Raw genomic sequence first — 143,730 nt, 5'->3', positions numbered from 1 at the left:
TCAGGGTGCATTAGGAAGAGAGGTGCCTGTCCCCTCCCAGGGAGTTGGAGTCTATGTCAAGTCCCTGGGAGAGAGATCTTCTTCTCTGTGGCCTTGTATGGAGGGTAGGGTCTTGCTCTGTTACTTTAGCATGCAGGGGAAGTCCTGCTCAAGCTTAGAGGGGTCCAGCAGCCTTGCAGAGGATGTTACATTCCTATTCCAGCACTGCATCCAAGTGACTCACCCCAGCCCTACAAGGCAAGCTGGAGAGGGAGAGAATTTCCTTCTGGGGACTGCAGGCTTGCTGCTTTTCCTTCTGACAAAGGTGTTCAACTGTAAGACTGCAGCCAGTTTCTCAACTATGCAGCATCTCTGGAGGTAGCATCTCTCTTAAGAGCCAGTTTTCCTGCTATGCGAAGTGAGAACTGACTAGACTGAGCTCCATACATTTGTAGCCACCTAATCCAGAGGCTGGATGTTTCAGGCTCTGCCTTGCTTTGCATGCTGTGTTCTGTGGTATAATTTGTAGTAAAACTGACCCTAGGCAGCTACTAAATCCACATATAGTTGACTAAAAACAGGCTGAAAGGTCTTTAGTAAGCCTAATTATACTGCAGAGACAGTGCTATCAATGCAGTAATATTATGTGCATGTTAGATTTGTTCTCTTATGCTAGTGAGACGACTCAGGCCTCTAATGCTTTCACTTGGCAAGTAAGTAAGCTGCTTGTGTATCATGCAGCCAAGCCTGATTAAAGGCTCTTCTCTACTTGTCCCCAGAAGGGAATAAATAGAAGTAAATTTAGACTTTTTTTTCCTTACAGATGTGTCTTTGTGAAGATGCAGAGTGCAGGATTTTTTTTCCCCTTAAGATCCTGTGATTTTATTTTTAAAATTCAACTGAAACAGTTGTCAGATTTTTAATGGGAAATATAGTGGTAGTGATGGTGTGACTGGGCTTCGAGGGATCTAGGAACCTGCTAGGTTCTGGGATCTAGGAGCTCAGGGTTGATCTGCTAACAACTGTATCTGCCAGATGTTTCTCCAAGGGAAAGCCAAGACTACATGTCCCACACCCATTCATTTGGTACCCAGATGTTGGCTGGCAAAGGTACAGAAAACTGCCCACTAAGCAGGAATGACTGAATAGAGAGCATTTATCAGCTGTCTTGGGCCAAGGTGAAGTCTGTACTGACCAGAAGCCTACTGCTCCAGAGAAACTGTCAGCAGGCACACCAGTGCCTCACCTTTCTAAAACATTGTCTGTGAATGGATTGCAGAGGGATATCAATTATTCCTGAATCTTAGGAAGATGTCCTAGTATGTGCTTTAGTACCATTGAAGAGGAAGGGTGGTACTGCAAAATAGTCAGAGGTTGAGGTTCAGCTCTCCCCAGTGAACCTTCTTACCCTGTCGGTGCAGAGAGGCGTGCTCCATGCTGTCCTCTGTCTTGGAGGAGAAGCATCTCCTGTGCCTCTGGTTGATGTCTCACCCTTGGCAAGGATCCCCTCCCTCAAGGAGCGGTGCAGGCAGAGCAAGGGCAGGCTGTCACGTGCATGAGTATGGAGGTTTCTAGCAGCTCAAATTAATGAGTTAGTCCTGCTAAGTCCCTCTTGAAAGCTCACATGGGCTCTTGAGGAAAAGTGGAACTGCAATTTTAAGTGCCCTAAGAGACTTTTAAAAGCACAGGTTGTGTTTCCACATCTAAAACTGCAAATGTTTTGATAATATCCAGATTAATCGAAGTATGTTTCTGTCTGATTAAATTTGCCTACTGCTCTGCTGCCAAATCATGTATTTCAGATATGAGTGGATGTCTTCATGTTTTTGATCCTGATTATTGATAAGTAAGCATGGATGGTAATGGTGCTTAACCCGTAGCTCAGAGGATGAGCTGGCTTTTAATCATCAGACTTCGCTGAGCATGAATGTAAATGGGGAGAGCATTTTTTTCAGGGTTAGGAAAGCAGAATTCTTAGGGGATTTATCCTGTCCAAGGGTTGGGACTAAAGCTGCCTTCAGCATTATCATAGGGTCATCAAGGTTGGAAAGACCACTAAGATCATCATAACCAACCATGAACCCAACCCCACCATGCCCACTAAGTACAACCCTCAGTGCCACATCTCCATAGTTCCTGAACACCTCCAGGCGTGATGACTCCATCACTACCCTGGGCAGCCTGTACCAGTGCCTCACCACTCTTTCTGAGACAAAGTCTTTCCTAATATCCAGCCTGAACCTTTCCTGACACACCTTGAGGCCATTCTCTCTTGTCTATCATGGGGACAACCCCCACCTCAATACAACCTCCTTTCAGGCAGTTGTAGAGTGATAAGATCCCCCCCGAGCCCCCTCTTCTCCAGACTGAACCATCCAAATTCCTGCAAGTACTTCCCATAAGACTCGTATTAGTTCCAGGCATTGTTGCCAATGCACCAATTCTGTTAAAACAACCCCAAAATATGGCTTGTTCCCATCCCAGCCACCTGCTCCTTGGTGCTCGCTTTCAAGCAGGTGCTTAGCACAAGCCTGGCAAAGCTCTGATGTTGTGTGATGGGATTTCTGATCATTGTGTCATGTATGACTTGAGTTCTAACTTGCTTTCAGTTTCTGGCTGCTACCCTCCTTTTTCAAACCTAGTTGATGCAAGTAAGAGGTGTGTTTGGCTTTCCTGATTGATTTGGTCTGAACAGGGTTAAAAAACAAATAAAAAACAGGTGCTAACATTTGGCACTTAACATATTCATAAAAAACTATCCTTCTAGGCACTCTTCCAGAATGTAGATAATTTCTTAACAAGAATTTTGTCACTTCACAGTGAGCTGTGTGAGACTTACATGTATCAGAATACATAATACTCATTCCAACTGCAGGTATCATGGTGATATGGGATATTAAAAATTCCTGGATTTAAAAAATAGCAATTGCTGCAACATCAAGAGTTTAAATGCTGGAAGAAGATAAGATATTGCCCCTTCTTGAACTCCACTGCTCCAACTACATTCCATTTTTTCTATTGTAATGGCAAGCATGTTACAAACTGGAAGTAGCAACAGTGGCCATTACAATCTAGCTGTGTAATAAGGATAAATGATGGAGGAGTAGAAATTAATTCTGTGGAATTTATATATAAGAATTAGGCTTGGGCCCTGTAGGGGAACTGCTACATCCCTGATGATTGAGCACCTGGTGAAGGGGTGGTTGGCCCAGGAAGCACAGGTGCAAACAATATACCTGCCCTTCCCATGTGACCTGAGGGGGTCTGGATCCACTCCTCCCTGGGCTCATTTAAGGGCTAGCCTCTGGAGGGAGAACATCTCCTGGGTGAAGGCTGCTTCCTGAGAAGGCATCTTCTAGTCAGAGACTTTCATCACCAGCTGGGTGAGTCAACTTTTTCCTATGTATAATTACTGGTATTCCTAATGCTACTTTGCCTGGTACTGCATAGCACTCATCAGAAGTGCATTTTGCTGCTTCCTAGGACAAACAGATCTTTTTTCTCAGACTTTGTGGAGTTGTGTGAGGTAGATGAAGATGAAAACTGAGGTTTCCAGGTAGAACTAAGTGCCTGTCATGTTGCAACAGTTTGAAGAGGGGAGATGAACTTCTGTTAAATGTGGAAGCAGGATTTTACAAAGTATGAGAGCAGTCTGACTTCTGGACTGAATTTCTGGACAAAGGAATTGCTCTTTTATGCGTTACTGTTATTATTCTCTCCCCCTACAGTACAACGTATCTTTCCATGTAGGATCATGTAGGCTTTGGATGCTGTCTGCTAGACTAGAGGATCATTGCATGGGGCTACTAGAGGAGAAAATGGTGGAGAAAAGGAGGTTGTGTGCCTCAGCCATAGCTCTTTCTGAGTCAAGCATCACAGCCCAGAGTTAATGCCACTGTTCCTCATGGTGCACTGTGGCTCTGCAAACAGGAAAATCATTAGCTTCCTTGTTGGTTTCAGTGAGTCCTGCTGGGAAAAGAGACCAAAGAGATGCAGCAAGAGGTTTGAGGAGTAAGCAATATACTGGTCTACCTTGAACATTCTAGATTTCCCAGTATCTTTGAAGAGGCTCTATCCAGAGCCTAGCTTAGCTCTCTCAGGCATGTATCCTTTTCTGAGGGATAAAAAAAAAAAAAAGCATTGTTCTCTAATAATGGGTAGAATTCTAATTATGCCCAATGTGGCTGATGAGAGCGTTGTCCCAGTTACAGATATGGTGAAAGGGCCTCTGGCTTTTCAGTTGCTTCTGTGAAGAAGGGGGAGGTGCTCCAGTGATTTAGGGGAGAATGTTCAGAACTGAATTTTCAGTGAAAATCCAAAAGCTTTCTGAAATCTTTTCCACTTTAGGAGAACACAAAAGGAAATGTCATCTTGATGAAAATCTCTAGTTCATCTCTACTCTCTAGAAAAACTTTTAATTGGGATGATCAGGGAAAAGTGAACAGTGACAATCTGGGAACAGATTCCTTCTATCTGTTCTATGAAGGCACTCAGTAGCTTCCCAATGACTGAGTTGTTTACTCTTGGGTTGTTTTCCCTTTTCTAAATATGCTTCTGGAAGGAATGTCTGATGCAGCAGTTCTTGATTGTGTGTCCTGTTTGCAGAGCTGTAATTTTGAGTCTGCTTGGCAGCATGACAAGATCAATAGCATGGAGAGGTATAAGTGGATATTTCACTGCTTTCCTTCCTTGAATAAATTGTCTGATCGTTCTATAATTTACATCTAGGTGAAGGGCAGCTGAGTCAGGTACCCACAGGTACTTGTGCCAGCACATTGCTAGAAGCAAGCCTTATGCTTTCTGGCAGTGGCCCGGAGGGGCTGTGAGGATCAATAGGCTGGTGTAAATTAGTGCAGCTCTCCAGTGTTAGCAGTATGATGAGATTAGTTTCTTAAAGAAATAAGGTTTGCTTGATCACTGTCTGCTCTTTTTTCCACTCCCAGTAATTTCTGACTGTAGTGGACAAGCCTGATCAATCTGACAAATGAGTAGAGTTCCCAAAATTAGAGAATTTCCTACCAATAATTGGGGAAATTACTAACCAAAAAGAATTGTGGTTGACTCAGCAGTTTGGTGCGGTGCTTGTCTTGTGGCTGCTCTGGACCAACTACCAGCTGAGCAAGTGTCCTGGGAGGCATGGGGAAAAGCTGAGAGTGCTGCAGTCGGGGAAAATAGTCAAGAAAAAATTTTAAGATGCAAATGTGCTGAAATTAATCCCACTATGTGGCAAATGGTCACAGCAGCACACGTGCCTGGTGCCACCAAAAATGGCTGAACCACAGTAGAAAGCTCATCCTTATAGAAGTGACTCTGCAATTGCTTTTGCTGTAATTATCCTTGCTCCTTCATAACACATCCAAATATTATTAAAATGAATATGTGCTGAAGATGCATACCCTGGGTGGGGAAAAATATATTGAAAAGACAATCTGGCAGTATCTATAAAAATCAATGAAGCCCTACTGGGAGGAAGGTGCAGATGTCATTTCAGGTCTGTGAGGGCTCTGTGCCAATCTCCTCACTACATAGATGGATTTGGTATGCCCTTTGATTTGCTCCTAAGAAGTGATGCCTGTGAATATTTGCTAGGCATTCTCCATCAGCAGTGAGCATGAGATTGAATCCATGTGGTTTAAATGCTCATGTGGTCACTATGAGCTGCAGAGAAGCCAAAGATACTGCAAGACCCTCTGGTGCAAATGCAGCAGATGTTTGCTGTGTGGGGTCTTAGCACAGCCATTTTTGCAGTCTCTAGTACATGTATGCATGTATACAACTGAGAAGAATGTTGGGAGGCTGTTCTGAGCTGCACTTGGCCTGATTACCTGATGTAATGTGGATCATAGGCAAAAAGGCAGGGGGAATTTTCCTAGCTGCAGGTGTTCTAGTACTCAGGGCCTCTATCTGGGCAGAACTGGAGGAAACTGTGAAGACATCACTAAGTTCATGAGGACAACCCCTCTGCCAGCTGTAAGCATGGAGAATCCTTCCCCAGCAAGAGATATTCTATAGAGAATAGATAGATCCAGGAGCATATGATAACATGGAGATGTGCCTGAGTAGCCACATGGAAGGCAAATAATACATAGTGACTGGGGAATCACAGCTGGAAAGGCAGAGTTAGGCACAAGGTACAGTGATGGATCTGCTGCACCGTCCCTGGCCGTGTCTGTTGCTTTATTGCTGTGTGATGCAGCAGGAGTTTGCTAGCCTTGAGTGGGGTTGAAGGATGACTCATGTAAAGTATGATCAGATTTTGAATTAAAAGGTTAAGCTTCATCTGGCCTGCTGTGGGGACTGGCACAGAGGGTGATGCAGTGAGCCCTTTAGCTTGTGCGTGTGCAAATCAGCACTGTGCAAAGCCGTGGTTTGTGCACTGGCCCAGCTCCTTCCTCTGTTGTCTCCAGAGATGCTTTGTTTGGAGTTCTTAAATAGGAATTTCAGCCTTGGCCTTTCATGTCAAAATATACAGAGCACAACCCCCGAAGCTGGGGACTCATGTTTGACAACTAACATCACAGATATGCATTTTTATCTGTGATAGTTAACATGGGTTAACCATCACAGATAAAGGTGGACATGGGGTACATGTTTTCCATAATGTTGAAGTAAAGATCCCTCTGTTACTTCCTTCAATTATTTGTTTTTAAGTTACAATTGGATCCCTTAATTCCCTTATGTTACCTCCCTTAGTAAAAGGAGCAGGTGGATGATGATCTGTGGTTTGCTGAAGCTGAGGTCAAACTTGATCTCTTGGTCTGTGCTGGAGTAGAATCTTATGGAAGAATAGCACTCTGTTTTATTTGTATGTTAAGAAAAAGTCTAGCATTAACTAACGTTAGTCTCTTCCCTTTTATTATTTGCTTTCAATCACTTTTGTGTAAGATCAGACTCTGCCTTTATTAACAACATAAAAGCAGGGTTGTCTGCATCATCTGCGAGGAGCCTTGTTTTAAAATGAAATGTTTGGAGCATTAAGATCCTCCTTCCCTGATAAACAAAAGGAATGGCTTTGGCTGTACTGACCACTGGTTGTGTTCATCTGCAAACTTTACTGCTCAGCTGTTAAATTCTATTCACTTCTGAAAGGTTGTTTTTCTTGTGAGAGTGCCCATATGGGGTGGGGCTGCTTTACAACTTGGAGGTGCAGGCCTTTACAGTAGGTGACCAGGGAAGCAAGGTGGTGAGACCCTAAGGAATTTCAGTTACATATTCCACAGTAACACCTGTCGTATGAGTTAGAATGTGCTGGAAACAAGTGGAAGTTAACCAAAACCCTCCCTTCTGTTGGAATGCTAGTTGCTGCTTTGAAAACCCAGGCCATGTGGTGGATAATGTCAAATCTCACTGTCACCCAGCTCTGCAGAGGTCAGGCAAGTGGCCTGGGATCTGGGCTTCGGTGATACTGATGGGCTCAATAAGTACATAGAAGAGTGGGGGATGCAGAATGTTAGTTCGTTGCTTCTTCGTCCTGGATGTCTTCATCTAATCTCTCCTGAAGCTGCAGGCTGCTGTAACACAAATTACTACTTCCAGGTCTAGAAACAACTTGGTGAGGAGGAGACTTACTTGGGGTGCTTACTTGGGGTCGTGGGCATGTACTCTTTGGCAGCAATACCACCTTCTGAGCAGAGTGCTGGAGATGAGGAGTCTCTGATCCAAAGGCTCTGTGTCTTGAGTGGGTTTGGGAGCACAAGCTGTGACTTCTGGTTTAGACTTTGCTACCCTGGAGTTCAGCTTGAATCTCAAGATCCAGAGCATCTCTGAGTGCTCACATTCACAGTATGGGTACTTTTGCTTTGGAGGATTAAGTGAAATGTCATGTCTAGTAGTTGAAGGAAGGGGAGTGTTGCATACCTCTCTAAGCCTCAATCACTTGAGGCTTGCTGTTGCCAGAGTGGGTGGGTTTGGTATATTAGCACTGACAGGGAACCCTGAGATGCTTTTTGTGCCCAGCTAATCATTACCTTACACTTGCTCTTAAGACTATTGTTGCACAAGGCCCACAGTGCTCAGACTGATTTTTAAATGGAGCTGCTGGAGGTGACACATGGGGGTCCAAGCTCCTTAAAATTATTGCTGCCATTATGATGGAGAGGCTGCTTTCAGTCTGAATGCATCCTTTCATTCTGAATGATTACAGTATTTGTGCTAAAGCATTAGAGCTCAAGGCATAATTGCTGCCTTCCTTTTCTTTTTTTTATTTGGGGTGGGCTGGGAAAGGAGGGCACGCTGGGTTAGGCAGGACACTTTCTGTGCCTCTCGGTCTGGGTTATTTTCTAGTGACCCCTCTTCAACTTTAAATCATGTCTGCCAGTTGCTCTGTGGCAAAGCTGCTCAGAGGATAACTAAATTTACCTTGGTGTTTCAAAGCACCAAGCTCAAGCTGGCTTCTTCAGCCAGGCTGTGCCTCTGATAGGGAGAACTGCCTTCATGCTGCCTTGTGTAGTGCTTAGGAGCGTGGCATTTTTCTCTAAGTGGGGATATAGAATTATACACAAAATCAAAGGGCTGAGTGCAGCTGATTTTTCAAAAGCTTGCTCTCTGTGGTGCAGGAAGCTTTCTCATTTCACGCAGTGAATGCAGCGGTAGTGATTGTTTTCTTTCTTGTATTATGCGCTGTGGGTTATCTTTACTGTTCTCCATTACTTACTAATTCCGTTGAGTTATTTTCCTCCCTATATTCATCCACTGAAGATGGGTTGCTTGGAGAAGAAGCCTTCTCCCTAACTGTTCAAACTGCCATTGCTAACCTGTTGGCAACTCTTGCTAGGCAAAAAGTGAATGATGTTTTGGAGAGGAGGGAGAAATCCCATGCATTCTCAGTTTGTGCTGTTGCAGTGAAGTACCACGCTGTTGTCTAAGTACAGCTAGTACTTTCCATTCCTCTCTGATGCTGCCTTCTCAATCCTTTCTTCTTTGTTTCAGCGGCCCCTAGGCTCTCTGCTTCTCAGTTCTTCTCTCCTGTCTCCCTGCTGCTTTTCATTCTGCTCTGTAGTTGCACCCCTGGAATCTAGCATGGGGGATATTTCTGTTTCTTCTTTCCTGTGCCCTTTAGCTGGTTCTCCTTTATTCTACATATATTCCCATCCTTTCTCATTTAATATGCTAATTCCAACTGATTCTTGCATCACATCCCTCTATGAAGATTTCCAAAGATACTTCAGTGGCTTCCATCACAGTGCTTCAGTTAGTGCTCAGTCACAGCAGCCATAGAAAAAGTTGCTCAGTTTGTGGTTTTTGCTGCAGCTGAAGAAGAAAAGAATAGCTTGCACAAGTCTGTGCTGTGCTATGTGTTAGGTATTAAGAGAGCAGGCAGGGAATGTTACCTGAGAATCTTCCAAACCTCAGCTCATGGGCTGTTTGACTCATCTGAATCACACATGACACATTGAACCAAAATACTCCCCACAAACTGGTGTAGCCACAAGCACTATGAGGACACATACACATAGCTGAAAGGGAGAGGAGTAGGGTGTAGGTACAACCCAAACTTCCCGTTTTGCCAGGCACTGAACACCTTGCAGAGAATCAGGGTGTGTTGTTTAGGTAGCTGATGGTCTGGTCACCATCCTTAAGATAACTATATCAGCTTCAGGTGTGTTTAGACAGAAAATATTACTGCTGCTTAGATTCCTATAATGAAATCTGCCTATAACCAGCAGGCCCAGGTTTTAAGTTCTTTGGGTGTTAGGACTACTTCTCTGAAGTGCTTAGTGCTCTGTCTGTGGAGCTCTGGTTTCCCTCCTGCTTAGTTAAATTCAGCTTTTAAGGTTGTTGCCCATTTCCTGATTAAGATGGGAAGATCCCTGTAACTTGTACATCCTTAGCCAAATACAACACCTCTCCTCCTTGTGGTAGTTCCAACAATACTAATAACCTATGTTGGAATGGGCTGCAGAGTGCAAATGCTTTTAGAGAAGCCTGAGGATTAACCCAGCAGGTTGCTCAGTATCACACAGTCATTTGCTCTCTCCCCTCTCTCCCAGTGGGATGGATGAGAGATTTGGAGGGGAGAAAAATAACAAAGTAGAGCTTGCGGGTTGAGATATATATAATGTTATTGTTTTCTTTTTCTGTCTCGGTACATAATTTATATGTACAACATAATTGCTCACCACCTGCCAACTGATGCCTAGCCAATCCCTAAGCAGGACAGTAAAAAAAGCTGAGAAACTGATGTCCTTGGCCCTGTACAACACTTCTCAGTAGTGGCTGGAAGCATTGGTGTTGTTTTGTTTTGTTTTTTTCTCCTGATGCTAAAGCATAGCATCCTACTATATTCCATCAAGGGAAAGTCAACTTCATTCCAGCTGAACCCAGGACAAATCTCATCAAACAGAGTGGCTATGGTTGTTAATTAGGGTTGTTACCCAGTTCATGGCTGTAGGGGTCAGCTGAATGTGTCTCTCGACATGGTCTGTGCAGTAAATATCATTAAGCCACGTAGAACCATGAACAGAATGATGTGAAAACACGCCGTCCATCACACTGTTCATGTGACAGTTCTGGTATTAACTAGGACAGTGTGATGTGGCATTTTGCCACTTCCTGCTGCTGTCATTCATCTTTACCATGAAAGCACAGTATTCTCCTCTATGAAATACTGGAGCTCACCGCTTCCTTTGGTGAAGATGACCCTTATTCTGCTGTCTGATCAGTCCTCTGTGGAGACATTTTGTTTAAGGGGGAAGCTGAAACAAATGCATCTAAGGGAGGCTATTTTACTGAAGTCTATTTTAGCAAGGGATTTTTTGGGGGGGCTTGGAAATGAGTATGAGAAATATTATTATTATTTTTTTGGCTCTGCGTTAAAGGGACAAGAAGCATAGTGAAATATGCATTTCTGATGTATAAGCATGTGAAGGCAATCCTATCTGGCCTTGTAGGAATAGAGCTTCCAGTGCCTCTAATAAATCCTGTGTGTTTGCAGGTGGGAGTGGGGGAAAGAGATCCATGCCTATATTAAAGGAATAGCATCAAGTAATTGACATGTGTTAAATACTTGTTATTCTTTGTTGCTGACAGCTCTTTAGCTGAGGGATTTAGGTGAACAAGACAGATGTAATTTTTTGTCCTAAATATCTGCAGTGCTGAGGCCACTGTCTGAGCAGTGATGTAAGTGCTATGTATCTGCCTTGGCAAGTGTGTGCTGTAGACCCTGGGCATGCTCAGGTCCACAGGCAGTTGTCCTGTCCTAACACAGTCTTAACCTTGGTACAAAACATTCCACACTCTTTCACCCGGCTCAGAGCTGGGCATGGTCATGCCCTACAAAACTGGTGCTGAGATTGCTATGAAACAGGGACTTAATGTTATACATACATCCAGAAGTTTGCAAGGAGCCCTGTCAAAACTCTGAGTCTCCTCCTGCCTCTACCATGTCTCCTTTCTCTTCTCCTATTCTCAATCTTTCTTCAACTAGCTTCAGAGATGGTCTGTTGAGTATTTGTGCCACTATTTACAGATATGCTTAAAATACCCTTTTAAGATAACTGTACCCAAAGAATTAGTTAATTGGCTTAATTTTAAGGAAGTTTCTTGCCATCTGGAATGTATTCCTATCATTTCATTGTTGAGGAGCGGTGCAATTAGATATTTAAAACTGATAACTTTTTGACTCTCATTCTTTAGGATTACTTTTTAAATTTCTTTCTTAATTCCCTTCCCATCAGCACAGCTAAAGCTCTTCATCACTAAATGGAAATGAGTCAGTTTTCATTTTCTGAAGTTGAAGTTCAAAGGCTTAATGCCTTTATTCAGTGGCATTTTCCAAAAGGAAAAGGTTACTTTTCATGGTGTATTGAAGAACATTTGGAAAGCATATCAGTAAGGGGAAAATCTGTTCAGATTTTCTGTTTGCTTTTATTTCTAGCTAGCTTCTGCTACCTTTCAGATCTGCCACCATGTGCTCTAAGAGCTTTGTACAGCTCTGCTTCAGGACGATGCTGTGCCTTGATAGCAACAGTATTCTGGGAGAGCAGCTGAGAGGAGGGAAAAAATCTGTCTTAGTATGGAAAAGGCAATGGGCTCTTTTATTCCACATATAGAAGTTCCTTCCCTTCAGAGACTTTGGTTTTCTGGTTTTTGACAGAGCCAGATTGCTCTCAGAAGCACCTTGTAGAGGTGTAGAAAGAATATTTCTCTTCCTGTCATGTTCAGATAGCAAAGTTTCACCTTGGCACAGGTTTAGTGCTGCAACAAGTCCAGAGAGGCTGTGGCGTCTCCATATTTGCCAATACTCAGTACTTGACTAAATAAGCAACTTGACCTAACTTCAGAGCCACGAGCAGGAGGCTGCACCAGAGATCTCCATAGGTCATAGAATCCTTTGAGTTGGGAGAAACCCTTAAAGATTATCTTGTCCAGCCCTTGTGCAATGAACAATAAAACCTACAGCTTGATCAGGTTGCTCAGAGCCCTGTCCACCCTGACCATGAATGTCTCCAGGGTTGAGGCATTCAGTGCCTCACCACCCTTATTAGAAAAACTTTTTTCCTCAGTTTTACTTTGTGATGTAAACATTCTGTGATGTTGTATCTACAGTGCTTAGTATGACAGGTTTATGTGTATTTTCTGGGGCCGACAAGAAGAAAATGTATGTGGCCAGGAGTAAGGATGGAAAAAAAAGAAGAGAGAAATAACAAGTAAATATTAATCAGTAATGTTACATACTAACAGCCCTCTCCAATGCTTCTTTCCTAGCAAGAGGTCATCCACTGAACAGTTTAATATCCCAATTGTGACAAGCAGTAGTCTCAGAGCAATGAAGCAACATGGCTATGAGGACTAAACAAGTCCTACTCTGTCTTATATTCATTACTTCAGGTTGCTGATCAAAGTCTGCAAGCCCAAAGCAAACAGATGTGATCTCTGGAATGGCAGCAGCCTGGGGTGAAACCTGACAGCACCTGTGCATGAACCTTTGAGGATACAAGAAAAATGAGATTTCAGAGAAAAGGCCAGAGCTGTGCACAGCAACTGATGTTTCTTCCCATGTGAAATTTCAGAGGAAAACCCTTTTTCAGGCTTAAATCTGTGTTTTTTTTCCCCCCTGCTTTTGTGAGATAAATGTAAGCTAAAAAGGTGACTCTCCACCACCTTTTGCCTTATGCCAAAGTAGTTTCCTGTGGTCTTTTCTATAGGGTGGCAGAAGTAATGAAAGTCCCAGTAGTAAAAAATCAAATAAATTGTAGGAAAAAGTCTGGGAAAGAGTCCTGCCTGTCAGGAAGAGGAGACTTTCTGTGACAGGGCAGGACAGGGATACCAGATCCAAATCCATTTGGACTGCTGGTGGCAGGACTTAATGTCTGTGAGAAGTGGAGGCAGGCAAGCCCTGAAAGAGGAAAGTGAAGAAAACCAAGCAGCAGAGAGATTCTAAAAGAGAGTATGGAAGTATAAAATCTGTCCAGGAGACAAACCCAACCCAGACAGATAAATTATGTAAAAGCTATTTTGGAAGGAAATTACCTAATTTAATTACATAAAAGCTATTTTGCTCCCTTGACCAGGACAGCTTCCTGCATCATGGCCTCAACTGTACAGTGTGCTTCTATTTTCTGCTCTTGTCCTGCTGGAGTTCACAGCAACAACACTTCCCCAGTGGCTCAGACAAGCAGCATCCTGGTGCCTCTGGGAGGTGGAAGCTGTGTGAACTCTTTACTGTCACTGCACTACGTCAAAGTCCTGCTCAAACTCTAGGATGTTGTCAAGAAGCCTTCTGTTCAGAGGCTGCAGGTGTACTTCAGCAGTAGGAAAGGCTCTCTTCCCAGCTGCTTTCTCTTTGATATATACTAGTCCTTGCCAGTCCGAGTTTGGAAGCCAGAGTGCCTGTACCTAAGGTCATAACACTGATCTTGTCACTGTGGCACTATTTTCTTATATGAATTGGATATAACAGCATCTTCCATTGGCTGTCACAAGTGGAGAACTCCCTCCAGGCACTCAGGAGATGAAGACCTTTCTATAGAAAATAGTGTACAGACATTGTCTACTCATCAACCCTCTTTTTCTTCCTGCTAAGAACAGGAACATTCTTGCTTTAACTCTTTTCCTTGTCCTCTTCAGTTTATCATCACTTGCACTCTCTTTGATAAGATTTTTCCATGTGCTACTATTTCCTTGCTCAGCAGGGCAGTTGTTTATCAGGGAGCTCTCATAGACCTGGCATCCTTTGGTTCCTAATATACATGCTTGTCACCATTTGCAATGAGAAGAGGCTTCTTAGGACAGTGCAGGTATGAGTGTTTGCTGTTACTGTTCTTGACTTGGGAGACCACAGATATTTGGTTGACTACACTGCAAGCACTGGTGGTGTCTTCAATAGCAGTGCATTTGATCTTATAGCACTGTCTGGAGCGGAGTGTGTGGAGGGTTGTCCTTCCTCTAACCTTAAATCTGTTTCTCTTGCTGTTCAGCTATTTTGCCTTGCCTACAAGACTCAAAATATCTTTCCTGATTTTGGGCTGTGACAGAAGTGGGGAAAGAACTACAATTGGTGTGTATTTGCCATTTCTTGTATACAGCAGCCCTGCCTTGTGAAGTTCTCAGTTCTGGGTGAGATGGGTTTGCCCTGCAGCATACAAATGCTTCATAGTGGGAAGTTCACAGGAAGGCATGTCTATATAATCGAAATCATGAACCAGGAGAAGTGTGACACTTGGTGAACTCCTGCTGTGCCAGGTAAACCACTTTCTTGTTACACATAATGCAATAGAGCTGGGCAGCTGAAGCAAGACTCCAGCACTCCCAAATCTAGTCTTTTCCCCTGTGTGACTGGGGAGACATCCTACTTCTGTCTTTGAAGTTGGATGCTTAAATAGCTCTAGCCTCTAGCTTTTGCGGTTTCTCTCGAAGTAGAAGTTATGAAGCTTTTCTTTTTTTTAGCAGTCTCTTCCTTAGCTTGCCAAGAAAAGCATGCAGTTTTTAATTAAACCACATGTCTCTGCAGACCTGCCCTGTTCTGTGCCCAAACACAGTCATCCAAATGTCACCTCTCTACATCTACACCTACCTACCTACCACATCCCTTGGCCGCAAATGTGCACTGAACTGCCACCCTCAGAGTGCCAGGTGTAGGTGCCCAGATGTTGTGCACTGGAAAGCTTGTTTGAACAGCTAGTTACACATCTCTACCCCTAGGTGTGCACGTAAACCCACTGTGGAGCAGATAATGTATCACAATAAATAAAACATTAAGGACCCAAACTGTGGTGATGCCATGAGGACATGACCATGGGCAAATTTATCAGGCAAGCTACTCAGAAAACTGTTGAGTCAGGCTTTTGCAGTGTGCTTCAGCAGGACAATTTAATCATTTTGGAGAACTTATGCTATAGAGCATAGGTTTGAATGTAATCTTTCATAGAAGTTTTCAGCATTTCTACATATAAATGTCTTTTCTTCCCCAAAGCACAACATGACTTTTTTTTTTTAAGAGTAGAAAGTTCTGTTTAATGTTTCATACAGCATTTGAAATCCAGCACAGAATATTTTTCCTTCCACTCATCTATGTCTAAATCTGCCTTGGTTTCTCAGGAGAAATGCTTGCTAGGATGGAGTGCAGTCTGAGATTTCTTTTGATGTACTGATGAAATCACTGCTGTGTTCTGTATTTCAGCAGGCATGCTGCTGTGCTTTATTTATACTTTTAATGTAATGCCATTTTGTATGTATCAAAACTGGCAATGAAATTAATATACAGTATATAAATGCATTATAGAAAAAAGAACACTGGCAGTTGCTTCAGAGAAGTGATTAAAATTTAAAAAGCAATTTTCCAGTGGAGAAAACAAAATAAACTCATTATTTACCATGGCTACATTCCTAATGGAGTGTGGAAATTATTTTATTAATGATTTTGATATTTCAGAGTATTTTTTTTAATTGGCAATTACAAAAGATCTCCTTCTCTACAGGAAGGATGATTGCTCCAAAATTTAACACTTTCTGTGGTAAACCCAGTTGCTCTGGCAACAGCTTTCCTTCAAGAAAATAATATTGAATATTTTTTGGACCAACATACTTGTAAGTCAACTTACCTTATTCCTCTAGATGCTCAGGGCACTTTTTCTGGAAATAAGTCTGTGTGAAGGCATTGGACCATGAGGTCATCAGGCAGGATAAAGGGAAATGGTTTCAAACTAAAAGAGATACAGAACAGAAATAAGGAAGGAGCGTTTTGCACTCAGGGTGGTGAGGCACTGGCACAGGTTGCCCTGAGAGGTGGTAGAAGCCCTGTCCTTGGAGATGTTCAAGGTCAAGCAGGGTGGCTGTGAATTATCTGATCGAGCTGTTAAGTGTCCCTGTTCATTGCAGGGGAGTTAGACTAGGTTACCTTTGGCATCCCATCCAATTCAAAGGATTCTATGCTGATTCCAAGATCTTAACCTGTAAAATCAACTGGGATACAAACCACTTGGGCAGTAGGCTGCTGACCTGATAAAGCAACTGAACTCCTGAAAGCTGTGACCCGTTGTGGATTGATTTATTTATTAAATTAGCTTAGCAGAAATGGAAGTGGAAGCTACTTTCTTTTGACCCAGAGACAGCCTTTAAGTTTAGTTAATTAAAAAGCAAGTCAGTAAAGTCTTGATGTATTAATTGGCTGTCTTGAGATATGTACTGATTGAACAATTAGGATGTTACTACAGGAAGATGGTGCTTGTGTTAAGGTGGCTGTTGGACTGGACTGCTCTGATGCAGAGATTTTATAAGCAGGAACTTGTTAAAGTAACTGTTCCCTGAATAGGGTGAGTAGAAGGTAGTGCCCTGAATAGACTGCTGCTGCATTTTAACTATACCCAGAAATATGATTAATTTTACTTTATTTTGTCTGTCTGTTTTACCTACTGAGGGAGGCTATGAGTACAAAGAGATAACAAGCCCTTGTGTTGTAAGAATGGTACTTTAGTGCTGCTAATCAAAAGGTATGAATGATACTTTTTTTTTTGGTGCAACTCTGTGATTATTGTAATGGAGCAAAAATCACAGCTGTAGCCTGTTTTTTTAATCTCCTCAAGATAATCTGACTGACAGCAAAGGTACCTTAGCCTGGTATCTAAGTCTTATTCCTTCAAGACTTGAGACTAATTAAATTCAGATTTAACCTTAACATAGGCGTCTTCCTCTGATAGGCCTTGAAACTCCTAAGCTCCAGAGGATGAGTTTTTCAGGTTTTTTTAAAGACTGAATACAAAGTCTTACTAAGATATGATTGCAGGTACTGCTCCTGAGGAATTTTAATGCGTTATTTTCCTTTTTAATCTAAGAAAAAGCTATGTTAGCCAGTTCAGTGGAGCACAATGTAGAGAAACAGTGGAATCTGAATAAGCAAATTGGATGCCTACCTGCCCTGATAACAAACTATTTGTCTTTGTCCCCTTGGGTCTGGAATTCCTGTTCTCTTTGGTCGTGTGCCTACGCATCTGGGCCAGGAAAACGACCTATTTCCTATGTGGTAGCTGTGGCAGCCTGGAGACTGCCCTAGTCAGCCTACTACCAGGATACTAGGAATAGCTTACCAGCATATTTTTGTCTCTCCACCCAGTAGGTCTTGTGTAGCATGCACTTCCCCATACAGAACGGTGGAGGTGCCCAGCAATCTCCTTTCACTGCTAAGCCTGAAGAGGGAAGGGAAAGTTCCAGCTTTTTTCTAAAGGAACCGCTGTTCAGGGTTGCAGGCTTGGGAAGTGTTGCATACTGTGGTTGAGCCTTTTTGGAGTAGGGCTGACTTTGTTCTAACTGAGATGCTTGACACCTTGTAGAAGCAAAGCATAGTTTGGTGGTAGCTTCTGAGTTCGTTGCTTGTTTTTAGTGGAGGTCATTTTTGCTTGTTTCTCTTTTATTTTTTTTCCCCTTTTTTGTTTCTTTTTGTTTTACTGTTATTTTTTTTCCCCACAAAACCAGTTCCTCAGTCACAACCAGGCCTGCTGTAACACATTGGAGAATTTGACAAGACCTCTAGGCAATTTCTCTTTCTCTTAATCCCTTCCTATGATATGCAGTAAGATCATCATTATTTGCCTCCGAGCAGCCCAGATGCTTTTTGAGCCTATCCTCAGGTGTCTCTGGACACTCTTTTCCAGTTCATTTGCCTAGTCCAGAGTCACAGATGTCTCCAAGGCTAGCTTTCACCTGCAAAACCAGGGAAAGGCAGAGTGATTTGAACAGTGGTTGAATTCTTGTGTGCTGCCTGATGCCATCAGCTGAAGGACAAATCCCAACTATGAGAAACCACAGGCGGACCTGTTTTCCCTGACCCATGACTGCCCTGGCCATACTAGGAAAGCAACTTGAAACTGAGCAACTGAAGTGTGCTAAATATGGTTCTGTCAGATAGGAATCTTTCTTCCAAGCAGAGGTTACCTGGAGGGTGAACTGCTCATGGCAAATTAACGTTACTGAAATAATAAAGAGAGTTTAAACTGGTTTCTATTCATCTGGCAAATGTTTTCATGCTAATAATAGAGAGGGCAGCAGTATTATGTAGTAATGGGCCTCCTTTCCATTGTTCTGTGAAACTGCACTTCATTAAATGGCAACCTTTCTCCTGGCCCTAAATAGTAAACTAGAGCAGTAGCAATATAAAAGCACTTCAATATTTTATAACAGCTAGGGCTGCCTGCTATCTATAATTACAGTCAATACTTGGACTGGAGGGAAATGCCTAATTTTCTTAATGCTTCATGCATGGAAAAACAATCAAGCTTTTCCTGTGTTTGTAATTGCATTGACTGGCTCTAGATGAGTGTGCTTTTCCAAATTATTAGTGGGCCCTGGCAAAAGTAACACTGAAGTAAAAGCTTCTTGCAACCAAATACTATTTCTTGTTGCAGACTACTTGCACAAGTTCCTGCCTCAAGTCCTGTATATCTTTGGAATTACCAGCTTCACATTTATAGACTTTAAACTTTGATTGAATTCTGTCTGGAAAGCAATGAGCCTAGGAGCTTTTTGTAATCCAGCCTCTGTGCCCTGACAAGTACCAAGTTTGTGGTGTGCCATCACCTGCAACCCTGTAGCCCTTCTGGGAAAGGGGAAATAAAAGCTTGAGATTTGGTATGAGAAAGAGACAGAGAGCAACTTTGCTCAGTGAATTAATTACAGACAAGAGAGAGGAGAACAAGAGAGAAGTCATAAATTGTATGGATCTTTCTATTCCCCTGTGGGACATCTTTTCCTTAGGAAAGGAGTGTTGGTGGCACGAGAGCTCAGTAAAGTCTTGAAAAAGGGGGATCTAAGCTTGCTCATATATGCATGGAGATCCAACTCACATGTGGTGCAGACCCTGTCCTTGGAACAGTGGTAAACAATTCCACAAGGATCAGGCAGAAACTAATGGGAAGTTTTAGTAACGAAGGGACAAATAAATGAGAGGGAAATAACTTTTTCTGGCCTGGTACTGCTTGGATGAGGGGAGCTGAAACAAAAGCACAGTAAGCTGTGACTTTCCCTCTTCCTTGGTTCTGTCCCTAAAAGCTACATCAGAAGTAGAGGTGATGTCATTTTCAGGTCCTTTCTAAGCAGCCTGGACGAGTCGACAGTTTGACTTCCCCAGAGAGAATGCCAGCCTACAAAAATACTCCCATAATTTATCTTCTTTTTGTCATAAACAAAAAGCTCCTAACTGTGTAACACAAGAAGACTGTCCTCTGGTGATGTCCCCTTCATCTTTCTCCAGAAGGCTTGCAGACATATGGGTATTCAAGATGTCTCCTTGTCTTTGTGCTAAAGGTTGTTGCCAGCTGGTCTGGCCCTAATTTGTTCAATGTAGGAAGATGTGGATTTGGCCACACTGATCCACTGTGCATAGGTGTCTAGAAAGATGTGGTATCTTCAAAATCCTGCAGGCTACCTGTACACTAAAAAAAACTATCACTTGGACCATGCGCCTGCTATGTTACAGTGAAGATCAATCTGATGCTTGCACTGAAGAGTAAGGCTTGTAAATAGATACTGTGCCACAGTGCATGTAGCTTACCTTTAAGAAAGTCCCCCATCTTTTGTTTGTTGTCATTTCTATGTCCCAGGAACACTGGTTGTTTAGTCAAATAGGGAGAGATTATTTCTGCACAGATTATACCCTTAGTGTAACATAATTGAAATAGCTATAACACTACAGAAACCTTGGTCTAAGCATAGTTTGGGCAGAGGTCAGTGTTAGCCAAGCACAAAACAGGGCAGAAGTTTTCCCATTGCCCACTTATGTGCATGGTAAACGTGAACATTCTTGTGTTACTGATGGTTGCTCCTATGCACCTGCAGTCTAGGCTATGTTGGTGTGCTACTAGCTTTTTGGAGCTCAACTAAAGATGATACCATAGAATCATAGGATGGCTTGGGTTGGAAGGAACATCAAATGTCATCCAGTTCCAATCCCCTGCCATGGGCAGAGTTGCCAGTCCCTAAATCATGAACCACATCGTGCTGACCAGGGACCCATCCTGTAGTGATTAAAGCACGGACTCAGTTAACAACCAAACACTGTCGACAGACCCCACACCATCCAACCTGGCTTTGAGCACCTGCAGAGATGGGACATCCACAGCTTCTCTGGGCAGCCTGTGCCAGTATCTTACCAGCCTCTCAGACAAAGTTTGCACCTGACATCTAATCTAAATCTCCTCTCTCTTAATTTAAAACCATCCCCTCTTGTTCTACCATTATCCGCCTGTGTAAAAAGTTGATTTCTTTCCTTCATGTAAGCTCCCTTTCAGTTCTGGAAGGCTTCAATGAGGTCTCCCTGGAGCCTTCTCCTCTCCAGGCCAAACGTGCCCAACTACTTCATGGGAAATCTTTTATAAGACTGAATGATGTGCTAACCAGATACCTGGGATGTCCTAGCCCAGTAAGTCCCATCCTATGTACAGCCCCTTGTGATATTCACACACAGCAGATGTGTAGTTTTAATGAGGTACAGGCTGGGCTGAGGACCAGAGTGCTGGCTTGCTCTGAGACTTACTGCTGAATCCTTTGCATATTGCCACTCTCCAACAACAACAACAAAAAAAAAACAACAAAAACAACACAATGCCTTTATCTCGTGAGAGGCAGGCCCATCTTATCTCATGCTCAGGAGATGTTTTGTGCTGATGAGCATAGACATTTGTTTCTAATCTTGCTCCAAGTGAATACACTGCTCTTTTGAGGTCTAGTTGCCAGCAATGTTCCCCTCTGCTCTCTCAGCTCTCTGCCTTCCACTGTTTTTGGAATGAGTCCTGTGTGGTGCTGAGCTGTCTGCCAGGTTAAACCAAAACAGAATGGCAGATGGCTTCAAAAGAGATTCCAGCCCAAACACTTGGGGGAAAAGGCATCTCTCTGCAGGCCGTTACAAATCTCTCAGGAATTGTGCTCCTCTTTGCTGCAGAATTGTGAACTCCAAGGAATTCGTCTGTCTGTCTACTGGTTTGATGCTCTGGTGGTTTAGAGGTTGGAAGTAGTTCCCATTTTCATGGTAGCTGGATTTGCAGCAAGGTAAGTAGGATCTCTCAGCATCTTTGAGTTTCTTTAGTTCTTCCTCTCAGATTTCTTACCCATTTTAGGAAAGTGTCAGAGGAGAGTCTTTCTCTGGAAAAGCCATCAAAGCCTTGGTAGTTTGCTCAGGATGCTGTGGCTTGAACTGGCAACCTGAGTCTCATAGAGGAGGTGTTCCAGGAATGAGAAAGTAGAACTGACAGAAAAAGGGAAAGCAGTCCTGTAAAGGGAAAATGAAACAAAACACCCAAAAACATAACCCTGTTGTCAGAGAAATTAGCATCCCCACTTTGCAGCAAATTTGAACAAGATGACTGCTAGTAGCTTAGGCGTGGATTGGAACTCAGCAATTGCATGTTCTGGGAAGAATTCCCTTATGTATGAGAGAATAAAAACTGATAGAAGCATGGTCTGGTGCTATAATTCAGAGCTATTAGCACCAGAGCAAATCCAAGTGGCCTTCAGCACGGGTTAAAAAGGGGAAGAAAAAAAGAAAAAGAGGAAAAAAATCAAAGCTCTTAACTCAGTATCAAATTATCTTAGAGAAACGCAGTTGTATAATCCCTTCTACAGTGTTCTGAGACTGAATGCCTGTTTTGTCAACCTCCTTCACACAAAATGTTGCATATCTGTCAGCTTTCATCTTCCTTGCCAGCCAGGTCATGTTTGACAGCTCTTTCTCTAGAAGAATATGTCCATATTTCATATCTCGTTGCAAATGAGAGGTTATGGTGTTTCTGCTGTGATTAGTAGAAACCACTGTCTCTCACAACCCTTAGCCTTGCTTTGGTCTTCTTCTATAACAAAAGATTTGATTGGATCTGAAACATGTAATTTTGTAAACTCCTACACATCCATAATGCACGCAGACATACATAATATCTGATCTACGCAGCAAAGCTGGGAACTATGCTAAGCTGGTTAGGTTAAACAAAGGCAGGGGGCAACAGGAAAGACCTTGTTTTGTTGTGGTTGTATTTTTTTGGTACACAACACAAACTGTGTAGTTGTGGTTGTGTTTTTTTGTTTTTTTTTAATCATTTGCCTCAGCTGCATAGTCAGGATAACACAGTTGGCTGGATAAGTACTTCCCCATCATTGCTGCTTGCATGCAGCTGCCCAGGTTCTACTGAGCAGGGGATGGAAAAAATCCTAGTTAGAACTGCTAGTGATACTTTTAAATGGAAATATACTGCAAAAACAAGTGATGGTATATAAGATGCTTTTCTTGGGGAAGGCTGTTCTCCTGATGCCCAGGGCCGTGTTTCTGCCCTGCAAGACCAGCCTTGCTGTAAAGCTGGGGATGTTGCTCCTACTGGCAGGGCAGGCTACGGGATTGGTGCCCCTGGATTGGTCACCTGCACAATAGATAATAAATCCCTATTTCTTTTCCTAGGATTATGGCTAGAGTTACTATTTGCATGCAGCTCCTGCAGCCTCTCAGTTCAGGATGCGTGCCATTGGCACATGGCCTGCCTCCATCCTTGTTTTCTTTCACCTTTTTGAATTCATCGTGCCTTGTTTTTGTGCTGTCTTCCCAACCTACCACAGAAGAACCCAGGCAGCTGCTGTCCCTGCGTGCCTCTCCTGCAGGCTGGCTCCTGTTGCTGACAAGCACTCTGCTGTGGTCAGGATGGTCTTACTCACAGTGCTCCTCAGGAGTCTTTTGAGCCTGGGCGATGGGATGTTAATTCGTTCAGAGAAAGCAGATGTGCACAGGGAAGTATTAAATATTTAGGCCAAAACATAGTGCTCCCTTCCTCCCAAGATATGGTTCTAGGAAATGCAAGACTGTGTTAGATTATGAGCAAATATTCCATGAAATGGAAGTTGAAAGTAAAACTTCATAGTTTAGTTGGTTTAAAAAAAAATCAGTATAAGAAGAACTAAACCAGTTCTCAGTTTCAGCTTATGTTCTCATATATCGTCTGGGTATAATAGGACAAAATATTTCTCACATGAAAAGGTTTGACAGGGAAACAACGGTACATTCAATGTGAAATATATTTTTGCTTTAAAGACAGACATCTAAGGCATAGTAACTAAATGATTTTAAACAGCAAAAATATTGATTCTGCTTTTCAGCCAGCCATTGGACAGGTAAAAATATACATTTATTTTGAAGGTGAGAAAGCAGTTGTCTTCTTCTCAAATGATCTTGGAGTCTTTTCCTGGTTTAAGACTGAAAATTTGACCCCATATCATCTAAACGTGATGGGCTGTATGCCAAATACTGGAGCTGGGGCAGGAAGTAACACCAGAGTAAAGGCTGCATTCATCTTGGTCAAAATCACTTCGATTTGCAGAAGAACCTGTTTCTCATCCTGGAAGTCTTCCCACTTTCCACCTCCCTATTTCATAGAATGAGCATACCATTTGAGTTGGAAGGGATTCCCTATGGTCACCCACTGTAGCCACCCTGCAATGAACAGGGTTGCCTACAGCTCAGTCAGGTGCTCAGAGCCCCATCTAGCCTGACCTTGAATGTCCCCTAGGACAGGGCTTCCATCACCTCTTTGGTCAACCCATGCCAGTGCCTCTCTACTCTTAGTGTAAAGCACTTCCTCCTTACATTCAGCCTAAATCTCCTCTCTTTTAGCTTGAAACCTTTTCCCATTGTCCTGTCATAACAGACCCTGCTAAAGGGTCTGTCTTCTTCCTTCTTATATCCCCTTTTTAGATACTGAAAGGCCATTCCCAGGTCTCCTCAGAGCCTTTTCTTCTCCAGGCTGAACAGCCCCAGCTCTCTCACCTTGACTTAGTTACTGAGCCAAAGAAAGTTATTTAGGGATCTTGTTGCATTCCAGTTCCTTTTTGCCTTCCTCACTTCACATTTTAATCTTAAGCAATAGTAAATTTCCTGCTCATTCAAACCTCTGGTACCCCATGCAGAGGGGAAAAATAAATAAATAAATAGTGTGTTTGTGGGGAAAAATAAGCCTGCCTTCAAATTCATTACAAAACTTGAGAATGAGTTTCAAGTGTTCCTAAATAGAAAAAGCTGGAATGTTCTTTTGGTTACTTGGAGAAATAGAGGGGGGAAAAAAACTTTGAGCAAGTGTTTCTTTTAATATTTTTTTTTCTCATTCTTGGAAGAGATTTTGTACAAATGTGAAAAATTAATTAGGATGCAGAATGTAGGATCTTATTTATGTGAACATATTTGTTGAAAGTTTATAAGGGCTGAATATTGCAGTAATTGATGTGTGCCTGTATTTCAGTTTTTTGTGGATGCCATCTGGTCAAGTTAGGTTGCTCTGATGTTCTATATGTTGTGTTGTTTCTGGGTTTTTTTAATGCTCATTGCTGTGAGGGGAGAGAGGGAAGTGTAGACAAGCTCGAGGAGGGATGAAATGAACAGGGTGAATTCTAAGGAATTCAGTTTGTATCTGAACGTGAATGCTTTACGATGGGGAACAGCAGCATGTGGCTAGAGGGATGGATATACCTCACAAAGATTTTTGAACAGTAGTCAGCTCATGTCAGGAAGAAGGGAGAATACCTGCAAAGCTGCTAGTGGTAAATATGCATTTTTTTCATCTTCTGCAAGAATTGATGTTTTCATAGCTACAAATAGGACATGTATAGGGAGAATTAAATTTTTCCTGGAAAAGCCATATCTGGACAGAGCAACTACTATGCTGTATGTGTTGCTTTCTGATGCTTCCCATCACTCAGCAAGCAACGTATTGTGGGTAGTGATATTTCTTTCTGCTCTCCCTCCTCCTGTCAAGGAAGAACAACCCACTACCTGAAACCCAAACATGGGGCTCTGAATCTCTCTGATGTTGCCTTTCTATCCCATGAGCTCGGCTCCTTTCCTTCTGGCAGTGGACTCTTCCTTCCCAAGATGGACCTTGCTTAGCCTAGTGGTCCCATGGGCAGCCCTGTGTCTGTATGCAGTGTTCTGTGTTCTGTTCCTGTGCTTTGCCGACCAGCCGCCATCCTTCCTTGGCTGCCAGCCCAGGACTGTGCTGCCAGAGTGGTTTTCATCTCCTTGCTGGCAGCTTTTCCCTCCATCTCCCAGGTCCTCATCAGCAAGCATTAACCCCATGTTTGGGCCATCTGTTCCCATCTCGCTCTACACAGACAGCAGCAGATCTATTGCAAAACCAATTTCTCTTCCACAGAAATAAACTTCTCTCCCCGTTGTGGCCTTGGGGGGAAGCTATGCACAGACAGTTGGGGCTGGTCCAGGACAAGCCACGTGCTAAATGGCCAGCCGCAACACACGTGCCCATCAGTCAGCTGGCTGCCTCTGCCAAGGCTGATGATGACACATCTGTCTCCCTCTGGGGACCTTGTGGAGTGTTTCTCTCTTCTGGACAGTGATTTTCACCATACACGTAGGAGATTAGGTCTATTTCAGGTTTCTTTGTCAAATTGGGCTGAAATCATCTAATGGACTCAACAGTGATCACAGGGTCTGAAATGACTGTGCTTACAAAGCCAGGCATAGAGCAACATTTCAGGCAATTTGTAAATGGCTGCAGCTTGCTAACCTGACTGCATTGTACTGAATGCTTCTTTTCAGCAATATTTAGGGTTCCAAAATGCTCTTGGCTCTTCCTTGCAGATGAGAAGGAAATCTTAGTCTAGAGATTAAGATGCCATGAGTAGGCTTGTGCACATGATGTAACAAAAGCTTCTAAGTGTGGAGGGGTGTATCTTTGTTGCAGACGCAAAGTAGTAGAGTTAAAACTGCCTCCTTTTTATGGCTCTCCTTAGATATAAGAGCTCTCTTAATCCCTGCACATTTTAAAAGATATGTTTTTCATTCCCTAGAAAGAGTTAAAACTGTAATAGGTAAACCCAAGTGTAAAAATTACAGGGCCATAAACTTCTACTTTGAGAAGAGCTGTTTGGGAATAGTTTGGCCTCCCTGAGAAGTAGAAACCACAACCTTTTTCAGAGGGCAATATTCCCCATATGATGTTTTTGTTTTGCCAAAAAAATAGAAAAGATAAAGCAATAATAATATTCTCTTCTGTGGATTGGGTTCAGTCACCAAGTAGTATCTCCCAGATGTGATATATCCTGTGATACATGGCACTTCAGAAAAAACTAATTATTAAAAAATTGGGGTAATGTCAAGGATGGATTTCTTCTTATTAATTTTATTTTTCAAGAGAGTATCTGGAGGAAATGACTGAAGAGAGAAGCTACATTTTCCTTTCATAACTGATGCTGAGTCATTTCTCCATTGGATGGTGAGGCAGAAACTGAATTATGACAGAAGACAGACTGTGATTAGGTTTATCTGACAGCATAACTATCTTTCATAGCTGGAGATCCAAGGCCCAAGAACAAGCTGAACTGGATTTTAAATTAGACCATCCCCTCCAGGTACTCTCAAGGTCTCGGTAGCCATTTATAAGCTCCATATGGGTAATTTACTAGTGTTCTGCTCAGGATGAAACTCATATTTTCTCCTGGTTTATTCTTGGCTGGCTGGTTGGCTTCAAAGTGTTCTGCCAAATGTAGGAAATGTGGTGTCTGCTTTAGCTGCCCACAAAGCTGTTAATTGATGTAGAGCTGAATGGTTTAGGTGGTTTAGGTAGAACTGTCTTTTCTGTTATCTTGACTTTGTATTGGCTTTCAAAGACCATGCAGTGTGCTGCAGCAAGATCTAAGATCACCCTGTCCCTCACTCAGTGCATCCTTCCTTGTCATTCTGGTGAATCACTGTGCTCAGAACTGTGGAACTTTCCAAAAGGAAACTTGGTCCTGTGGTATTAATCTTTTTGTGAGAAAATCTCCTCTTGATTGGCTATCTAGGCAGATCTCTTGATCTTAGCTGTCTTATTTTGGTCCAGGCCAATCCCATGGGTTTACTTTCACTGTCTCTACCACCCAGGATCCAGACTAGCCTTCGCTATAGCTTGCTAACTCTTTCATAGTATTAAATGTCAAGATGAGCAAAAAGCATTGGAGAAAATATTTTCAGAATGAGTGGTGAAGTTTGGTACAGACTGTCCAGGGAGGTGATGGAGTCACCATCCATGGAGGTGTTCAAGAAATGTGGAGATGTGGCACTGAGGAACATGGTTAGTGGGCATGATGGAGATGGGTTGGTGGTTGGTTAAGATGAGTTTAGTGTCCTTTCCAACCTTCATGATTCTATGATCTTACGGGATGTTTAATACCTCTGAACTGCCCAGGCAAAGACCACAGTAGCTGTTTCTTTCATATTTTACATAAATATCTTTAGTGAGCTGGTGTGCTCAGCAGTAACCTCTCTGTTTGTACAGCAGTGCTGGTATGTACAGACAGGGAATCCCCTGATCACAGCAGATTAAACCCCAAACATAACATGAGTTGAAGCTCTTGGACACTAACGGAACAGTTACGTGAGTTTATTTGGAGTACTGTGCATGATGTTTCATGGGACTGCTGTCTGGGGTGCAGGTCAATGGTACAATGCACACATTCTTCTTTAACAGCAACTTTGGAAAGAAAAGAAGCACTTCTGTAAAAAGTGCTTTGTAGATCTTCTTGAGGGACTCAATGTGGATTTTGAGAAGATCAACAAGAAGCTTTATTTGCAGGGCATGAGAGCCTCACAGTGAGGAAATAACAGGTATTAATAGCCACGTTAATCTAGCGGAGAAAACCTTAACAGTAAACAATGTCATAGAATCATAGAATGGTTTGAGTTGGAAAGGAACTTTATGATCATCAAGTTCCAACCCCAGCAGAGATGCCTCTTAGTATTCCAGGTTGCTCAAATGTTTTTTTATTTTCAAATGAAAGTTCATATGAGCAGGGAGGGGGGGAAGCATGCTTTCTGGCAGGGAAGGAGTGACAAGAAGTACTGTGAGGTGCTAATGAGCTTAACAAAACTTTTTGTAGGTGCATCCAATTTCAGGTTCATACCTGATTTAAAGGCATACTCATCTCCCTCAAACAAGCGCCTTAAGCATCATAGCTGGTGCTGTACAGAGGTTGGGACTTAAGGCCATCCTTCAAAGGAAGGCATTTTAGGGAAAGCCATGTCCCATCTCTGACACAATTTTTTTTGCCGTTGGTACAGCCACCTGATCCACTTCAGCATCATGATACTGAGCCAAGAGCACTTGGGGGCCAGAGACATTCTGTTGGGCTCTATGACGCAGAGAAAGATCCTGATTTTGTGTCCAGGTCACTGCATATGGGTACTTCAGAAAAGTTATATTTGAGTCTTGTTAACTTTAGAGTATTCACAGAATTGCAGGGGTTGGAAGGGAACTCAAGAGCAATACCATCTCTAAAGCAGGTTTCAAACAATAGGTTACACAGGTAGGCATACAGACAGATCTTGAATATCTCCATAGAAGACTCCACAACCAAAAGTTTATCATTCTCCCAAGGAGAAGGACATCAGATTTCTGATGAAGTGAGAGGTTCCATTGGTTGAATAACTGAACACTTGAACCACACTCATTTTTAACTTTCTTCTTCTAGATAAATTAGTAAAGGAGGCTAGAGGAAATGTATGTCCCTGAATATGAGTAGATGAGTTATTTCAATCCCATGCTTGCAGTTGGGGCAGGGGTGGTGTGTGGTGTCTGGAAAACAGCCTTTCCATCTCATGCCCTGCTGCTAACAGCTTGCTCTACACTAGCAGCCTCCACAATGGGAGGAAACAGAATTCCCATGGAAAGCATCTCCTTGTTCCAAAAGCAGATTGCACTTGCTCTAGTCACACCTGCTGGGGCAACACAGCCATTGCTGCACCATGTGCCATGTTCCAGCTTTGGGAAAACAACTATTGCCCACAGTAGAAAAACCCTCTACCTTCTTGCCTTCTGATGAGTTTGGCCCTGCCAACTCTCTCTGTGAGCAAAGGGATGTGCTCAATGGATATGCTCCTAGAATTAAGTGGCATTGAATGGAGGCCTTCATCTTGCTCAGTATTTGGGAAGGTTCCCCCTGAAAAATGCTTCATCCCCAAACTGTGCTCCTGACTTTTTCACCCAGCTTGTACCCTGGAGCAGGGAGGGTTCATGCCTTTACTTTGAGTTGTTTTTAGGGAGTTTTGAGGTTCTTAAAGTCCATGTCTTCTATACGAAATAAATTGTCATCAAAGAAACTTTTAATCTAGGAAGTTTCACCACTTAAAAATTTTTATCTTGTAAATATTGGAAACACAGACATAGCCATACTACAATTAGCTGATTTTTTCCAGTGCTTTTGAGAAAAATAATGAGCTAATTAAGCAATCTCTCCCTTGGTCATGACATTACTGTTTTGTTGCGTGAACCTTTATCTGGTGTGTAGGATATGTTATTTCTGATGAAATCTGTTAAGTTCAGTACATGCTTATTTATCAGATAGACCTTGAAATTTGTAAAAATAATTGGACAGATGTTCTCAGTTTTCAGAAGCCAAACCACTTGGTTTGAGTTATCAAGAAATAAAGATGCTGCAGAAAGGCATCTAGGTATTTACGTATCCTTTCCCTCTATCAGTAATCTGGGGTTGTTTTTTTTTTTTGAGCTTTTCTTCGAGGTTTCTTTTCTTCCCTTTCTGCTTCCTCAATACAGCTTCTCAGTAGTCCAGCTGTCAGTAAAGATTTCCTTCATTTCTTTGAATATTTGTTTCATAGAAGCCCTAAGAAGATTTCAAGGGGTATTTGTCTCAAGTCTTCCCACAGAGAAGATGTGAGCGCTAAAAAAATCTCCACTATTCATTAAAGAGTAGCATTTTGCTTTCCCATCTCTTTGGATACTTGTCCACTGGGTTATCCTGTGGAAAATTTAACTTACATTCTAATCTCTGTTGCATTTATTTGTTTAGGGCTCTTTTTTGCTTTTATCATCCTTAGGTCTTATTTGAAGATGATAATGTATGTTTAAAGAAGCCATAGTACTTGCTGAATTCCTGGGTTGTCTAGGCTTGGAGGATTTGGAGATTTGGCCAGACAATGCCACGACTGACTTGATCCAGTGTTGGCAACTATTGGGCAGGTCTGGAAGCCTCCAGAGGTCACTACCAAGTCATTTACAGGAGAAAAGTAATATGACATCAGCAGTGAGGATTTAAAGGTGGATGCCAATGGACGCCATGATCAAACTGAGTGTTTCCATCTCCTCTCATCAAATGTTGCTTGAAACAGACTGGAAAGTCTTTATCATTTTCAGCATCTAGCTTTTAAAAGATTTTGGGGATGCTTATGATAATAAAGGCCTTAGTAGTAGGAATTGCAAGCAGTGAAGAGAGACAGTGGCTGAATTAAATTCATTACAACTTGGTACAATTTGGAAATAAACACAAAAACTGGAAGGAAAAGATGTACATTCTGACACTAATCTTTTTACCTTCAAGTTTCTCAGCCTTTCTTACTGGAAGGACCACCTATCCTTAATCTTATTTTCTCCTCTTCTGATTTCTTTGTTTGCCCTTATGGTTGGAAATCTTTGTGTTTATTTTTTATTTTTAAGATATTTATCTGTTTCCCTGGGATGCCCTTCCGATAATTTACAGACAGTGCTTGGGGGAGGAATTGACAATAGACAATCTCAAACCTATAGAGTCCTTTCCATAATTTTTTCCCTTAAATATATGTTTGGGAATCAAGCAGATTTTGAGATGTCTTAAAATATACTAATATAGCATAAGGGAGAACTGAGTAGGTGGGGATTCAACTACTCCAGTGCCAACAACCAGAGTAAAACAGATTAACTCGAAGGATTTGTCAGGAAAATGTCAACTTTTCTATGTTTTCTTGTTAGTCTATAAAAAAAGAGATGAGGAAGCAAGATTCCCTCCTCCTCAGTGCCCAACAGCAAAGCTTGTCAGACTGCTTAATGGAAGGGATGTTCACTTTCTTGAAAAAAGTGTCCTACAGTACTGTTCAAACAATTTTCATTTACAGCTGATAAAAAAATGGGCGCAACTTCTAGTGGTCATTTCCTACTTCCATTTTATCCTTTGTTGATCTTTGGCTTGTATGGGATCATGCTGAAGTAAATGGTTATACACACACAGTAATTTCATAGCCACTGTTTGACATTCTCAGCTACTGGTAGATAATGGGACTCTAGCCAAGAAAATTGGCCTCCTAAGGCCCAGAAAAGGAACATAAGTGTAGGGTTCAAACAGATCATACTGTACATATTGAAATAATTTTCTTTGTTTCAAAATGACTAATGAGAAGAGTTCCATGTAGGTTCAGAGTCACATTAGGTAAAGGTGTTTTGCACTAGCAGGTTAATGCAAGGACGCTGGTCCTAAGACTCTCAAACTCAAAGAGAGGGTTAAGTGATAACTGTCTTGGTATAGCACTGCATGTAACTTGCCTGTAAAAGTGTCATTCAGTCTGTAGATTTTAAGAGATGCAAGAATATCTCCATTCAACTTCATTCTCTAAAAGTATACCTTCTCAGGGCATGTTTTCATGGAAGATGATCTTCAGGCATCAAACCAAAAGATTTATGTGATTTTTTTTTTTTTCTGTATGAACTTGCTTGGTTTTCCTCAAAAAGACCTGGTTGGTTTATTTAAGTTTGTTTAAATAATTTTCAGAATAATATTTTTTTCTTTCCTTCTTTCTTTCCCATCTAGATTCTTTTCACTTCCTGGTGAATTCTCTTTCCAATACCTTCCAGTTAAATCCCTTAAACTGACAGTCTGCTGGTTGTCCTTACTCTGCATCCTGCGTCTGTCTGTCTGTCTAGTTAGTACTTACCTGTAGAAAGTATTTATTGTGAGTGAGCTAAAGAAGCATAAGAGGGACTTTCAAAAGTGGTAGTCTTTAGTCTCTGGTTTACTAAGAAACCAAAAGTATTCCAAGTCTGAGGAGCTGTGCAATGATAAGTAATAAGATAATTCATTCTGTGTAGCAAGTTGAAAACACCATATGCTATCACTGTATTTATTCCGGTATTTATTCCTTTCTCATTTTTTCAGCAGCTGGAAAGGCTTAAAGTATTAGTTGATAACTGAATTAATGGGATATTGTCTGCTTGTTTTTACAATGAGTCTTAAGAAGCATATCTTGACTCATAATTTGGAATGGAAGATAAAATACAGGTTGCATAGATGGCCAGTGTTTTTGTGCAGCTCCTTGCAGCTATTCAAAAGTTAGGCTGACCCAAACACCACTGTCATTCTGCTTTAGGCCACAGTTTGTGCAAGTCATCAATGTTGTAATCAAAACAAACAAGTAACAGGAACAAAACAGCTTTGGGTACAATAAAAGCATCTTTAAGGTTTTCCTTAAAATCTGCTAAATGTCATGTTGTTTTAAGATGAAAGAAAAGGTTACAGCTCAGTGCAAGAATTCATTTTCCCAAGAATTTAAGATTTCTACAGCATAGTAAAGATGCCTGAGCACACAGCTCAGCTTCTTGTATGCTTTTTCCCTATTGTCCCTGGCACTTCAGCTTGTTCCCCAGCCTCTTCTGTGCAGCAGATTTGTAGGTGATATCTGCTTTGTTTTCCCTGCAGGCAAAAGGATGCAAGTCTGATCCCTTTGCTAGTTATTGCTAAAAACAAGGGTATGGGAGCATTGTGCACTAGTGGTGGGAAAATAGCCTCAATAACCAGCACCATAAATGCATGTATTCATGGCTATGTTACAACAGTGACAAGTTCCCTTCAGACTCAGGTCTCTTGTTAGCTTAGCTGCACCCTAGGCTGCAGAGCCTGGGATGCTGAAGTTATCTACCCAATGGGCCCATCTCCATGGCCCACTAGGTTGGTCATCAAAGTCACTGTTGGTTTCTCTTTCACTGTTGAGGCTTGACAGGAATTATTTATGAGATGTGTTTGCTTGTTTGTTTTAAATAAGGGCTGTGAGACACTAGAATAGGTCTCGAAGGTTAGAGCATCCACCACTTCTCTGGGTAACATCTAAAGTCAGGCTGGATGGGGCTCTGAGTAACCTGATCTAGCTGTACATGTCCCTGTTCATTGTAGGAGAGTTGGACTCGATGGCATTTAAAGGTCTGTTCCAACTCAAATGATACTGTGATTCTATGACTCTGTTATGACACATAATAGCAGAGGACTTATTCTCTTTGGGAGATTACTGTGGCACCTCTACACAAAGGTCCTATCTAACACTACAGAAAAGTCTTATTTAGTTTTCTTCTCTCTAAAGCGAAGCAGCTAAGAATCTGGGTTTGGGCTTAGGTCATGTGAGAGATCTCCTGTCTTGAAGGTTTTCAAGGCAAAAATGCAACAAAGCTGATATAGTGCTGGAGTTAGTCCTAGAGATTTCTTCCCACCAGTATGTTTGTAATTACTATGGACTAGTAAGCTCCCCAGCCAGTTTAGATGCCACTGGAAGAGAGAAATACTGGGCTGGAAGGCAGTTCCTGCACCGTCCAAGAGCTGGATGGGGAAGGATGCCTTGTCCAGCCCTGATGGTAAAAGGAAGATAAACCTCCTCTCAGGAGCAAGAACCACAAGCCATCTGTGAGCAGAATACATGGGGGACAGTTGATTCAGAAGTGCTCATTACCATTACAGCACAGGTTGGCAGATCTGAATTTTCCTTATGCCCTTCTGCTCTGTTTCATTTCAATCTACAGTACTAACTACAGACAACCCATGCCTAGAGATGACCCCTGCCATTTTCAGCCAGAGTTTTACCAGATATACTGACAATTTTTTCCCCTTTTGCATATTATAGAATATAATCATGGAATCATTAAGGTTAGAAAAGCTTTCTAAGATCATCATGTCCAACCTCAACCCACCATGCCCGCTAGTCGGGTCCTTCAGGGCTACATCTCCATGGTTCTTGAACACCTCCAGGGATGGTGACTCCACCACCTCCCTGGGCAGCCTGTTCTGAAGCACACTGTCAAACTGTATACCACTGGCAACTCCAGATGTGTTCTCACAGTGCTCTGACTTTCTATAGAGTCTTGAAAAATGACATGCAGCATAGCGTGCTCTGCTGGACACTCTCTCTGCAAGAGTTTCTCTCATTCTCTTCCCCTGGAGTTTACCATCCTCCTCAGAATTGACACATTCTGTCTGTTATTGCTTCCCCACCTTTCCCCTTTGGCAGATTTTCAGCATCTCAAGAAGTCAGTGGTTCATCTAAGGCAGTGCTACTTTCAACTTGGTAAGCAGGGAGAACACTAAGCTTTGATCATAAGAGCTTGTGCTGTTACTGAAAAAAAAAAAATGGAGGAGTGAGTAGGGACTAGTGTGACTGGAGAATGCAAAGAGATAATTGAGGAAATTGGCTTGTGTGAAGGGGCTCAGTACACAAATGCAAAAAGTTTCTGGTCTTTCCTGTTTCCTGGGGTGGGAACCAACCTAGAACAGACATCCCAATCAAGAGGAGTTATGACGAAGAAGACTTAGGTGAAAATCTCCCCAGAAAAGGACGCTGAGGAGGAATTATAGATGTTAGTTACAAGACTAGATGTGCATGTGTATTTTTTAACTAGTATTGGGTCTTTGTGCGCAGTGGCAGCTGTAGTTAATCAGAAATGAATAGTGACTCTTAAATATGTTCTTATTTTTGTATTGCTTTGCCAATTCCCAGATGTTTTCAGAAATATTTCTTGTGTTCCAGCTAAAAAAGGATGGTTGCTTGGAACCTCTTGAAATTAAAACGTAGTTCAAGAAATAATGGGAACGCATTTCAGCAGCAGATGTTCACTTTTACTTGAAGACCTTAGCGGTCCAGAGCGCAGGAACCTGTGGCTTCCAGCAAGCTCTGCTCTGCTGCTTCCTCACTGACAACAGAGCCTATTGAAACAAGGAGCTTAAATCAGCAAAGGGAGGGAAAAAAAAAGTCCCCGAACTATCAAAAGAAAATGCTAGGTGTCATAATAGTCCTTACTGTTATCTGAAATGAAGAAAAATGATCTCCAGCTCCTTTGTGGGCAGATGTGTTTACAACTGATGCTAATCTTCAATTCAAACTAATCTGCATTCTTCTTCAGTGAGGGGAAGAAAACATTTTTTTTTTCCCCAAAAAGTTTACGCATTGCCAGAGCTTGATGTATTATCGTTACAGTGGCATGGACAGCTGGTATTTCCCTTCCAAATATCCAGGCAGTAGAAAAAGTAAGCAAGTAGCTTAAAACACAAGTTGAAGCAGAGCAAACCATGGAAGGAACAAATAAGTATTTTTTTCCCTTGAATGGAATATATTTTTATAAGTTTCAACACACCTGGTGCAAATGAATCTAAAATTCAAGACTGGTGGGGGAGTTTTTTCTTCCTCTGGATTAGATTTAATATTTTGATAGATGTGAAATGTGAGGATTTCATATGGGAAGAATTTGAAATATTCTCACTTCTAATTTTACTCCTTTCACACTTGTAATGACTCAAAGATGATGGAATACAACTTAATTAGGATTGGCAATGTTTTTAGAGGTGGAGCACCTCCCTTACGAGGACAGGCTGAGAGAGCTGGGGCTGTTCAGCTTGGAGAAAACTCTGGGGGAACCTGAGAGCTGCCTTTCAGTATCTAAATGGAGACTCTAAGAAAGAAGATGACAAACTCTGTTGTGATAGGACATGGCTACAAGGAGATATAAATTGGGTATAAATAAGATGCTTTTCACACTAAGGGTGGGGGGGGCACTGGTGTAGGCTGCTTATAGAGGTGATGGATGCCTCATCCCTGCTAATATTCAGGCTGAACTGGGCTTATATTGAGCTGTAGGTGCCTGTGTTCATTGCAGAGGAGTTGGACTGAACCATCTTTAAAGGTCCCTTCCAACTCAAACAATTCTATGATTTTTTTTACATTTGTTGTTAATTTGTTTTTGTAGAATGAGGTCATTTCATGCAATGGGTCCCTTTAAAACCCCTCCGCTTCCATCAGCAGCACAGATATGCAGCTTGTCTTTCCAGCACAGGAGAGGGGGTGGGGCTCTCGAGCAGTTCATTGTCACAATAACGCTGACCTTTTTCAGAAGTGGGGTGTTCTTCAGGAGTGGCAGTAAGACTTCTGCTCTTTTCTTCATTTGTGCCTGTTCAGCTCTACCAAACTCTCACAATTTCTCCCTTGCTAGAACTCTTCTGAACAAATGTCAAGATAGAATCATAGAATTGTTTGAGTTGGAAGGGACCCCTGTGGGATACCACTTATCACTGATCTCCATCCAGACATGGAACCATTGACCACTGCTTTCTGGACTTAATGTCCCAACCCTGGACTTTTGCTGGGTTGCATGCAGTTTTAGTGGGGAGCAGTAGAATTGTATAGTCACCCTATGCCTGCACTCACAGGATGGGATGTGGAGACTGATGGTCCCTGCCCTCCTCTTCTGCAGCAGGCAGCACATGCTTGTGTCTGCATCATCTCCTTCATCCCACCTGCCCACGACTGTCTGAGCTGGGAATAGAAACACATGGCCTCCTCTGTAATTCATTTCTGAAGACCTAATTAGAGGTTTTAGCATTTTTGGAGTCTCATACGTACCTTAGAAGCGCTGATTTTTAAATAGCTTACTATGTAGATTGTTCATCCACCAAGGAGATTTCAAAGGTGCTTTTGCCTTCTTGCAAAGTTTGTTGTGTTTGTGGACACTTTGGCTGAAGCAGCATTTTTCCAGCTAATAAGATGGAAATTCTGCCTGCATTAGGGAACTAATGAAGCACATAGAGAAGGTCTCATGAAGACAGAAGAAGCAACTGTGGAAGGAGATAGCTTTCTGAATGGCATTTTTGCAATAAGTTGGTCCATTTTGCGTAAGCTTTTTGGAGAATTGGTAGGGATTTCAGTTTGGGGCTCAGGAGACAGGGAAATGAAGAAAAGAAAGAGGGACTCAGAGTCTTGCTGTTCTTGATATTGCCTAACAGTTGCAGTGAGGCTTTTGATGTCTCCCGACTTGCTTTTCTCTTCCAAAAACTGATTATAAATCTTGCAGGTGAAGTTCTTGCAAGGCAGAACAGTTCTGCCTTACTACCTCAGAGCAGTTATTTGGAGAGGAGAATTTCTTTGTTCCCCTGCTGATATCAAAAGGAGCTGGCAGGGACCTTTGCCTTCTCCTGTGTGCAGGAGTAATCTCAGTGACGTTTAGAGAGTGTGAAGCAATGCCATAATTTAACATGATGAAGTTCAGCAATATGTCCAACTGGTGTTGCATTCAGCACCTTACTAACAGTGAAACGGAGGCAGTCCCGCAGGAATCCTGTGTGGTCATAAGGACACAGGTCCTGTTTTCAGGGAGGACAGAACATCTGAAAATGGGATGTGCCCATGTGTTAGCCTGCAGGCTAAGGAACCTTGCAGATGCAAGTTTATGATGAATGCTCTGATGTGTATGTAGATTGCTCCAAAATTAATGCCTCCAACAACAGCTACAAAGAGCACAACACTATTTAATAGAGCAAATTCTCATCTACAGAATGCTGTTTTTCCACAGTCACCATTGTTAGCTGTGCATTTTTGCTAGTGATGAACAAGAGCCTGTATGCTGCAGATGTAACAGCCTTCACCAGTGGAGGTGACCCACTGCCACCACTGCTGAAATGCACCACCCACCCTCCATTGTGCTCACATCCGTTGTTTGGTCTCCAGAAATGTTCAGCAAGAGTCAATGAGTGCCATTTTCCCTGCGTGGAGGAATTCCATCTCACACCTTTGCTCTGTACGCACTTCCATGTCAGACACCATTGTGTCAGGCTGCCCCTCTGCTGCCATCTGTCCCACAGCAGCAAAGTGCAACAGGATATTGGTGGGAAGGTTCAACCTCTGGTGCCATCCCTAGCGCTGTTCAAGAAGCGTTTAGATGAGGTGTTAAAGGATTTGATTTAGTAGTTGGGTAGGGATAGTGATAGGAGGATGGTTGGACTAGATGATCTTGTAGGTCCTTTCCAACCTTATGAACCTATGAACCAATATTTATCTCTGGCAAAGTGGGCCAACATAATGAAGTAGGAGGCATTACTTTCAGAGCAACCCTTGTACATGAAGTGTGAATTAACTTGGGATGGCAATAAATAGAACAACTTCTAAATGAACTAGTAAATGAAGACCATGCATTCTCCAGACCACGTTTTATTTTATAGGTGACTAATGATATATATTTCTTGGTGAGAGCAGCGCTGAGAAGGGTAGTACCATCTTCGTAACTGTTAACATTTTACATGGTTTGTTTTTTTTAACATGTCAAACTTCCGTTCTTTTGAAACCATAATAGTACTGCTTATACTTTCACTAGAGCAAGTTTTTGTGTCAATTTGGTTTTCTGATAAGTTCTGGTTGAAAACTACAAAGAGATCCAGTAGGAGGTTTGGGTGGATGGTAGGAGCGAAGCAGAAACCAACTGAGGTAGAAAGGAGCCACACAGGGACACATTCAGGTAGGGCTGTTCTCCCCTGTATTTTCCAAGTAGGTATTTGGTCCTTTCCTCCTTGAGCTAGTACTGGTCTGCTAAAGGATGCCAGATGCATCCTCCTCAGACTTGAGCGTCAAGTACTGCTAAGGGAAAAGCTTTATCCGGACCGTGCAGGCTCACTCCTGTCATTTACCCACAGTTTTCATAGAGGATCCTCTGAAGGCACTGAAAAATGTTCTAACTTCTGCTCCAAATAAATGAGCAGCATAGCTAAATCAATCTGATGCTCCCAAGTGCTCAAGAAAAACATCTACCTAAAATCAAGACAGTTCTAAAGGGTTAATCGCTGGTAAGTGAATCTGCATTAAAATAGGTGAGAATGCTGTGCCGCTGTGCTCCAGTTTCAATAGAGACTTTATATTTCATGCAGTGAGAGAGGGACTGTCCAACAGTGGGAAGACAGAGGCAGCATTTCTTTCCTGCTTAACTCCAGATCATCCGCCCAGGGACGTGTCCCCATCTTCTGGGGCTTCATCCAAATGTCATTCAGCAAGTTTTCCTCTGATCCTAAGGTAGCACAACAGCTCCAGCAGTTCCTGAGATTAGTTCTCCCAGTAATCTTCAAAGAGCATTGCATTTGTTTGCTCCAGCCTTGTTCACTGTGAGAGCCAAGGTAATACAGGGACACTCATTCACAGAGCAACAGCTCTAAACAAATGTTTAAAAAAAATGACGATAAGCAGGATGACTCTATCTTGAGCTGTTATTAACATTTTCAGCAAAAGACCTTCAAGCACTCTCTATATATAGCAATTAGTTAAGCTTTATGGTTAACTGATGTGACTCCAAACTGCAACAGACAATCGAGCCTTCAGGTGAGAGTGCAGCAGCTACAAGGATGGCATGGATGCTTTTGAACAGAAATGCTCAGTTCTGCCTGGAAATTATTATCCTGTTTCTCATCAGGCTCCCAGCTGATGTGAGAGCTGCAGTGATATTAGCTAAATCTGTATTTATTTATTTAACAAATGTGCTGTAGCCAGCAACAGAACAGGTAGAGTTCTCCTGTGATGTCATGGAAGGAGATTTGATTTGGTGGCAGGGCTAGAGTTATTTGTGGCTCTCCTCAAAATGTTTGTTGTTAAACAAGCAAAATTACTGAAGTAGTTCTGTTTAATTTCCTTGCTATTTGCTGCCAATTAGAGATTAAAAACTAATTGCTATCCTTAATGAGACTGGGAGCAGCACTGACAGATGTCAGCGATGGCAGATTGCAAAGGGAAAGCCTTACACGTGTGCTGGGTGCTTGCTACCACAAACACAAGAAATGAAGGGCCCTGAAGGTTTGTAATTGATAAGCTGGGAAGGTGTGGACCTGAGGAGGGCTCAGTAGATCCTGCCCTGTCTGCTGATGAATGCACTGCATAGCTTTGTCTAACCAGGGAGCTCAGTGCCAGCCAGCGCAGTGCCTCACCAGGGCAGGGGATCTTCCTGAGTTATTCATCACCCCGCCCATTTAAGCTGGGCAACAAAAGAAAAAGCAGTGTTATTTTACTGATGACTCTGATTGTGTAAATTGAGCTCAGTGTAAGGAAATATCACCAACTTCTGGTAAGTTGGAACAACGGTACTGGAGTGGCTGCTCCATATGCACTTCCATATCAGACACCATTGTGCCAGGCTGCCCCTCTGCTGCCATCTGTCCCACAGCAACAAAATGCAAGGGATATTGGTGGGAGGGTTCAACCTCTGCTGCCACGCTACCAACACCTGACTCTGGCATTGTGGGCCAACATAATGACATACAAGGCATTACTTTCAGAGCAGCCCTCATGAAATATGTAACATAGTTAATGAATAAGTAATACAGTTTATTTCAATTTGTATTTTTTTTAGTATATATGTGAAAGAGAGCAGCAAAACCATAGAAGGAGGGGGATATATGACCTTGTTTTTGTGACACTGATACATCAGGAGTGTTTGATGGCAGTGGTTGTGGCTCTTAGTGTGCTCTCAAGATTTCATCAGAAATTTTTCATGAAATTTTTGCCTTCCTGTGATTCACCCTTGAAACTGATGATTTTTTCAGCAATCTTGAAATCCATTCTCAAATCCCTTTATCAAAATGTAGAGCACAGCTGTGAGTGTTTGGTTTTTTTTTGCTGTTCACAGGGCTGTGTTCAGCCAGTGTATCACAATGCACACAACCATTTGCCACAACCAAGTCAGCACTACACTGTGCCTTCCCCGTGTGCCAGTTTCATCCCATGCCAGTTGCACACTGCTGTGTGGTTGCTGTGAGCAATGGGTGCACGCTCGGGCTGGGCCACTCAGTGGGGCAGAGCCACCACCACGATGGTGTGGGGCCAGGGGTTGGACATGCCTGGATCAGTGGTACTTCCAACATAACTGATTCTATAATTCTATTTCTCCTGCCTTCCCAAAAGTCCATATCCTCTGTTTTTGCAGACAAGACATCTTCAAATGATTTTTTACCTTGGGCTACAGTCAGTTGTAGCACAGCTTTATTTTCTTTTTAAGCTTTAATCACCAAGGAGTGGAACCAATCCATTTCGTGCAGACTTCTGGTAACATAATTAGTTAACTGAAGTCCTTTGTCTTCTTAAATTCAAATATGTTACACTTCCCTTCCAAAACCCTTAAATAGATACAAAATTAAGTTATCTTTGGGGATTGTTCTGGTGTTGGCATGCTGTTTGTTCAGAAGGCTTATCTGCAGCACCAGGACAATCTGCCACTTAAAATGAAACAGCTGTGGGGATATTTTATTTTCTCATGCTCAGTCTGAAAGCAGAGGTGTTCTTAATTAATTTTTAAAATGCTCCTGTGATTTAACCCAACAGGTAACTCAGCACCGCACAGTCACTGGCTCGTGTCCCTCTCCCAGTGGGATGAGGGAGAGAGCTGAGGGGAAGAAAAACAAGGAGAGCTTGTGGGTTGAGGGAAAAAAAAAAAAAAAAAAAAAAAACCTGTCTACTAAGACAGAAAAAGGAAGAGGGGAAACAAAAAGGGATAATAGTTATGATGATAATATCCATATATATATATATATATATATATATATATATATATATATATATATATATATATATATATATATATATATATATATATATATATATATATACAAACTAAATGATGCATAAGTAATTGCTTACCACCTGCTGGCCGATGCTCAGCCAGTCCCTGCACCACGGCAGCCAGCTCTGACCAACTCCATCATTTTCAAGTTTTTTTTTGCATGATGTCATATGGCATGGAATATCCCTTTGGCCAGTTTAGGCCCACAGTCCTGGTCCTGCCTCCTCCCAGCTCCTTATGTCCCCCCACAGCCCCCTATTCAGCAGGACAGCACGAGAATCTGAAACATTGCTATGTCCTTGGCTCTGTACAGCACTGTTCAGCAACAATTAAAATGCTGGTGCGTTACCAAAGTTGTTTTTCTCCTAATGCCAAAATGTAGCATTATTCCAGCCACAGTGAACTAAAAATCAACTCCATCCCAACTCAAACCAGAACAGCTCTCTCAAAAGTCTCTAAAGTAATTGAAAGAATGACAGGAGATGTGGTATATAACCACTGCCAAATATGATTCAGACAAACTGTCACTGGAAAATGTCTCTGATAATTCAAAGTCCTCCAATATCTATTATTAAAACTATCTGGGCTATTTTTTTTCTCCTGCCAGTGCTGAAGATGATCTTAGATCTGGCAACATAGAGGTTACTGTGGTGGGCTTGACTGTATCTTATTTACTTTTCAGCTACTTTTGGTGGTTTAACCCTGCAATTTGGTTATCCCCCTGCAGCTCTAATCCTTTGAGTGCACCTCCAGAAGCCTATGCCACTGTATGCCACCAGCTTCCTGAGCACAGCCATGTAGCATGGCCAGCCTAGGGAAAGGCTATACCAGAGGGCAATGTATTGTACAGACATGTGGTCACCCTCAGCCCAGGGAGAGCAGGTGTCTTTGCAGAGCTTTGGAAGTTGCTGCTGCTAAGTCAGCTATGCTCACTATTTGCACATGAGATTTTACCCCATGCGGTTGCCCAGGTTAGAAGGGTAAGGAGTGAACTTAGGGCAAAGTGATCTCTAATTTTCTCCTACAATTGTTAAATACTGGAAAGGGGAAGAGGTGGAGAAGAAGGGTTGAGAACTGGAAGGGAGCCACAAGCAGCAGGCCAGGTGGCCACAGGATGTGAAAATCCTCCTACTGCTCAGATTTGCCTAGCAGTTCTTTTCTTGGACGCCAGTGTTGCTGATGTATTGCCATACAGATGCTGCTCCCATCTGATGGGGAACAGGAGAACAGAGGGCTGTAGGAATGCATCACTGCTCCTGGGTGATCTGTATCTAGTGCCTCTGTTACAAAGATGCTCAAATATTCCAACCCAACGGCACAAATTCTCCACTATTTGTGCTTCATGAATAACAGATCATGCTATTAAGTCGTACAGGCTACTCTCAGAGACTGAATTGGTCTCTTCTCCATGAAAGATGAGGAAAAATTCCTGTATAGGAGACTGAAGCTTATCTCTTCAGCAGCAACGATGACAAAAGAGGGTACTCACACTATGCTCTGAGGTTATTCAAAGACAGATGTGGTGTAAGCCTAATGTAGGCATGTCCAATCCACAGCCTGGCCCAGCCCACCCTGCAGCCACCCCTGGCCCCACACCCACATCATGGTGCTCGCTCTGCCCCACTGAGTGGCCCAGCTTGGCCCAGGCACGCACCCAGAGCTCCCAACAACCACACAGCAACGTGTAATTGGCACGGGCTGAGACTGGCACACGGCGAGGGCACAGTGTGGTGCTCTCTCGGTTATGGCAAATGGTTGTGTGCACTGTGATACGCTGTCTGAACACAGCCCTGCAATCAGAGAAAAATATGGAGCTGTGCATTGCTTTTTGATAAAGGGATTTGAGAACAGGTTTCAAGATTGCTGAAAAAAAATGCTTTTTTTTTTTTTTTTTACATTTGCAACTCCATTGTCAGACAACATAAATACACTACCTGTGAATTTCTAAATGGAATGCTGCAATCAGACATCCAACTCAAAACTCTGACTGCCTCTCTACCAGACCTTTATAAGCCCTCTTTTTAGAGTCACACCTTATCCATGCCATCGCTTTTCGGCCGTATGTACATCTATGAACAACTGTTTTCAAGGATGAATCACAGGAAGAGCAAAATCTTATCAAAAATCTCTGATAAACACCTGAAAGCTCACTAAGAACTGCAACCAATGCCATCAAACCCAACTGATGTGTTAGTGTCACAAAACAAGGCCACATATCCCATTGGTTCAACAGTTTTGTTTCTCTCTTTTGTATATCTTTTAAGAAAAAAATATTAAAAATTAAAATGTTTTATTACTTATAAAATTATTGCATAGTTAACATATATATGTGATCCAAGACAACAACTCTTTACACCATGTGGCCCAGGCGTGCCAGAAGTTTGGGCACCTATGGTGTAAGAAGAAGGAAAAAAGAAAGGAGAGGTAGCTGCTGGGAAGGGTGGGAAGAAGGTCTGGTGGTTTACAATGAGTCTGAATCATAGGGGTGAGGAATTGCAAAGAAGGAAGAAAATAGGTTTGAAAGAGACTCCAGGCACAGTTCATAACCAACAGGAGATCACAGAAAGGAGTAATGCAGGTGGATTTGTGCAGGATAAAAGTTTTGATGGGGTGTGGAGGGTTGTGTGGGAGGAGATTAGTACCCAGCATCCCTGCTTGCACATCTCTTGCCTCTCCAGTCATGGTCTATTGGAGCTGAGAATGCTTCCACCGCAGCCCCAGGCTCAGTCAGCATCGCTTCTTCTTGCCCAGAGAGCTTTTCCATCAGCTTGCAATATGTCAAATTGTTCTCCTTGCTCTGTGGTGAAGTGGCAGAAATCCATTCAGGCATGGTGTGTATCGTTTCAGACTGTTCAGCGTTTCTCAACAGATGCAGCATTTGTAAGGGGTGAGCTGAGGAGGCGTTTCCAACCAAGAAAGAAGAGATAGAAATGTGAGTGTGAGGGCCTGGGCTGCTTGACAGCCTCCATGTAGAGAGAAATGCCCACTTCTGTGGCCCATCTGATGGTACTTCCATAGCTTCCAGCTTCATGGACTCCCAGTGCTGGTGGGAAGGGACCTCCACTGGTCTCTAGTCTCTCTCTTAGAGCAGAAAGGTATAAACCTGCTTGTGATTTTGCTCCACGAACAGTGCGATAAGCAGTGAAGCAATGGCACTTTGCTAGAGCTCCCTGATGCATGGCTTCAGCTGCTGTCGTGGGCAGATGTGAGAGGCAGCATGGACCAGCACTTGTGATTTCCCCTGGGAAAAGGGCAGAAGCAAAGGTGTTTGGAGACAGACACATTCTCTTCACACTTAATATTCAAGGCAAAGCTTCTCTGTGTTTCAAGACAGCACCAAGCCTCTTTCCAAAGTGCAGCTGTTTCATCCCTTTGAAGGACTGATTTCTTTGACCCAGCAGGGAGGAATTTGATATGTCTCACCAGGAGGGCATAGTTTTGAAAATACACTATGCAAGAAGCCTCCTTGCACACCCAATCTGTTCTAAAGGCCTTCACCCACTCAATATTTTGGACTGAATTTGCACGCAACTGAGTCAGAAGTAGAGAGAAAAGGAAACACTTCTCAGAAAAGCCCTTCAGAGCCACCTGATCCAAAAGATCCTTCTAGTCATGCTTGAATTGCCTCCCCCCATGTTGCTGAAACTAGCCAAAAAGCTTTTAAAAATCATATTTAACTATTATTCAACAGAGGTAGCTTCAGATCAGCAATGAGTCCGCCTGTGCCGGGTGAAGGCTGTCTACTGAACACACTGTTGACTGCAGAATTGCTGTCAGAGAAGCTTTGAAACTTGGCTGCATCCTTCTGTCACAAGAATAAGGCAGGCTGAAAAGTAAATCTTGACATCTGCTTGGAGACAGTAATGCTCCCCTGTGGCCAAGCCAAAGCCATGCACAAGGGAATTGTTTTATTGAAAAAAAGAAAAACAAAAACAAACAGGATGTTGAAGGAATCAGCCAAGAGCTGGAAAAGCTGATCTGAGAAGAGGATGAGAAAATGTGGCTCAGGAAGGAGGTGAGAGATGCAAAATACGACCTATTTGTGAAAAGCCCTAAAAGCTGTGGGACTCCCTCATGGAAAAAAATGATAAGGCAGAGACACTGGCAGTTTCCGAGAGGGAGATTTTATAAAGACATCAAGAGTTAGGGCTCAGATTGGATTTCAGATTGTGGATTTCAAAGGGGTATCAGACTTTCATCCAGAATATACCCCAAAACGGTTCAAACTCACATCCTGTTTTACAGGACTCTCAGAGTTAAACTCTCCCTTTAAGCCTTGACTTGCTTTATGTTCCTGACTGCAACAGCATGCAGATGCAATTCTCAGAGTATTCATTCGAAACATAGTTTTGAAATGTGAATTTGGTAATGAATTTATTTTTCATTTTATTTTAAGGTTTTCCTTCTCAGGGAAACACAGTGTATTTGAGTACTACCAAAAGAGCAACCTAAGAAACTCTGAAAATCTTTTAAAAATAATTGCTAAATGCAACTTCTACTTGGTTATTAGGAATAATTTCTTGTCAGAATGAGCAGTGAGGCAGTGGCACAGGCTGCCCAGGGAGGTGGTAGAGTCACTGTCCCTGAAGGAGTTCAAGAACCATAGGGATGTGGCACTGAGGGACATGCGCAGTGGGCATGGTGGGGGTGTGTTGATGGATGAACATGATGATCCTGGAGATCTTTTCCAGCTTTGGTCATTCTATAATTCCATTTTGTACAGATCTGGAAACAGCTACTGTAAGTGAAAGGAGGGGGGTTGGAAAACTAATACTGCAACTAAAAGACATTTGTATATAGAAGAGGTCACCTTTATCCCATAGCACACTCCTGTTAAAGTAGCACTGAATGTTTTTACTAAACAAAAAATATTTTGAATGTAGTGATCTGATCCTTAAGCAAGCTTCTCCATGCTCTCTGTCCAGAAGATGTCATAAGTCATGTCATAATGTAGGTAGCTGTAGATAGCTTTACAGCAGGACAAATTCAGTAACAATAAACTTGCAAAGAATTTCTGTGCATTGCAGCTTCTTCTAAGAAATGGGCCCATTACTGTTTCTCCATTCTCACGGAGGAAAATTCACTGTGATTTCTCTCTTCTTTCACCTGTTCAGGGAACCAGACCTCCAAGCATATAGCATACAGCCCTAAGCCAGTTTGAAGCACTTTGCAAAGCCATTGCTCAAAGAAACTGAGGATTGAGAAGTGTAAAGTTTGCTGTGTGTTTGCAAATGAAATTGTGAAAACACCTAAAGATAGAGAGACTCTGTATCACAGTTTAATTAGCAAAGGGTTTCATAGGATCACAGAATAGCTTGGGTGGGGAAGGGTCCTCAAGGATCTCCTTGTTCCAAGTGCCCTGCCACAGGCAGGGTTACCAGTTGCTAGATCTGACTGCCCATCCAACCTGGCCTTAAACATCTCCAGGAATGGGGCATCTACAATGCCTCTGGGCAACCCGTTCCAGAACCTGGTTTCTGTTACTGTAATAAATTGTATACCTGTGTCACATCAAAGAAATGAAAAATATAATAAAAGGTCCCTCTGAGCCAGCCTGCATTCTGCTACTGACGCCACACTATGAGTAAGAATTATGGATTCCTGTTTGTTGTTGTTGTTCTTTTTTTTTTTTTTTCATTTAAAATATCACATTCACATTGTTTTTCCATTTGCAGTGCACTGTAGCTGCTCATGGTGCTTTGTGATAACATGTTATAGCTATTGATAGCTACCAAACACAATAAATCCCCATTACCTGCAGTTACAGGGAGACAAAGTAACTTCTTCATGTAATGGGCTCATTGAGTAAAACACATAGTGCACGTTTCTGTGAGTATTTAAGAAGCATTTAAGACAGTGGAAAGATTTTGTTTAAGGATTTAGCTTTGTCTTGCAACCGAGCTGTAACATTAAATCCTTCCGAAATCAGCCATCAAAAATTCAAGGGTGAGTATTATTAGAAGCATTAGCGCTGGCAATTGTTGAAAGAAACAGGAGAGTTTGACATCTTGCCCTCATTAGGGGATAGATACTAACACACAGCTGGGTTCAGGAGCAGGGGAAGCTCTTCTGGTTAGCACTGCACTTTATGCATTGTGATCTAAAGAGAAAGCAAGGCTGTATCTGTGCTGTATTGAAAAAGCCAGCAGGCAGCCAAATCCTGCTTCTTTGCAGTTAAATGTAAGGATTTAAATTTCACTGTGTTACAAAGGCAAAAAAATCCAACAGTAAAGGTGCAGGGTATTTTTTTGTCCTAGTTCCTAAATTAACTCTGAATCAGACTGTTTCTTTGTGAAGGGCCATCTGAAAACACCTCTGTAAAGTCATTGCTGATCTACAGGAGACCGAGTTGAGGGTTATGATTTGAGCTATTCATTCCTTGCTTTGTCCTTCTACAGCACCTATGCTGGCCAGGCCCCTGTGAGCCAGAGCTCAACCACTGTTGCTTGGTCTGTGTGCAGCTGATGTTTACAGAAAGGCTTAGGAAGAGAAAGCACAGAGAGGCAGCTGTGCTCCTCCTCATTTACAAGCTAGATCAAGCAGCAGTCTTGCTCTCTCCATAGTCACAGTATGGGGAAATTCTCCATTTGCTTGGGAGACAGGTACATGGTGAGGTGACTAGATTCACATTTCCCAGTGGGGCAGGTGTCAGTGCAGTGCCTCATCTGCCTACACAAGTATCTTGTGTCCCTGTGCCTTAGATGGCATCCCTACCCTGGTCACCTGCCACAGAACACAGCCTTGAGCTCATCTCTTCCTCCCAACGCCATAATAGTTGGCACATCCAAAAGGCTCTGTCAACAACTATCGTCTGACCATGATTCTCCTGTATGTCCACGGCCTGCTTACCACTGCCAACCTCTGTGGCAAGGACAGGTGAAGCCCAGTTAGCCTGTTGGGTTCCCCCGTTATATCTCTCAGCAGCTCTTTCTTCACTTAACTCTTTGTAAATCAGACTGTTACAAGGATGCAGGCCGTGGTCTCCTTCTCCAGCTGTTTCCTCCTTCTAGCATTCTCCACGGCCCCTTTTCCCATTGAGGACTGTAGTTTCTTCTCACTTAAAAATGTGTCTTAAAGAGCTGTCTATGAGGGAGCTGGCAGCAAACAGGCACAGCTGCTGGTGGGAGTTGGGCTTGCTTATTCACGCTACTGTACTTGCCTATCAGCCTGAGCAAGACTGATGGCAGATGCAAAACCCACTAATTCCATGGCAGGTGAGATTAAAAATGTCACTAGCAACATAACAGCAAGAGCGTTCTTTGTGCCACTTTATTGCTCTTAAGTGTTCAATAGGAGTGCAAGGCAATCAGACAATTATCTGCTACTGAAAACAAAAACAACGAGCAGAGACTGCATTGCTGTTATTTACTGTTTAAACAGGTTTCCAGTAGTCACATCTGGACTTGGCTCAATTCTTGTCTAAGATCTTCTTACTCTAAAGTCATCTCTCACCTTGATGATTTAATACGCCCTTTTTGCTTGTAGTAGACATTATCCCAGTCCTGGTGTAAGAGAAATCTGTTCTTTCTCACAGTGCTAATTAGCTGCCATGGTTGGCTGCTCCTCAGCAAAGTGGACCTTCATTTGTCTGCATAAGTCTTCAGACAACAGAAAAAGTTAAGTGTGTTGGAAAGCTGGGAATTGGCTGTGTTGGATTCCCTGGCAAGAAGATTCAGACATGGATGTCTCTGTGCTGAGAGAGGTTTCCTGGGGACCATTTATTCCATGTTGCTTTGTCCCATGGGATTGCACTCCAAGGGCTGATGGATGGCAATGTGTAAAGATTATCCACTTGTGGCTCTGGTGGGATGGGAACACAAGTGAGAAAGGGCTGGCACCTCCTGTCAGGGAAAGCTCTCTGATACAGCTACCAGGAGCCATATTTGTCTCCTTCTTCAGTGTGTCTTCACAGAGATGTGGCATCCACGGTAGTTTCTGTTAAAATGAACAAGGTTCTGTCCTGTCAGAACGATCCAGGAAATAAGTTAAAACACAGTTTTCCATGGAAAATAAGCTCATTGGGATGCTGAAATATAAGACTTCATAAGAACATGATGGCCCCAGTGGCAACCAAGCCTGCCAATTCCCTTCATGGCCTGATACAGGTAGACTTAAATGCCACAAGAGCAGCTTTAACTGGGGTCATATCTGAAGCAAATGTGTTTGTACCTTGTCTCCTATAATCCTGATTCTCTAAACTGAAGCTTGTTTTTCTTTTTTTAACTATGCCATTGGCAAGTCAGCTAACCCCATCCACGTGAGAGGGAGTATTTTAATAAAATAAGACTGTTCGGATTGCTGTCACATCTCTTTAATAACTAGCTGCCCTACTATTGCCACTCCAATTTCACAGCTTCGAGTTGCACTCTCTGGTTAATCAGCACCATTTTTAGCTTGCTGATGTTAGTTGGTAATATATCATGGCTGTATCTATTTGATGGTTACTGATTTAATTACACCACCAATGCTTCTACCCCACTGGCTCTCTGCGGTTGATGGGTAAAACTAAAATCAATGAGAATTAAGTATGAAGTGGTTTTGAAATCAGAATCATTGCTGCAATTGATTCAGTTTAATTGTGGTGTTTCACCCTCCTGAAGGCAGTGCAAACATTTGCTTTTGCCACCTTGAGGGACACACAAGGGCGTCCGAGCCCAGCTTCACTGCAGCCATGCTGAGACCAAAGCAGCACACAGTTGCTGTGTCTATCACTAGCAGAGGATGTAAGAGCATGCAGGAAGTGATGTTCTGCACTGGAACGTCCTGCATCCCCAGTGTGTGCAGCTCTGAGAGCATTGCTCTTCCCTATACATTTTGTGTAGCTAGTTAATTGCTTTTTGTTTGGCAAGTCCAGGGGAATTCTTGGATAATACTACTCAGTGTGAGTTTTGCACTATATCAAATGTGCAATTGGAAGAAGAACACAAAAATTAGGTGAGATTTGCAAGAATTTCCATGGGCTTATTCATATGAATTATGAACCTTGCCTGCAAGAGAGGCAAAGCAGATTCTTCTGGCTCTGGACAATAGGGAACAGTTATAACTAAATGAGAAAAGATTTAGATTAGATGAAAATGAAAAAAATTTCACTGAGAGGGTGGTGAGGCCCTGGCACAGCTGCCCAAAGAGCTGTGGTGCCCTATCTCCAGAGATGCTCCAGGACAGGTTGGATGGGGCCCTGGGCAGCCTGAGCTGGTGGGGAGCAGCCCTGCCCACGGCTGTGGGTTGAAACTGAGTGAGCTTTAAGGCTTCTTCCAACCCAAGCCATTCTGAGATTATTTGATTCTATGATTCTTTTATTCTGTGCTAGGTGGGCAAGCCTCTCCTGCACTGACACTATCAGTTGTAAAACGGCACACTCAATTTACTGCAGCTGCGTTTATTGCAGTCAGAAGTTGCAGCTCAGCAAAAACACACCAAACAGACAGGCTGCCCAAACAGGTTCCCATCTAACTCCTATGTGCTCTGTAAGGCAAGCACTTAGAAGGAGTAAAATTACTGGATGGATGCTGAGAATAAATCAGAGCTCAATTGCACTTCTGGCGTTTCAGGTGAGCAGCTGTTTCTTCATCTGGCCTCAAAGGGTTTTGTGCTGCTAGGGTTTGCTTGTCCTACAGCAGCCCAAATTAGTAATTAGTATAATAATTTACAGATGTATTATTATTAAAAATAATAGTAATAAAACTCAAGATCTAAGTGATAACATTATCTTGTTACAGGGAGAATATTTTCTAGGCCAACAGGAAAGGAACTGGAGACCATATTTACTGTTGCAATATCCAGGCTTAAAACATAATGGAGAATGGATGCACCAATAAAGGCTGTCTGAGTTTCTATCTCAGACACGCAATTCAGTTACCATTTGAGGTCCTTGCTGTTCCTTGGGATTGCCCACTGGGAGAACTGAAAAATCAGCATCTTCATCCCCAGGGAGAGAAAAATAGCTCCAACATATGGTGAGCATACAGGAAAAGAGAGAAAAGGTCAGAGAGCCAGGGGAGGATGGGGAGCAAAACCCATGAGGGGATGAGCTTGGAAAGGAGTTCACTGCCACACTGGCTATGTACAGGCAAGTCTTGTAAATGCAGATTTACTTCCTGCTATCCAAAGCATTCTCACCATCTGTTGGAGATATTCTTCTGTGCACCCACGAGGTGGTGGGTTCTGCACCTCATATGGGAGGAGGTCAGATACTGCTGCAGGAATCCACAGCAGTCTGTGCCCATTACATTATTTTCCCATCACTTTCCACAGCTTTTATGAGTCTACAGAGGAGAAAATCCCACTTGATTTTGTCTCAGTGGGTAATGTTTTTACACAGGAGCATTTTCAATAGAGTGAGAGAGATCAAGCAAAGACCTCAGTCACTGAATCAGAAAATGAATATCAGCACTTCCGTGTATCTTAAATTTTCATCTTAGTGTTTTGCTGTTAGCATTTTTCCATGTTGACAGCCATGTTGTTGGAACACTTCTACCAGATATCTCAGCACTTTGGAAAAACCCTCCTGGCCATATAGTTCTTAAAATATGTCCAGCTTTTCTAACCAGTGGAGTGATTCATTAAAGTGGATGGAGAATTTCTTTAAAGAGCAGAGAAGGAAATAATAATTGTGGGGAAAAAGCCTTAGAATGCGCCAAGGTCAGGCTGTAATGACCTGACCAAATCTGACCGTGGATAAGACATGGAAATATCAGTATTAGAAAGATAAAAGAGTTCAAATACCTGGGGCAAATCACCCTTGCTATGCCTCCCCTGTAATTCTCCCTGAGAACGGAAAAAATGCGTGAACCTAAGTTACCTGATATTTAACTTCATAGCATGCTGAAATCCAGAGGAATCTGTCTGCTTTCTTAAATGGCCTGATATACAGCTCATGGTGAAAAGAGTCATTAGAATACATAGGTAGCTACTCATCCATGTTTAGGGCAGGCTATGCCCAGAGCTCAGAGTAATTATCCAAATGTTTCTGGAGCCACTGGGAAGGCGCACCCTACAGAAAGTCAGCTAACTTGGTTCCTAAATCTTTTGTCCCTCCTGGAGCAGCCCTAAACTTTAGTAATGTTGAACTTCATAGTTATCTCCTCTAAGAAAGTCCTTATCTGACTTGAAATAATATTTTGTAGTTAGTGCGGCCTTTTTCCAGAGGTTTGGAGAACCTTCTTCTCTGAGCCAGGTCATGCACACCAGGCAGCAACAACAGGGGCCTTGCTGGGTCTTTGGTGTCCAGCAGGCTGCTGAGGAGGCTACAGAGGGGTGAACACACATGTGGGTCAAGGTTTCAGCACAGAAAACACATCATTTCTTCTTGAACACCTGAAGTAGGAGACAATCACTGAAGGAATAACAAAGAGCAACATGACTTATTTGGGTCTAGCACCCAAGTCTGCATGCCCTACTTCTGACACTGGGGACTGGGCACCATCCATAGGCCTTCTTCAGGACCCCTTGCTTAGGTGTGGCATCTCCACTTGATTTCTCCCCACCTGGGCTGAAGCAGGCAGTGGTGAACAGGAGTTCAAAGTTAGAACGAGTCCTGTGTGATATGCAGCCATCTAGACGAGGCTGTGTATCATAACCAGATGCCAGCATGAGAAATTTGCATCACTGAACTGTCCGGAGCCTCATTGGAGCTGAATATGATCTCTTTGGTTAGGAGAAGCAATGCTGGACCCTCGGCAGCAGCCGGAGGAGCCAAATGACCTATGGTTGCCTAGTAAAAATTTCTGCACATCACAGCCTTTTTGCACACATCGGGCATGACTGTTTCCAATGAGATGCCATCTGGAATAAGAACAGGCAACTTCAAGCATGTATTCGAGCATTCAAACAAGTTCAGAAAGCAGACAGGAATGAAGTTAACATGCAGATATTTCCCAGGCTCATATACCTAGAAGCCAAATGTTCCAGCTAAACAGATTGTGCCCTATTAAAACAGCACAGTGACAATAGCTTAGCCCACAAGATGTCATCTGGCTCATCGTTACACAACAGTGTGTCCATTGGCTATGCATACTCTCCTTGCATTCTTAATAAAAACATTTATGCCTTTCTACCTTCCTAGCTCACCCCAGCCACACATCAAGGGAAGAGGGATTACTTTCATAGGAGGACAAACTGATTTCTACAAATTGTAACACCGACTTTCCTTCTTTTCAAAACAAAACAAAAGAAACCTGCCAACAAATACAGCTGATATTTTACTGCACCTATAGATTACAACTGGAGCATAGTCAAAAAAAAAAAAAAAAAGAAAGCCATGTTCCTATGACATTTATAAACCAGGCTTCTTCACTGAATTCTTCATTCTTGTGATAGGTCACTCTGGAGAACAAATTGTGACGGATGACAGAAACTAGCATCTCTAGTCAGGGAAAGACACGCATTGCAGAGCAGCCAAAGGGAGTGCTCAAAAGAAAGGAACCCTCAAGTACATGAGCTGCAAGGTCAGGTATCTGCTGAACAGTGGTGAAAAGGTGCTTCTGTATGACCAGTGTTCAGCACTGAGCATCTGAAATTTCAGACTGCAACTCTATCTTATCATCTGGTGCTTAACCCTGAAGAGGCCATGCTTCCAAGGGTTTGTTTCTGTATATTCCTACTGTCCTGCTGAGATAAGTACTAGGGGTGATACAGAACACCGTCAGCTTCTGACAGCAAACCCTAAGGACAGCAATGTCCACTGAGTGTCCCATCAGAGCAGGCTGACTGTTATAGCAGAAGTGTTGCTGATTCCTGTTAGTGCTTGATGTGCAAATCATGATGAGTTAGGCTGGGTTTTGCTTAAACATAGGGAAGATGATGATGGTGTGAAAGTGCTAGAACAGGACTCTGGAGACCCAGATTCATTTCCAGATATGCACAGATACCCCTTGTATTTGTTCTCTGCCCTGTGGCTGCTTCCATCAGGTTCCCAGACAGATCCCTTTTTTTTCTAAGGAGTGTTCTTGGCAAGGACCTGGCTGCTGCTGTGCCCTATGTTAACTGTCCCTCCAGTTCCCTAAGTACTCTATAATTCTGTCTGCATCTCTCCTTTTCCTTTGCATTGAGACTCTTTAGATTGGGACTGATCTTTTGCTCTGGGGTGCATCTGTGTTCTTCAGATAGCACTCAGAATGGTGTGGTACGCATCCATCTCTGGGCAACACTGATAATTAGCTATGATAATCCACCACATCTTTGAAAATAAGCTTTGCAAGAATGCCTTGCCTAAGAACAGAAATGTGGTCTGAGAGTACTTATACAAATTTATAATGCACTTATCATCATGGTATCTATGCATGACACAGTGGGTTTAAAACAAGAGCAGGAGTCTGGGGCAGTCATTTAAACTTAGGTTTTGAAGGCTGAGATGGGATGAGGGAGAGATGCCCAGAGATTTAGAAATGGCATTTGGAAACCAGAAAGCCACTTTTAAATCATTCACAGCCAGATGTTGCCTCTCTTTTGCCAAAGCCAGAAGGCTTGCTTGCACCATTGAGTGCCAAGTGGTCCTTCCTCAAATGTCTGAGTCGGTAGAGCAGGATGGCTGTGACTGAGACATGCCAGGGAGGCACAGACACGAACTGTGATGTTCACCCATGGGAACTCCCTCATTCCCTGTTCACACACCAAGTTCAGCACAGCATTTGGGGATTTATCAGCCCATGAAAACCACCTTAAGCCTTTTCTACTATGTAAAATGCTAGGGAAGAGGAAAACAAAAAAAGCCTACCCATGACGGCTTATGTTGCTGCTGTTCCAGATGAGGAGATTTTTGCATATATCCATGGTTAAAAGGCTGGCTCCCAGCAGGGGACCCCCAGCAACCTAGCCAGAGCAGATTCAAGAGCACGGTGCATCAGCCATGCCTGAGAAAGGGATTTTTCTGAGAAAATGCTAGAGAACAAACTGGCAACCCAGATGTCAAAGGCCTGATTTTCTGAGCTACTTCTTGGAAACTTCCCCAAAAGGCTTGTGCTTCTGTGCACTAAGATGTGGCATGTGTTTCTTGTGATGTGCATTGCTCAGCACTGCCTCTGAGTACCCTGCATCTGAATGGAGAGGGGCAGATTTCCATAGTCCCCAGCTCCTTCTGCATGGCTGCAGGGCTGCGGGCACCCTCACAGTAATATCTGTTTTTCCCCTACTGCTTGGCCAGCCAAGTGCATCCATGTCACTCCTTTCCTCTGCACTGGCCTTGAGAGTTTGCAGTTGTGTAGAGCAAAGCAAAGCCCAAGATGCTATCAGAAACATTAGCCTTTTCTTCCCCCATTCAGTTAAAAATGCCTCTTAACATTTATATCCCCTGAAGGCTGCATTCACTAAATCCAGTCACCTCACTCTCCTCAATAACTGGAGCAGAAAAGGCTCTCTTTCTTTGTGAAGTATCATGTCCAGCTGCTGCTGGAGTTTTATTGCTCTTTTCTCTGTTTTTTCAGCAGTCCTTGAAGGAGCACAGCCCCGAGCCAGGCACAGAAGCTGCTCAGCACAGGCTCCTCAACCACGACTCACCCTCTGCATACTCTGGCACAGACAAAGGCTGCCACATCCCTCCTGACCATAGTGTCCCAGTAAGGCCCCCTCACCCCTCCTTGTCCTTTGTCACACAACACGACTTACAGGTATCCATGCTTTCAGGACAATTAAGAAATGTGGACTGGAAGGGAGAATTCCTCTTCCAGAAGCAATGTTGAAGCCTTTTCTTCCCACTATGTGCTTCCCTTAAGTATTGAAGCATCAGCAACTATTGCATAGCAAAAATTCATTAAAATGCAAATCTTTGGATGGGATATACTTGCTCTGTTAGTTAAATAAATTGCCTATCACCATTACTATGTATTCTATCATATGTATATTATATAGACGTGCTTGATCCAGAGGCCAGCAACCCTGTCTGCAGCAAGGGGTTGGAGCTATGTGATTTTTAAGGTCCCTTCCAACCCAAGCAATTCTATGATTCTGTGATTCATGTCGTTCCTTGTTGTCTCCTGTTCACTTGAAACATATATCAGCATAACACTCAACACTAACCAGCACTGATTGACTCTAGTCACAAAGGTAGGTCATAATCCTTCCAGCATGGTCTTTGGGCATCGTCCTCAACCATCTGACCCCATTCTGACCCATTTCTCTTCCCCCTGCTTGGCCACCTTGTGGTGCCAAGCACCTCAGCCTGGCTTTTTGGCCTTCATTGAGCAGCAAGAAGGGATGGAGAGTGCCCATCAAATGCAAAAGCCCTGGGTTTGCAGGAGAAAATACCAGTGCACCTCTGCAGCCCAGAAGCATGAGGCATGCCACGCTTTCTCCATCCTTCAGTTCCTCCTGCCCCTGCTCACCACCCAACTCTGCCCCAAGACCCCCAGATCCTGGTAGTTATCACAGCACAGGGCAGAGCTGTACCTTCTATGTTTGGCTGCACTGCTTGGAAGAGGTGATTTGGTGCCTAGATTTTTTGTTTCTTTGTGCTCTAGGAAGGCAGCCCTTGAGGTTGAAACTGGAAGTGCAGAGCTGACACTGTAGAGGAAAACTTCAACTGCCAGCATTTTAATGTTATGGATTCTTTTCCCATGTTATTGTTCACATCAGAGCCTTGCTCTGAAACTCCAGACCTGTTCTTCTGTGAATACTGATCAGGTTTAATATGAAACATCAATCATTGCAGAGCTCAACTACAAAAAGTATGTCTATAGCCGCAATTCTTCAGTCTTAAAGAAGCCTTGCACAGGCTTTTCTTTCTGTTCAGGCATGAATAAGGAGGTGGAGATAAGCTTTAGTTTTCAAGCTCCAATTATCTGAGTTGTTCTGTATTTGTTTCTGGATCAGGCAGGTCCATGGGTGCTAGGGATAAAAGCCTGGTGCTAAACAGACATGGCAGAGTAGAATCAGAAGTGGCCTTCTGGCTAAGGCAGTGCAGTGTGTGCTTGGTCTGTATCACCAGAAGGGCACACTGCTGATGGCTGAGGTCTTTATGCACACACAAGCAGAGGGTAGGGCTCTGCAGCAGCAGAGCCAGTCCAGGGTACAGAGTTAAATGCACTTTCTTCCTGCAGAACGATCCCTGCACATTATACTAATGAAATGACACCAACAAGAAGCTGTAGGGCACAGCAGCAAAGTGGGGTGGCTAGTTGGAGCTCCTTTTTCTGTTTTGATTGAAAACACTTGTTTTCAATCTTTCTAGACAGAAAGCAGATGGGGAATCCAGCAGGGAGAATTTCCAGTTTCCTAATGCAGTGTTGTGTTCTCATCTGTGGTGACAAGGCTTTGCAGACAGGAGAAAGGTGTCTGCTTCAAACACACAGCCATGGCTGCTAATTAGCACCTCATAGATCTGCAGGGAGGAGCACACAATCACAGGGACTGGAAGGGACCTCTAGAGATCTTCAAGTCCAACCCCCTGCTAAAGCATGTTCCCTATAGTAGGTCACACAGGTGGGCATCCAGGTACGTGTATCTCCAGAGAACAAGACTCCTCAATCTGCCTGGGCAGGTATGTTGGTGGCATGGCAGCAGAGACTGAATATTCCCACCATTATCCCATTACATTCTGTTGCTGTGTGACAGATGGCAGCAGAGGGGCAGTCTGACACAATGGTGTCTGACATGGAAGTGCATTTGGAGCAAAGGTGTGAGTTCCTCGATGTGGAAAACAGCAACACTATCATAGCATCTGTGAAGCAGTGGATTGCTTCTGTTGGTGCAGATTGCTGTAAGTTTGGTATGCAGGCTCTTGTTCATCATTGTTGAAAATGCACAGCTAATGGTGGTGACTGTTTTGAAGCATAGTGTTTGTAGCTGAGAATTTACTATATCAAATAGTCTTATTGTTTCTATTGTAGTTTTCATGGAAATAAATAGGAGGCATTACTTCCAGAGTGACCTACATACATAAAACACAAACGATGCATGAGCTCATTACTCGCTGGCCCATGCCCAGCCAGTCCCCAGGCAGCAGCTGCCTGCCCTGGCCAACTCCCCACTGTTTTCAAGGTTTTATCACATGCTGTAATGCTGTTACGTTATATGGTTAGCCAGTTTAGGCCAGTGGTCCTGGTCCTGCCTTTTCCTAAGGTACCTGCCCCTATTTCCACTTCCTGTGCATTTTCCCCTTGCTCTGCAGTTTGATCAGCAGGTCCTGGTTCAGCCATGCTGGTCTCTTGACTTCCTTTCCTAACTTGCTACACTTGGATATGGAAAGCTCTTGTGCCCTGAGGAAAGCTTCCTTAAGGATCTGCCAACTCTGCTCTTCACTGTTGCCCACGAGGACAGTTTCCCAGTGTTTCGTTGACTACCTCCCTGAAGAGCTGCAACTCAGCTTTCCTAAAGGTCAGCTTCCTAGTTTTACTTTTCACCTGTCTCATATCCCTCTGGAGCGTAAACTCAACCGTGGCATGGTCACAGCAGCCCAGGCAGCCTCCAATCGTGATGTCAACAACCAGTTCATTTACACTGGGGAGCAACAGGTCCAGTATTGCATCCCTCCTGGTGGGGCCACCTATTACTTGACTCGGGAAGTTTGACCCCCTGTTTGTTTCCCAGGCTGTGTGTGATGGTGTAGAGGCAGTTCAGCTGGGATGCCCACCTTGTCACCTTCTTGCTAGATAACTCCTTCATTACTTCAAAGTATTTTCCTTGAGTTTCCCTTTTTTCTTCTCCTATTGCTGTTAGGATACTGGCAGATCACTAAGGTTGATTATGATGTCCCTATGCAGTGGTTTGGAAGGTAGCAGAACATGACATTGAGATGTTTAATAGTGGATATTACAAAGTGCAACACATATAATTGCTCAGACGAGACAGGCTGTTAAACTAGAAGCTACCTTTACTAAGAAATTGCTACCATTAGCAGCATTTTCTCTTCTGCCAAAAAATCGGCTACTTTGAGCCCTCCTTGTCAAGTAAGTATGCATTCTGATGCTCTCCATAGGAGCCCTTCCCATATCTAACGAGTCTGTGCAGATGGAGTGTTTGTGCCTTATCTCAGTACCTGCTCGTGAAGGACATTTTCACTTACCTAGATTTCCATAAAGGAAATGGAAGGCTTGATGGGGGTCAAAAACTACTTCTGTCAATCTTCTCTTACCAAACGTTTCTCAAAATGACATCTGCTCTCCAGTGTTGTTTTATTTTGAAGGGAAAAAGAAGAAAGAAACAACTTTCAAATTCTTAGTAAAAAAATAAAATAACGATAAAGACTCTATTTTGAAATTATTTTCAATAATTAATTCTGTATTACTGGAACAAGGGAAAATTACTGGGATTTATGGAGCAGATGAAAGCAGATGTAAAATCATATAACAAGGAAGGAAAACTCCTATCTTCATGTACAGAATGATGGGTTGTGAGCTGGTTGTTATCATTTGAAAGAGAGAGACTGATGGACATGATACAAACAAGTCTTAGCAGTGCCAGCTCAGTGTATGATAGCTGAAAGAGCAAATCAGAAATCTGTAATTAAATAGAAAGGAACAGAGACAAAATAGAGGATATTTGCTGTGCTTCCCAAAATAATCCATGGACTTCCATCAGGCTGCACACAGCATTCAGTTCTTGCCCCCCATCTCCAAAAGGATGGAACAGAAAGGGAAGAATACAGAGATCTGTAACAGCTTCCCTAAGAACAGTCAGCCTACATGACAATAAGTCATGTAGGCTGAGACTCTTCAGCCTGGAAAAGCAAGGGTATGTGACAGAGCTCTACCAAATCTTGAGTGGTCTGAAAGAAATTAGTAGTGGCTGATGGTATAAGAGCCTGTGGTCATAAAATGATGCTGCTTGAGATCAAGTCCAGAATAAATGGAAGGAGATAAGCCAATATACTTTGGTTGTAAACTTGCAGAACTTTCCAAAGGGCACTCTGGGTGCAGGACAGCACTTGGAAGGTACACCTGTTTTATCTATTAAAAAATAAATTGCAGCTTCAGGAAACCCTCCAGGTTGAAAACAGTTGTCCAGAAGTATGAACAGTGAAGGTATTGCGTACGTGGTATTGCATACATTTATCCTCTTCTTGTTTTGAAAAAGGTCTGTGATGGATGTGGAAAACTCAGCTGTCATGGCATGGCATCTCTGTGTTCTTTATGGAAGTAATATCTGAAGGTCATAGTCTTTCTGAGTGAAAAAACGTTTGTCCAGTAAGAAAAATATAATGCTGTGTCTTATTGAGTTATTATCACTATTAGGACCTTTGTGTGCCTGCAATGAAACGAGTGTCCTTTGAAACAAGACAAGTATATCAGGAAAGAAAATCACTGAGCCTTAGTCATGCCAAGATCAGTGACAAGTCTCCTAACTATAAATTTGGCATTTCCTTCAGTGACATACTGAAGCAACCAGAGGCAAGAACAGAGACACTCAAGAGACACCCTGCTGCTTGCAGTGGGGCTGCTTTCACCAGGCAAACAGGAGGAGGACAAGTTGTCCTAGGGTCCCACAGCTGCCTTCACTGGGGCAGGATGAGCTGTTTTAGGGTATGGCAGTGTTTTCTCTGGGAAGGAGAGGTGCTCCCAGAAGTGCTGGAGGGAAAGGATTCCAACAGCTTCCAGTCCCACCAGGTCTGGTAGGGTTGACTTTGCTATTTTGGTAAGTTTTACTTGCAGCCAACTTCAGACTCAATTCCAGGTCTCTTTCCACCCTAAGAGTAAAATAATACTGGATGCTGAATGAGGGGCTCTTGAGATTTGAGGTTGAGAACAGGCTGAAGTCAAGAGTGGTCAGGCACTGGAATGGCCTGTCTAGGGAGGTGGTTGAGGCACCATCCCTAGCGCTGTTCAAGAAGCGTTTAGATGAGGTGCTAAAGGATTTGATTTAGTAGTTGGGTAGGGATAGCGATAGGAGGATGGTTGGACTAGATGATCTTGTAGGTCCTTTCCAACCTTATGAACCTATGAACCTATAAGAGCATGCACCTGGGGCCCTGTGCCTGCTATGTACAGCCAGCCCCACCTCAACATGCTGGCTCTTCCAGGAACCTTTTTCCTCAGAAACTGAGACATTTTTTCTTGTGCATTGCCACAAGAGCTTGTAGAAAACAGCCACCCTCACAGAAATCCCAGTCTCCTTGGCCTGTGGGCCATAGGGCAATGTCCCTCTGGGTGAGAATGGAACTTCTGACTGCTGCCCGGCCATTGACTATCACCTAGATCACTTTTGCTGGAAAACCACGTGGGATCTAGGGGTCCAGGGGTTTTAGCATACTCATTGCTCCAGCAGCACTCTCCTGGCAGTAGTATTCTCCTCTAGGCACAGCCAGCCCTTCCCTTTCAATTTCCACTGGTCTATGCAGAATGTTTTTTTAATTTGTGTTGTGGCACTGCCTAGCACTGGGTTGGTGAGGCAGAAAAGCTCCTGACTTATTTGAGGGAACCTGTCAAAGAAGTATTTCTCTATCTGAGAGAGAAACCATTGTGGAAGCTTATCAGCCTGTGAACTCAAAGCAGGGCTATCAGCACTTCAAGCTTTTCCTGGTGAAGGGAACACTCTGAGCCCCATGCTTCCAGATTAAGCCTCTGGCTCACTCTATAAGCTGCGACAGGCCATGTCCCATGTCACATCCCTGTCTGCTGCTTGCTGGGAAAATTTGGGAAAACACAGCATGGTGAAGGCTGGGGGTATCTGCTAGCTTTGCCACATTCTCAAAGAATGTGGAGCCCAGGACTGTGGGGTTACCCCACAACCATGACTCCTCGCAGGTTGGTTTGTAGCTGTTGTGTTTAACTGAGCAAGCAGCTAAACACCACACAGCCATTCGCTCACTCCCATCAGAAGTGGGATTGGAAAGAAAATAGTTTTATCTCAACCCACATCAGCAACCCATCTCAGCCACAGCTAAGACACTGGGGTGCTATTAATGCTGTTTCAGCTGAGGACATCCTACCAGGACAGTAGGATAGAGGCATGAAAACATTCAGACAGATGCTAAATCTAGGAGGGTAAGTGGGGCTAGCTGGGACTGGCTGACCCTCCCTGCTGAACAATGGTGAAAGCAGCACAGTTTCCACAGCTGGCCTCCCCTGCAAGAAAGGCAAGCTGGGAAAATGCATGTTTCCACTGGTACAGTCAGCAGTGAATATGTTAGAGGAAATGCAATCTATTCGTGGCTTTTGACAGCTGGGAAAGCGATTGAATTCATGCAACAAATTATTCAGAAGTTATTTGCCAGAGCCTCATTATGAGCTCTACGGAACAGAGGAGTTGAAACATCAGATGTAATTAACTTCATGTTATAAAACCCTTTTGGGATGTAAAGCCTAGATCCTGCCAGCCCTACCCTACTGTAAGGGCCTGGTTGCTGATGATTTTAACAGGAACTTATGTCTATCCAGCCTGCATATGTCTGCGTGTAGCAAAATCCATGAAAATCCCATGAGATCTCATCCAGGATATGTCTGGGGAACAAAGTGACGCTCCAGACCAACACAAGCAGAATTCAAATGTGAGTTTTGAGTAGGAGTGAGTATCCCTTGAAGGACTGAAATATCAAGCTCATAAGCATTAGCACTGAAAAGGATTTTCCAAATGAGTTGCCATTAGTGGGAGTTCACTGAGGGAGGAGCACTGATCTTCTCTCCTCACCTGCTCCTTAATGCCAAGGTCTTTGCTCAGTGTGCTTAATAAGTCTCTTTGGGATGAGACACTGCAAGAATACGCCTTCTGCTCAGCACAACGTGGGGTCTGTGGCCAGAGCAGCAGCCCAAAGTCTGCAGTGCAAAGAAAGCACAGCTGCTTCACAAACACGCAAAAGCAACAAATCAGATTCAGCTGACACTACAGTGTCCTACAGAGTCTGTGCCATTTTCACCAGATTGCTCACAGCAGCTCAGAACATGTTGATCTTGCCTTTTTCAGTGTACCACATTGGGGTCTTAATACAACTTTATATTCTTGTCAACTTCTATTTTTTAAGTTGTGTTCCTACTAGAATTCATTGGCCAACAAATGCATGTTTAGCTTTTAGGGACCTCGCTTGAAAAACAAAAAGGGAATGGAAGCTTTTTTCTTTCCCATAACTGTTAAGGAAATGAAAAATCAATTGGTTGCACAGCTCTAGATTAAAGCAATTGGAGAAAAAAAGACAGCAAGTCTTGCAACTGAGTAGAAAGCATTCTTGGAAGCATTTGGGAGTTTAGGTTTATTCTAAGTGCTCAGAGGCAAATACTGTCTATTCCTAAGGAAAAGATATGTCAAGCACTGCCAGTATTTATGGCTGACATTTATTTAAAAAAAAAAAAAAAAAGATTTTAGTGCTTTTAAGGAAAATGTTGATTTTAGAATAAGTAACAAAGCTCAAAACAATATTTGCATTAGCATCTACTTAAATAGAGACTCAAATCACTGTGCTTATTCCCCCAAATCTCACACAATAACATCTTCCACCTCCTCCTCCTTAGAAAAGGAGGAAAAAGCAATAAAGGATAAAAACCCTGAAGGAACCTGCTGACCTGTGTGGGCTTTAAGAATAGCTTTCTAGACTTATTTTTTTTTTCTCTACAATGGCATCTGTTACGTTGACCCTTAGAATAAGCCATGGTGATGGTTCAGCTGCACTAACAGCTGTAAGCAGCAAGGATCAGATTTATTTCCCATCTCTGCACATTGCTATGTGGGACAAACCCTGTTTTAAACATCACTTAAACCTACTGTTAATAAACACTCATCATTTCACTTTCAGTAGCAAGCTTGTTCAAGAAACAGCTGAGACCTTGGCTGTGATGGGACTGCACCCAACTGCCTTAGAAAAAGGAAGGTTCCCAAAAGGAGCTACAAATACCCAACAAGGAAACCCATGTGGAAGAGTGTGCTAAAATAAGGAGGAAGTTGGGATGGCTGGAATCAACCAGAGCATCCCCAAGGGCTGAAGGGATATAGGAATAAAATCAGCTGTCAATAGGGGTTTAGTTCTCACTGCTTTGGCAAATGCAAACTAGATTTTGCAGCCAAGAATGCTATGAACATGGCAGCAAAAAGGCTGTAATTCTCAAAATTGAATTACTTGTTCTATGTAGAAACAAGGAATGTAAGAGTTGCTCTGCATTGGATAGGTTGAAGGTGGAACAGAGGTTAGCGGCCACATTTCTTGGGCACCCAAGCACTCCTAAGAAGCTCTTGTTCCTCAATGGTGAAAATGCATAGCTAATGGCAGTGACAGTGTTGAAAAACAGTGTTCATAGCTGAGAATTTGCTCTTTTAAACTGTGTTATTGTGCTCTTGAAATCTGTTGTAGTTTCCATGGAAATAAATTGGAGGCATTACTGTTGGTGCTACCTATGTATATGCAGCCCCAGAAAATTCCTCTTCAGCCAACGCAGCGCAAGCAAGCCTGGACACCCATGCCATAAATTCTGCCTCTTCTTCCCTCCGTGTGATGATGAGGGACAGACTCTTATCATTCATCTCCTTTCACTTTAGCTCTTATATGACAAAGATTTGGCTGGCCTCAGTTTTTCTGTCTCCTTCCCAATTCGGTCTCTCTCTCTTTTAAGACAAATCAGACTCTTCCCAGAAGGCAAATTGCTTCAATAGCAGAAAAAAAGGAGAAAAAAACACTGTTCTCTTTAGCCTGGCAGTAGCCAGGAAGAGCTGTAAGTCTCTTGGGAGGTCTTGTTACTGAAGATCAAAGAGGCTCAGAGGAGACTTGCCTGCTTTGGAAAAAATCTCAAGAAAGCTCTCAGCTCCATCCACGAGTCGTTTCCCATCCAGTAACTGAGCCAGTAAAATATGTTGTGAGCCTCCTTTAAAGTCATGAATCGAGAAGAACAGAGTACGAAGTGGGATTTTATGGCCCTACGTATATTTCCAAAATATGCTTATGCTCCTTCTGGAGGCTCAGCATGAAATTTTAATGCACCTAGTAGATGATATAAAATTCAAGGTGGGGAAGCTTCTGGCTTGGGTGGAAGCTGCCGAACTCACGCTATGCTCTGCTTCCCAGGTGACAGAGGTTGCAGTTCTGGATATCCACTGAAGCAATGCATGAGGCTGTAAGCACTGACATTCAAAGCCCCTTCTTACAGGTGAGTGATAGAAACGTGAGCAGAGAGCCATAAACCTGAACCAGCTCATTACGAGAACATTCATCAGGAGACAGAGCTAACAGGCCTGGCCACTACTGCTGAGCAAGCCAAGTCAGGATTTTCCTGGCACACAGGTGCTTTATTTCTTTTTCAGCATAATTCCACAGTAAACGCTCTCTCCCCTAGGCATTAATGGCTGATGACAGGACGTAAGTGTAATTGCATAGTTAAGATGTAGCTCCTGCTGCAGCTAATGGTTTCTGTCCTCAAGAAATTATATAGGCAAAACGTTTGCACTCGGCCCTTCTCAAGTATTCTGAAAATCAGAAAAGACTAAAACATTTCCTGTGCAGGGAATATAATAATGTATTCACAGTTTATATTCAGAGCACTGGTACTTTATTCTGAATGAGGCAGCAAATAGCGGGAAGGCAGAGTATCCATCAGCCTAATCACACAGAATGTGCTTCTGCTGGTATTTGTAATGCGAGGCAGTCTCTACATCTCCACAGTCAAAATATTTGGCTTTGTTTACAGATGTTTAAAACATCTCTGAAACTCAGCTTCCCAAGTGACTGGGTTTCTTCTCAGAAAAGGTAAACAAATGCTTCTCAAGGTGTTCTTGGATCTCTGAGTAATTCAGGTTGTCTCAATCCATCAGGATACAGAAAGTCACTTTGTGGCAGCAGCAGACTCCTGGGGCAGGTTTTCAGAAAAACACTGTCAGTGAATTGCCCCTCTCTGCCAGGCGGCTGGACCCTTAAATTGAGAATTTTCCACCTGCAGTGAGGTACAGAACTGTGACTGGAGGCTGTCTCTTCAAAGCTTTAACCACCCAACCCATCCCTGGTGGCTGTGCAGGGCTGTCTGACCACCTGCGGAGGTACAGCGGAGGTGTGCAGGGCTGGGAGCACTCCAAGCCTGACATGAGGCGAGGTGCTGGCAGGCAGCGTGATGAGGAAAAGCAGCCCTCGGGTCCATCTCATGCGCCTGAATGTGGAATGTGCACCGCAGCCTGGGAAGCCAAGGAATGGAGGAGAAACACTGGGAGCATGCCAAAACCGGAGGAGCACATCCCAAAGGCACCGGGGCACGGGGCTGCCTGCAGCCAGCAGCTCTGCTTTGAAGGAAGCTCCAATAATCTCTCCCTTGGGCACTCAGACTAACAGCCTGCCTCCCACTGCTCATTTCCCATTTCCTGTGACCGCTTACTCACGGCGTGCTTAGGAAGTGACATGGTGGTTAAGGTGAGCTAATCAGCACGTGTGCTGGTCTGTACGAACTCTGATGGTGGTACGGCCTTCTACACTGCAAAGCAGATCTCCTAGGTCTACTCGGCCAGTGCAGAAGTGTGAGGCGGTTTCCAGGGCTGAGACCCAAGAAATGTACACTGTGACAGAAAGCCGAAAGAAGCAGAGGTCGACTGCTCTCCTGTTCTATTTAACCTAGTCTGGAATTGCCTTCCCTGTCACCAGTGCAGCTGGGCTCGCAGTCTGCCCTGAAGGCTGCACGCTAGTGATAAGCATAAATATTTTAGCGTTTTGTGCTAATGAAAATGATGACTGTGTGCCCTAAAGATAATAGCCATCGAGCTGTCACTCACAACATTTTAGGTGTGAACAGATACATTTTCCCCTGCGGCAGTTTTCCTCTGTGAGAGCTGCGATACTATTAAAGTTTGCCCAGCGAACGCTTTAGCAGCTCATTAAACACAGCTGCATATTTTGTATAGCATTAAAGCAATTCACTTAGTAATTAACTAAATACATGATAAGACTTTTCAACTAATATTCCTTTTCTTGTGCAAGTGGCTTCCATTCATCTTGTTTTATGGGTGGCACCGGGGAGGATTCCCTGCCTTGTGGAGAGGGACAAACACAGCAGACACAATTCCTATGGATATTTGGGATATTCCCTCAGTTTTAAATGGACCTCAGCGCATCTCAGGACAGGATTGAGCATGTGTTGCTTTGTAACCAATCTTATTTCCTTACCATGTTTGCACTGTTCATTCCTGACAGGTCATGGTTTTTCCCCACGTTTTTCTGGTGTTTCACCAGCATTAAAAACACTCAGGCAGCTCTGTGTGGGAGGCCTATACATTAAAAGCTCCTTGTGTGCCTGCTATAGATCAGCACCTGCCATTCTCACCGTGTCTGCAGCAGGTTTTTACTAGCAGCTTGGATAACCCATTTTTGTACTCAGTTTCTCCTGGCTGGCCTAACGATTAAACCTTTCTTAAAAATGCATTCTCTTCCAGATAAATTTAAACAGAGAAACAGTTTAACTTCTCAGCAGTATTTCCTTCTTATTGGTATTTGATGTTATTAACTGCCGATGATAGAGCAGATGGCACACTGGTTGTTAATTGGGTTTGAAGTTCATGATGTATTCAGGTAACCCTTCAAGTCTTTCAGGTTTTAAGTCTCCAGCATTATCCTATAATTGCATTTGTGATTGTACTACAGTGGATTTCTTATTCACGAGAGGCAGAAGAGCGGTCTCAAAACCATTTCTGATACACAGTTTTCACAGATGGTCAATAGGAATGGCGTATCTGGTTTCTTGTAAGGCATTTGAGATCTCCATAATCAATCCCGATCGCCATTTCCTGACAACGTTTGTCTGGGAATGACTTGGTCTAAGGGTTCATCCTTTCCTCCCCTAGTAGGGAACAGATATTTTTCCATGGGCCTTTCATTCACAAATAAAAATTAAAAATGAAGCAAGGAGTCAGACACTTGCAAGGGTATATATGATATTAGCATCCTCTCAATGGCCTTTCAAAACAAAAGAACAGAACTACCTTGAGCTGAGTGGCTTAGCTGAGTTATTTCTGGAAATGGGAATGACTCTGCAGTAGGTTCTGGAGCCTGACCACGCAGTGAGTAGGGCTTTCTACCATGGTGCTTGTTTCCCCCGTGAATCCTTTCAAATGCATTAGAAACGGAGGATGAACAGAGGTCTCTGGTACAGAGCTGCTGTTGTTTGGAAATGAGATGCTTGAGGACATGATATGCCTTAGGAAAGCACGACCTTTGTTCTCTGCTTGGTGACTACAGACAATCTGGTTTAAAGACCACAGCTTCTTCTCAAGTTTTATACTTCACTTCAAGCCCCAAACTCCCCAGATGTCAGCCTCCAGTCAATGGCCTTGAGCTGTTTCTTGCCTTGGGACTCCATGGGCAATTAAACCCTCTTCCATGATTCCGCCCTGGCAAAACAGAAGTGTTTATGCACCCTGACTGGCTGCAGAGCCCAGCATTGACTGAAGACCGGTTACATATTGTCCTTGATTTGGTTGTCAGTAACTTTGAGTTTTCCCCTCTCAGGCTGAGGTGTTCTTTGTTGGGCCAACCAGGCTGGGTCTGACCAGGAGGAGAGAGGAGAGGAGAAATGAAGCAGTGTTGTCAAAATAATCTTTGAAGTCAGTAGGGCTATTCCCTTTCCCACCAGTGAAAGGTGTGGTCCTTTGCACTAATAGCAATTCATTGTGCATGGATCGAGTTCTGGAGTGGGGCAACCAGAAAGTGCTACTGAAAACCAATCCCTGTCAATGATATGCAATGACTCAAGCAACTTCCTATGCAATGTTATTTAAGTGACTCACAGTACCTTACTAAAATTGCACTGCTTTACTTGAGGTGGTGCGAAGAGGGAAGGAAAAACTGAAGGAAGTAGTGATTTTATTACTAATTCTAGACGCACTGCAACAACAACAACAACAAAATATTATTTTACTTGATTGGAGTTCCAGTCAAGCTTCACAGCATCATTTCCAAAGGCAGACAAATGACATCAGAAATAGATTTCACACTGTCACTCCAAACCCTGGGAATGGTACCTTGGTCGATGTTCTTAGATTCCACCCAGTTCCTGGGGTTGGTGAGTCCTGAACATTCAACAATCAGTTCCAGGAGATTTCTGAGGGTAGCTCTCATTGCCACTCAGCTCTTGGTCAGATTTTTGTCAGCATTTGTAGCCAATTTGAGGGCAAGTAGCCTGGAAGGAAGTATTAATTCATGTGTGTTGTGCCTCCTGCTCTCAGGTACAGCTCTGATACTGCTGATTTCACCTGCCATCACCCAGGCTCAGCAACGTGTGTTTGCGGCTGCTGCATAAACAATATTTTTTTGCTATTTGTCATTCTCCAGGAGATTTTGGAAGCATGTTTTGTGTCCAGTGAACATGGAACATGGCACTTTGTAACAGAGCTGGTAAAGTAAGGTTTCCCATAGGGACACCACTGATTGTATTTTTATTCATGTTAAGGTTCCAGAGAGAACTGTGCAATGTGAACATGAGCAGATACTACAGCCACCATTGTTGCGGCACCTGAAAACCACACATGTGAGAGCTTCAGAGCAAACTCTCTTATTAACACTAACAGAGAAGTGTGCTGAATTTCAGTCAGTGCTTGTTGACATGAAGCATTGCTGCAGACTCCAAAACCTTTGGATGCTTTCAATCTTTGGCACCTGCAGCAGGTGAGGACTTGGTGTGAGGTGAACGCAGCAGGGTCATAGGTAAGGGTCTGCCACATGAAATATTTTGCTTTCTTCTCCTTAAGTATGCTTCCACAGGTTTCTGCTGCAATCTGCATCTCTAGACAGAATATTTCAACTGCTTCTTATGAAAGATGCTAAGCAAGCAGAAAACAAAAATACACGGGCTGCTCTGAAAGTAATGCCTCCTATTTTATTATGTTGGCCTGGAACGTCAAAAGCAGATGTTGTTGGTATGGCAGTAGAGGCTGAACCTTCCCACCAATGTCTCATTACATTGATGACATGTGACAAATGGCAGCAGAGGGGCAGCCTGACAATATGGCATCTGACGTCTCTGGAGCAAAGGTGTGGAACTGAATTCCTCCATGCAGAAAAAATGGTGCATTTGAGCAGTGGTGACAGCAACATGAAAAACAAGCCATGCTCTGGATGGCCACACAGGAGTGTCACACCACAAAAGGAAGAGTGCCTCAATCAGCTAATCCACACAAGTCAGCTACTGGTGGGGACTATGTTGAAAAACAGTGTTTAGTACTGGAGAATTTGCTTTACCAAACAGTGTTACTGTGCTCTTTGTTTAGGTTGTCATTTCCATGGAATTAAATAGGAGGCATTACTTTCGGAGCAAACTACAAATTACATCTTTGGCTATACTAGTTTTCAATTTTTAAAAACTACTCAGAAGAAACCTTGACAGGATGTGGCTATGAAGTTGTTCCATTTGATTTCTATTCAACCATTACATTTGTTGAGGTCCCAGCCAGGGTACCCTCAGGAGTGCTCCCTTGTCTTTTGGGTAAACCCGCACTGGAGACAAAAAACAGAAAACATAGATGAGTGCACAGCAGTGGAGGAACATATAAGCAGAATGTGATGGAATTTTTTTAAAGTATTTCTTAGCCACAGGTCCCATCCAGGCTACATCCACTATGTTTCTTAAAATGACAGGGGTGGCTGAATCCCAGAGGCACCTAAAAATTCAAAGCTGCTGCTGGCATCAGTGCTTTCCCTTGATGCTCGCATGAACAGGAGACAGAAGTGGTCTTTGACTGCTCTGCATGGAGCTGGGGGTGCTGCAGTGGGCACTGTCCTCTCTCCACAACCTTTTCTACAGCTTGCTTACTGTGCCCAGGGGAGAAAGGCTTGAAATTCCCCTCCAGATGCTGGGATATCTGAGGCAGAGAGCACAGACCAGTCTCAAATGTATTCTGTCCATATTAGCTCTGTATTTCAGACCTGGCAAGAAGCAGCTCAGCTGGCCCTGATAACCTCCACCAGCTCACAGGACCTGCAGACCAAGTTTTCATGAATTGCCAAGTGTTGCCTTAATTTTAAATTTCCTCATAATGTCAGGGAGAAAAGGAAGAAAATCTCATCAACCCTTTTCTCTAGAAATGTAGATTAAAGAGGAGATGACAGAATGTTTTAATTTTTTAAAGCTCTCTCAAGCAAAATGAATATTTGCTTTGTGCCTGAAAGCATCCATTTTCTGTGTCATAACTTCTAGGCTCTGTTACAAGTTCTCCTTCAGTTTCTAGACATTCTTTAGGGATATCCTACTCCGTGGCAACATGTCACTTAAAAGGACTGGCTTCCACAGACCTTGAGGTGCTCCTGAGAGGGCACTTGGGGCAGTCCCCAGGATGACAAGGGAGCCTGGTTCCAACTGCTGCTGCAGAGGAAGCAGTCTCCCAGCACCACCAGCCCTTAGTGCTACTGCCTCTTTTCATTGCGTGGGACAAATGGAGCAGCAGACACAAGAGATGACTTTTTGCTTGATTGTTCACTATGCTTATCTCATGAAATATCCATGACCATAAAATGAGCTGGGTGTTGCTCAGACGCGTCATGTGGAGAGCAAGGAACATACAATGCTTGGTTGCCAGATGGCAGGACAGCACTAGACAGCAGCCCAAAAGACAATGCCCTCTGAGTCACTAAGCTCCCCAGATCCTGATGCATCCTTCCCACTTGCACAGGGAAAAGGCAAAACCAAGCAACTAAGCACAAGTTGGGGAAGAACTCTTTGAGCTGTATGTACATGCACTCACAGCACTGACAGCTGGAACTTGTTCAATTGTCTGAGTATATGCAACAGCAAGCTGTCCTGAAGTTATTGCAAAAGTTGAGGTGCTGCAGGTAAATACATAATCTGTTGCTCTGGTGTGCATAATTAAACCATATTAATAAATCATAGACATAAGGGTGACTTAGCAAGAACCTACTCGCCAAACAGTATATCTAAAGAAAGAAAACAAAGGCCCCAAACAGTCAAAGGAGCAGTTCCAACTTAGCCCCGGTAGATACAGTGCTGGCAGTGAATGCATTTGTCCAGCACAGAATTTCTGCTCCACTCTGAAGTGGTAGATATCTCTCAGCATGATCAGTATCCAAGCTGTCTGTTCTGTTCTTTGCTGCTTACACTTATGTGCAGGGCCAAGGCTGGGACCTGAGCATGTGAACAAGAGCTTGTGGCTTCATTTCATTTCCTACTCTCAGGTGACAGTGGCCCTAACAACACAGTCTTTGCAAGAGGAGACCTGTAGATGTGAGCCTCCTGCTTAACCCCAGCTTACATTCCTACAGGATTTCTCATTGTGCCTTCCCTTGGCCATCAGCTCTGGGCAGAGTGAGCAGCTCAGTGCCAGCAGAGGAGTCTGGTCCAAAGATCCCCTGTGATTTCCTGCTGTTGGCATCTACTCATGCAGGCACAACACTAGGAATGGATTTGTGCCAAGAGCTGGGACAGGCTGCACGTGCTGTCACTGCAGCTAGTGCTACCAGGACAGGTATCCATCTCCCCCAGCCACGCTGCTGGAAGGAGCACAGCAGCAGCTTCTTGGAGCCTGAGTGTTAGCAGGTGGGTTTTAGAGATAGCAGCTTGCTGGCTAGCAAATGATCCATGTCAGACAGGTGGAGCACGGTTTGTTACTGCCAGCAGTGGGAAGGAGAACACATGAATAACGCAAAGTGTTGAACAGTTGCTTTGTTTACTGCTCCAGAATCTCTGGCTACTGCCAAGCAGAAATCAACCATGATGCATCTGATGTTGGGTGGCAACAATACTTAGATCTCAGTAGAAATGCATTTCTCTTTCAAAGATGGAAAACTGCTGTCAGATGAATGCTAACCTGGCTGATAGGTATATTTGAGCAGCCATCTGGGCCTGCCAGACCCTGTTTTACATATATGTTTATTGATAGTCTTCTTTTCTGATTGTACAGCCTTCAAACTAGGTGCCTGGCAGTAACCACCTATTTCAAGAGGCATGCAAACTATGTTCTGTCCTGCTTGCCATTCAGAGTATCTTAATGGAGCTGTCCAGATGAAAGCTTCAATCTATTTCCAGCTTTCACTTTGGCAGATTACTGATGTAAGAGTATCCAAGCAGAGCAAGCAGCAATTGCTCTAGATGAGTATGTCAATGTAATTTCATATTTTGTCTTTGGTTGCAGAGATACAGTGATATCAAGCATTGGAACAGCTGCCCAAGGCAGTAGTAGAGTCCTCATTCCTATGGAGGTATTTAACAGATGTGTGGGACTTCATGACATGGTTTGGTCCAGGATGATGGCTGGACTTGGTGATCTTTCAGGTCTTTTCCTACATAGGTTGTTCTGTGATTCTTTTTTTTTTTTCTTTTTTTTTCCCCAGTCTTCATGCATAGCAGAGGAGGAAATGAAACACCACACAAGCTGCAGGCAGGAGCAGCATTTGTGAAGGGAATAGCTGATTTCCTTAGCAGAGAGCTAAAGAGTGACTGGGGAGATGGTATACTACAGTCACTCGTGCTTGGCTGAAGAGAAACATGAAATTTTGGCAGAAACCCCAAAAACACTCTTGTACTAAAAGGCAGCAGCAATCTGGCAGGTATGCCCTCATGGGTTCTGCGGATGGCCTCAATCCAGCCTCTTTAACAACCTCTTCCTCAGTGGTGCCCTTCAGCCCCCAGAATGCACCAAAGCAAACTGTGGAAGTGCAGGTTTCCATGGAGAATGCATTATGCTTTCTCCTGGCAACTCTTCACTAGGCAACAAAGGGAGCCAGTGACTGTGTGTGCAGAATGGGGCTGGATGTGGCCCATTAGAAATGAAGCTGGGAATGGGGCCCCATGCACATGCACCCACAGCCTGGAGTAGAGAAGGGCCTCTGGGATGACAGCTGATTGGTCCCTTACTGTACAGTGGCCCTGTCTCACCTCACCTTCAGTCCCAGTAGCCCTGGGGAGTGCCTGCTGAAAACATCCAGCTTTGTTTCTGCAGTGTCTGATGTTTTGGAATATATATATATATATACATGTTTTAATCAAAAGCTGTTCAAGGCACTAGCCTCCCTCCTACTGATGCTGACTCATCATTCTGATTGTACCAGGTCTCCACTCTCCACCAGCTTTAGAGATGTTTATTTTTGCACATCTGAAGTTCCTATCCAGGAGTAACCAAAGCAGTGAAATGTGTTTATTTGGCATCGATGCTATGATAGGAAAGTATACACTGAGGAATAACTTTAAATAACAGAGATTCACAGGCAACAAGCCAGGCAAAAAAATAGTGTCTGAGTTGCTAGTTGTTAGAAATTATCAGTCTTGCTGGAACAAATAAGCTAGATTGGGACGTTGCTATTATTCAAAGATAGGAAAACCCTAATTGAAATCACATATCTGAATTTTATGTCTGCTCATATTAGATCGTGCTGCTTATCCTCCACTGGAGCAGGCAGCCTACCCTCGAACGGTCCATTATCAGCCTGCGTCGCTGTTCCTCCCAGTGGCAGTACTGTTCACACATCAATGACTGTTACTGGTTTAAATCTGTTCTACTGCCAAGGCATTCACTTGACACTCATGAAAAAAAACGGGCCAAATAAAGTCATAAATGACAGCATGCCCAAATAATTGACTTACTCACTCTCAGTTCTGGGTTGACAGGATTTTTCCCTACTCTGAGACAGCGAAGAAATAGCTGGTAACAGCACATAGCTCGAAGCACTGCGGTGTAGGACAGGGCAGGGACTTGTTCCAGGTGGGCACAGCAGGATGTGCAAAGCTCCAAGCTGGCAGACACCTGGGAATGGGGCTCCTCCCTCCTCTGCCCCTCCCCACAGGGAAAACAATTGGCTGTTTTCAGCCAATCACTCCTTCCTGCTCAACATGAGAAAATAATGAATGAAGGCCGATGGGAACACTTTTAACGAGGGTCAGAGTGACGCAAAGTACCCTAAAACCATACTGAGCCAGTTCACAATTTCTTTGTATTTTATTATTTCATTCGGATAAAGAAGGCTTTGCTCCAAGGTGATATCGTTTTGGAAAGCCTGTTCTTAAAATGCAGGTCCGGTTTTTGAGGCAGGGGGAAGCAAGAGATTACAACAACACTTTTGGGGGAGGGAAGCCCAGCCCTTTGAGTCTGGGAATGGAATGTGCACGAGCAACCCAGGAACGGCGACTGAGCATTAACTCTTCTTCCATCTCCTGCAGCCCACGCCGTGCATTCAGTGCACACAACCCGATCTTCTTTGCCACGAGGCAGCCCTGCCACAAGGCTGGGGCACTAAGCAAACTGGAGCACAGCATGGCGGCGCGAAGCCTTGTCACGTGACTTCGCCCCACAGCGAGGTCGGGCATTCGGTGGGGTCCTGCGGCGAGCTCCTAGCTTGGGGCTGTCCAGGATATGCCTGTCGGGCGGCTGGCCGTGTCGCAGCTCGCGGGCAGGGCGGGGAGGAGCATTTCAGCGTGTCTTCAACCTACAAATCGGCTGCTGCTTCCCACCGTCAGCAGCTCTCTCACCGCCCTCGCTTCCCCAGCAGGCAGAGCGTGGCACAGCTAAGTACGGTGGCCGGCAGCGGGGGCGGGAAGCCAACATGGCGGCGGCGGTCGTAGCGGCGGCCGCCGGAAGGGCGTGCAGCTATGGTGTCGTGCGAGCGGCCTGGCGAGGTGCGGGGGCTGGTTGGGTCTGTCCGTCCTGAGCCAGGGGGTTAACGTTGTTGCCTGTGGCTGTGGGAGGTTGAGGAACGGGCACGGGGATGGTGCGGCTCTGGTTGTTGTCACGAGGATTGTTCTCTAGAGAGAGCGCTACAGCCCGTAGAGCTCGCTGTGTGAACCGGCGCTTTGCAGCTGTGTCGTTCTGCTGTAGGTTCTGTGCTCCGTTTCGGTGTGCAGGGGACGTGCCCGTCGTCAGATGTTAACGTTGATGTGAGCGCTGCTGGGGTTTTGGGGTGCGAGCGTGAAGTGCGGGTGCAGTGATAGCGCAGTGCTGGGGGTACTCGTGCTTTTTGTCACGTGAAGGCCCTTCGTCTCTGTCGCTGCTGTGTACCCTTCAGCGCCTCTGTCTCCCCTTGCTCAAGCTGCCCTGGCCTGTCTTGCAGAGCCTCGGGGGCGATTTTTCCCTCTCACACTGTTATGTTTAAGGCTTAGCAGCAATGAATCCCAGTACTGCTTGGTGGATTCTCCTGGGTAGCAACTGACAAGAGCAGGAGTTTCTCATCTTTTTCCCTTTATGTCCTTCTAAGCTAGGATCCTTTAGGGGGTAGCAATAATGTTATGTCCATACAGTTAGCAACCAACGCCATACCTGCACACAGTGGGAGGTCTTAAAGGAGTCCTAATGTAAAGTATGTGTATACTGTGGGTTATTTACATAGGGGGAGGAATAATCTCTTGCACTGGAGACTACCTTGACGCCCACCTTCTGTCTTCTTGTCTCTTTCTGTTTTCACTTTTCTCCCAAAGGGACTTCTGTCGTTACAGTCAATGTATGCTACCAGCTGTAGATCCTGCTAATAAATCTTTACAAACTGCTGTCAGAACCTTTTATACAACTTAAGCAGCTTTATCTGCTGAAGTCCTAGGCAAGATTGTCCTACAGGGAATGCTGCTGAATCACATATATTGCTGGCGACTGAGGTGGGAAGAAAGACCAGAGTAATTTCCTAAAAGTACATTCAAGTCTGGTGTTAGAACACTTGGAAGCTAGATGATTTTTATTATTATTATTATTAATTTTTACTTTTGTCAGACCTCCCTTCTTTCTCTTCTGCCTTTAGAGCAAAAGTGATGTTCCCTAGTATTTTTTTTTCAGCCTCTAGAAACTTCCTTGCCTTCCTTTCCACTGTCTCAAAACAAACAAACAAAAAAGCAGTTTAGCCATTGTTAAATTCCTGATCTCCTCCAGGGCAGTATATAATGAAGTGATGTCTGTTCTCTAGCCAAACAGCAATTAAACCTTGCGCATTCGAAGGTGTTTGAAAGCATTTCTTGCATCCAGATTTTCCAGGGTAAGTGGAGGCTTTTTTGAGAAACACTTTGTGCAGAGATTCCATTACTGCGTGGGACTTTCTTGAGTTCTCATGACATGACATGAGAAAATAGTAACAACACCAAAATATCTTCCCAGTGGAGTTATTTGTATGAATATGTAATTCCTGTGCATAAGAGTTTTGTTTGAATAAAAAGTAGTAAGCAAAATATGAAGGAGAATATAAAGCAGGCAAGAATAAGTTCACTGCCTGTTAGAGGTTGGTAGCACATGATATCACCAAAACTGAAATTTGTGATTTCATTAGTACACACCTTTCCTGTACATAGAATATTAAAGGATATTGTGACTGTTTCAGTCTAGAGTCCCCATGTGTATGCTTGTACCCGTACCCAGGGAGTTTCTGCCAAATTCTAATTAGAAGCAAGCAGTAAGCATCTTGATTATGCTGAAACCAACTTCTTGCAGTGTTTCTCTTGAGTACAGAACTAAGAACAGTTCTCTGTATTTAATTGCTACAGAAAATAATTATAGAAGCAGTTACCTGTTGTTTAAGAAAAATAAAAAAACAGACTCGGGTTTGCTGAGCAGTGCCTTTGTAAAGAAGGTGCGTGGATGTTCAGGCTGCTTGCTGCCTGATGGAGAAATCAAATGCATTGTGTGTCAGGTTGGGGCACTGAGCGTGGGGAGAGGGACCCTGCGTGTAAGTGTATGAAAGGTGATGTAACCAGTGCATTACTTCAGTGGAGGTTAGCAAAGTTGGAATGAAATAGGTGCATTAAATTACTGGTATTGTGGGTGTTTGAAGAATGTGTAGGAAATGGAGGATGTGATGCGTGAACTACATGCATGTGGGTACCACAGTGCAGTTTGAGATAGAATCATAGAGTCATTAACATTGGAAATGACCACTGAGGTTATCTAGTGATGTTTTAAACTGTTCACCATCCGTAAATATATTTTCTTTTTTGCTCTGCTTTCAAGCCATTTATTCCCTTTGTAGCAGCATGTGCACAGAGGTATGTGGTTATGCTTCCTTAAATACCAGCACTCAGGGAATCATGGTGGTTTTTTGTGTGTATGTTTTATTATTCTTTTTTCCCCAGCATCTTCCTCCTTCTCTAGTCCTATTGCGATTCAGACCAAACCAGTTACGTGTCCAAGCATCTAGAAAAATGCCAAGACAGCTCTTAGGATTTGTTAGACATAGAAACTTGATTTCCAGCTCAGAACTGGTATTTTCTTGCTTCTAGTCCTCAGAGTGTCAGTTTGTAATATATGGTATTTCAAAAAAGATTAAATCCTTAAAGAAAATGTTACTAGGAGATGTTTTCTTGAGTTTCAGAGAAATGAGGATCTCACCCCGCATTTCAAGAGCTCGTGTTACAAATTATAATTGTCAGATGTTGTAGCACTTCTGTAAAACTACTTTGAATTATCACACTTCTTGAGATCAGTTGGTGATGTGGTCTCTTTTCTGTAACATTAGTGTTAATTTGGCTTTGCTTTTTGACATTTGACTTGTTCTCTTCTGTTCCCCAACTGCTCTGTTAGAAAGGTATTTCTGTGGCAGTTGATGTGATTTTACTGCCTTGTGATTCTTCTCTGTTATTTTGTTCTGACATTTTCTTGTGTTGCCATCAACATTTTAGGAAGAGGTGGTATTTAGAGTATGGAACAATTTGGCTCGTTTCGTGTTTGTATTTTTTGGGCAGTGCTGTGTGGAGCCAGGAGTTGGACTTGATGATTCTTATTGGTCCCTTCTAACCTGGGATACTCTAATTCTGAGAGTTTGGATTTGTTTGTTCTGTTTTCTGAGCGAGTCATGAGGGTGATTCAGTTGATGCACTCTGCATTATTTCCAACTGGCTTTTTAGCAGTCTGTACCCACAGGCTTCTAAAAAGTTCACCAGGTACTGGATACAAGAGGTGGTTTGGCTCTGGGTAAGTAATCAGCTGAAAGGTACAGAGGAGAAATGGAGCTCCTCTGTAATGGAGATCACCTGTGGAGCTCCACAAACATCCGTGTTGTTGGCCATGTAGGTCTCAAGGCATACAGGTGATGCAGTTACAGTGCTTCACAGGCTGTATTCATGTCTTGCTGATGACATGTTCTGGAACATTACTGCAAGTTTTGTTGCTGAGACCAAATTTATACCTCTTGAGGGTGCAGTGTCACTCTTATCAGCAATCTTGTTAGAAACTTTCTAGTTTCCTTCTCTCTGTGACACTTCCTGTTACAGTGGTCCCACTCCACCTTCATCTGCAGCATAGAAGTCGGAGGTTCACATCTGATTCCTTTCAGAAACTGAGTCATAGTAAAAGTTACTGCAGGTTTGTTTGTTTTTGTGTGGCGTGTATACTTTGAGGGAAATGCTGTTTTCAAATTAAAATGCCCTTTATCTAAACACTTTTTTTTTTTTTTTGTTTTTATCCCCAGGGTTTGCTTCAGTGCCACTGAAAGGGAGTTGCTGTTCCTATTCTAGCTTGGCATGGTCTCTCCAGGTGCGCTGTTCCATCTCTGTCCCCCAGAATGTGATGGTACAGCAATGCAGGCAAAGCAGTTTCTTCAACAAGTGTAAGTTTTGAATTAGATTAAAATTCTGTTTGCTACAGACCATAAAAGCTTGCTTTGGGAAGATGGCAAAAAACTTTTTAGTAACTTTTTGTCTGTTCGTATAGCTCATGAGATTATAGTTGCAACTACATTTCTTGATGGAATCGGGTGCACAAAGTTAATTTTAATAGGCAAGGATTTGATTTGCATCACAATGAGTCCATCCAAATACATAATTGTATGGGAGGAGAAAACGCTTTACCCTCTATTAATCCTTTTACTGACAGCATAAACTACGTGTTTATTTGCTGAATGCCTGTGGCTCAAAAAACAAGATGTACTATTTAAGATGTTCTGTCTCAAAAATAAATTGTTTTAAACACAATAACATGATAAACAAAAACTGATGATAACGTCTTGCTAATTGTCAGCCCAGCTACAACGTTATCCTCCAACGCTGAAAGAAGTTAAATGTGTGGTTCATGTAACTGAGGAATGGTGGTTGTGAACTTCTTTTTGTTCCTTGTCTGTGTCATTTTCCCACAGCGGAAAAGAAGGAATAGTAAGAACATAATCTCTTGATGAGATTGATGGAGTTTCAGAATCATGTTGATGTTTTTATAACCCATAAGCTACAAGAACTCGGCAAAATCATGCTTTCAGAACCAATGATGTTTTTCTATTCTTTTTGACATATGTATGGAAGAGTTGTATATGTATTTTCTTTGTATTTTAAATATAGAAGAGGTTTAAGTGGTTATGCTGTTTATCTGTTCTTCTTATCCAGTGTATTTTGACCATTGGCTGATTTGTCAAACAAGTGACAGTATAAAGGGCTTAAAAAACCTACAAAGGGCTGCAGCGTGGAAGCTTGTGAGAAAGGTTTTCTAAGAGTGCCAACTGTTTAGAACTAAGGCACTGCTGACAAGATGAAACTGTAAGAATCTAAGCTCTCTTTATTTTCGTAGTCATAGAATGGCTTGGGTTGGAGGAGACCTTAAAGCCCACCCAGCCCCAACCCCTGGTGTGGACAGGGCTGCCCATCCAACCTGGCCTTGAGCCCCTCCAGGGATGGGGCACCGCAGCACTCTAGGCAAATTGTTCTCTAGTTCTTAAATTTAAAATATAACTCTACAAGTAATTTCCCTGTCATTATTTGTAGGGTAGATGTAGCCCTAATGTATGTTTATCATCATGCTGTCTAGATGAGGGCTGTTTTATGAGGAATTTTGCCAACTGCCTTTTAGGTGACTTAATTAAAAGCATTCATTGTAATGGCATTGTTATTGTTTGACTTAATAAAATTTTAAGCAAGTTATATTTAGGCAAGCTACATAAAACTGAACTTTAATAAGGTGTAAGAAATTGGAAGAATATAGTGTGCCTCGTATATGTATTCAGCAGAGATAATAGCTGGAATACTGAGGGTTCTCAGTTTCAAAGTACAGTTGTTACAAGAACAGTTTCTATTAGAGAAGTCAGTCTATTAGAGAAGTAGGGTTCTTTGTTTTCAAGAACCAGACTCTGGATAAAATTACATTATGCTGTTGTTTGGAAGTAATGTGCTACCTAACTTTGTAGGCTGCTAGTAGGCTGTTTTGTTAGAAAGGAAGGTTACAAAAGTGAGTTGAATGTAATAAAATAGTACTCGGTGCTTAAGAGCAGTTTTGTGCGTTTTTCAAAGCAATCAGGAAGGCAGGATAAATGAGTTGATCCCATAGGAACCTAGACTATATAGTAATTGCTTTTTCTTTCTACAATTCATCATGCAATTTGTTAGGAAATGTAAAATGTTATGCTATTGATTTCAAACATGAGCCAAATCTGCTGAGTTCCCGTACAAATAAGGTAATGATAGATGGAGTGTACAATGCTAATCTAGGAATTACAATTACTCTCAAATTTTCACTGTTCTTTTTCCACTTAGATGCGTGCAGTGAAAAGATAAGCCACTTAGTTAAAACAGCAGTGAATTTCTGCGTAATTCATTTGTTCCATTTATGAACATAGATGTAAGTGTTAAGGCCTGTTGCATTCCAGCTCTGTCTACACTGGGCTTAGGGTATGTCACCAAACTGTTTTATCTTGTGCACCATTTCCTGGAACTTGTTTGATTCCAGGAATGGGTGATCCCAGAAGGATTGGTGTCAGGACACAGCTGTGTCTGGCACAGAGTTTGTAAGTATCTGGAAGAAAAGTGCTGAGGGAAACAACAGACAGTGGAAACTCAGGTTTTGTGTGAACATAAAGAGACACTGCTGTGATGGGGAGTGAGCACTGGGGCGGGTTTTCCAGGGAGGCTTTGGAGTCTCTATCCTTGGAGATCTTCAGAAGCTGCTTGGACAACTGGATCTAGGCAGTTGTTCCTGAGCTGGGACAAGGTTAGCTCCAGAGGTGTCTTCCAACCTCAGCCATCCTAGGAGTCCAGATGGGGTTGCTGCAAAGCACTGAATCGAATCTGAGGGTGGGGGTGTGGGAAGATCTGGAGCTTTAGTGAAGCTGAGGAGCCAACTAGAATGGGGCTCGGTGGGCCTTGTTTATTGAAAGTCTGGAGCAAAGATCTGTTCAAGCTTAGCTGCTAGATCCTCCTCAACATGGTTTTGTGTTCCACTGTGGTGTGAATGGTGAGATGGTAAAAGGAAAATAGTTTTTCCTTGTTACGTTCAGAGTAATTTGATTGAAGAGCTACTCTGGTGGCTCTTCCTACACCCTAGCTGGATGCATGAATTTGCTCTGCCATGAATTGGCAATATGTGGATGTCACATGCTTCCTTTCAATAGGGTCTGTAAGAAACATTGGCTTTTTTTCATGCTCTTCAGGTCTCCTTGCACACTAACTACTGCATCTCTGTCCCTTTTTTTATGGGTTCCATCAGGGTTTTAGGAACATGCCTTCCTGTGTTGAGTTTTACTTCTGTGAAGCTATTATTCTTCTCTAGCTTTAAACCAGGAAGGTTGTTTATTGTTTTCGTACCTGGCTTTGTTTTTGTCTGTGAGTTTATTTGGTTTTTATTTGTTTGGTTGTTAGTTTTTGGTGGGAGGCTTTTGGTTTCAGAGCAGTACTTGTTGAGCTGTTTCTACTTTCTTTTCTCCATGTTAATTAACAGCTGGAGTTGAGTAGTTTAACATCTTCAAAATTCAAATGAGGTATGATATTAATAGTATAAATCACGTTTTGGCACTCACATCCTTTAGTAATATAGTTGTTTCAGAACTGTGGTAATGTGAAATGGTCGTATTTGCATTTTTAATGTGAAACATACATTTCAAATGAAATGTCACACGACAGTTCTTCGTGACTGAGAAAGTGACAGTACTTTTGTATCTCATTAGTGAAGGCTCACTTCTCTTCCATCATGCTCTGAAAAATATTAACACACTCTTGTTAGCAGGGTCGCCTGTACCCTTCTACTTGATCTTTAAAGGTAGTTTAATTCATTTAAATAGGAGGATTTGCAGTTTTCCTAGGCAGTCTGTGATCCTTATCCAGATATCTGGCTGCTGCACTCTGGAAGGGGCATATGCTGGGATTTGTTTTTGTCCATTGATGTATTTCAGTGGGTTTCTGATGGAGTAATTTAAAATGATCGTGTTATTCCAGGCTTAAATTCTGTCCATCTCTCCTTTTCCCCTTCCACCCTCCCTACTATGGAAAGTGGTTATGTTTGTATTTATTTAATGATTTCATGCACTTAAAGACAGAAGGACCTGATTTTTCTTTTAGATGATGATTGGAAAATCAGGGCCTTCTTCTGAAAAGTCTGACCTCAACAAACCTGATGTAGCAGATAGTCTTGCTTGTGCCTGTTTCTGTCCAGCTTTTGTGTGAAAATATAGAGCAGTATTGTTTTCCTGCCTCTCATTACATTTACGTGCTCTTACAAGCAGGCAGGCAGACTGAAGAATGTATAGAATGGTGTGGGTTGGGAATGGCCTTCAAGATCACCAAGACCAACCATCAGTGAACCATACCCTCTTGTGCCATATCTTTACATCTGTTAAATCCCTCCAGGGATGGAAACACCACCACCTACCTCCTTTAGCAGCTTGTTCCAGTGTTTGGCCACCTTCTCCTTGAAGAAGTTCTTCCTAACGTCCCATCTAAACCTCTCCCAGTGCAACTTGATGGCTTTAAGTGCAGACTTTCTGGGTGGGTGCTTGAGCTTGTAGTTGAGAAATGTGGATTAAAAAGTGCTGTATGCTTCATGGGAGGAGTATGTATCTGTCTGAGGAAAATGTGAGGTGTAAAGATCTTTTCGCCACAAAATTGAGTTGAAATATATAAGCTGTCATATCTGAAGGCAGCAGTGGCACACAGATGTGTCATGAATACTGAAAATAATTGTCCCTCATCATCGAAACCTTTTGGTTATACCAACAAACTGAACTTCTCCCACATCTGTGGTGTATCCAAGTATATATGAGTCTAAAGATTTTTTATTTGGGCCCACAGTTGTATCAAAATTATGCTTTCCCAGTCAGTGTTAATTCCATTAGTTACTGTTGGGAACAAATGAATAAAACTTAATTTCTCTGTTGCTAGGTGATGTTTCTTTATATGTTAGAATACAGAGTAGGGAACAGACCATCTTTCAGAGCTCATAGAACAGATTGTGGCAATGAAGATGGAATCATATTTAGCACAACAATGTAAAATTATACTCAGAGTAACATGCGTTGTCTCTGGAGATTCTCCTTACTGCAAGCAATTATACTCTGTATAAATCTCTGCATTTGTGTTCTTTATTGGAAGTATCAGTTTCTGAAAGCCTGTGTATTAATTAAATTTGATATTAAATTTTCCCAGTCCTGTGTGAGTTGTCTTTAGATTAAGTAGTTCATTTTTCTTCCTTGCCTACTTGACAATAAAAGAGGGGGAAAAAAAAAGATTTTTCAATTTTTAAATGACTTTTTTTATTTAATCAAGTATGACCACTCAGATAAACAGCTACAGTGACAGTTACCACTTGTCATTGGCAGGAGCAACACATGGAGAGTATTTTTTGTTTCCGCACTGAGGATGTCAAGATCTCCAAAATACATGTTGTTCTTTTTTATTTTTTTCTCTATCAGTATGTGGTTATGCCTTTTTTTTTTTCCTCTCATAAATAAAACTATTATCTACCACACAGAATTTCAACTGTGGAGGAGAGAGTTCAACTGCTTTAATAATGTGAATTGTTTATGCAGGTGTCTTTAAATAGGCTGATGAGACTTCTTTTACGACAAGAAAATGTGCTACAAGCTTAGCTTGTCTGGAGTGAATGATGGTGTGCACTGAGCTGACCACTTTTGAATGGTGGTTGAGTTCAATCTAAGATTGTCAAGTGATATGAAATCAGACTTCTCCGTTCTTTTAGAGGCTTTGCTTTTTTTATATGCAGTGCCTAGTTCTAAAGCAATTGTAAAGCTGTCTCCAGCCTTGCTAAGTATTGTGCTTGGAAGTAGAAGTTAACATGTGCAATCGGAAGTGACATCTAAATCATTTGCCTCATGTTTGCTTCGCCTTCAGTCACTTAAACGAGATGTAGCTTTTGTTCTTGTGACAACTTATCTACGTATGTTTTTTGCCCAGCACTTCTACGTTAAATGCTTTGGGGAGCTATGGTTTTTGTTATTAAATGGTCTTTGAAAGATTGACACTTCTTTTCATTGTCTTTGCCTTGTATGTTCAGTGCTGCTAATATGCCACTGTCTTCCAATAAAAGAAAACATTTTTGGCTAATGATACAAGTAATGTTGAAGCATCAGGAACCTGTATTTATTTATATGAGATCAAAGGAAAACAAGTGAAAGGTGAACTAAACCAAATACATGCTAAAGACTGACCGCAGTCTTGAATTCTTTTAGGCTTTGTATCTTCTTAAGATCAGAGGCTTAGAAATCAGGGGTCCATACTGTTGTTTCAGAAATGTCTTTCAAAAAAAGTCTTTTCTGGAGATGGAGAAGCTTGTCTTTACTGTAGTAGGCAAGGTCAAGGAAATGTCCCCTGCACTTGAATACGTCATGGCTTGTGATGTGAGGTTCCTAGAGGAGCTGATAAGCCTTCAACTTGCCTCTGAGGAAGGAGAAAAATTACTTGTTTTCATTAAGCATTTGAGCCTGTAATTTGTCTTGTAATTTGTAATAGAACATGTAGGCATTTCCTTTCAAGATGCTTTTTTTGTATTTCTTATTTGGAGAATTTTTTTTCCAAATTCTGTTTTTCTTTTTGACTGGAAAAAGGACATGGTTGAAATATCATACAATTTTAGAATTCGTCTGCTAAGAGAAGTTATGTATTCATCCAAGCTGAAGCCTGAGAATGAATGTTACTGATTGGAAAAACCTTATGAGATTCCTTAAGATAAGATAAATGTAACAGCACTGACAGGCAACAATGCACTAAAATAATTGTGTTTACTATAACATGTTCCTTTTTTTATGTCATTAATATTAATGTCTTTGGATTTGTGATGTTCTGCTGCTAGGCTCATCAAAAAACTGAGACAAAAGTTGCTTGTTACGTGGAAAAAGTGAGCCTGTTTAGCTGTTTCACAAAGTTAATCCTTTGTTCTCTTTTTGTTCCCTTCCATTTTACAGTTTACTGCTATTTGTATTTCTCATCCTTTTGTAGTGAGCAAGCTGGGAACTCTCATCTTCCTTGAGGCAAGGAAATCTACTTCTAATCTCAGTCGATCAGGGTCTTGATTCTGTTCTTTAATGCTGTTTATACCAAGCTGTTTTGATAATACTTGCGAGTTACTGAGGTGTGACCTAGTATGTCTTCCCCTGAAGCATGAGCTGTGATGTCTGGCTCCTGAAATGGGAGAATAGCATAGAAGTGTACAAAACCAAATCCTTATCAAATATTACAGTGTAGATTAAGTAAAACAGAGTAGCACCTTAACTGTTGGTAGTTGTTGGTGATCAGCAAGCTATGCAAGCTTTCAGCAAAATGTAGTAGTGGATCTTTTTCTTGTCCATAAAATAGAATCTTAGCTATCACATATTTCCCTTGCTAGTAGCTTTGTGCTTTTAAGTCACAGGCTAGATCTGTGTGGTGGATTTGGTTTCACGACTTGGGCTATTTTAACAGTAGAGTAGCACATGCAGCTTCCTATTTCACTGAGCTGGCACAGACATGAAAGAAAGATTACGACTGTAAATCATTAAGAGATTGCATGCCTACTGTGCTGTCTTCATTTCAGTCTACTCTCCAGTGTGAAAAAGTACTACAGTGATTCTTATTTACGTCTGGGGTTACTTTTACCACTGCAAGAGATTTTTCTTCCATATGTATCTGTGTATATGCTCTCCAGCCATGCTAGTGCTTTGCTGACAAGTCAGATTGACCTGTCTACGGTCAGAATTTGATTTTCTTAGTTGCTGTGTTTGTCATAAGCTATGTCCTCACGATTGTAATCTTCTTGACTGCCAGCTATCCTCTCTGTATTCTACTCCTGTCACTGTCTTAAAATCATTTCAATATCTGACATCTTAGAAAGAGCTCTCAGCTCTAGAGCCCGCAGGCTTCTGATATTTCATTAAATATGGCTGCTTTCCAAACAAGTGATGATACTACTAGAGATTGATTAGATGAGCTACACTTTGGTGTTTCCCTGTTCTAATCTTATCAGATTCTGTGCTGTGATATAGGCCAAAACAAGGTTTGTTCTGACTTCATCTTGCTGAGTCTATTGGCATTGACTTGTCTCCTTTGCTGTGATGCAGTGTTTGCTCTGTGACTTCTACTGCTTTCCTTCTGTTGTCAAGAAGCAGTGTTATGATGTAGACTTTTTTTTTCATACCTTGAACCTATGGACAGGGGGCTTCACTTGAAAGTCCAGAAAAGAGAATATAATTTCAGAGAGAAATGTCTTTTTCATGGAGACTGGAGTCTACCCAGGAGCAAACATAACTCTTGCCTCAGCACATAGGAAGCATGATACACGTTGCTGTTATGTGCTGTCTGTGGGCATTTTCTCTTTCCTAGCCTGCCATGCAATCTGTATTGTTTTTTTTTAAGCTGCTGTGCTATTCCTAAAGTACATGATTGGGACGTGTGATGACCTTTTTGATGATTTTATTCTTTTCTACCCTAAGAGCATAGTATATAGTAGCTTTTTGGACTTGTAGTGTTTTGTCTCTTCCTGTACGCTTGCTCTCCAATGTACTGAGCATCAACAACGTGATTCAGGATTGTCCTTATCAAAAAAAGAATCACAGTCAAACACCCCAGTTGGGTTAAGGGCTTTTGGCTGAAAAGGTCGGCATTGTGCCTTCGAAAAAGCTCACTTTACCCCATATTTGAACCTATCCAATGCAAAGAAAGTTGAGTACTGAACCATGGCTTTGGATATACTGTCTAGTTCCTGACATGCACCTTGATCTCAACACAGTAGGGCTCCCCAGCAGAGTAAAGTTTGCTATGAAATATGTACCCCCCTCAGCCATGCTCTTCTGTACGTTGGGTGGAAATATTGTGGAGTGAAAGTTAACTCTGGTGGTCAACTGATCCAAACATCTGCAGGCAGTGGATGTCCTGCACGGTCACCTTGTGAGGAGGCCAGCTGAAGCTAGAGAGTTCTGTGAGGAGGCTGTTCAGTGCTCTTCAGTGCTTCCTTCACCCGCCATTTCCTTAAGTGATAACAGAGGGCTCTGTATTTAATTAGAACAGAAAAATATCTGCAGATTTATGTTGGTGATATCTATATTTTGTGTTGTGTTTGGTTGGTTTTTTTGAGCATGTTAACTTAAGTATTTTATTTTATTTTAGAAAAAGTTTGTTGACTCTCATCAATGCTTGTCCTTGGCTGAGTACTTAAAGGTTTTGCTGATAGGAGCTCCTAATGAGTAATTTTCTTTTATTGTCATGACAATTAATATCTTACTGGTACTGGTTGGGGATATCTGCCCTTAAAAGAATTTTCAGACAAAATTTAAAAATTATATATCTAGCTGTGTGCATATCTGATTGCAGCCATCAGTAGTAGAGGCACATCTACCTCTGCAGGAGATACATACACATGTGGCAGGAAATTACTTTCTTAGCAGGGCGCTAATCCTATGGTTTAAATCTCATTGAAAAATCAAGATAGGGTTAACTCTGTTTTTTGGTTCAGTTTCCAATCTCTGATGTACTTGTACATTACTTACTTAAGCTTTCTTTCTTATTTCAGTGACAGCTGAGGAACTATGGAAAGGAGCTTTGGCAGAGACTGGTGTGGGAGTAAAGAAAGGAAGAGGGAAGAGAAGGAAGAAAAAGCTGAAAAAGAATCTCAATAGAGGCCAGGAGATCGGGGAAGGTAGGTTCATGAATAAAGAGTTGACAAATTAGGTCACAGGAAGCACTTCAAATGTGTGAGAATTTTCTGTTTTATTGCACATTTTCAGTGCCCAGAATTTCAGTCCTAGTTTGGCATAAAACTTTTTTCCTTTTTTTCAAGGACGCTCCGGTTTCCTCTGGCCAGGACTTAATGCTCCTCTTATAAAAAATGGGAGAGTACAGGCACTTTCCCAACGAAGCAAAGAAGAACGAGACAAAATTCAGTCTGAAATTATTCAGCAGAGAGATACGTGGGAGAAGAAAAGAAAAATAAAAATGAAGAGAGAGGGAGGATGGAGTGGAAAGTGTTGGGGAGGTGTCCTTTTGGATCCTCCTGACCCAGGTCCTAATGGAGGTAAGACTAAATTAATATCTTTCTTAATCTTACTAGCCTTTTTGTCAAGGAACTGTGTAAAAGTGAGCTCCAGACTTTTCCTGTGATTTGAAAATCCATTCTGTACTTCTGTCTTGGATGCCTTTGTCTGTACATATGCTGATGTGTTAAGACAGCTGAATCAGAGAACAAGTTGTATTTACTCGAGAAATTTGTCAAATCTCCACTGCTAGATGAATATGTTATGGACTGTCTAATGTTGTACTTTATTATGGAGTACTGTGTCATGTTACAGACTGTTACAGAGATGTTGTACTGTGGAAATATTTTTGTGTTTAGCATCAATTGTCTTAAGTATGAAATACAGCTGTTTTTGCATTGTTTCTTAAGGGATTTGTTCTGTGGGGTAAATCTTTTTTTTTTTCTTCATTCTGATAATGTAGTCTGCAGCATCTTAAACTGTATTTCACTGAATGTAGCTACTAAGTTCTTTATTTATATGTTGTCTAGAGAAATATTGTAGTGAAAAAAGAGATCTTATATTTGGAGTGGACAGGGGAACTGTTGTGTTTTGTTTTTTTTCTGTGCTGTTGTTCAGACCGCTAGAGGATTTTTGACAGCTTTAACAACTAAAACCCTAGCCCTCTTCAATTAAGCATAAAAGTAAGTTGTTACTCATATTCATCTGAGTTTTCCTTGTGAAGCACTTAATGACACTTGTATGATGCTTTTGTTATTTATTTTTTATAGCTTTTTGTCTTGTAAATATCACATAAATTTATCCCATATTGCTCTCAGCTTCTCTGCTGCCTTCCCAGGCCTTCAGTTCCTGTAGCTGGAATAGATAATTTTGTGGCTCATGTTACTATGATGTCTGAGATACGTTGTTTTGCTTGGACTTACCCTGTGAGTCTGTGGAGATCTTACCTTCTGATCTCTTCAGGGCTTATTTTTTTTCCTTTATCCCTGATTATAAGAGTAACTCATTCTATTGCAGTATCAGCCTAATACCATAGAATATAAATGAAAGATTTCCTGTGTTCACTTACTTGCATTTCATTTTCTTACCTGGAGGGCACGCATACTGTGGAAGGTAGTGATGTGACAATGGAGGAGGCGCAGCCTGTTTTTTACAAGGGAAAGCTAGAAATTTTGGAAGTTGATGAGTTGTTCCAAATTCCTCGAGATTACTGTCGGAATATAGAGGAAAGTTGAGAAAATTTCATGGTTTATGAACCAAGTGTTCCGTGCTTTGAACACAACACTGTTACTTTTAGAATCAAATGTGTTTTCAAGTATTTTATTCTGTTAAAAGCAGCAGCTGCTGCAAACAGCATTAACGTATGCATGAACTGTACTCCTCAGTGTTTCTCTGGGTTTCAGTGTGGTTACTGGTCATAGAATCACGAAGGTAGGAAAAGACCTTCAAGGTCATCTAGTCCAGCCATCTACCTACCACCAGTGTTTCCCCCACTAAACCAAGTCCCTCAGTCCAACATCTGTAATGTTTCTTTAACACCTCCAGGGATGGTGACTCCACCACCTCCTTGGGCAGCCTGTGCTACTGCCTGACCACTCTTTCAGAGGAGAAATGCTTCCTTATATCCAACCTGAACCTCCTGTGGTGCAACTTCCAGGCTATTCTGCCTCATCCTATTGCTGTTAGCTGGGAGCAGAGGCTGATCTCCACCTCACCACAACCCTCTTTCAGGCAGTTGTAGAGAGCAGTATGATCTCCTGTGAGCCTCTGCCTCCAGACTGAACAGTCCCAATCTGAGCTGCTCCTCATAAGAGTTGATACTGGTTACTTGCATTAAAGCTGGCTGCAGTAGTCAGTTCAAGTTCTGCCAAAAAGAGGAAAGAACACTACAGTAAAACTGTCAGTAAAAATGGGGGATTTGCAGATCCCCATAGTTCAATCACCATCTCTTTTTTTTTTTTTTTTTTCCAGAGAAATAATGAAATTACTTTGTAGGAGAGTGAGGACGTTGGCTGTGTTCAAAGCACTGTCAAGGTGGTAGAAAGAGTGGACTTGAAACAGTCAAACCCTATAATCCTAACCCCTTTGTCCCGAGACTGGCACGGATTCCCTGGTGTCCAGACAGGCATGAGCTGTTGTTGGAGATGCTGCTGTGCAGCCCTGCCTGACTAGTGTTCTGGGGGCCTGGCAGTTCTCTAAACGGTACTGAGATAAACAATTTCTAACAGTCCATATAAATGTTAAAGTCACATCTGAGTCCCTGATATTTTTTACCCACCATTGTGCTGCTTTAAGCTTCACTGTGACTATACCAAACACAGTAAGTCTTCCAAGTGATGAAATTTCTAGTTCATAAAGTAAATTGGAGAAGCAGGAAGTTGGTAAGATCTCCTGTTTGTTCTGCCTCTTATAGTGAGATGTTGCATTTTACTCTGTTGCCCGTTGTTTTCAGTCAATTTTCTTTTTACTAGAATAAAGCTTTTCATGCAGTGTGTGTGTCAGGGTAAAGGGCTCTGGATAAGATCTGATGGGCACAATTTTTCTGTAATCATACTGTAGACTATTTTTTTCATAGTGTTTCTGCAACTGGAGAGAATTAGGAAGAATATCTGATATACTGAAGCATTTTTATTAAATTATAAGTGCTGGCTTGCAATGATTTCCAGAAGAGTATTTAAGGTTTAATTTGGAAAGATTGTGTAGCTTAACTTGTAGTTAAAATAATGGAGAGATTCTGAGGTCAATTCAGGTTTTCAGCAGTTCTGTTATTATTTTCTGTGTGGAGTTCAGACAAAGCTGTTAAATTGTAGAATCACAGAACTGTAGGGGCTGGAAGGGACCTCTGGAGATCACTCAGTCCAGCCCCCTGCCAAAGCAGCTCCCTAGCCTAGGTTGCACAGGTAGGCATCCAGGTGGGTCTGGAATGTCTCCAGAGAAGGAGACCCCACCACCTCTCTGTGCAGCTGTGCCACTGCTCTGTCACTGCACTGTGAGCAAGTTCCCATGCACATCTGTGCAGAACTTCCTGTGCTTCAGTTTGCATTGATGTCTTGCTTTAGCATTAAAAGTATTTTTTTTTCCTGTGTGCTACGCTGATTATTTAGATTGGACAATCTTTGGAGACTGCATCTTACTTCTCCTGCAACCACAATACTTAAAAAGATGATGTATTGATTCCAGTTGGAAGTGGGGGTACCTAATAGAGCACCATGGATGTGTATAGGTTTTCATCTCTTAATTAAAACTGGAACTGTACTATAGTTATAACAGAACTGGCATTATACTTTCTAGGAAGTTACCATTTGAACTGAATTTTGAGTTCCTTTACCATTTGAACTGGAAGTTAGATTTCTTAACAGATGTTGTTTTTTACTAAAAAAAAATAATAGTAAAATTATGCATTATAAATAAAGAGCTGCACATTGTTTTCTCTATTTTAAAAGAATGAATGAATGGCCTCATTACCAAGTACAAACCCTGCTCCAAAAGTAATGCCTCCTATTTCATTAAGTTGGCCCTGAGGTCAGAGGCAGATGGTGGTGATGTGGCAGCAGGGTTTGAACCTTCCCACCACTGTCCCATTACATTCTGTCACCATGTGATAGATGGCAGCAGAGGGGCAGTCTGACACAATGGCATCTAACATGGAAGTGCATCTGGAGCAGAGGTGTGGAATTGAATCCCTCCATGTAGAAAATGTGGCTTGCTGAACACTTACGGAGACCAAACACTGGGTGTGAGCACAGTGGAAGTTACACTGTGTAGGAAACATTCTCCTAGCAATGGCACTGTCATAGCAGCTGTGAAAGTGGATCACCTCTGCTGGTACAGATTGTTCTGAGTGCAGCATGCAGACTCATTTATCACTGGTGAAAATGCATAGCTAGTGATGGTGACTGTGTTGAAAAATAGTGTTTGTAGCTGAGAGTTTGCTCTATCAAGTAGTGTTATTGTGCCTTTTGTATCTGTTGTAGTATCCATAGAGACAAATAGGAGGCATTACTTTTGGAGGAACCTATATTTGAGGCCTTTTTGAATCAAAGCAACTAATAATCTTTGCTTTTAGTTGTGTTCAAATTATTTTCTACTTAGTGCTGAGATAGATTTATAAATGACAGCTACATAAAAATTGCATTATTTTTTTAAATTACATTAACTGTAGGGAGCTGTGCTGTTATGTAATTACAAGGAAATGTAATACACTGCTTCTTTTCTCAACAGAAACTTATGAGGATTTTGAAACAAGAGTCATTGAGGTAAGCATTACAGAACTTTTCAAGGACTTTAATTGTAATTATTTTATATTGGGCTTGTAATTATTAACAGTTTTCACTAAGTTAATGTTACAGAAATCAGTCTGGTGTGTTGTTTCGACAGTCTGTCAGTCTGTACATGGGAGCTTCTCTGCTGAGCGAATAATACCTGATTCAAATGAGTGGCTATGAAATGGCAATTGCTTTCAGACAAAGCTTTAAGTCCCCATGCAACTGTAGTACAAGTGATGTAGATTCTGAAATACTTCATCCATCCATTGTGTGTCCTTGTCATCTCTTTTCAAACATAGAGTAGCAGTGCTAATGTGTAACTGATTGTATGCGATCCCTTGGCTGGTGTGGCGTGACTAGCTGATTACTGAATCCAGGTCACTCAAGATATTTGCTTGCTGATGGCAGAGCTTCAGGCTAGAAGTCAAGGTCTTTAACACTGCTGATGGAAGTTGTTTTGAAGGCCCAAATTCTTCATGATGATTTCAACAGAAACAGCGCTCGAACTTTCTCTGACCACATTCTTTTTTAAAGATGGTAAAGGTTTTGAAAACAAGATAAAGCTGTAATAATAATGATAAAGCAGTAGATTTTGAGTAGTGAATTGTGAAGTGTTAGTAGTGCAAATATGTGTTGTACTTCTCAATGGAAGAGCCATTCCTGGAGAATGAGATGCATTCCAGAATAGACCATTAACAATTGGTACCTGTGCATGCTCGTGCTATTGCAGGTTATTTTGTCTGCCATTTATTTGATTAGCTTTTCCAATTTCAGATATGTTCATTGCTATGGAAACCATGGAACTAGTTTAAGCATTGTTGGGGCAAATCCTTACTTCAGAAATAAGCTCATTTCTTATGAATCATTTGCTATCAGTCCAGAACCAAATGATCCTGAAAAGACAGTAGGTCTAGAAATCAGAACAGTATTTGCCCTCTATCTTTGCATGCTCTTCTCTTCTACTTGTGTCCTAACCAGTGATGTTTGTAGTAACTGCAGGCTTAAGTAACTGCAGATAATTTCCAACTCTTCAGTGTTGTATACAGCTTGAAATCTCAAAATCTTTTGCAGCTTTTCTTGTTGGTTTTTAAATACTTGATGTTTAAAAAGGACTTGATATTTTGCTGAAGTGACTGAAGTATTAGAAAGCAAAACTCAGCAAGGTGTGGCAAGTAGACCACTTCTAGCTGGGGGCATTGAGTGATAAGTTTTAGCCAAGTCTTCCTTGTTTGTGAGCACTGATCTTACTGGTGAAGTGGAAAGACCTGGGAGAAATGCAGTGTTCCTTTTCAACCCAACCAAAGAGTGCTGCAGTCTTTGAGCTGTGTTTATCTCCTGGTGCCCTGACACCCAACTGCAGAACCACAAAGCAAGGTGGCAAGAGCAGCACCACAAAGCAGGATGAATCCCTAAGAACTTGTGAGATCCTGGATTGTGCTTTTCATAAATTAAATTAAACCCTGTTACACAAATACTCAGGGGCATAAATCAATCCAGTGGCTTTGTGTTGAATGTAATTGCATAAACTTGTTCCTTTAGAGTGTAAGCAACTCTTCCTAAGCAACTCTCATGTTGCTTACTTACTCCAGATGAAATTGCTTGTAAGATTTGTCTCCCTTTCAGAGTTATCATCAAAATCTTACTTGCAATTAATATTTAACTACTTCATTATTGGAAAAAGTATGCATGTCTAGCTGCTGCATTGAAGAGACACTGCTTTAATTTCTAGCCATGATCTTAGAGCTGAGACCTTAACTGGGATCTGTGAGCATTCTCTGATAGACACATACCAAATCTGTGCTTAATACAAATGTTGACATCTTTCTGTCTCTGTGAAAAAGTGACTGTCCAATGAGTCAGTACACGCTTTAGTGTTGACTGTTTGTTGCTTAACTGTTGTCATTATCGTGGTTTTGCTCATTAAGCAGTTATATGAAATAATGTCTGTATTTTTAGACACTATTGTGGTTATACTGCTCTCTAGACACGGTGGTTATACTACTCCTGAGTTTGAATTTCTGTTTAAGTTTCACCCTCAGTGCTTAATCTTGTGTTCCACTCCCAAAGTTGACTAGTAATGCCTATGTGGGAAGGATCCGTACTTTCTCTGTACCACTACTGGGTACTGTCCCATAACAGTTTGTATTTATTTTAAAAACTAAGTTACTATTTAAGATCAACTTTGATTTGAATGAGGGAAGTGGTACTGCTACGCACAATTACAGATGAAATAACACACACTTGAAAATTAATGTGCAATCAGTTTTATTTTAGTTGAATGTTTGATTGGAACTCAGTACATTCCATGTGAAAATTCACAAGTAATGTATTTATGTTGACTGAAAAAGGAGTTGCAGGTATACCCAAAGGCTGATAATTGTTTTTCAGCAGTCTGAAAGCCCGTATATCAAAATGTAGAGGACAGGAGTGTATTATGTGCTTTTCACAGGGCTGTGTTCAGCCAACGTATCACAGTGCACGCAACTATTTGCCATAACTGCACTGTGCCCTCCCCATGTGCCAGTTTCACCCCTTGCCACTCATACACTGCTGTGTGGTCATTGGGAGCAATGGGTGAGTGCCTGAGATGGGCTATTGGTTGGACATGCCTGTCTTCGGGGCTTACTTTTATTTGCAAATTGGTTGAAAACGAAAGGGAGGCCTCCTTTTTCACCTTGGGCATGCTGCAGATACCTTACTAACAGTATCGTGTCTGGCCATGAAGTCCCATTCTCCATAATCTAAAGGAAGGGAGGGAATTGTGAACTTTAGTCCTGCTTCCTAAATGTAATAAGAAAATGGATTTCACCTCTCTCATGGTTGTCTGCTTCCCAAGTGTCCCAGCTGTCAAATGCTTTAAAACCATTTGAAGTGTTTTGCTGTCTCAGGACTTGCCATGTAATTTACTGATTCTGATTTCATACTGAAGTTAATGTGGAATAAGATTTGATTTTTTAGGTTGTACTTCTGCTATAGTTGTTGCAGATAAGTGTTATAACTTTAATGAGCCCTGCAGGTCATAGTGTTTTCAATTAGTTGAGACATCATATTGGAGAGAAGTGGCTGTTCCTCTGTCACTGTGACAACTCCCAGGCGGCTGCCAGTTCAGGTACTTCATTAGATGTTTACTGAATTAGGTTCTTCTGTGTCTGGGTAATTATTTACTGTTAAATACATTAGGTTAAATAACAAAAAAATTGATTGCTATGCAGCACTTCCCTGTGCTGTAGTAGTCTTTCACTGCTTCATTATATCTGAGTAATAAAAAAAGCATTTAAGAAACAGGCTAGGGATACACTGTTAAGATGTTGCCTCAGATGTGATAAAATAGGAGTGGATTTGTAGTAAAATACAGCTGCAAAAATACAAGGGCTGCTCCAAAAGTAATGCCTCTGCTGTTATTATATTGTCCCAAGTTGTCAGAGGTGGATGTTGGTGTTATGGCAGTAGAGGCTGATCCTGATAAGGATTATGGGGTGGCAACATGTGAATTCTCTATTGAAGAAAAAGTTCAAGATGTAGCCCTTTGTGGGTAAGGTGATGCACGCTATTTTTTAGTTTAGGAAAGGGATGATTCTGCTGGATTTCCTGGAACCTAGGCAGACTATGAGCTCTAATCCCTACATTGCTGACACTGGTTAAGATGAAGGCTCAAACTTCCAGAGCCAGACTGGGGAAGAAGATGGCACAATAATACCAGGCCCTATATCAGTTTGAAGACTGTGGAGTACACTGCCCATCTTGGCTGCACTGTCCTGCCAAGTCCTGTCTTCAGTGTTTTTAAACGGATCATTACAGAAGGTACATGGAACTGTGGAGAGATACCGGTAGGGAATATGAACATAGAGAAGATGTCTAGCTGTTTTACACGGTAGTAACATGTTTTACATCCACTAAACAAGTATGAATTGCCTAGATGTAGCAGGGAATCATAAGCAGAATATAAACCATAGTTTCAACTTTGTATGAAGTAGCAAGAAAAGCTGTTCATACATGGTTGCTCTAAGAGTGCAGAATTATTCTTGGTAGATTTAACACTTGTGACAAAAAGATAATTCCTTAAGGCACAGTCAAAAGCCTTCATAAATAATCATTTGAAGTTGTTTTCTAGCTATTGTTTTTGTTAAGGGCACAACAGAAAAGCTTTATGAAAGGGAATGCTGCTTGAAATTACAGTGTCTGAGATCTATTGCTTGACATCCTTGACTGAAAAATTATATGGTATAAGTGATACTCTGAGTAATAGTTTACTTAAAGTGAGATGTTGGCACAAATGTATTTTGGGGTTGTAGAGATGTAGATTTTGATTTTTAGAACTGCAGGCAAATTTTACGCTCCAAGGACGACACCAGCGATGTCTTCTGACTGACAATGAAACTTACCAGACGGTTTCTATGATGATAGCACTTGGAAGCAGCTGTTATAGGAAAGAATGAGGGTTCTGAGAGGAAATGTAAATGTGCACTAACATTTCTTCAGGTTGGATATCAGGAAAAAGTTAATCATCGAGAAGGGTAGTCAGGCACTGTCTCAGGCTGCCTGGGGCAGTGGCCATGGCACTGAGCTTGCCGGAGTTGAAGCATCTGGGCAAAGCTCTTGGTCACGTGGTCTGATTTTTTTTTTTGGATGGCCCTGTTTGGAGCCAGGAGTTGGAAGAGACTCATAAGGATCACCAAATCCAACTCAGAGTATTCTGTGATTTTTTGTTTTAATTTTTTTCTGATGGTCTGTGTGTTCTTAGAGTTTTGGCATTGCTCCCTGCAACTGCAGTTACCCTATGAAAAGAAAGTGAAGTCCCCTCAGATATAGTGTGGGGCTTCAAGAATCATGCTTGGATGTGAGCTGTAGAATGAACCCACGTTAAGACCTGTTCTGTGTCAGTAGGGCTTTTGGGTTGCATCATTTTATCTAGTGAGCTATGAAGGAGAATTTTATGCACGTAACGGGAAGATTATCAGCACTAACCTGAGTTCATCTATAGTTTCTCTGCAAATTGGACTCATTTCTAATGTGGATGAGAATTGTGCCTAGGATTTCTCCCAAAGCTGAGATGAGTCAGCTTTTGTGGAAAAAATCCTCCAGTATCTGATTAAAAACTTTCATATGATTTGTTCAACAAGGGGCAGAGGAGTCCATTTCTGTGTAGTGGTTCTTGTGCTCACTGTATGCAGTAAGCACGCAGGGTATGGATGCACAGTGGACAGGATGGCTGAGGCCTCCCCTCAGCCTCTTATTCTCTAGGCTGAACAAACCAAGGGACCTCAGCTGCTACTCATACATCTTCCTTTCTGGACCCTTCACCATCTTCGTAGCTCTCCTTTGGATGCTCTGTAATAGTTATATGTCCTTATATTTTGCTTTGCTACTGATTGCACCTGAGGAAGCATTTCTTTTCTGAAAGAGTGGTCAGGCACTGGAATGGCCTGCCTAGGGAGGTGGTTGAGGCACCATCCCTAGCGCTGTTCAAGAAGCGTTTAGATGAGGTGCTAAAGGACTTAATTTAGTAGTTGGGTAGAGATAGTGATAGGAGGATGGTTGGACTAGATGATCTTATAGGTCCTTTCCAACCTTATGAACTTATGAACTTATGATTGAATCTGCAAACAAGAAAGCAGCAGCCATATCCCTCAGCCCAGCTTCAGCTGCAGGAGGTGGTGGCCACTCTGAATGTGCATAACACTGTTCTACTTGTTGGACCTGTGAGCATAGCAGCCTGACCTCAGTTGCGTTACTGGATTCATCTTTATCTCCTTATCAGACCAAACTGATATTTCCTTTAGAAGAGTAGAGTAGTAGAAGACAGACTAATTACCTTCTGATGCACTTACCCTGCCACTGTCCACCACGTGCGTGCTTTCAAGGAAAGTATCTCAGTCTTATCACTTGTCAGCAGCACTGGTTTTGCCCTGCAGCTAGCTTGTGCAGTTTTAATCATGGAATTGTAGAATTGCTTAGGTTAGAAAAGACAAAGCATCAAGTCCAACCACAACCTAACCATACTACTCTAACTCTAACAGCCCACCACTGTAAATTATGTCTCTGAGCACCACATCCAGATGGGTTTTTGATACTGTAGTTTTATGTTATACCTTAGAGTGGTATGCATCTCCTTTATCCTTGGTGCTTTTCACAGAGAAGAGAAGGGTGATATAGACACAATCTAGCTAACGTGGGCTCAATTTTTGTTTATAGGACATGCAGCTTTTTTACTTTATCCTTTCAAGTTTACTGACTTCCAGAGCCTTTTAGCTGTATGCCTCCCTAGGATCACTTGCATGAAAAGGATTTTCTTTTAGCACCCTGCTCTTGTTTTATTTTGTATCACCTTGTACCTTAGTATTGGACCAGAGGATCTTCTGCCATGAGATCAACCTGCATGGGCGCTCTCATCAGCAGCAAGGGAGTAGCAGTTGTCCCAGGTGTGGCCCCAAGGTGCCCAGGTTGTGCTTCATAGTAAGGAGGGCTTTCCGTGGGTGATCAGTTTGTCTTATCAGTCATGTACTGTTTTTTCTTTTTCACAAGAGGGAAAACTAACGAAGTGTTGGGCTTTTTTCTTGCTTTTAGCACATTACAACAAGCTGTTAAGTGTTTGAAATCACAGTAATCCTTAGCTTGTAATAATGGTGGAAGGACTGCAGCATCCTTCCATGCTTCTAACTCCATGTTTGACATTTTGCGTGCTATCCTTCTTGAGGAATGCTTGAAGTGGTTTCATTCTGCATTTCAGATGGAAGAATAGTATCTCTGTTCTTGAAAGCAAGCTTTATCTGCATTGTTGCCACTGAATAATGGAAATGGAGACAGTCAATTTGAGACACTGTGATTAAGGTTGAGCATGTGTGTTTTGGAATTTAATAAATTGACTTTGAATCTAGCTTGAATTGCAGTCTAGCAAATAAGGGTAATTGCGTCTTAGTTTCAGTGGCAATTTCAGAGGTCATGCTGTTTTAAAAGTGGCAAGCTGTTACATTGTGTATTAATTAATTCCAGTGCTGCTTAATGATGTGCTTTCAGTTGCATTGCTTTAACGACAAAATGGAAGGGAAGCACTTCTGAATGCACTCCAGCAGAGCACTGATCACTTTGATGTAAGGAGGCACGGGGTTGTGCAGGGAGAATCTAAGGACACAGTTGTTCCAGCAGCCATGGCTGCCTGGGCACATTATCAATCCTGAAAAACCTTTACAGCATTTCAGGAGAGATGCAATAGCACTGATTGTGATGGGTGACTGAACACATTTTCCTTCAAAGCTGCTCAGAAACAGCTGACAAGTGCAGTTTTAGGTAGAGGCCACAGGAGAAGCTCGTTGCATGGGTCTTTCCTGCCACCTTCTGGAGAGGGTAAAGAATTTTTGAGTTGATTTTTACAAACATCACATTATTTATTCTTGACAATATGCATGCCAGCCTTTCATTGTATAAAGTATGTATTTAGATTGCTCTGCACAAACTTTTGTCTTCCACTGCCAAAAACAGTGTTCTTTCAGTGCTTCTGGAGAGAGCATCACTGCTTCAATCTCGTCCTTTCATCGTTATTTTGCATTTTCTGTAAATAACCTATTTCTGCAGGTACTTCCATCATGGAGTGCTTGTGTTTTAGCTTGCTCTTGTAAGCAGTAAGATTGCAGAAGGAATAAAAGCTTGCAGTAAGTAATTAGTAAAGCTGATTATTCTTAGAAGCAGTCTCTAAAGCTTGCACATTGAATTTAGCAACGTCTTTATTTTAATAAAAGCATGAGTGGAATTTTTCAGAAGTACTTAGTCCTAATCTGTACCCCATGTTGTCAGAGGATTTTGTCTTATTGTTAGTTTCAGTAAGACTGTTGAAGTCATATTGTAATAATTTCCTTTCAAATAAGAAAATACAACCAGAGTAGCCTACTGAATGATTATGTATGGGGAAAACTGAGATGAGCTGCTTAGTTTCTACACTAACAGTGAATATTTAAGTTAGCTCTTGTAACATGGAAAAGCCATACTGGGGCTTCAGGAAAGCAGAAAGCAAATTTCTTTTGATAAACACACACAGACATGCATAATAACATAATGAGGAACCAAGAAATAAAAGTATTCAGCTAATTCATGCCGCAGAACAGGTGTTAAGTGGACAAAGGACCTCTGAGAAGGTGTTAGACCATGGCTGTCCAACCTTTTGGTTTGCCTGGGTCTCATTGAACGAAGAGGAATTGACTTGTGCTGCATAATAAATACAGCTTATGTAATGTTGAACTACTGTCTGTTGTACAGCTAAATGCAACAGAGGGAATATTTTAGTGAGAGTATTGAAATAACTTCTTGTGTGTCTTGGGAAAGATTTTTAGCAGCTGTTATTTAATGTCTTCAAACCAGTGTGCTGCTGCATTTGTTGCTCACTGGCAAAGGCAGTATATATTGGAGCACTTCATTACAAACTTGCAATTCCTCTTTAGTAAACAGAATCTCTGTAAAAATAAATAAATATAATGCAGTTGGATTGCGTTGTGATAAGATGCTTTGTTTCTTTCTTCAGGTGAAAAATGTGTTTTGTATGAAGGCGAAGGAAGGCAGAAAAAAATCAATACGTGCTTTAGTGGCTGTTGGAAATGGTAAAGGGGCTGCAGGTACGTGTGTTTGCTGTTTGTAATGGAACTTCCAAAGATGTGAGGATTTGAAGAGACTTTGTACACCAGAAAAAAAATGCATTTTTCTGTTTAGTTATTATTATTTTCTTCCTTAGACATGAGGATAGTTCTCTGTAAGTATTACTGCTTTCAGTTAGAAAGTACCAGCTGACTTACTGGTACTCTTAGGTAGCATGAACTACCTTGATTCAGAAGTTTGTCATTAATCTGTTAAATCAGAAGACCACGGATATGCTTCAGACTCCTCAGGAAGCTCTCTTTATTGAAGTTAATCCTAAAAAAGGCCATCAGTCCTACAGATTTCATGTTTATACTTCTAAGGAAAAAGAATACTCGTGGCTGTTTGAGTCTATTCCTGTAATAACTTCAGTGATCTGCAATGTGACCCATTTATAGGTTTTCTCTGTTACAATTCTTTATAAAGGTCTTTTCAGCAAGCTGTTTTAAAGTCCAACCATGGAAATGCTCTCTATGGCATAAAGGAAATGGGACTAATCAAAAGAAAAATGGTATTATGAAATATCTAATAATACAAGCTATGAGCTGAGCTCTTTTCTTTCTCATCACAGGCTGGAGAAAGAATTCTGATCAGGGGGATTCAGTTGAGTTTTGTTCTCCTTGTACAGAAGTATTTAAGCACAATTATGCTGAACAGTTGCTCTAGTCAAGCTATCTCTAGAAGTAATCATACCAATAGGGTCCCATCTAATATTATGGTACTGTTTAATATCACTTAGAGCAATGACACAGATGTTGCTCTCCTTAGAAGCTTGGAAAATGTTCTTAAATAACTAATTGCAATTCCTACTTCAAGTAAAATGCTTAACAGTCTTGGCCAGAAAAGCCTTTGAGATGGTTAGAGTCAGTCTTTATAAAATGAGGAGAACAAGAATTGCACTCTACCACAGTTTCTTAAGGGATTGTGTGGAGTGAAGCTGCAAGAAAAATACCCCATTAGTTTAGCTCAGTCAGTTTCCACTGTTGATGAGGAAGTAGTTCACGTGTTAAGGTTACAGATTTTATAAAGGAGGAGATATAATTATAACAAACCGACAACAACAAAAAAGTGAGGTGAAAAAAAACCAAAACTGAAATTTGCCAAAAATGTTTCTGTGCAGAAATAAAGATTCTCCTTAAAAGAAAAAAGTGAATAGCTATAAAATAAATAATCCAAATAATAGAGACAGAATATGCGATGCTGACAGAATATAGGAAATTAAATTTGCATTGTTATGACTATACTAAAGAAAGTTCTATTTTCAGTATATGTTCAGAGCTTCCAACTCCTGTATGTAAATAGTCTTCTATTATGAGCTTGATAGATACCTTTGATGATGAGATGTATGTAGGAACTTTATTAAGACAACTTTATTTCCAGTTGGGTACAGTTTTTCATGAAAATTTTTTTTTCATGAAACATCATCATGTCCTTAAAGGGACTTTAATCCTAGATTAAGAATGATTGAATTGAGCTTCCCCAAGTGATCACTTTTGGAGTTTTCTAATCCTTTGTGTGACTTCAGTGTTAATACATTATTAATGAGGTGTGTTTGTGTGTGTGTGTGCTTTAAAGGATAGCAGTTCCCTTGCATTTTCTTCTACAGGAGTTAAAAAGTGATGGAAAACTCCTGGGTGTATGGTATGTGCGTAGGGAAAACTGTTTTATCAAGTGTTAGCTGATGACAAGTGCTACCCTTGGCCTTCTGTTCTTAGACTATCATCTTCCAGACTTGTGGTGATGTCCTCTATTCTTGCAGCAACACAGTAGTTGAGATGCTTTCTCTTCCAGTCCATTTCTCTTGTAATATCTGCAAGAAATTAGTGAGCCTATGTTGGCCAACAAGTCCAACTCAGTTGATTTTTTGTTTATATGGGGCTCCATGATACAGAAAACTCTCAGCCCCAGTGGACACAACAGAAACATCAAAAGAACAGAAAAGCTAAATAAATAAATATTTTTAACTCAATCTGTCTGATAGTATGGGACTTTCAAGTTCATAAAAAATGATTGTCTCCTATTCATTCCACGCATTCAGTTGATGCCCCGCTTTTTTTCCCCTATTCTTTAGGAGTATTTATTTCACAAATATACAATTCTGTTTATAAATCCCATTTTTAATGTTCCCTATTTTGCTGATATAAACCCATTCTCCTCTGTTTCTAGGGCTTTCGAGATGCCATTTGTACAGATGTAGCTGATGTCTGTCAGCTTCCTTTTTTCCTTCCTTCACTTGCTTCCTTTTAAACAGAAGGCTTTTTTTATTAGATGAAGCAACCATCTCTGTTCAGTTGTTTGAAACATGTATAGAGCAAATACAAGAATTAAGCCATATCTTTGTTTAACAACAAGCTATTGACATCAAATCATTAGATATTCATAACTTCTTACTTTCTAAATTTGGTTTTCTCTGGTACTTTTTCTGAGTGTGTTCTATGTAATGGAACAGAAATAACAAGAAGTAGTCTTGTTTGTGAAATTCATTGTGTTGTTTTTTTTTCCCCTTCTTTCTCAAGACATTACTTCATGTATCATAGAATTTCTCAGTAATAAAATATTCTTTCTTTCAGGTTTTGCATTGGGGAAAGCAGGTGACAGGATGAATGCTTTACGGAAAGTATGTTGATTAAAAGCAAGTACAAATATTTCATACAAAAATATAACATTTTTAAATTATTGGTATATTTGTAGTCTACGCAAACACGTAAAACCATGTATGCATACAATCTGCTTATTGAATGGTGTGTAGGACTTTGTCTTCTGTGTCTATAATGTCTTATGGCTCCTTTAGGCTTCAAATATTTACTTATCCATCCACCTTAATTTAGTTTGTTTCAGTGGTCAACAAAACTTATCAAAATAGCAATGCTAAAATATTCAGTAAGTTGTTGGTACCCTGTGAAATCCTTTGAAATGTTCAGTCTATTAGGAGGGGACAGTTAATTAACTCAAATGTTTTCATTTTAATAAAGTAAATGGATTAGATCTGTCAAACCTGATTTCTTTATTTTTTCTTGCTTTTTTTCCTATCAAGTTAACTAAACAATGCTTTGAATCCCAATACTTGATATACATATTCAAGGAAAAACTTTTCTTTTTTGTTTTCTAGGCAAAGAACAGAGCAATACAGAGCTTACATTTTATAGAACTATATCAGAACCACACAAGTAAGTAGTATTCTTTTTGACTCTTCAGCTTTTCAATGATCAATAAATACGCTGCTTAAAGCTGTTTGGATCTAGTTGCAAAGTGTAAAGAGATAACTAGAGCCTTTTTGGTTTAATTCATTGTATTTTTATTTGTGTATTAGTTTCTTCAGTGTACTTTACGAAATACTAGCCCCAGATTGTTTTAGCTAGACAGCAGTAGACAGTCCACTGTGTAAAATAAACCACTAACTGCAGTGAATATCCGTTTAGCACTTCTCTTTCACTCAGGTTTGTATCAACAGTTCTAGGATGATCCATGAAGTAGAATTATGAAATTTTAACAGAACATAAGCAGATTCTGCTAAAATATTGTTGAGAGATTTCTATTCTCCTATTCTATTCTGCTGGAATGTTTAATGTGTAGTATTTCAGGCTTTTTAAAAACATGTAGCAGTAATAGCAAGAGCTGATCTCTGCTGTAAAGATGTTAACTGTGGCTGGGCATCTCTACTCTACAGTGGACTTTACTGTTCTTTTTCCCTTTTGCCATTCAAAGATGATTCCCTGTTCATTCAATCCATGTATACAGAAAAGTCCCTGGAGGGCTAGAGAAGTCCACAGTGTGTTTCATGGTAGCTTTTTATGAATTCAGTTCAATAGCATACAGGTCTTTCTGATGTCAGGAGTGATATCAGTATACCAAATACTCAGTAGAGGGAAAAAAAAAAAAAGGAAGATGATACACCTTACAGTGACACATTTTTAACCAAGTTATTTATGTAGCTAAATGCTCAGTATAATACATCTTTGTCTTACAAATATGAAACTGCAGCTATCCTTGTGAGTCTGTTCCCTGACAGTTAATATTTTGCACTAATAAATTAGGGATTTGATTTAAAAACTAGTGGTGTTTTCCCTATGCATTCTATTCTTCTTAATATGGGCCATCTTTGCTGTTGTATAAGAATTCAGTATGCAGAGTCTGAGTCACTGAGTCAGATGTGTTCAGCAACCACCAGAGGAAATCAGTTTGGGGTTCCTTTTGAAGCAGGAAGACTGGGGTGGCAAATCTCTGTATAGAGAAATCAAAGACACCAAAGCCTGATAGGAAAATCTTAAGTTAAAAGCTGTGTTATCAAGAAAATCTAAACATAAGGAGGAATGTAAAATTGCATCTCAGAACTTAGTTTTAATGCCTTTGTGTGTTTTTTTTCCTACTGTAGTTTACCATGACATTGCAGTGAAATTTAAACGCACAAACATCCGCATGAAGAAGCAAAACAAAGGTAATTGAAGTTGCTTGAAATTTTGAAGTTTGATTAATCACCAACTGGTATTTATTTGATGAAGTTAAATCTGTGCAAATATTCATTTACTTCAGCATTTGATAGACTAGAAACAAAATAATACGTATCTGAAAATAACCAATGATAACCAATTGTCCTCAATTGGAAATACCTGCTGTTGACAGTATGGCTTTATTTTTGTGAATCAGGATTTGTCCCTTGTACAGTGGTGGGATCTCTGATGCTGGCTTTCTGCTGCCCTTCATGTTTCCCATTGCAATTAAAGATACTTTCAGTAGTAGTAAATCAGTGTCGATAGTTCTGAAGTTTGGCAACTTTGCATGTCTGTTGTCAACAATTCACCACAAGAGAAGACAGGCAACTTCACCCAGGCTTCCCTGATCAATGTACTGATTAAATACACCAGTAACTCATGGCAAATGTTCACATATTTATTTTCTCATAGGACCGTCTCCTAGTCAGTGGTTATAAGTAGTATTTAATTCCATCCTAAGTTATAAGACTTGTGTAATTTATATTAAATAGAGATGAGGAAGGTATCCTTGCACACAGACAGGTTTCTGTCTTTGCCATTGCTCATACTCCAAGCCAAAAAAAAAAAAAGACCCTGACTGCAACAGTACAGATTTTTATTTGGGGGGGAAGTTCTGTTACATTATCAGACTGGAAGCTGACAGATAGACATGGCTGCATTTTCCTCACAGCTTTATCAGAAGAGATGCGCAGCTTTCCATGCATCATCTGTCTGCTGTCACTGATAGCTTCCACCTAAATGCTGACCTTTTGAAGAGACATTACCTTGCCTTCAGAGCTGTTGTAATGTATGCTTTACCAACTGCTGAAAATGATGGGGGTATATCCAGAGCAACCTTGTAACTTGATGTCATGTTCTTCAGGATTGCAGTGTATGATTCTTACCATATGAAATAGTTTAGTGAAGTAATGGTTAGATTATTTCTAAAACACTGCAGTTTCTTGGTGTGACTTGTTTTACCTTCTGGGTTCTTCTCTTTTTGAAATTATTTATGGTGATATGAGGTCACTTCTTTGCATGATGCTTCGACTTTAACTTTTGCACATAGAATCATAGAAGGGGTTGGGTTGGAAGGGCCCTCAAGGGTCATCAAGTTCCAACCCCTCTGCCATAGGCAGGATTTTCAGCTGCCAGATCAAGTACTAGAAAAGGTTTGATTATATTTGTTTAGCTTAACTTTGCTTTCAAGATGGATAAAGCTGTTGCTTCATAGAAAACAGGTGTAGTTTGCTGCTGAGTGCCCTTAACCAATTTTAATATACAAACAGGTAACAAATCATCTACCTGACTACTTGTAATTCACTTCAGATTCATTACGATAAGACCTAAATCGCAAGAAAATGTAATGATTAACTCATTTATGAGAAACATAACATTCCAGTTAGAGCACTGTTACTGTGTTCACCAGCTTAATTCATTAATGTCTGTAGACTTTGAATAAGCTGAAACGCTGACATTTTTGATGTACTCCTTGATTATTTTTTTATCTGGTATTCTTCTGCGCTGTCACATTTGTAATATGAAAAGATTAATAATGTTTAGAGTTAGTAATGCATTTTGAAAATGTCCAAAATTTCTGTGAACTTCCAACAATTTTTATTAGATGACATTATTTTGATTCTGAGATCAGGGTTTTTTTTGCTCATTGTAACATTAAAATGTAGCACAGGCTTAGAGAAATCTTTACAAGTCAACAAGAACAAAGTTGACTGTATTATTTCCTGCAGTTCTGTATTTAAGGAGCTCTCATGGTTGAAAATTAAGCAATTTGGCCTATAATTTTTTTTAGGATAACCACTTTGAACTGAAGACTAAACTGCTATCTAAACTAGACTAATCTAAAAACTAATTTGCAATTTAGTATCATGAGGGAAAAACATGCAAGGAGCAATAGTAACGCAACTGACCTACCATTTAATTATGCACTTATAAATAATGCTTTCACTGTTCAGTGGAAAGGAAGATTCTCATTAGATACTGTTATTTTCTTCCAGTGGTGCACAGAATAAGACATACCTTCCAATCTCATCTATTGCAGTGTTTCTGAGCCTTAGAAATAGCACTGGTAGACTGTTCTTACCTTCTAATTAACATTACATAATCAGACTGTTGTCCTCTTTTATTTCCATTGTATCAGTCCCTTTGAGGGACCCTGTTTAAAAAAAGTCAGTCTCTCTCCTGGCTAAAATATTGGAATGCCTAAAGCCTTCTATTCTTGAGGCTAAACAAGCTCAGCACCCTCAGTCTCTCTTCACAGGGGAGGTGCTCCAGCCCTCATTTCAATGGCCTTCCTCTGGATCTGCTCTGACAGCTCCACGTCTTTCTTGTACTGGAGGCCCCAGACCTGGCTGCAGTACCTCCAGATGGGGCCTCACAAGGACAGAGCAGAGGGGGACAGTGCCCTCCCTCTCTCTGCTCCAACCCTTCTGTTGTTGCAGCCCACAATACAGTTGTCCTTCCAGGATGCAGGTGCACACTGCTGGCTCACAAACAGCTTTACATCCATGAGGGCCAAGTGCTTTCTCTGCAAGGCTGCTTTCAGTGAATTCTTTGCCCAGTCTGTATACGTATCTGGAATTGCCCCAAACCAAGTGCAACATCTTCCACTCGACCTTGTTGAAACTCATTAGGTTCCATAGGCCCAATTGTCAAGCTTGTCCAGTTCATCCCTTTGGATGGCATCCCTTCCTTTTCTTCTATTGACTGCATTGCTTTGCTTGGTGTCATTAGCAAACTTGCTTAGAGTGCACTTCATCCTACCGTGTGTCATTGATGGAGATGTTGAAGAGCACTGATCCCAGTATGAACCCACAGAGGACTCCTGTCATCTGCGTGGACATAGAGCCACTGACAACAACTCTCTGGCTACAATTGTTCAATCAATTCTTTATCCACCTAATAGTCCACTCATCAAATCAGTCTCTCTCCAAATTACAGATGGGGGAGGGAGAGGCTTCAGTGTGTGCTCAGAACTAAAAGCAGTATGTAAAATTGTCTGTTGAGATTTTAGGGATGGCATAGATAATCTTCTTCCTGTTTTTTTTTTTTTTTTCCTTAATACTTGACGTACTTTTTATATTATACTGTGAGGAAAGGGTTCATAGCAGCAGCAGGAGCTGGCTGTGATTTTAGTGCACTTAGGTGACTGGTAGATATACTGCAGAACAACATTTAGCTTGAGTTTGATAAGCTTACTGAGGGCTTAGGACTTGGTGTCTGCCACCAGTCCAAATCACTGCCATTTCTGGAATGTTCCAACTGGATGGAAACTGTCTGTGCTGCAGAACATGTTGCTTTTTGGAGTATGGAGAGCTTTTAATCTTTGTCTGGGACCTTGATGTACAAATAAAGGAGTAATGAGAATAATTTAGCTAGCCAAATTGGCATGTTTCATAGGGTACATCAGTTCCTAACGTGAATTAATGAGGGGAAATACAAAACAGTTAGTCAAATCACAGAATCCTAGAGTGGTTTGAGTTGGAAGTCCGTCTGGTTCCGATCCCATCTCCGTGGTTAAGAACACTTTCCACTAGGTCATCTTCCTCAGGACCCCCATCCACCCTGGCTTTGAATGCTACCAGCATGGGGTATCCACAGCTTCATTGGGCAGCCTGTGTCAGAGCCTCCCTACCCTCATCATAAAGAATTTCCTCCTAATGTCTACTATCAGCCTGCTCTCTTTTAAACTGTTGCCCCTTGTCTTATTGCTGCTTGCCCTGATAAAGACTCCCCCCCAATCTTTGAAGACCCTTTTAGGTACTGGAAGGCTGCAATGAAGTCTTCCAGGAGCCTTCTCCAATCTGAACAACTCCAGCCCTCTCAGCCTATCAGTATGCTTACATGGCTGTAAAGCCCAGCTCTGATACCCTATAGCTGTAATTAATATGCATGAAAAAAATAGAGTTATTCATAGTTTCTGCATTAGTCCATCTTTGATAAGATTCCTTCTGTTTGCTGATAACATTGCAATTATATGGTTATATATGCCGAAGCCTCTCACTTAGCATAATTCCATCTGGCAAATTGCTATGTTCATTATGTTTCCAGTTTCTGTGCATGGGACTCAGGCAGTGACCTCAACAAAGCTTAGGTTTTAAGAGAAAAAATAAAGTCACCATTATAATTAAATGTCCTTTTCTTTATTCCTAATCCCTGTAAAATGTAGAAAACCTCTGCCATACAATCAGGATTACCTATTAAACAAGTAGAAATACAAGTTTCAAGAGTTAGGTAGCACGAACATTTGAATGTGAACTTAGCATAGTATCTTTATATGGACTGGAGTAGGTTTTCTCTTTCTGAACTCTTGTTGATGGCTGCCCAGAAAAGCTAATGTAGGTTGCCCATCGTAGCTTGTATTAGTTAGGAGGACTGCATTTTAAATGCTTTTCTCGATTACCTTTTTATCAAAAATCAGTGTGAGGAAGTTAGTTATGTTTTAAGTGCCCTTATCCTCTTACGTAGTCCCCCCGAATTAAACCACAGTAATGCAGTCGGGGTGCCATAGGCAAGATAGAAAAGGTCTGAGCACAACTTGTACTCCACAGTGGAGTTTGTAATTGGAATCTTTTGCTTTTTTGTTTGGAATAAGTTTTGTTCAGTGACTGATGGACTAATTTGCTGGCTTCTGAGTTTCATGCATTAATAATCTGCAGAAACCTGATTGAATTGGTGTAGGAGAGAAGCAGTGATGCAAAACACAAGAAATAAAATGCTTTCAGTCACAGAAAATGAAACTTTGACAAGCAGCCGTCCAGAGATCACTCACATGTGTCTACACTTTGACTTTTATTGTAGCATGGAAAGCAATATTTTCTCAAAAGGCAGAACAAATGACTTTGAATGGTTATAGTTTATTTTCCAATTACAGGTTTAAAAAAAAAAAAAAGGAAATATTAGTGTTGTAAAACGTGCCATTGGAATAGGTTTTGGGTTTGTTTCCCTCATTTACTCCAGTAGTGTAACTGTTCCACTAAAACTAATCCACTGCAGAGTGGATTAATCAATAAACTGGCTTTTCAGCTTCTAAATAAAATGCATTAGAACTATCAGAAGCCAATTTATGAAGATTAATAGAGCTAGGCCACGTGAAACAAATCTCTCAGGGAGTAAGATTGGATGCCTCAAGAAATAACTCCTTCATTAAAATCTGGCAAGCATAAGAAACCATTTGTAATCTGTTAATACACTGTAATTATACCTATATATATATGTATAATATGACACTCTTGACTGGAGATAGAGCAAACTTCTGTTGTGTTTATGGATTTTGGAATTTGTTCATCTCTCCCTCTAACTCACCTACACATTCCAAGTTTAACCTGCTGGTTGCACTCGTGCACGTGTATTCTTTCAGCAATCTTAACTGCTTTCAAGAAGAAGAAAGCAAATGAGGGTCACTGCACTTGTTTGTTCTTTAGCCTTGATGCCACTTTTTGGGCCAAGAGAAAGGAAGCAGAGTCTGTTTAGACCAGATTTTCCTGCTGGAGCATTACTACCCTCATGGACTTTCCTTTACCTTGCTATCCCCTGCCCCCTTTCTCTACCTATACTTAGTTGGACAGCAGTGGGAGATGCCAACCTTGCTGCTTCTGTGGGCAGCAAGCCCTGGAGGTAGCAGTGTTTGAAGCATACTGGTTGTTTTGAGCTGTAACTTCATGGTAGGAAACTAGTTGAAATCCCTGTGTCATATGTGTGAACTAAGGCTTAAAGTCAGATTTACCATCATTAGGAGTTAGAACAGCTTTGGTTAAGTTGAAGTTGCAAAGGAAGCAGTTTTGAAGCTATTGTAAGTATTGTTTCTTAGAAGAGATTATATTGGTGTGGTTCTGGTTAGACCATCTCTCCTTGCAATGGCTTCATTTTAATATTCTTTTAAGTAACCTCAAGTCGTTTATTTTTATTAATTTTTTTTTTTTTTTAGTTTGGGGGTCATTTTATTATTTTTTAGTCGTTTATTCCCTGAGTAGGTGAAAGGAATTACCTTTTGTTTGTTGAATATTCTTGGGAGTGTCTGTTTGTAGAAGACTTCTAAAACTGCTAAGTGGCACTTCTAGAAAAGTAGAAAGCTACTTAAACCTGTGGTGTTAGAATAGTTCTTCGGATTGCCTTTTTTTAATAGTTTGAGTTTATGGGTGGTAACACTTTCATTCAGTTTTGCATATTGTTAGGTTGAGTGTATTTACTATGAAAAGAATGTGATCTTTGTTACCATGCCTGCAAAAATTGGGAAGAATGGTCTTCCCAGACTGGTTTTACCATTTTCAAGATAGATTAGTGCATTGTAACTCAACAGGTAACAGATGCATCTGAGAGATCTTAGTTCTGTTTTTCCTTAGCTAAGTTGTGTTTACAAGTAATCATGTAATGCTATTTTATACTTTTTTTTTCCTCACAGGGTATGGTCTTCATTGCCACCGAGCTATTATTACCATCTGCAAACTAATTGGCATTAAAGACATGTATGCCAAGGTTACTGGATCCAAAAACTTGATTAATATCACCAGAGCACTCTTCAAAGGATTGACAAATCAGGTAGATTACACCCCTGGTGGTGCTATTGATTAAATCAGAGGATGGAATGGGACTGTTATTGTAGTAGCTTGTGATCAAAAATGTTAGATTCTGCATTGGTGTACATTACTAATATGTCAGTGTGCATCCTTATTAGAAAGATGTACTTTTTCAGGCCAGGTCCTTTCCAGAATCAGTTTCTTCCAGGATAGCGTAGTAATGCTAGTTACCTGAATCCCTGCTGCTTATTATTAGCTCATTTGAAATCCACAAGGATCTGCCTGATGAGTCTTTCAGTTTACACAGTGTTGAAAATATCTATTGGTAAACATTTTTCCTACCTTACGTACTGTGTATATGTTTGACCTCAAGTAAACCGACATCATGCATCATTGCTCCTGAAGTTAATGTTGTCTTAGGGATGACTTAAACTGGGATCAGCCACAGGCAGGAAATACAGCAGCCTTTCTTGTAGTATTTATTAGCCTGGGACTTCTTAAAATAGTCTTGTCTTTCTCCTGCTCCCTCTCTGCTCCCAGGAGACTCACCAGCAGTTAGCAAATGAGAAAAACCTCTACGTGGTGGAGTTCCGGGAGGAGCAAGGCCCACTGCCCATTGTTGTGGCAACGCCCGAGGGGACTGTCCGTGAGGATCCTGAGCCTGAGGATGAGGTTCCAGACACTAAACTGGAGTGGTGTGAGGTGAAGGAAGCTCAAGGAATGAAGAAATCACCCTGGACAAATGTTAGACGGACTGTATGGTAAAAAAAAAAAAAAAAAAAACAACAAATAATAAATCATTAAGTTTGTTACAGCTGCATCTCTGAGCAGAAGAGAAAGCCCAGCCCAAATGGGCAGGCTTACATTCCAGAAGATGGCTACAGTAGATTTCATAACGTGTATGTTGCTGCTTCTGTTACAACCATTCAGCTACATTTTGCTTTCCCACAACTCTTCTGATGACTGTTCAACTAGGAACATTCAGGAGAAAGCAGCCAGTGGACGTGACTTTGACTGCAGGCATGCATTTACTTGATTTTTGCAGATATGTAATCAACAGATCTTGTGCTTCCTTCATGAACTCTTGGGAAACTACTGAAAATACAAGATTGTGGAAGCAATAAAAAATCCTCAGAATGAGTTTGGTGGGGGACTTGTTAGTGTCTTTTTTTTTTTTCAAAATGTTGATGTCTGGGAGACCTTGAAGAAAGCAGCAGTAGTGGGAGCCACTGTGTCTACTCTACTCTCCCTTTCACGGGCTTCAGAGTAGTGGGGCAACTGAAATCAAGAAGGTAGAAGGAGCTCAAAGGAGGTAGTCAAAATAATGAAGGGCAACAGCTGAATCTGTGTGAACACCATTCATGAAAGTGGATGAGTTCTCCAATTAAAGCAGAGCCCAAATATCAGAGGATATTAATCTCACAATCTCCTGTTTTAGCTGACAATTATGTGCAGCCCAAAACCTTCAGTTGCATCTTACAGAACTTTCCTTTGCATGTTTACTGGGATAGGACTGAGCTTTGTTCTCTGCCAATTTGTTATGGACAACAGTAATATCTTGGACCTTGTCCAAGATTTAGAAAGTGCTGCAACTATTGAGATTAAAGGAAAAAGTTAATGATGTGTACCAGCTTCTTGTCAGAGAAGGAGTAAACCCCTTCATGTAGTGGATCTCCAACTGAGGCGTGCAGAGGTAGGTGCTAGAAGGTAGGTCAGCTCAGTGGTTGGGAGATCCATCACTGAAGACCTGGAGGAGGTTTAAGGTTGTTCTTGAACCCACAGGATAGCCACTCATGGTTGAGCTCTGCCATGCATCTGAAGCAGTGCCTTTCCATTGCTGTCCTCAGTGTCAATGAGGTTTTGATGCTTCATTCTGTTAGTATGAGAGCAGAGTGGGGCTCATGTCATCCATGTGACGATCAGAAGTGGGGAATGGTCCAGAAGTTTGGCTAAGGAGAGAGAGAGAAGCAGACAGAGTAGACACACATCAAGCTCTTCTCCAGACCCATGTGGAACTTTGATACATCCATAGTTAGCTTTTGTGGGTTTTCCATTTTCCAAGATTATTCATCTTAATACAGATGCTTGTATAGATGTTTTAGCAAGCATAGAGTTTGCTCATCACTCACTGACAAAACTCACTGTAAAATGAGAAACATCAGGCTGTCCTGCGCTTTTTCATGCTGCTAATTGTAATTTCCTGTTAAATTTCTTTGCTTTCAGACAAAGCAAATTCTGCAGTTCAGGAGAGGATATAAGTGCTTCTAACTGAGTGCAGCCCTGGAGGCAAGGTAATTTAGGTACCTGTGTGCAAATATTTGCATAACCACTAACATTACAGTTAAGGCATTCTTCAGTTTAGCAAGAACAACTAAGATAACAATCTGGACTAGTTAATGAATGATGTATGTCTGTAATCTTATTTGCATCAGAGGACCTGAGGTTTTACATACCTTCAAGTGGCTGGTTTGTCTTTAACTACATAATGGTTGCCTAATCTCTGGAGTACATGCTTGCAGACCCTTGTTTTGCTGAGGAAACTGGATTTTAAGTGCTCCCCAAAAAGGTTGTTTATGTCTTTTTAAGTGAGCTCTTACCAGCCTACATCTTCAAGGGGAGTCTGCAGCTGGAGAAGATGTTAAGAGATTATGTGCTAGGGGTTCTACCTGACTTTTGCTTTTTAGGAAGTTATCTTTATCTATGGAGACATCCAGATCCCAAATGGATGTGGCCTAAGCAGCCTGGTGAAGCTTTGGGTGAACTCTGTTGTGAGCTGCCCAGCCTAGAGGGCATAACAGACCTCATACTGTACTGAGAGGATGGGAGGGCTTTGTGTGATGGGCAATGGAGATCTCAGAGTGCTTTTTTCCATTTTGTTTTTCTCTCATTCTTTCCCCTTGGAATATGTATGTTGCTGCAACTCACCTGCAGCTCTGCTGCACCTCCCTCTCACCCAGCTGTTCCTGGTTTAGGAACACTCATTTGCCTGCAAATTGGTTAGCTACATGGGACTAAACCTGGGGCCACACAGAGGGTTTCAGAACCATAGTGCTGCTTCATAAGATGTTCATATTGATACTCTTGACCCCCTGGTAGTCCTTCTGTCTGTCCAGCTCTCCCTAGGCAGAGGCTTGCCTGGGTTTCTCCATCCCAATCCCAAGCCTGCACCCTCAGGCAGGCCCAGAGGAGGGGCAGAGACCAATGAACCAGTGCAGGCTGGTGCAAACTGGCATGCTGCATGGAAAAGAACAGTAAAGCAGGGCGATTTGGGGATGGGACAGAGCTAAGTGACTTGACACTGTCTGCAAATGGGATGGTCGTATTGCACATGGATGTGAAGGTAAGGAGGACATAAAGCAGCACTTGGAGCTATGGTGTTGGCCACACCTGGATGGAAAGTTGACATGAGCATTGTATCCCAGGTTGCAGAGCGTGACCCTAAGTGCTTGCTTTTGTCAGTGCCCCCAGACAGAAAGATACCTCTGTGCTACATTCTCAGCAGTGCAAAGTGGGCATCAGCACCCCCACATGATGACATATTGAAACAAGTTTCAGCAGGTGCCCTCAAACAGCTCCTGAGCTGCCTCCCTGCTCTGAAAAGGGATTTTCTTTTCCAGCTCTGTTGCAATCAGCTCATTTTGTCACTAAAGTGAAAAAACAGGCCAAGCTGGTTTTCAGCAAGGACAGAAAATAAAGAATCCAATGTTTTCTCCATACTGCAGTTAAAAAGTTCCAACCCTCAAAAGTTCCCCCAAGACATGAAACAGAGGTGTTTCTGTGTCCAGTTTCGCTTCCCTTCTGTTCAGCATCCTTGTTGTTATTCATGAATTTCAGGCTGAAGCTCAGAGGACTAATTTGCTACAGCTGCATTTTAGGTATCTCTGTGACATGTGAAAAAACCTTTTTGTGGGCCTAATTCCTCCATTTAAAATAACTCACTTGACATAATACTCTGGAGTAAATTATGTGTTCAGGATGAACATCATCACTGATGCTAGCTTGTGCCTGTAGCAATAGTACAAGAGGTATTGTTAAACTAAAAGAGGGGATATTTGTTTTAAGCATAAAGGAGTTCTTCACTGAGAAAGCAGTGAGGCACTAGTGCTGCTGTCCATAGAGGCTGTGGGTGCCCCCTCTCTGGAGGTGCTCAGGGCCAGGTTGGATGGGGCCCTCAGCAGCCTGAGCTGGTGGGGACAGCCCTGCCCATGGCAGAGGGGTGGAACTAGGCAGTCTTTAAGGTCCCTTCCAACCCATGATATTCTAGGATTCTCTCTTTGATTCATGCCTGGATCTGTGCCTCATTCTTGGGCACTGCCCTGCTACTGTATGTATCATCTGCAAGGGGAGGTTAGTGACAATGGCCTTGATCTGGTTGCAAAATCACAGGAAATCCATCTTTATTAGTGACACAGTGCCAGTATATGTGAGAGCAGTCATACACTGAAGACAAGAGCTAATTGCTTCTGCTTATCTGAGATGTTATTCTAATTGTCCATATAATTCTGCTGTAGTATCTACAGCACATTTTCTTAGTTGTGTTTCACGGGGGAATTCATGGCAGCAGTAATTCCTGGGGTTGTAGTTATGCCTCGTAATTCAGCAGTACCCTTTGGGCATTGCAGGGATCTTGTTGCCGTTGAGGCAAGTTAAATGTTGCCTCTACTCTCTTCACAAGTCACAAGCAGCGTTTCCAAAAAAGGCATAGGAAGTTCTTTGGGCACAGCAAATGAGGAAAGCAAGGAGTCTCATGCAGGTTCACATCAACCAAAATGACCAGGTTTCATGCTCATGCTGTTTAGTGCCAGTTGTTCAGGCTTCCTCTGACAACAGTTATAACTGTGGAGGCGTAAGGGTTCAGGGATATTTTGATGTTTTGAATCCAACTGTATGGTTCTAATTTAAACTGTTTTTTTACTGTGGCCCCAGTTACCAACATTGAGCTGTACCCAACGAAGAGACTGAAGAAAAATAGATTGTGCCAGCAGACAGGTTTCTCTGATAGGCTCTTGGGCTTTGTTGCCATGGTTCCACATAAAAAGCTGCTTGTTTATAGTATATACATTAAAAAACAAACCCTAATCCCAGCTTGGAAACTGCAGTCGTTGGACAACTTCTGTGTTTGTGGAGTGACCACAAGACACAAATGTGCAAGGACAGATCATTAGGATGATTTCCATCGACGGAGAGAGTATACAACGTGCATCACATACAACAGAGTAGCTATGAATGCAAATACCTACAATGGAAAAAAAAACCATCATCTAGTTATTTTTTATTATATGGCATGAGTTCCTGATCTGTGCAAATATGTCGTAATGTGTTATATTTCTATTGACTTTTTGCACGTTTCAGGACATTCATGCATAGTAGAACAGGGGTTGATTTCCTTATCCCTTCTCCAAAGGTTTATGTGAGTCAAGATTTGCCCTGGGGGCCACCCAAGGTACTCACCGAGGCAGCAATATTTTCCCTGTAAGAGGTCAGAGTCTGAAATCCAGAAGAGGCAGCAATGGCTTCTAACACAGCAGCACTGAGGTATAGCAGACTTGCTGTCTCCTGGCAGATAGCATCCTAAGAAAACAAGGATTACACATAATCATTCCCTAGGAAGGAGTATGCTGCAGAGGAGAAAGTTAAAGAAACCCACGTGAGAAAGCCCCAGGCTATGATTCAGAGTGTAGTAGGGGAGGAAAGGGGACAATTGTTACCAACAATAAAAGGAACAGGTCCTGAGGTTTGCTACATCCACTCACCAAGGTGACCCAGGAGCTGCTGTTGCCATGCACCCCACACATGTAAAGGAACAGGAGTGTGGAGGTCAAGACGAAACAGAACACGGAGACAAACATCACCCATCCCTGCAGCTGAGGTATTGTGACCTTTGAGGAGGCAGTGAGGATCCAGACAAGGCCTCCGAAGATCTGCAAACAAAAGTGAGAGGAAGAGTGAGTGTGGGATGCTTTGCCCTCTCCAGAGCCAAGCAAAAAGCCATACGTGCCCCTGGCACTAGCACTGTAGTCTGACAAGGCCTCTGAGCTTATCCTGGGATCCATTTGAATGTGGGTACATAGCTGGGAGTGTCTGCCTCCGATCTGGGCCCCAGAAAGCCTCATGGCACCATCACCTCTGGGATTCACTGCTGTTCAGTGCCTACCTCCCCACCTCTGTGTGCTCCACCACCTCCTCCAGGCTATTAGCAAAGGGTGGCTTTGAAAAAAAGGGAGGTTTATTTTAGGGCACATCTGTTTCACACCCAGGGTGGTGGATCCCTGAAAAGAGTGGAGTCAAGCCCAGCCCACTGACATGAGCAGCACAGACTTGTGACTCTGTGATGAGATGATCGTCACCTTTGAGCTGAGTCCCTACAGTGAGGGTGTGTGACACTTAAGAATGTGATTCAGGTAGTGTTAGCATTGGTAGTGTTAGGTTGATGGTTGCACTGGATGAGTCTTTTCCAACCTAAATGATGCTGATTCTATATAAGCAGTGCTGCCATGTATGCTTATGCCTAAACATCAGTTGCTCTTGATTTTCTTGGTTAACCTCCAGAGCTAAGATTGTTCTGATCACTGGCATACCCTTTTCAAGTCTTTGCCAGCCTCCAGGTGTCAGCTCACCCCAGTCGTGGCCTTTCCATTTCCTTGGGGGCACTTCCTCATGTCAAAAAGAAGCTTGTGATTTATGGCACTCAGAAAGCACTGCGTCAATCATGTCCCCCCAGCTTTACAGAGGAAAATTCACTGGTGACTTCTCATTTCTAGTGATTTCCCATCCCTCCTTTCACTAGGATGTGATTACTCACTCGGGTAAATGTTTGACATGATTTGATTGCTGACTTTTTGCTTTTATGGTGCTGCTGTTCAGCTGACTTGTAAAAATCAGGGATGGGTCAAGAGACTTTCAGCAGAAATTTACAGCACGTAGGAGAGTACAGTCTGGTGAAGACTTAACTTTAAAATACAAGCAAATATGTTTTCAGCTCGCTTCTGCTTTTCCACGTAGACCCTACTGCAAAATTTTGTCCAGATATGCAGAAAACTATTCAAATAAAATAGAATAAAATAAGGCAAGAATTATATCCAGCCTCACAGAGAACAAATGGGAGTTCATCACCCCGTTTTGGCAGTCACTGAGCTGGGGGCAGGACATTCTGCAGCACCTGTAGAAACATTTGAAATGCTTACTCCACACACCCTGAAGTTGCACTGCAGGCAACCTCAGATTCCAGGATTGAGTACTCTTCTTCCTTCTCCTGAATGCTATGATCTGCCTCCTTTGTCCACAGTGGAAAAAATGCACCTGCACAACCCAGAGCCCTCTGCCCCACTGATGGAGAAACCCAGTTCTGCTGCATTCCTCCTTCCCTGGGTGGTGCCAAGCCTTTAGGACGCACATTTCCCAGACCTTCCCCAAGCCATGGGATGGGGTATTTCTTAACGGCTCATTAAGCAAGCTGCCGTGCCAAATCCCCTGCAGTCAGGAATTATAAGCAAACAGCTCATGGTACAGCCAGTGCCATAAGCATGCCTGGGTGGGCATCAAGCTCAGCACCAGAACGGCCTCACCACTGTCAGCCCAGCCAGAACCTCCACAGGACTTTGTGTCCTCCATGCAGCTGCAGGAAACCCAGACCTTGATCTCAGTGCTTGGGTGCAGCGGCCAAGTCTTCAGAGCATATCTGGATGGGCTGAGGGAAAGTCTCTGCATATCGGTAATGCCTGCTTTAACCAAATTCCTTTCTGCTTGCCTGCTAACCCTAGAACAAAATCAATGCTCTAAATCCCAGGGATGTGAACTGGGTTAGGGGATACAGAAGGCTTTGGTCTCAGATGGAAAATTTGAACTTTGGGCTTAAAATCATATTAGTTCTGTCTTAAAAAATGCGGCAAAACCACTCAGTGCTGGATGAAAGTGCTCAGGCATAGGAAAGAGTGTCTTGAACTGATGTGAGAAGAGCAATTTTTATCAGCAGAGGACACAGGAAAAATTTTCTCCTTGAAACCTTCAGTCGATGCTCACAGCAATGGCATATAATTACCTGTGCCAAATCCTTTAAGATACTGTTCTTCTCCCACTCAGTGAGAATACAAGAAGGAGCAAGGTGCTCACCCACCCTTCACTCAGCCCAAAGCTTCACCTCCAGCCCAGGAACGCTGTTGCTTCAGCTGCTGAACCTTTTTGCTGATGCAGCTGCCCCCCTGCTTTAAGAAAACATTTTATCCTTTGCGTGCAACTGTTGCTAAAAATCACCCACCAGTTACCTCAATTTGACTATCTACCTTAAATCCACCAGCAACCCCTGCAAATCTGTTAGACAACAAAATTCAGAAGGTTTTTAGAGGTGTAACAACCCTCCAACGCACACAGACTGAAAGGGAATTTTAGAGCCCCTGGTTCAGGCTTGTGACTTTCTTCAGAGAGCTGGGGGCTGCCTCCAGTTGCTTACAGCTCAAGGACCTGCCTGGGCTCCTGGACCACATGCTGTCTGCTGAGAGTCATCCCTTGGACACCTGCAGCACCAAGTGTGTTGGGGGGCATGTGAGCAGCATCTACCCTCCCCAGGGAAAAGCTGACACTCACCATTTCGGGGATGAAGAGAAGATCTGGAATAGTTGTGAAGACGGCCAGGCCGCTGGGTAAAGAGGTGCTGGAAGTTGATGAGGACATTGCAAAGATCTCCCGCAGTGACGGTTGGTCTCTCTGGAGGCAGCTGCCAAATACAGCCTCCTTCCCTCCCTCTCTCTCTCTTCCTCTTTCCCTCCCCTCCTTCCTGCTCTTCCCTCCCGCCTTTCCACCAGCAGGCAAAGGCAGCTGTGAGTGCCACAGATGTGGCCAGAGCCTGTGACCAGGTATAGCTCTGTGACAGGTGGGGGCCCACGGGAGGTTTTCAAGAGTTGTGGGCAGCCCTGGGGCGTTTCAGTCACAAGGAGGGACACACCACACAGGGCATGTCCTTGGGCGGTGGTGGGTGGCACTGGTTTACATCCAAGGCCAACAAGGATGATGTGTGTACATCCTACTGGGCAGCATCTCTCATCCCCTCTGTTTGCACAGCATTTCAGTTTGTCCCCCACCCACATGAGCTGGCCACAGAAAGCACAATGGCAGGTGGCAGAGCAAGCCAAGGCTTACCAGCCCAGGGCTGGGAGATGTCCCATGGAGAGGCCGTGCATCCTGGGATGGTCAGGGGCGGTTGTAGGGCCACCATCTCTGTCATCTCAGGAGTCTGGATAGGCCACAGTAATGAAAATGAACTAAAATAATTAGATTTACCAAACCATTCGGTATCCTTTGTTCTACTTCTTTAGCCTGGAGTTCATGGGAGTCAGTCATTTCCTCTTCTCTTTATATGGAGCGTTTATTTCTTGTTACCACACTCAGCTCAGATGCCCAGCAAAATCACAGCACTGGAGACCAAAGACATAAAACATTATTAAATGGAAAGGAACAATGTGGCTGTTGTGGCTATCTGCTGCCACAAACCAGCGACCCGTACAAGAAATGCCCATGTCAGCCTGTGAATGGTGCTCATACTGTGGCAGCTGCTCCCAGCCACAGGGCTTTGGTGTGAGGCCTAGAGCAGAAGGTAGGACTGGTTGCCTCTGAGAACGTGCTGTCGGGTCTGGCCCAAGCAGCACCAACCAGGCTCCTTGCAGGGGCAGTGGGGGACACATTCAGTTGTCCGTGCTTTGTTCCTTATGATAGCAGCAGCAGCTGCTGCCTAGCCCTGGGGCAGGACAGGTGTCATGAGCAGCCCTGAGCATGGTGGTGAGGCTGCGGGAGGTGTGATTGTGGTGTCTGTGAGTTGGATGCAGATCTTTTGAATCATAAAATGGTCTAGGAGGAAGGAGCCTTCACGATCAAACCCAACTGTCACCTTGACCTACTGAGTCCCATCATCAAACCACATCCCAAAGGGACTCATCCATGCATCTCTTAATACCTCCAGGGACACCACCACCTCCCTTGGCAGCCTTTTCCAATTCTCCATGTAGAAATTCTTCCTGATATCCAATCTACACCTTTCCTGGCACAACTTGAGGCCATTACCTCACATCCTATCTGTTGTCACCTGTGAAAAGAGGCTGGTGTCCTCCACATTGCAGTGTCGTTTCAGGAACTTAAGAGTGATGGGGTCTCCTCCAGACTCAACAACGGCGGTTTGCTCAGCTGCTCTTCAAATGCCTTGTCTTCCAGTCCCTTCACCAGCTTTGTTGCTCTTCTGTGTACAACTCGGGCAGCTCAATACTCTGGTTGCTTTTGTAGCTGGTTGGCATTCAGTTGGGAATGGAGTGAGCTCAACAGGGATGGAGTAAATACCTGTTCTGAACTACAGGACAGAGATTTGGGGTGAGTGCAATAAAGATTGGTAGTGCTCCATCAGTGCACAGTACAGAAGTGCTGCCTGATGTCCAGGGGGTCACCTCTGTTTTCCAGTTTGTGCTCATATCTTCTTGTTCTTGCACTGGACACCACTGAAAAGAGCCTGGCTCTGCCTGCACCCTCCCATCAAGTATTTATAGACATAAATATATATGAATGTGCAATGCTGACCCCAGCACACACCCAGGGGTGAGACTGGGGCACTGCCCTCACAACAAAAACTGAAACCAGAGCAGCTTACTGGGAAGAGCTGGCCCAGTCCAACCACCTGCCAAGTAGGAGCCCTGAAGGACTGAAAGGTGCTGCATTCCCCTGTGGGTTCCTGAAGGATCAGGAAGAATCTGACATGACAGCAGCAAAAAAACCTGTGTTTCAATCAGCAGAGCAGTAGCAGGGAGGGGTGCAGGGCTTGGCACAGGGGTGGTTGCCAGGCTGAGAGCTAGTGGGGATGGGTGTCAGCTACTCCTTTGACCTGAGGCTTCCATGGCCAAGGGAAAGACCCAGGGACTATCTGTGGGGCTGCTGTGTCTGGAGGGAACAGCTGCCCTGGGCGCTACAGTGCATGGAGGTTTTCTTGCAGAGAGTCCATATTCAGGAGGGTCAGATAGCTGGTGCTCCACCTTAACAGTGTACCCAAAGGGAGTATGTGGACATGCTTTTTGAAAGCTTGCTACTTAAGGACACATAGAGAGATATTAGGTAACAGAGGAAGGGCATTAGGTCTGGAAACAGCAAGGAAGGAAAGTAATAGATAGGGGACTAAGTGGATAAATCTATGCTCACCAAAATATTCCCTTCTAAATTCTGGAATGGCAGGCAAGACCACATGGCTTCCCCACTTTTGCCACCTGAAAAGAGTCCTAACACTAAAGACATAACGATCTCTTACTGTTGTATACATGCCAGTGTCCTCAGGAAATCTCTCTCTTCCACTGTGTTTTTAAACTGAGCAAATCTCAATCTGAATAGCTGAAAGGAGATTTTCCATGTTGTAGAATCAATGATACAAAATCTGCATAAGATCTCAAGTGAAGTAGCCTGAAAGAAATGAACTCTTAAACTGCCTTCAGCCAACTTTACCTAAAAAGTCACAGAAAATCACCTGCCTCTCAAAAAACAACAAGGCTGATGGTATGCATGGGTGTGAAAATAAGTATGTCTTCTTGTTGCTACTCACTCAGGAATGACATTAAGTCACAGTGACTCTTTCCAGTCTCCCACTGCTACAGCCAGCTTTGCTGTGCTTTAACTATTGCACAACCAGCCAGCTCTGTGGGACAGCAGAGTTTATGCTCCAGCAGTTGCTTTTGCTTTATTTACACAGAGAAAATCCGTGTAGAGTTTGGCATTTTAAGAAAGGATAGGTATGAGATTGTCACTGAGAAATTACCGGCTTCCTTCGCTGTCAACAGAGCCTTATCTGAGGCCTCCCTCCCACACAGCCATAGGTGGGGTTAGATGGGGTTAAATGGGGTTAGCTGGGGTTGCACACTGAGTCCGTGGCTTCCAACTTCGTGCTCCCTTACTTGACCTCTGGTAAATCTGCTGAACATAGAGGCAATGCTGTTGCAAACTTCTCTTTAGTAGCGCATTCCATACCATGACCATTAGCAGGAGAAACCGCAATGCACTTCAATACCTTCCTCTGGTAATGAATAGATAACAAATTTGAACTAGGCCAGTCCAACTGCAGGCATACAAGAAAAGGTTTAGAGCAGTCCCGTTAAGGTTTACACATGTGCCCCAGATTTTCTGCAGAGGAGGGCGCGTAGTTAGTGTTTCATTTCTTCAGTAGTCAGTGAGTCTACAAGCAAAACTTTTATGTCACAGAGTGAAAGTTCTTCTAAACCCACAAGATGGCAGGAGATGCCCAGAAATTTACCATCAGCTGGAAGGGCTTGCAGGCTTTTGTAGTTCTCCTTTGACATGCCTTTGATTTGGGAGAACTTAAATGAAACTGTATTTTTTAATAAAATGGAAGAAGACTGGGAAAGGCATGTCAGCAAGTGTTCATGCATCTTTTAGGAGCAGTGGGATGCTAAGCCAGTGACCTGGCAGCAGTAACAGACCCATGTGAGTTGTAATTCACATGGGAACAAGAAGCATATAATGAAGTTTGCCTGTGATGGCAGGATAACCATTTACAGGTCAAAACCTCCCTAGTTTGTTGGCCAAACGATTCCCAGCACTAACCTGCCTGCATTTCAGTCTGGATGAAGCTTGCTACCAGTAGAGGTGCCAACCAGCAGCGTGACAGGGACATCAGTCCTTCAGTCCTGAAGCAGAGGCTAACAGTTCCTCATTACACAGTTCTGCAAACAGTTTGCCTGCAGGATGTGATGTTAAAAAGAAAATCTTTACACTCTGAATGTTTTAGCTGATTGCCATTAAGTCTGTGTGGTCCAAATCTATGAGTGTGATTGAGAGGCCCCACAACACATTATTTATTCCTGTTTTGTCATGCCTTCCCTTCCAAGTTTTCTCCTCCAAGTTTTTTTGTTGTTGTGGGTTTTTTTGTTTTTGTTTTTGTTTTTATAGGGCTGAAGCCCCTTGCAGGCACTAGATGCTACTTTATACATGGCTTCCATCTCCTAACTTATATTTTTAAAATATGAACACTACAGTAGTGACTTTTTTTTTCCCTATGCTGCATCTGGAATTTATGTATGTATTTTCTCTGATCTCTGTGCTACTTTGGTGGATGCATTTTTGTATCTGATTTTTACTGAGTAGGATTAATTTTTATCCTTAAACTTTCTATAGACTGATAATAGTATGGCACTGAGTGTCTTTGATTTTTTACATAGGACTGAGTGCCTTATTTGACAAATACTGTCTGTCCCCATGTGGCCAGAAACCAGACCACGCTCAGTCTACAGATGAATACAGCTCATTTTGCTGAAAGGGGAAGTTACTGCATAGCTTACCAGTCCCTAGAAAGATTAGGATTAGATTAAGATTAGGAATCCCTTAGATTTAATTGTTGTGGAAATAGTTTACATATTCAAAAATCCCTTCCTTTTGAACATCCTGAAAACCAGTTACACTCACGTCTGAACTCCGACTTCTGCCTCCCTCCAGGCCTCTTCATTTCAGTCTTCCATTTTGGGCCTCAAGCCCTCTAAGCATCCCCTTGACCTCTAGGTCTCCCTCTAGGTATCAAGGCCTTCTATCCCCACAGACAGCTGTAGGCCCATAGATATCTTCGCCTCTAGGCATCTCTCTTGGCTGATAACTCTGTCTTCCAAGCCTGCCTTTGGATCTCAAGGTCTCTAGACATCTTGGCCAGCTTCTTGTTTTCCCTCTTGGTCTCCAGGCCACCCTCTAGGTCAGGCACATCCAACCCATGGCCGTGCCTTCTATGTTAATAAAGGAATTTGCGAATAGGTTTCAAGGTTGCTGAAAAAATGATCTTTTTTTTGGTATATTCACAACTCCATTTTCAGTTGACGTAAATACACTGCCTGTGAATTTTCAAATGTAACGTATAAAGTTACAGGCAGATACTCAAATTTTCATCACGTCTCTCCTGTAAGCCCACTCCTGCCAGAGAAAAATACCCCTCCTTCACTGTCATGCCTTATCCATGCCATCACTTTCTGGCAGTACACACATCTGTGAACAACTGTTTCAAGGATGAAGCACAGGAGGAGTAAAATTTCATCAAAAATCTCTGGCCAACACCTGAGAACTCACTACAAATTGCAACCGCTGCCATCAAACCTGACTGGTGTGTTAGTGTCACAAAACCAAGGTCAAACATCCAATGGTTCTACGGTTTTATTGCCCCTTTTCAATGTTTTAATTAAAAAAAAAAAAAAAACTTTTGATACTTACATATATTAAGTATATTACTTATTTTATATGTGGCTCAAGACAATTCCTGTTTACTCGGTGTGGCCCACAAAGCCATGGACACCCATACTTTAATCCTATAGCAGATATAGGCTCTGATTCATGCCTGTCTGTATCCAGCTTCTACAGTGCCCCCGAGCTTTGCTGCTTCAGCAAGTGAAAAGTAGAGCTGAGACTTCCACATTGCATTTCAAAGCTGCTGCCTGTCAGCAGCACATCTGTGCAAATGCATAGTCTTCGCATGCACACTTCAGTTCTTTTTCAAACATCCAAGTAGCAAATAAAAATTATCACTGGAAACTGCTGACAAACAGGAAAAACAACTCAAAATCAGGAGAGCGTAAAGAATTCCCTCTGTTCTGACCATTTACTACACTGATTTCAGCACAGTACAACTGAATAGTACAGGCACGATTCAAAAGGATGTGTTTTTCTCATAGAGATCATAGATGTCCTGCAGAGTGCTGCTTTTCCTTCAATGATGATCAAGTTTTACAGGAAGTTGACAACAGATGCTGTACAATCAAGGCTTATTCCTCAGATACTGCACTGTGCATTGTAAAAATAAAGATGGATGGATGGGACTCTACAGGGAAGGAGCTGAGCTTCTTGACAACCTCCCAAGGGACTCAAGAAGCTAAAAGCAGACCCCTTCAACAGATTCTCTTGTACCCAGAAGTTGCCTTCAAAGAGCTTTAGTATTGCAGTCTATTGAGTGAGTCAATGTAATGAAAGGTGGCTCCCAATGCCCAGCTCGTCTCAACATCGTTGATTTTCCGGGCAAGCTGGAAAAAAATTAAGAAAAGTTTCAATACAATTTTCTGTGGGAAGAATAATGCAAGGTGAATACAGTGCTGAAGGTTATCACAACTGGTTATCACCATTATAGTGGTACTCCACCCTAATCATAAAGCGTGTGTTGTAGCAAGAAGGGAAATTGGGGACCAAACTACTGGCAAGATGACTAATGCTTTGGCCATCTTCTGCCCTCAGAAATCTGTTTTTGTGCACTACCTTAAAGACTTGGGTCTTTGGGAAGCCCATTTCTTGCAGGAGGAAGGTGATATATGTGAGGTCCATGCAGAGAAAAGGGCTGCTTCCAGGGCTGATTTCCATAGTCTTGCACACTAAAGAGAAAGAAAGAAGTGTCAGAATGTTCATGCTGAGCTCAGGCCTAGCATCAGCTCAGGTCTGGAAAGCTTCAAACAATTCCTTAGAACTCTCCTTGTAACTTGTGTTCCACACCTATGAAAACTGTAAAAACAGCATTTGAATTACATGCTTGTGTTAGCAGATGCCTGGGGCTTTGGCACACAAGAAGGAAGAGTAAGGCACTGCCTCTCTTACCCAAAGACAGCTGAGTTTCCTGTACTTCCCAGGGCAAGCGGAAAAATGGGCCTTTAAAATATCAGCAACTTCAAGTGTGCCTACATCTGCTTTGTGCTAAAAAAATAAGTTGTCAGCAGCCTGAAAAACAAGGATTGTGAAAACTCTCAGCTCTATCCCAATAAAGCTTGAATGCTGAGCAGTTGGTTTTCTTCCCATTAGAAAGTTCCTCAAGCATATGCATTCAACAGATGATGAAAAAAACGTAACAAAGAAACTTAAAATAAAAAGCAGTTCCTTTCTCAGGAGGGATCACACAAAAAGTAGTGCAGAAGTTAGAACTGCAGCAATTGCTCAGTCACTCATAAAGTTTACCAAAAAGTCCCGACCCAGTTTGATCAAAGCCTGTGTCTATAGCATTAAAAAAGGAATGATTACATTTGTAAATCTGAGGAGGCAGTTCTCTCCACAGCCAATGAAGCAAAAGAGGCTATGAATCAGCTTCCCTCGTTTCCAATTAGCAATCAAATATATGAACAAATCAGGAGAAAGAAGAAAAAATACATGAGATTATACAGAGGTTATTTGCATGCACTGCTAACTGGCAAGTTTACTAGTGATGCTCAAGAGAGTTTTTGAATGTATTACGAGAAAACTAAATCTCCAAAATAAAAAGTTGAGATTTTCTGAAACAAGCAGAAATAAGCACAGATGCTCTGAAGAGAGGTGCTCAATATTTACTTAAAGCAAAAAGAAAAAAGAGAGGCTTCTTAGCATTTTAACATCTGTCATGCAGGTATGAATTTGCACGCAATTTACTAGTCCCATTTGTGTTTTCTACTTACCATACTTAGCTGCAATTTCAAAATCATTGACAGTTAAGCTTCCTCCTTTTTCTTTATCTAAAAGAAAAAAAATGTATAGTATGTTTTATGTTCTTTGTGTAAATGCAACAGTCGGTTCAAGCTGTAAAAGAAGGTCATAAAAGTTGTTTGGAAGTAGGCCTGAAATCAATGACAAAACTCACAGATGCTTTAAAGGTATAAGAAGCTTTATTTAAGATCCTTAGATTGGAAACCTCATTTTATGAAGGATTTAGTTTCCTAAAACTAGCTCCCTAAAGAAACATAGTTTAAAGGCTTTCTCACATTTCCCCATGTCTTTGCTGCCCTGGTCTGTGATGCCTGAACACAGTTAACTCCTTTGGCCAGATCTAACAGAGCTAACATATTAAATCCAAAATTATTCATGAAACAAAGTGTCCGAGGAGGGGGTAAGTTTGTCCATACTAGTCAGAGATCCCATTTCATATCCCCAGTCCCTTCTATAAAGAAATACAATAGCATTCAATATCCACTTGAAATCAATGTACTGCAATACCCGTGACAGCTTAGGATGGCATTGTGATGTGTATTGTTGCTACCATTTGTTCCAGAACCTGTCATTTTAAATGAAATGAAATGAAAATAGACGTACCTATGAGACCAATCTCTGCTGCACAGTCATAGTAGTAGGAGAAAGCATAAAAATCCAAGTCCTTCACTTCCTCAGTTTTATGCACTTTCTTGTAGAGCATCTTTGCCACTTTGTTAGAACAAGACTCATACAGAGGCTCACCTAAAAGAATGCAAAGACACACGGAATTTTACAGATAGGTTAAACGAACACAAGTTCTGTATGAACTACAAGGAGACAGGCTCCCTTTTGTATAATAGCACTTCTTGAATTCTTTCAGGTTCTTAACAGAGAACTGAAACAACACACCTTCATTGTTAACTCTGACCACCCTCAGGTTGGGGCCAAATATGTCAGGGATGAACAACACAATTTGAGGCAGATGGATATTAAAAGGGAGTGCTCAGCTCCGACTGCATTACTACTAACAGCTTTACTGACAGGACAGACACACCAAAGCATGAGAGGCAAAATCTCTAGAATTTCCTTAACAGCACATCAAGAAAGTTGGACAGAAAGGTACACAAAAAGATATTTCCAAGAAGCTGAAGGTATATAATTTACTTTGCTACTAGCTACCCTAGACAGGAAGAGAGAGTGATAAAGCACTATACCTGCCTTCTGTCCTTTTATTTTGTACACTATCTCAGCATGTTGCCACTCAGATTTGAAGCCAGGTGGTAAGCAAGGGCTGATCAGTTCTTCACCTTCTCCTACTGCAGAAGTAAAATAAAGGCATGTTAGAGAAAAACACAAGGAGTTAATTTTAGCACCTCATCCCCAGCCCTGCTTCCTTCTGTACCACATGCTCAGTAATGCATCTCTAAGCTCCAGTCATGGCTCGAGGGCCTCACATCCCCCAAGGTTGCCAAAAAACCACGTCTTCTGGGATCAAGAAATGCAGAAGCATTCCTCTCAAATACACTCAGCCATGGTGACAGGAATTTGCATACCACTCAGGCACCTTCACCATAGTGGGAAGGGGACATATAACCTCTTTCTCTACAACACAGCAGCACAATCTCTGCCCAGAGCCAAGACTCAAGGAGTGCTCATAACTTACAGGGTTTTCCTTCAACTCCTCCTAAAATGGCGAGCCTTGCTGACATCAGCCCAAGTCCCAGGTAACTGCAAAGGGAAGAAAAGCCTCTGTGAACACACATCTTTCCTCTTGATATTTCATTGACAGCTTGGCCAATACATACCTCTCTCCTCTATGTGGCCCCAGCAAAACAGCTCAAGTCAGTAACTAATGTCCATAAGGGGAATGGTGTGACAGCCCACTGTCATATTATCCTTACCCAGAAGGATAATCTCTCCATGTAAAAGCACAGTGAATAGTTGTCAACTATAATCTGTCTCTTGAAAGACTGGGAATGCTTCGGGCATTCTTCTGACCTTTCTCCTACCCTCCTCAAAGTCAGCATAACCCCTAGCACATAGCACTGACTTCTTCCAAGCCCTGATAGATCCTACAGCAAACACAGGTGGGAAGGAGCTGCTTTCCTCTGCCTGAAACACCAGGCACACAGGCAATCTGGAAGCAAGAGGCAGAGCAAGAGCCCCTCACTTCCTCAGAATATCAGACTGCCCGCCTGCCAGTGGATCTGCACAACTCCCTCCCTGCCCCAACAGTTTGTGTGGACAGTGACTCAGCTCAGGTTTCTCCAGTTCTCAGGACTCACTTGCACTTCAGCAAAATGCCTGGGTCTCACTGGATCCACAGAAAGTAACCTATTTTTACAGTATGGTCTCTATCACAACTGACCTGTAGGAATACAGCTTGTAGGTGCTGTTAAACATCTGAAATGAAGTTGTATGGCCAGCTGGTGATGTCTGGAGAGTTGCCTGCAGATAGAAAAAGATGTCAGGGCAAGGTTACTGCCAGCAGCAGCAAACATCAGCAACACAATCTTCCAAACCATTCAACCTTCCAAATGTAGAACAGTCCTACCATGGTTCAGAGTCAAAGAACGACTTTGCAAGTATTGCAGCTTTACTGTGAACTTTGCTCAGGCCAGAACCTTGCTACTTCATTACCCACAGGACTTCCTGCTCACAGAACACTTATAATAATGCCACCACGAGAAGCTGAAATGACAAACATCAGCGTGTACTTCTAACTGCATGATGAGAGTTGCTCCTTAGAAAGTATTCATTGCATTCATTTGCCAAACAGTTAACTCAGGAAAGCTAGAAACAAGGATTGAGAAGGCATCTTATGTTCTTAAAACACAATATAAGCCAAATGATGGACTAGGATTCATAGAAAGCATTCCCTTCGAGGTCTTCTCTATACACAGTGCAAACTGGGAGTCAAGGATTAGCACACTCAGGACGCTGACTTTTCCTTGAAACGAGGCAGCCCTGGCAGATTCACCACCTGCACCAACCCAAAGAGTTGGAGTAAGACAACCAATGAAACTGGTTTTACATTACTGACTGTAACAAGGTGCATGTGACCAACTGATAAGGGTTCTTCTGTCAGAAGCAAGGCTTCACATCACACCTTTGGCCTGTTTCTAAACCTGCGCAGTTACTGATTTGTGCACCAACATTTCCCTACTGTGCTCACATTACCTCAGTGCGTGGGAGGAAAGTGATCTGCGTTGATCCACCACCCAAATCCAGCATTCCTACACTTCTCTTCTGCGGATCATCTAAGCTACCTAAAACATGTGACAGAACAGAGAAAAACACAGTGGACACAGTGAGAATGTAGCAAGGAATAAAACCAGAAGTACAGATGTAAAGCAAGATGACAATCTAACTTCTTCGGTCAGCCTCCAATCAGCACTAGATTATAACACTGACTGCTGGTCAGTTACCTGTGCTTTATCAGGGTGACCTGAATATCTTTCACGTGGTAGAGTTTGTGTTATTTCTTCGATGGCTGTTCATGCCCTAATTACTGAAGCTGTGGCTGGAATCATATTTCCCAGTGGATGCAAGGACCCTTTTGCAAACTTTACTCTCGTAACCACTTTGAAACACAAAAGAAGACAGTCTTCCTGGCCACCTCTCCCTGGTCCAACAGCAATATTCTGCAGCTTCATAAGGCCAACGGGATGACAGACTGAAAAGAGCTGGTCTAACAGACTGAGCTCCCTTGGAATCCTTCCTGCTGCCAGCCCATACTTCTCATTTAAATTCAGCTTGTCTCAAATCGATCCTTCAAATACACCTTCCTGTCAACCTCAGTGCGTGCCAAGTCCTGGAGTATACCTCATGAGAGATAATGTTTGAAGATCATTAACCTTTCCGATACTTTCTGTGAGCATAAAAAGCATTACAGCACTTGTCATAAGGCTCTGCACACCGTGCTGAGCAGAGTGCTTGGGAGACAGACTGGTTTGCTTACTTCCAGAGGGGACTTCAGCTTAGCTTTTTATACAGCTACCTTTTCCTAAGTGTAAACACTGTATTTCTATGTTATAAATTTGTAAGAAAGTACAGCAGCACTCCTTTCACACTGTGCAACTGTCAAACAGATCTAGAAAATTACTAAAAAGATACACAGGGCTAGTGGGAGACTTCAAAAAGGAATAAAATGCTGATACCTTACAGGGAACTCAAAGAAAGGCTACATGAACATCAAGGAAAATGGATTAAATTCCTCAATCCTAGTAACAAATGGGCCAGACCAAAAACAACTGATGACTTAATCCTAGACCCTTCTTTCTCCCATGCCAATAAGTGAACAAATGCTATACAGGGGCAGAAGACAGTCCACATTTCCCAGCATCAGGCATATTTTCATAGACATGCTTATGTACACGTACCTGTTAAAAAGTTTATTGTGATCCAGGCTGAAATACCTAACAAGGAAGAGATTCAGAAGATGCACTGTTAGATCATGTAACTCCACTGTATCCAACAACAGTAACAGTTAAGATGAGCCACACCACAAGGTGTTCCTGCTTTAATATCTGTTTAGCTGGAGGTATTTTAAAGTTTTCTCACACTTTCATTGCACCATCTAAACAAAACAATAGCAAACTGGAGCTAACCACAAAAAGAGACACCAGAGACCACCAGTCACAAGCTCCTTTGTCCCTCTTTCACAAATAAATGACTTAATACAAAGTCTCCAAAAGATATCTAGCTGAGAGCTAAGCAAGAAGGACCTCCAAGAGAAGCAAACAGAATTGGCTCTGCTGAGCTACCCTGTCCCAGCTCATCCTAAAGCCATTGCTTCCACAACTGTCAATGTCTGTCAAAAGCCAAAATTAGATGCCTAGAACAAACAGAATGACCTTCTAGACCAGAGCTTTTGTGGTGCTAGGAAAAGAAGCCCTGTATATGAAATGTCTGGAGAACCTGTTACCTCACTGGTCAAAACCTTCAGTGTGAAGTCCCAAAGGCTCTGTTACAGCAGCTGCAGTCTATAGCTATGTAATAAGGAAATTACCCACACCTACACTGTTCATTTTCTAGGAAAATACCCACTAGCAGGCTTTTGTTTTGATGTGAGGCATTTGATTTTCCTTTTGAATGTTAAGAATTTTCATCTTCTCAATGTTTTAATTTTTCCTGTTTTCCTCAAAGCACGTTTGCAAATCACACTGTTTCTGTCCTTTTATAGTTTTGTAAATCTTTTTCTCTATAAATTAGGGGAATTAATAGCCTTTACATTAATGAATTAAAATATGTATCCATTTGGTTAAAACTAAAGCACACTGGAGAACAAGTTCTTGTTCAACCCTTGGCTCAACCAACTGTCAGAATGATAAACGTAAAATGAAGACAATTACAGTGTCTTTCTTCCATTAAGCAGTAAAAAAGAAACTCATAAACAGTCCAAATTAGTAGCTGCTTCCAAATTTCATTCCTAAGCAGATTAAAAACACTTCAACATTAAGTTACACAGAATTTAGAAATTATTCTATGAATCACTTCAAGTGAAGACTGATGCTAGGTTCTGTGGTCAGCTCTTTTTTGATAAACATCAGTGTGCTTTGTTATTTTCTCTATATTACTTTTTTTTCAGGTACAATTCACGATCACTTTTATTAGATCAGTTCTAATCAAATACTTCCAGCAAGCTCAGATGAGCATTATCCCAAGCAGGGTGTGCAAAAGCAGTTGTTGAAGACCAGCTCAGTGAGCAGATATACAGAAAACCTTCCTGAAGTGCTGACTGCCCGATGGCTTCCAGGTGATCCCATGGGAACTGCCTGCCATTCAAACCATTGAAAATCAAGACAGCACTCAGGACTTCACTTTGGAAAACACAACACTAAATGTCTCTGGCAGGCACAGACTGAAGCAGTATAAAAACTGTATCAAACCTGCTACTTACAGGTTCCTACTGCAATCAGTGAGGTCCTGCCACAGTGCAGTAGGAATCTCAAGAACTGCAGAAAAGTTCCTCAGAAGTAAACCTACCTTCATCAGTTCCATTCATTATTGACACACAGTTGTCCCTCACGAAGAAGGGGGAAGCCTGAAAAATCTCCTTCACCTGTAGTTCAAATAAAAGCTACACTCAGAGAAATCTTTTTCTTTCAATTTGAAAGGAAGGGTATTTTTTTTAAACTCTGGTTTTACACAACTGTTCCTTTTCTTGGGACAGATCCTTTAAGTACAAGAACCCAATAAAAATCAGGCTGTGCTCAGGTATAGAAAGTCAGAGATTTATCAGGCAGTTTGGTGAAGAGACAAAATAGATAGGTGGGTGTTCAAGCATGAAGACTGCTCAGAAATGCTGTTAACATGGGTAGGGCATGCTGATAGCACTTTACTTTGCTGCAGTGGGCAACACATGGGGTACCAAATATCTAAAGGAGAGAAATGAGATGGACACTCTGGGTTTCAGAAATGCCCAGGGGATAGCATTTTGTAACATGAGTATGCTGGCTGTTAGAGGTCTGCACTGCACCCTATATGAGGCAGTAAAGCCCTAGGTTTCCAGGGTCTCCTAAAGCAACAGCTGTAGTAGTTCCAGCTGAAATTCAGTATGGAAAAACAGACAGGCTAGTAGGCAGCAAAGAACAATTTAGACATTGCTTTCAACCACAACTCACTTCTTCCTTCCAATCACTGCTTAGAAAAAGAGTACATTTAGGGTACAGTCAGTAACTTCTCCAGCAGCTGTAACATCTAGGACATTATATATATATGTGTGTGTGTGTGTGTGTATGTATTTTTTTTAAATGTCAAATATTTTACATGCCTGTAAATGCAACTCACATTATTTCTAATCAATATAGAGCAGAGGAACCTTGCAGCAGCAGGCTAATAACACAATAAATCAAATACCAGAGAGTTTTTCCCAGAACAGAAGGATTCTGGTCAAAACCACCAACAAACCCATGCACCAACAAGTCTCTGATGACAGTTAGAAGTATCTCTTTAGGCTAGTTATGTTGTTTCCAGGCTTACTTGGAGCTGTCATTATTCCTCTGTATCTGTACTCATGCAGTTTCCCAGTGTGAACCCACCTGAGATCAGGTGGTTGTGCAATGTTTCAGGGTAAAATGACAATAATAACTTTGTGTACATAAGAAGTATAAAGGAGTATGTACTATACACAGATAGGAACAAATTATGTCATAACATTTCTGGAAAGCAAACTGAAAGACAAGAAACAGTACCTTATCCAGCAACTTCTGAGCCTTTTCTCCTGGCAGCAACCGCAGGCCAGCAGTTGCTTTCAGGACCAGAGGAGTAAACTTCCACAGTTCCATAGGAACTTCCTTCTTTGCCACCTCCAGGAGCTCTCTTATTCCTTGTCCACTCTGTGAGCAGAGAAAGAACCCAAAAAAAGCATCTTAGAAACTCTTTTAAGATTTGCCTTTCTTGGAAGGGCAAAAGGGTGATCAGAGTTATCTAAAAGTGGAACAGGGAGAAGTATTGATTGCAAGGGGGCAGAAGGCAGGTGATTCATAGTGTTAAGAACTGGGGTGTATAACTGGGTTTACCCAGCAGCAGGTCAAAAACAAACAAAAGGAATCACTCTCTAACAGTGCCATTGCCAAACAGTACCAAAGCGGTTTGGCTACAAAAGGTCTTTGTGACAAATCCTTGGGCAAAAAAGCCCTTTGGAGCCAGTAAAACACCATGAGCTGGGTGTGTATCTGGCTCAACAAGTCTCCATATCTCTGCAAGCCTGAAGGTGAGGGAGACAGTGACTTCAAACTTGGCCTGTTGGGTTTTTTTTGACTCTTCTCCTGAAAATCCACTCCTGATCCCTTTTGTAGATGGCTCAGCTCCAATGCGACCTGGCTCTTTTCTCATCTTCTTAAGCACACAGAAAATCTTAAGGCAGAGATAAGAAAAGCATCCGCTCTTCTTAATTGACATTAGCAAGCAGAACTAGATGCGTTTGGTTCCTCGATCCTCTGACAGCTGACCAGTTTTTACTGTGGGTTTGCATCATTTGGAGGTGGAACTGAGTTGTGCAGAGGTTATTTGCAGGGCATATCAAGAACAGGAGGCGTTGGGGCACATGAACTCTAACAGAAACAAAATACCTTTTCGACATCATCAGCATATGCAGACAGCCCTGGCTTCAGCGCTTTAAACGTCTCATGGGTTAACCTGGGAGTCTCTGTTCAAAAGCAGTATTCCAAAGTAAGTACGGGTACACATCATTTTGGATACACAAAAAGAAAACCATTGTACAAATTATATCATTAGGCGTTAATGAGAGTCAACTGAAGCTGCTGCCTAATGAATTATCAAAGGCCACCAAACCTGTTATACACAGCCCCTGCTGTGGAATTAACTGCGTACAAAACCATTTGTTAAATGTGATTGTGCTGGTGTGCACCAATCTTTTTGCACACATCAGACACATCACTAGATGGGTGCAAGTGCTCTTTAACCCTTTACACCTTTTTATGTGTGGCCTTCCAAACTACACAAGTAACAAGGGTCACACGTTTCAGCATGCTCTGCCTGGCTAAATTTGACTCTACCAGAAGTCAGTGGAAGTTTTACCACCATTTTCAACGACAGCAGAGCCAAACCTAAGCATTTTGGAAACCTTCAGGATAGACAATTATATGAACCCGCAAGCAAGGCAGCACAGGTCCCTCCTGGTGGCTCCAGAGAGAGCTGAAGCACGTTTGTGTAAGGACTCCCTAGAAAAGAGCCATCAATAAGCTGCAGCACAACTTCTGGAAGGATTTGTATACTGCACCATGCACAAGCCATACCTTTTGGCTGCTGTGTAAATTTAAAAATATGGATGCGAGTTCCTGTGCTTCCTGCATCAAACATGATGCCATAAAAGACAGAGAGATCTGCTGTCAGCGCCTGACGGTTCAGTTTGTCTCCAGTGCTTTCAGCAACACCTTCTGTTGCTCCCACAAGTGGTTTGGAATCCAAGTGCCACTTCATATATGCAACATAAAACGCTATGCATGCCAAAATCCCAAAGGCAAAGAACCGCTTTGATATCTTCATGGCTTCCATTTAGGGGATGTTTTGTTTCCTTTTGTTGCCAAATGCTTTATTTCTTCTGTTTCACACAGTTTCACATCTGGCCTCCCCATCGCTCCTACATCCAACAGAATAGAAAGATGTGTTTTACTTTCTAAGCCAGGAGAAAGTATTCTAAAAGGAAAGAGCTAAAAGCATGATGATTATGTGATGAGAGACTTATGGGAGTAAACTAGAATTGAGCATGTTAACTATTAGTGATAAATATGTTCATAGGGGAGGTGTTTTATCCCTAGTATCATTTCCTGATAGTTGGACTGTCAAAAAAGGCAACTGGCCACTGCAACAGAGTGTGGAAAAAAGCCTTACACGTGGTGACAGACTACTGCTTGCATGTAAAAGGATTTGTGTTAGTTAGATACGTAAAATGACACCTCCATCAGGGTCGTGCGGTGTCCTGCATTCATAAGGCTGGGATTATGCTATGAATTGCTTGTAAAACTGGTCCTAGCAGCAAGTCCCTCTCTCTCACATTGCCTGCCCCAGGCACGGAACACCTTCATGGCAGGTGGATTCCTGTAACACCGCACACTGCTTTCCCACTGGTTCGGAAGATGCGTTTCCATTCTCCTTCACCATGTCACTGAGATCTACAGCAAATTTTAAGACATGAAATAGCATAAATATATATGTATATATATATTTCTCACTCAGTCTACTGAGGCCTACGAAAGAACTGAGAAAGGAGAATCCAGAGCAACTGGATTCCCTGCCTATAGCAGGGGGGCTGGAACTAGATGAGCTTAAAGGTCCCTTCCAACCCAAACAATTCTATGATTCTTTATAGAATATGGCTTAACACCATAACTGAGGTGGGAAGGAACCCTGAGGTCTCTTGTCCAAGCTCCTGTTCAAAGCACAGGCAGCCATGGGGACACAACAGGTTCTTGAGGGCTTTATGCCACTGGATCCTGAATATCCAAGGATATCCCTCCCACAACCTCTCTGCGCGATCTGAATCATTTACAGTTATCTTTGTTTGTTCCTGGATGACAAAGGAGGGCCCAGGAGACTGGACAAGGACAACTTGGGTGTGGTGGAGATGGGCTGCTGGTTGGACACAGTGATCTTAGTGCTCTTTTCCAACCCCAATGATTCTGTGACTCTATGAATGTAAAAACAGCGTTTAAAAGGCAAGAAGAAAGATGCGGGGAGTTTGGCTGGTTCCCAACAGCAGGAAAGAAACTGCAGGAAAGCACAACACAACCAATGTACAGGTGCCCACGCAGACACCCTGATGATTAAAAAGCAATCAGCAGTGATTTATGGGGAGAAAATTACATATCCTTCCTTCAATTGACAGCGTAATGAAAAAGAGGACAGAATCCAGTCGATGAAGCTGACTTCAAGGAGGCTTTGACAGAGGCAATCTGCTGGGGACGGGAAATTAGGGGGTAATAGGGTGATTGTGGTATACTGTCAAAAACGGACAACACAAAACGTCCTCCAAGTGGAAGGAGGTGAGACTGAAGGCACGAACACAGCGAGCAGCAGGCTGCCACGGAGGGCACCCGCAGCCCCCGGCCAGGAGCGGCAATGCCTGCACACACTCAGCCTTCCCGGTCTGACAGAGGCCTCGGCCACAGCTGCGGTGCCGAGACAGCCGAAAGCAAAGCGGGAGGAGCCGGATCCGTTCCGGACACGGACGTGTGCGCGATGGGAACGGGGAGCGGAGCGAGGACGGCTCCGAGCACGGCCCCGCTCGCACCTTTCCGCCCAGCGCAGCGATCGGCTCCTCCCTGGGTTGACCGTGGGAGCAGGAGGGGACGCGGGGCTCGTCGCTGCCCGACGCCCGCTTAAGCCGTGCAGCCTCGTGGGCCTCCGCCCGCCCGACCCGCCCCGGCCCCGCCGCCCGCGCCCGCCCGGCCCCGCCGCCCGCACTCACGCCGCCGCCGGCTCCGCCATGGCGACACCGCTGGCACTGCGCAGGCGCGGGGGAGCAGCTCAGCGGCCGGCCCTGCAGCGTGCCCGTGAGGCGCGGGGCTGCGAGGAGAGGTCCGGGGCTGGGGTTGCCTGGAAGAGGGGTCTGTGTAGGAACGAGTGCTGGAGGTTCCCATGTGTGTAAGGGGGAAGAATTCTTACACGGAAAGTAACCATGGACTTGATGAGAGTCTCTTCTGGTCAAGCAAAAGCTCCTGTTGGCTCCCAGTTAGAGTAAGGTCATGAAAAAGATGTGCCCAAGTGGCACATGCTGCTAACCCTGATGCCATCCACTAGGTTTCCCATCATTCCTCCCTGACATTTCCAGCAAGGCGAGACGTGGCATAGAAGCGGCTTCTCCAAAGCTGTACCCATCCCAGCTATGCCATCAGACGCCAGACAAATGTAGACTGTCCATTTCCCACAGAGAAAGCATAAATAAGGTACTTCTCTGTCTCCTCTGGGTAGCCACCAGTTTTCAATGAACTCGTAAAAGTTAAATCTCTCTCAGATTTATGTTTCTGTTGCGTGTGGCGGAAACTATTAACAGATTCAAAAGTTTTGGAGGGGCAGCAGGTGGGAAAACAATCACATAAGCCTCCTATTCTTAGAAGATTGGGATTAAAGCATGCCTTTGGCATAGTAACGTGTTATTCCTTCCCTGGCTGCCTTGCCTTTCTAGCTCTCTGTTTCTCTAATGATGCCCAAATGATTTTTGTGACTGTAGTAGTATGGGTTTCGTGTTCCCGGCTTTTTTCTTCTGAACAAGGCTATCATCTGGCAATAAACTCCAACTCCGAAGCACTGAGATTTGGGCCAAATTTGCAATCTTCAGGCTGGATGCAATACAGTATGATAGATGATATTAGTGGTTCTGAACTGCATTCATCCACAATAAATGCTGAACGAGCTCCACTGCTCTGCAGTCATATTACAGAGGGTGTCTCCCAGAAGACATCACCAGTATTTTCAGTGGTGGCTCCAGCTGTGCTACCAGATAGCAGTCAGCCCTCCCTGTTGTTTCTCCCTGCTACTCTGTGAGCTGTGCACGGAAATGAGCCGTAACTTTGAAAATGCTGCCTCAGCGTGGTCTTTTTGGTGTCCTACAGGCTGAAGTTCTTCACAAATTTATCGTGACCTACATAATTGACCTATATTATGTGTCTATTTGTTAAATAGGTTGCACTAATTAGAAACACGAATGGGAATGGCTTAGCAGTTATTTATTTCTGCGGAGGTGTGTGCCTGTTGTCTGCAGTGACGTGTGGGAGGATCGTGTCCAGAGTTCCCCCCTCTGACCCCCTTCCATATCTGACCTGTGCTTGGATTATTGCAATAAATCTGGAAATGCTTCTGTTCTCAAAGGAAAAAAAACCAACAACAAACCACCATGACATTATTTTTATTGCTCTTCTAGATGAGGAGCTAGATCTACATGCATGTCTGAATGCGAGACAACAAGCATGAGGGAAGAGATGCAGCAAAGCATTAAAGTTCTTGACTTGGACACTGGGGAGTAGGAGCAAAACGTGCTTTGCACTTCAGTCCCTCTATTAGGGCCCAAGGCTGGCCAACAGCTTCACAGCACACTGATGATCTTTGAGCATTTGGTGATGAATAGGATTATTTCAACTTGCACTTCCTCCCCACTTGTAGACTGACAGGAACTGTTTAAAATTTGGGCTTACGGTTGTAATTTAGTGAGCAGTAACTAGTACCTTTGAGATTAATGGAATTGCTCCTGCTCCCAGCAAGTCTGAATTTTGCTTTGAATGTTTTAGAACAATGTCGAAAGCCCATCTGATTGGCCTCTAGGGGCAAATTTGGATCACAGCTTTTAAGCAGATGTCCGCTACTACAAACCCTACTGGTTATATTAACAGTGCTGTCAGGCAATTGCTGTTGCTGTGTCCTCATTCATTCAGACAGGGTGTGCAGAGTGTAATCTAATTAAGGAAAATTCCCCAGATTTTTTTTCATATCTGTTATCAGTGCATTTTCAACTTCTTCAGATTCATTAGAAATGCATCCATCTGTGGGCTGTCACATAGCACTGTGCTGCATATCACTCCTTCTGTATGCTTGTTTTGTGGAAAAATTGAGCTGGATGGAGAGGAAAAATGAAAATAAACTGCTCCTGTTTCGAATGGTTCATGTTTTCAGGAACTGTTCCCCATGCCTCATGTTAAGGGTGGATTTACAGACAGTTTAAAGTATATGCTCTGCCAGTGAGTATGTGAACAAAGCATATGTTCAAAAATATCAATCACTAGCTCAATGGGACATCTAATGATTCAGGTTCTTCTAACTGAATAGACAGCCTGTGCCTTGGAGTCAGTTTTGAATATTTAGAGTGAGGGAAGAGTCATTTCTGACCTTATGGGTCAATTTCACCTGCAGAAAAGCAATTCCAAACACTTCTGTAAAGATTCCAAGAGCGATTTATGGCATGATGTATGTGGAGAAAGGTTTTGGCAAAAATGTTTTGATTTATAAACCATTTTGTGCATGACATTTGAATGCTAGTATAATTTACTGACCTCTTGAGGTTATTCTGCTCAAACAAGGTCTGAATCTGAAGTTTGGTCATGTTGTCCAAGGCCTTATCCAGATGGCCATTGAACATCTCCGAGAGACTCTGCAGGCCCTGTCCCAGGACTGGACCACCTACAGTTTCCTGATATCTGATAGAAATTCCCCATGTTTTTGCTTGCACGCATCCCT

General features: G+C 42.4%; 3 protein-coding genes across 3 annotated transcripts; 1 reads left to right on the top strand and 2 right to left on the bottom strand.

The window, feature by feature from the left end:
* Positions 1–76,148: 76,148 nt before the first annotated feature.
* On the top strand, positions 76,149–114,394 carry MRPS5 (mitochondrial ribosomal protein S5). The gene is made up of 11 exons (XM_065732164.1): positions 76,149–76,234; positions 79,996–80,133; positions 89,274–89,399; positions 89,541–89,774; positions 93,955–93,989; positions 102,508–102,598; positions 105,188–105,234; positions 105,727–105,784; positions 106,990–107,052; positions 113,505–113,641; positions 114,160–114,394. The coding sequence occupies exons 1-11, from the start codon at positions 76,162–76,164 to the stop codon at positions 114,382–114,384; spliced, it is 1,227 nt and encodes a 408-aa protein (XP_065588236.1). The 5' UTR covers positions 76,149–76,161; the 3' UTR covers positions 114,385–114,394.
* A 3,609-nt stretch (positions 114,395–118,003) lies between these two features.
* On the bottom strand, positions 118,004–122,477 carry MAL (mal, T cell differentiation protein). The gene is made up of 4 exons (XM_065733519.1): positions 122,200–122,477; positions 119,373–119,540; positions 119,071–119,190; positions 118,004–118,855 (listed from the first exon to the last, which is right to left on the bottom strand). The coding sequence occupies exons 1-4, from the start codon at positions 122,284–122,286 to the stop codon at positions 118,781–118,783; spliced, it is 450 nt and encodes a 149-aa protein (XP_065589591.1). The 5' UTR covers positions 122,287–122,477; the 3' UTR covers positions 118,004–118,780.
* Positions 122,478–127,756: 5,279 nt separating this feature from the next.
* On the bottom strand, positions 127,757–140,998 carry ENTPD6 (ectonucleoside triphosphate diphosphohydrolase 6). Its single transcript, XM_065731904.1, has 14 exons — positions 140,972–140,998; positions 138,801–139,141; positions 138,114–138,190; positions 137,235–137,378; positions 136,027–136,102; positions 134,421–134,456; positions 133,219–133,307; positions 132,407–132,486; positions 131,702–131,766; positions 131,253–131,354; positions 130,660–130,800; positions 130,029–130,085; positions 128,872–128,984; positions 127,757–128,642 (listed from the first exon to the last, which is right to left on the bottom strand). The coding sequence occupies exons 2-14, from the start codon at positions 139,057–139,059 to the stop codon at positions 128,553–128,555; spliced, it is 1,329 nt and encodes a 442-aa protein (XP_065587976.1). The 5' UTR covers positions 139,060–139,141; positions 140,972–140,998; the 3' UTR covers positions 127,757–128,552.
* Between the last annotated feature and the right edge of the window lie 2,732 nt (positions 140,999–143,730).

Source organism: Cyrtonyx montezumae, unplaced genomic scaffold (genome assembly GCF_038088225.1).
Source record: "Cyrtonyx montezumae isolate F1298 unplaced genomic scaffold, pur_monq_1.0 scaffold_0, whole genome shotgun sequence".
NCBI classification, from domain to species: Eukaryota; Metazoa; Chordata; class Aves; order Galliformes; family Odontophoridae; genus Cyrtonyx; species Cyrtonyx montezumae.
The sequence above is the reverse complement of the archived record's forward strand: the minus strand, read 5'-3'. Positions and strand labels throughout refer to the sequence as shown.

Excerpts from the sequence above, each read along its gene's own strand:
- MRPS5 (XM_065732164.1), top strand. The coding sequence starts at position 76,162 with ATGGCGGCGGCGGTCGTAGCGGCGGCCGCCGGAAGGGCGTGCAGCTAT. Across the intron at positions 76,235-79,995 it reads CGTGCGAGCGGCCTGGCGAG|GGTTTGCTTCAGTGCCACTG; the intron begins GTGCGGGGGCTG and ends TTTTATCCCCAG. Across the intron at positions 102,599-105,187 it reads AAATGGTAAAGGGGCTGCAG|GTTTTGCATTGGGGAAAGCA; the intron begins GTACGTGTGTTT and ends TCTTTCTTTCAG.
- ENTPD6 (XM_065731904.1), bottom strand. The coding sequence starts at position 139,059 with ATGGAAGCCATGAAGATATCAAAGCGGTTCTTTGCCTTTGGGATTTTG. Across the intron at positions 137,379-138,113 it reads ATGCTGATGATGTCGAAAAG|AGTGGACAAGGAATAAGAGA; the intron begins GTATTTTGTTTC and ends CTCTGCTCACAG. Across the intron at positions 130,086-130,659 it reads AGCAGAGATTGGTCTCATAG|ATAAAGAAAAAGGAGGAAGC; the intron begins GTACGTCTATTT and ends TTTTTCTTTTAG.
- MAL (XM_065733519.1), bottom strand. The coding sequence starts at position 122,286 with ATGTCCTCATCAACTTCCAGCACCTCTTTACCCAGCGGCCTGGCCGTC. Across the intron at positions 119,191-119,372 it reads GCAGCTCCTGGGTCACCTTG|GATGCTATCTGCCAGGAGAC; the intron begins GTGAGTGGATGT and ends TTGTTTTCTTAG. Across the intron at positions 118,856-119,070 it reads GGGAAAATATTGCTGCCTCG|GTATTTGCATTCATAGCTAC; the intron begins GTGAGTACCTTG and ends TTTCCATTGTAG.